General features: G+C 43.3%; 8 protein-coding genes and 3 non-coding genes across 12 annotated transcripts in view; 7 read left to right on the top strand and 4 right to left on the bottom strand.

The window, feature by feature from the left end:
• The window catches only part of LOC115361901 (neuron navigator 3-like), a 42,799-nt gene extending 19,612 nt beyond the window's left edge, over positions 1–23,187 (top strand). The window contains exons 5-7 of the mRNA XM_030055602.1: positions 4,822–5,643; positions 20,600–20,702; positions 22,383–23,187. Coding sequence (XP_029911462.1) covers positions 4,822–5,643; positions 20,600–20,702; positions 22,383–22,719 — 1,262 coding nt within the window. The 3' untranslated portion in view covers positions 22,720–23,187. The remainder of the gene's footprint in view (positions 1–4,821; positions 5,644–20,599; positions 20,703–22,382) is intronic.
• Positions 23,188–36,158: 12,971 nt separating this feature from the next.
• LOC115361900 (neuron navigator 1-like) lies at positions 36,159–79,739 on the top strand. Of its 2 annotated transcripts, XM_030055601.1 has the most exons (27): positions 36,159–36,307; positions 53,471–53,609; positions 57,166–57,472; positions 61,837–62,662; positions 63,446–63,976; positions 65,121–65,162; positions 65,909–66,057; positions 66,189–66,374; positions 66,518–66,570; positions 66,810–66,833; positions 67,043–67,120; positions 69,001–69,084; positions 70,608–70,716; positions 70,797–70,918; positions 71,801–71,985; positions 72,939–73,101; positions 73,233–73,431; positions 73,525–73,613; positions 73,765–73,863; positions 73,994–74,165; positions 74,272–74,537; positions 74,655–74,806; positions 74,895–74,966; positions 75,097–75,302; positions 75,411–75,529; positions 75,707–75,895; positions 76,620–79,739. In XM_030055601.1, the coding sequence occupies exons 1-27, from the start codon at positions 36,225–36,227 to the stop codon at positions 76,713–76,715; spliced, it is 4,740 nt and encodes a 1,579-aa protein (XP_029911461.1). In that variant the 5' UTR covers positions 36,159–36,224; the 3' UTR covers positions 76,716–79,739. The 2 variants fall into 2 exon arrangements, with proteins under 2 accessions (XP_029911461.1, XP_029911460.1); XM_030055600.1 differs by lacking the exon at positions 66,810–66,833 and having other exon boundaries at positions 65,909–66,102.
• A 436-nt stretch (positions 79,740–80,175) lies between these two features.
• On the top strand, positions 80,176–100,094 carry mybpha (myosin binding protein Ha). The gene is made up of 13 exons (XM_030055603.1): positions 80,176–80,395; positions 83,695–83,760; positions 84,183–84,317; positions 84,801–84,968; positions 88,813–88,901; positions 89,077–89,272; positions 90,021–90,160; positions 92,081–92,240; positions 92,476–92,612; positions 95,870–96,056; positions 96,827–96,881; positions 99,553–99,595; positions 99,697–100,094. The coding sequence occupies exons 1-11, from the start codon at positions 80,176–80,178 to the stop codon at positions 96,865–96,867; spliced, it is 1,539 nt and encodes a 512-aa protein (XP_029911463.1). The 3' UTR covers positions 96,868–96,881; positions 99,553–99,595; positions 99,697–100,094.
• Positions 100,095–102,032: 1,938 nt separating this feature from the next.
• Positions 102,033–115,836, top strand: LOC115361395 (carcinoembryonic antigen-related cell adhesion molecule 5). Its single transcript, XM_030054759.1, has 19 exons — positions 102,033–102,146; positions 104,646–104,769; positions 104,891–104,947; positions 105,199–105,246; positions 106,984–107,301; positions 107,663–107,950; positions 108,053–108,319; positions 109,272–109,562; positions 109,916–110,182; positions 111,204–111,491; positions 111,620–111,889; positions 112,054–112,329; positions 112,637–112,751; positions 113,119–113,276; positions 113,448–113,549; positions 113,782–113,850; positions 114,035–114,094; positions 115,033–115,101; positions 115,235–115,836. Exons 3-19 carry the CDS (start codon positions 104,917–104,919, stop codon positions 115,297–115,299), a joined length of 2,982 nt encoding a protein of 993 aa, XP_029910619.1. The 5' UTR covers positions 102,033–102,146; positions 104,646–104,769; positions 104,891–104,916; the 3' UTR covers positions 115,300–115,836.
• A 533-nt stretch (positions 115,837–116,369) lies between these two features.
• Positions 116,370–118,333, bottom strand: apobec2b (apolipoprotein B mRNA editing enzyme, catalytic polypeptide-like 2b). The gene is made up of 3 exons (XM_030056117.1): positions 118,059–118,333; positions 116,868–117,048; positions 116,370–116,717 (listed from the first exon to the last, which is right to left on the bottom strand). Exons 1-3 carry the CDS (start codon positions 118,331–118,333, stop codon positions 116,370–116,372), a joined length of 804 nt encoding a protein of 267 aa, XP_029911977.1.
• Positions 118,334–120,619: 2,286 nt separating this feature from the next.
• Positions 120,620–124,421, bottom strand: LOC115361492 (zinc finger BED domain-containing protein 4). The gene is made up of 5 exons (XM_030054871.1): positions 124,059–124,421; positions 123,450–123,683; positions 123,031–123,290; positions 122,343–122,934; positions 120,620–122,149 (listed from the first exon to the last, which is right to left on the bottom strand). Exons 1-5 carry the CDS (start codon positions 124,206–124,208, stop codon positions 121,307–121,309), a joined length of 2,079 nt encoding a protein of 692 aa, XP_029910731.1. The 5' UTR covers positions 124,209–124,421; the 3' UTR covers positions 120,620–121,306.
• A 523-nt stretch (positions 124,422–124,944) lies between these two features.
• vma22 (vacuolar ATPase assembly factor VMA22) lies at positions 124,945–128,186 on the bottom strand. The gene is made up of 5 exons (XM_030056824.1): positions 127,939–128,186; positions 127,103–127,206; positions 126,803–126,915; positions 126,496–126,705; positions 124,945–125,488 (listed from the first exon to the last, which is right to left on the bottom strand). Exons 1-5 carry the CDS (start codon positions 128,056–128,058, stop codon positions 125,349–125,351), a joined length of 687 nt encoding a protein of 228 aa, XP_029912684.1. The 5' UTR covers positions 128,059–128,186; the 3' UTR covers positions 124,945–125,348.
• A 349-nt stretch (positions 128,187–128,535) lies between these two features.
• On the bottom strand, positions 128,536–128,607 carry trnae-uuc (transfer RNA glutamic acid (anticodon UUC)). Its single transcript has one exon. It is a non-coding gene; the product is annotated as a tRNA-Glu (tRNA).
• Positions 128,608–129,224: 617 nt separating this feature from the next.
• On the top strand, positions 129,225–129,296 carry trnah-gug (transfer RNA histidin (anticodon GUG)). The gene has a single exon. It is a non-coding gene; the product is annotated as a tRNA-His (tRNA).
• An 818-nt stretch (positions 129,297–130,114) lies between these two features.
• ebp (EBP cholestenol delta-isomerase) lies at positions 130,115–132,366 on the top strand. The gene is made up of 5 exons (XM_030055904.1): positions 130,115–130,267; positions 130,532–130,844; positions 130,957–130,993; positions 131,100–131,230; positions 131,812–132,366. The coding sequence occupies exons 1-5, from the start codon at positions 130,253–130,255 to the stop codon at positions 132,030–132,032; spliced, it is 717 nt and encodes a 238-aa protein (XP_029911764.1). The 5' UTR covers positions 130,115–130,252; the 3' UTR covers positions 132,033–132,366.
• A 6,343-nt stretch (positions 132,367–138,709) lies between these two features.
• trnaf-gaa (transfer RNA phenylalanine (anticodon GAA)) lies at positions 138,710–138,782 on the top strand. Its single transcript has one exon. It is a non-coding gene; the product is annotated as a tRNA-Phe (tRNA).
• The last annotated feature ends 3,774 nt before the right edge of the window (positions 138,783–142,556 follow it).

Here is a 142,556-nt window from a genome sequence, read left to right as displayed (position 1 = left end):
CTCCATGTGTCACTCTGAAAAATATTATAATTTCATATTCTATCTCATTTTTTACACACCTCGCTCCCTAGTAGCAGCCAACAGTCTTCTTTCACGGCGCCTGCTCTGCTTTGTCCTATTCTTTTCTCTTCTGTTCCCTCACTACTGTCTTTCTTCTCACCTCTCTCCGTCATTCACACTCTTCTCCTGCGTAAGAACAACTTTGTCTTTTACTCAAAAAGGCACAAAAAAATACGAGGAAGTGAGAGGGAGTGGGTGACTACGGCAAGTGCTGGAAAGTGAGAACACATGCCATCTGTTAATCAGAATAGGAACGGTTCCTTTTTAAAGTTGAAGGCACTGTGATACAATTAGTTACATCCACAGCAACACTGCCTCTCTCTTCTCTCTCGCAGTACTTTTCCTTTCATAGCTCGAGACCTTGTGTAACCCCGTAAACATGCATATAATATGCCACACAGTGTGTGTGTGTCCCACTGGCTGCGGTACACGCCTGCTCTGTAGAGGAATACTGCCTAATCTGTTCCAAGCTGTTTAGAGATGCTAGGGCAAATATACTCATGCAAAGTACAGCAACACCTTTTCCTCCATCTGTCTCACTCTCTCTCTCTCTTTCTGTGTCTCTATTCATCCCTCGTTCTATCTGCCCGTCTCTCTTACCCCTAACCTAAATGTGTCTTTATGTGCATGTGGAGCTGTTTGCCTCTCATCATAGCAAATTTGCCAGGGGTTCCAGCCACTGTGGTCAGGCCGCAAGCGCGTTCTCACACACACACACACACACACACACACACACATATGCACACACACAAAATGCCATTCACCATAGTGTCCACTCCTGCAGCATGCTGGATGTGTGAGCCTGCAGTGTGATGAATGTGTAGGCTAATAGTGAGCACTGGCACCCCTTGCACTCTCAAACTGCACGCTTCTTTGATGTCAGGCCAGATTGCTCAGGTCAGTCAGACACCCTGCGTAGACTTCATGCTGTGTTTGTATGTGCATGTGTGTGTTTGCAAATGTGTGTGTAGATAGAGAGAGTTAGAAAGTGAACGAGAAAGAATATGTGTTTACATCAGCCATATATTAAAGTGATTCGACCATGGAGCCAGAAAGACGAGCACTGGAACAAACAAGTAGCTGTATGCTGCCAACGTCTCCTGCTTTACCTGTGTGTGTGTGTGCGTGTGCATGCGTGTGTGTGTACGTGCTTTCAAGAGCAACGATGCGTGACTTTGCTCCATGTGCATCTGTGTGCCACACAGACCTGCCTTGTACACAGTTGCTCTCCAATGACTGACCTTAATCCCTCATCAGGGAGGTATAAGGGCTGACGTACAGCACCTATTAGCCTTAAATTACATCCTCCACCCTCCGTCGGCCTGCTACCAGACCCCAGAGCCCCCATAACTGTCACCACACAGCCGCGGCCTCAGTGTGGCATATTCACCTCAACATTGGCCCTTTATTAAAGCTAGCTAATGAATGGCTTCGGCCACTACACAATAAAACAACCGCCGTGTGTGTGTGTGTGTGTGTGTTTTTGTCTGCTGCTGAGCTCCTGTGTTACGCTCACATACATTCAGAGCCAGATAGATGGTAAAGTGGAGGCATACGTCCACGTGCACATGCATGTACACACACACACACACACACACACACAGGTCGTTGTCATTTTAAGGTTCAGGTGGCGCCAGTTTGGGTACTGTTGAAAAATGGGCCATTTCTGAAGTATGGCTCTAATATTGAGAGTGGAATGTGAGAAAACAGGACATTGCTTGTTTTAGCTCCGGATTAGTCCCAACTGATTTATGCAAATGTAACGGAAGATTGACGTTCGCCCAACAGTATCCTGGTTTGAGCACCAGACCCAGCCAACGGTGTGAGACGTGATAACATCTTTGCTTCGGGGTTAACTGCTGTCATACAAGGAAGAGCGCCGCCAGCCAGCACACCTGGAGCACACAAGCTCCGCCAGTTAAAGGAGCAGGAAATGCAAACAAAAACATATTTACTCACTTTCCCCTGGTGCGATTATTCCAACTAGATTTGTCTTGCGATTTTGCGCAACCGTCCCTGTCTTCCAGCATCCCGATCCAGTGATGCACAGCCCTGGATGAAGAGTTTCCCTGGGAAATATTTCCTGCCAAAGAACACCAGAAAACTATCAACCGGGCTCCATTTTTCTGGTGGTGTTCAGCAGGAAATAGTTCCCGACTAAACACGCAAAGACTGTGGATTATGTCAGACAACTGTTGCTTTTGAGGGTGCGTTTGAGCTCCACATACAGACAAATTACACGGAGATGCTCGGAGACAGGGAGATCATGACAGAAACTTCGCTGGATGACACTGAAACTCTCTAGACGGATAGACTGCACTACAGGTTAAGTGGATTTTTTTTTTTTTTTTTTTTTTTGGTTATATTTTGGGTGAACTGTTCCTTTAAGCTACAACACGTAGTTGTAGACTCTAGACAGGATGCATTTCCATCCAAATTCTACTTGCAAAGAGGTTTATTGATTGTCAGCGAGTAATGATGGACTTAAAAACTTCCAAAGTTCATTTTGTGCCCTGTCATCCTGTTTCAGCTCTAATGGAAATAGGGAGATGAGAAATGATGACGTCATGCGATTTCTCCATCTCTGCTTCTGTCTCTCTGACGGGGACTCCACCCTGACCCTGTGTGTTCAGACGAATTAGAGGAAGAGCTATTTGAAGCTGAGGATCCGGAGGGGGGGGGGGGTGACAGAGTCAAGCAAAGGGGATGATGAAGAGGAGGAGGAAGAGGAGGAGGGAGGAAAAGATGAGTGCAGCGTGTTAACGGCGCTGGGATGTGCAGGGCCACGAGATGACGTGGTTGAACGTAGCGGCGCTAACCGAGTCCTGGATGGGAGCTTTGGCTTCTCTGTGCTTGTCTCATCAATCTGACACACTCACACAGACAGCCCCACCACCAACACACACCACACACACCAGCATGGAACAGTGCACACACACACACACACACACACAGTGTACCAGTATATACACCAGCACATAAGCCCAGTCCTCTTAAACCTCCGAGGTATGCCTGTTTGGAGTGGATGGATGAGATTCTATTTCCTGTTAACTTAATGGCCTGTGCATTTGTATTAACAACCGAGCGGATGGGCAAGAGAGGAAAGAAGAGGAAAGAGAGGAGAGAGAGAGGGAGGACATTTTAGGCTACGCTAGAACTTTATTCTCCACGACGTGAAAGACTGTCTTTGGCTTCACCACAATCATCTTAAATTATGATTAGTAAAATTGGTGGGGTGTGATCACCGTTGACTGAAGCCGAATTAGTGGCTGACCTGTCATTTGGTGTGTGCAAGGACTGATAAGTGTGTGTGTGTGTGTGTGTGTGTGTGTGTGTGTGTGTGTCCCATTCCCTTCTCTTAAGCTGGTCCAGCAGTCACAGCTATTATTCAGATAAAGCATATCCGACTTATCACGGGAGGACCTCACGTGATTATCACACATCAGAAGAAGTGAATGTGAACGGATTAACAGAGTAACTAATGTGAGTGTGAGCGATTAGATGTGCTTTTGTGTGTGTGTGTGTGTGTGTTTGGAGGGGTGGGGGGGTCTTCTGATGATTTTTGATACTCACAGTGACTCATAAACAGCCGAGCCAATGTTTCTTGTTTTTTTCTTTCTTCCTCTTTTTCTCTGTTTCTTTTTTCTCTCTTGAACCTATACAAATGAATGAAAGAGCAGCGGGAAGAAGAAAAGAATAAGAACAAAAGGATTATCTGGCAGAAAAGGGGAAGAGGGGAAGCGAAGGGAGGAGTGAGGGAAGAAGAGGGGAAACAAGTGACAGAAGAATTGAGGGGACGCTCGCCGAGAGGATGTTTGAGGAGAGCTCATTGTCACATACAAGGGAGTGCGGAGTTTGTACGAGAGATTGGTAATTTATCGCTGAGCCCTTATGTTCACACTCACTGGTGTACGGCATAACACAGCATCTGCGGCGTGTGTTTGAGAGAGAGAGAGAGAAAGAGAGAGAGTGGGGGGGTAGGCGGGTGAATCAGCCAGTGGGAGGGAAGAGAGCGAGAGACAAGAAAAAAGGAGGGACGGATAGGACAGGAAAAGGGAAGGGAGGGTGAATGAGCAGGCGGGGGTCGAGTGAGTGAGCAAGTGAGTGAGTAAAGGAGAGGTAGAAGGAGGGGGAGGAGAGAGAGAGAGAGAGAGGGGCGAGAGAGAGAGAGAGAGAGAGAGAAAGGCAGGGGAGGAGGGAGTGTTGCTGCTGCTGCTGTGTCTGTTTCTCCTGTCATTCTGCTGCTGCTCGCTTGGCAAACAGGAGGGAACACAGAGCCAGAGAGGAAGACAAGGAGAGAGAAGGAGGCTGGCCAGTGCTGTATTGTGGCAGCGCTATTGTCGTGTGTGTGTGTGTGTGTGTGTGGCACAGAGAGAGGCAGACACACAGAGGGGAGTGGATTTAGGCGCTGGACACAGATCATCTGCAGATCCATGGATTACCAGCAGTGAATGAGGGTGACTGCTACTGCCACTCCGTTAACCCACTCATCTTTCTCAACAGAGAGGGGTGAAGCCACAGTCTGTGGCACAGCGGGGAGTCCGGCTCAGTCTGGACCCACTGCAAAGAGAGAGAGAGAGAGAGAGAGAGAGAGAGAGCAAGAGAGAGAGAGAGAGAAAGGGAGGGAGAGTAGACCAGACCAGACTGTTTTGGTGTTTCTCCATCTTCCTCTCTTCCTTCCCTCCTTTCCCCTCATTTCTGTCAACCTGCCTGTGCGCATTTGAGATCATGTCACTGATGCTGTTGTTTGGCTTTCTACAGGAGGGATGCTGGGGGCTAATGTGGCTAGCATTAGCATGAGTGCTAAGCCCAGAGAGCTGGAGGTGAGGTCTCCTATCAACAGCCAGGACACTCCAGCCCAGGCCATGGCTGCTAGGAAAACCCAGGCCAAGCCCTCTGCGCTGCCCCAGGGACCCCCTCGTCCCTCGGGGCCTGAGCTCAAGGTCTACCGGCCCACCTCTGGATCTATCCCCATTCCAAACACCAATCCATCCCGGCTCCGCAAGCAGCGCTCGCTCACCAACTTGTCCATCCTCACAGATGCTGAAAAGAAGCTGCACTTGTACCAATCCCCCCGCTGGACTGACGATATGGGCCGGAGCAGCACCGGGACCAACAAATCAGGCCAGACCAAGGCAGGTCAGGCTAATGGCGGCAGGCCGCCGCTGTCCCGCACCCTTTCCAAATCAGAGCAGTCTCTGTTCCAGGGGAAGCCCAAACCCTTCTCCTCCCCAGCTATACCTCCTAACCTGGGCAAGCCCAGCCGCATCCCTGCTCCTGGTAAACCCCGGGGGCCTTACGCTGAGGTAAAGCCCATCAGCAAGGCCTCTGAGTCATGCCAGAGTGCAGACACGGACCCTTCCGACTCCCCAACAAAGGTGAACTCTGATGGAACTGGGAGTACTGGGACTAATGGAAAGAAAACAGGGGACAAGAGGAGAGCCACGGCTCCGTCGACAGAGGAGAAGAAAGAGGGGAAGGAGATGGAGGGAGAGGAGGATAAGAACTTTCTGAAGGTGGATCCAGAGTTGGTGGTGACAGTTCTGGGGGACTTGGAGCAGTTGCTCTTCAGCCAAATGCTTGGTGAGTCTTTCTTGAATTTAGCTTACTCGTCTAAAAACATGATGATTGCATCACAAAGCAGACTACACAGGAAAGAGTCTAGTTTTTCCAGTGAAACTGACTGACTTGTTGGTTCAGTGGACATAGGATGACAAATGAATACTTGCAAGCCAATGTCTTATTGTACCACCTGAACATTCCTTTCCTTTCCTTTCCTTTCCTTTCCTTTCCTCTGCTCTCCTCTGCTCTCCACACCCATACCGTTCCCTCTAGCTCTGGCTCTAGCTCCAGCATCAACAGTGAATTTTAAATGAGTTCGGTCTCTGTTGCAGCGCAGCATAACATCCATGTGTTTTTCTAAGCACTTTTCTCCATAGGGCAGCAAGTCACGCTCGTGCCATAGGCTGCAGCATTTCTCCTCTGGTTGCAACATTGTGGCGGTCATTTGTGCTGCATGTGCATGTGTATGATGATTTTATGTTGTATATGTGTTCAACTGCGAGGGCATGCACATGCACCTAGAGTATGTCTGTGTGTATATGCAAGGGTGCACGTGTTTGTGCGTGCTAGCAGCATGCGCTTCTATGAAGCCGCTGAAGTAAGCACTTCCAAGAGGGCTGACATTGTTTTCGCCGTGGATTCATTAGTTAGCGCTGGAGTATTTTGCCAAGTCTGATCTGACCTACTGCCACAGTGAGCTTAGTATATGGATACGCATTAATCTATCAAATCCCGCCCTCTGCCTTCTTTCTCTCGCTCTGCTTTTCTCCCACACTCACACCTCTCTATTAACAATAACCATCGACAATGGGAGCATGTTATCAGAGTGAAAGCAGTGCATGATTATATCTATATCTCTCTCTATATATATGCAGTAGTCAGTGTCGACACTGCATGTTCAATGTCAGCGCTGCAGCCTTGGCAGCCCCTGGCTCACACGAGAACCAGCCATTCGTTAATAAAGGCCGTGTGAGTGGGGCTGGTGGGGAGTGCGTTTCAGTTGGTAAATAAACGGGCAGCATATTGAGTCAGGCTCCGGTCACAGTGGGCCACATATTTAGCCTCACCCCCCCATCCCTCTCACACACACCCCGTTCCTCCCTCCTCCTCCCCTCTGCTTCCATTGATCTCCGGGCCACTGACAGATGGTCACTACCCTTCGCCCCCCCCACTCATCCCCCTCCTTGTTACCGGGGGCAATGTGTGGGAGGAGGAGAAAGGGGGGGGGTTGGTGGCATGGGCAGGTAGCTAGCAGGCTACCGCACACACACACACTCTCTCACACAGGCATGCACTGACACACCCACAGTCACAAACAGTGGTGACAAACGTACAGAGACACGTTGTCTGTGCAAAGTTCTTCCTAACGAGTGTATGACCAGAGTGATGACTGTGAGTTTGTGACTAATAGGTCAGTCGGCACCTATCTTTCATTATTGATGTACATTCTCCCTTCCTCTCTTTCTCTTTCTCTGTCTCTCCCTATTTATTATCACCCTCCTGTTTCTCTCTCTCTCTCTCTCTCTTCCTCTCAGCAGTCACCGATAGCATCAGAGAGTGCGGGAGATGGGGAGAGAATAGTGTAGTGGGTCATTATATCGAGGGCTTGATAGAAGGAAATCATTTTCTGTCCATCAGCAACAGCTCAGCCCGTCTCTCTCCTCACACTCGTCTCTCTCCCTCCTCACCAGTCCTCAGCTAGCCTGCTGCACCACAGCTCCAAATCACAGCTTCGCGTGACCTTGCCCCTGCAGCCCTGTGTGTTAGTGTGTCAGTGTGTGTGTGTGTGTGCGCGCGCTTGTGTGTACTGTATTTGTGTGCAGCTGTGAGTGTGTGGGTATGTGCATACATGTATGTGTATTCGTGCCTTGAGTGTGTGTGTGTGTGCATGTGTGACCTTGTTCCTTGTTGCAGTTCTGTTGTGCTATACTTGGCCACACCTTAGCCCGCGTGCCAGGTAGTGCGAAAACCGGAGGAGAGAGGAGAGAAAGGGAGGCTCAGTTGGGATTGAAATTGATGGAGAAAACAGTTAAAGGGCAGGAGTCGATGCGCAGGGGGAGATAGATGGTGACAGACAGAGAAATAGAGAGAGAAAGAGGCAGCACTGGGAAATAATGGTAATAACCAATGACCTAAATTTCTATCTGACATCCCTACTGACCGAATGTAGCTGTGGGTCATGTACAGTCTACCACAACCTACCAGAGGTTTATCACACAGGCCACAGAAGGTGTGTGTGTTGGGTGTGAGTATGCTTGTGTGTGTGTGTGTGTGTGTGTGTGTTCGGGAGAGGTTAATTGTAACTTGCCCTGTAGCTTGCGGCTGTGGGCTCATCCTTTATCATATCTGCTTCTCCATTTCCGATGGGACACGCGGCTAATTGGTTTCTGCTCCATGTGCTCTGTCATAGGAAGATAGATTATGGATGTTCAATGGATCCATCCCAATAATACACTCTTTCCCTCCTATACCTCCTCCTCCTCCTCCTCCTCAACGGCTTCAGCACAAAGGAAAGGAGACAAGGAACTGAAATGTTTACACACTGTTTGGATGCACCCGGGCTGTACTGTACTACGCCGTGATAAATAGACCTTTCCTCAGTCATAGCCCGTTACCCTTGTTATGGATTGTGCACGCTAGCCGTTAGCTCGGTTAGCCACGGGGTAGTAAAGTATGTGAGTGCGTATTGTGCATGTCACAAGGTCTGACAGCTAGCAGCATGCACTGTGACACTGTCCTTTTTAGACTGGCCTGCAGCAGCTGGCAAATATAATGGAGAATGCCACTGAGGTTTAGGGTCTGTCTGATCGAAACGTATAGCCAAGACATTCAGCGTACATTACCTGACATTACCTCAGCTAATACCTCCACCTCAAATTAAGACATAGATACGTACCTACATAGTTATAGATATCTTTAATGAAATAAATATATAATTATTAAAATAGATACATAAATAGGCAGATTGATAAATAATTCATGTAAATATAAATATTATAACAAATTCATAAATATAGATTAACAGACAGATAGATAGAAATAAATGCAGGACATAAGGTGATTTAGGATTATCATCAGTATTAGCTGTGTTTTCTAAATCGGTTAATTTATTGTAATCTTGTTAACAGTACTGGCATCAAGGCTGAGCATGGGAGCGGCGAATGATGAACTCTCTTTTCAAAATCCGCTCATAAAATGAGCTGACCTGAATAGCACCTTGTAAAGCTCATAGTATGGAGTGCCAGCATAATCAAAAGCCCTAAACCTCAGATGTTTGCCACTAATGACACCTCCTGGACCCATCCAGCACCCATAATGAGGTGTGTGTGAGAGGGTAAGCTGCCTAAAGCAGTGGCCTCTCCCAGCATGAGGCACTGTTTAGAAGGGATCCCGTCTAAGACACCAGCAAGCATCAGGATTAGGCCTTGCATAAAGATAATGAGAAGATTCAGCCACCCATTCCACTAATCACAGATCCATCACCCTGAAAAAGGCCAGCCATCACGACTAAAATGAATTACACATTAAGCCTAAAGGACATCTGTTAGGGGAGAGATTTGGGAATTTGGCAGTATTATTGTATGGAGGATAAGGATTGGACAGAGTGTGAAGTTTTAAGTTGGAAGATTGAAGATGTTGCTTTTGGTGTTGGCTGCTTCTAAGGAATGAGGAAAGTGTGTCACATGTACATGATTGGGAGCACACACACTGACCCTGTCAGTGTGCATGAAGGCTCTGCAGAACAGGAGTAAACACAACACAGTGACACATGAATGCACATAATGGTAGCCTGGACTACCAACACACTTGTTATTTCACTCTGACATTGCATGTGTGTGTGTGTGTTTGTGTGTGTGTGTGTGTGTGTAGGATGGTTGCTCCTGAGCTGTCTCTGGAACAATAAACCCTCCAGAGAAATAGACAAAGACTAAGAAAGGAGACACATGCACACACAAAGTACGCACACAAACCCATTCAAGGGAACTTAACAGCGCTACAGGAAATATCAACAAAGGTCTGCAACTATAACTGTCCAAAGCTCATGCATGCACAAATGCACACCCACACACACAAACACACACACACACAGAGTTGATGTGTGCCATATTCAGTCACTCACATCCTCTCTGTCCACGCTCTGCATTCGGCCTTTTGACCGTGACAGTGTATTTCTTGCACATATACTCAGTCACCCCATTGTAATCCCAGTGCTGCCGAGTCCCTGATGTGAGGCGGGCGCGGTCGCAGCGGCTGGTTCCACCCTGAGCGACGCTGACTGAAGGATTCGGGGCAGTCGTCCTCTCATCGAGGAGGTGGTGACAAGCTGCATAAAACACAAAAGCCTTAGGAAAATGAGGAATAAAGCATCTCTCGCTCTCTCTCTCTCTCTCTTGCTCTCTCTCTTTCTCTCTCTTTCCTCTCTTTCAGCTCTGATGTGAGTTGACGGGTAGCAGTGTTCTGTCACCCGTCAGACAACAGAGAGGATATTTCTGGTACAAGTGTTTTGGGAGGAGTACAGAGGACATTTTTATACAGTGACGGGGATTTTGTTTTGTCACTGGCACTCTGATTAAGTAGAGCTTGCATGCTTTTACATATTGATGCATGCTTGTATACGCTCTAGGGTTGTGTGTGTGTGTGTGTGTGTGTGTGTGTGTGTGTGAGCGTTGTGCATTGTGGTCAGTCTCTAAGGGGTTAACGCAGGAGCCATTGCATTAGTGCTGTCTGCTTCCTGCCTTCCTTCCCCTGAATCATATTATTGCTCCCTCTGTTTGTGTCTCATCAGCTGTTACACAACACACACACACACACACAGGCATGTTATCGTGAATCTATGATCTATGGAAGTGTTTGATGCGTCCTGTGACGTGTGCTCTGTTTTCATTCATGTGGCGGTGACAAGGTTTTTATATTTTTCCTTATTTTACTAGAACATACACTGGCTAATACAAAAAGTCATATTGAGGGGTCTGGAAGTTTTTGAAGCCATCACTGATTCGGTTTGTACCTCTGATAAATATGTTTTGACACAGATGTTTTCAGGCAGTAACAAAAACTGCACGGTATATGGTTAATGAAGCTTAAAAATCCTAAATTTTTTGTCTCTGAAAGTAAAAACTGTAGTGGCTTTGAAAAGGTTTGTTCCACAAACATGGCTTTTGAGGACAACGTACATATTCACATTACATAAACACACACAAACCATAGCAAATACAAAATGCTTTTGAATTGGTGTGTGTGTGTGAAAGAGAGGAATAGAGAGGCCAATAGATATGTAGTCAGCCTTGTGACCATCACTGTATATCAATCTGTTTGCACTTTTCTCTTGTGACCTTTCTCAGATGAAAGGGACACACATAAACACACACACATACACACACACACACATCTGACTGAGTCTTATGACAGTAGTGTGGTTGTATTATCTAAGTGCTGATGAAACTAAAACTCTCCAAAAACATGAAATGCTCTACCAAGACGTTAACAGTGACATCAGTCTCCTGTATCAGTGGTGATGCTGATGTCACCACCACAGCTAAACGACAACAAGCAGGAAGTGGAGAAGTGAGTCTCAGGCTCTCACTCCGCCTCTGATTGTGCCCGTTGGTGAACTGAAAAGCGTGATTGCGTGTCGGTGGCATGGCCCATTATTAGTCTGCTCAATGGCTGCATTTGTTGTTTCGTTGTAACTTTTACCACCTTTTCAGTCCAGGAGCCGTTTAGTCACAGGTCTGGATGCAAGAACGTTGAATCACGGTGTTCACGCAAACATCAAGCGTCATTAAACGTCAAAACTGGATCGAGCAGCAGTCAGAATTGCGTCGTGATCTGGACTCTGCGTAATCTGGACATAAATCATCCACCGTGCATATCTACGCAAAAGTTAAGAAATGGAGAAAAAAACATCCAGACACACAACAGAAGATGCATAAGACAGACAAAAACATAGATATTTGCAGTTAATACAACAATATAGTAAAGTTTTATTATCTCTGCCAGGTGGTAGCCTTCGGGGGGATATTTTGTTTGGACGTCTGTGTGTGTGTATGTGTGTGTACATCTGTTTACAGCCACATTTTTTCTGTCCACGTGTGTGTATCTGTCTGCAGCTGGTCTTGCATACTGCTGGGCCTGTCAGTCTAATATTTCTGGGGACGGTTATGACTGTATGATCAAAAACCTCCTATGGTCGTGGTGACTCAAAACCTCTGAAAAAAATGAGATCTGCATTCTACTGAGTGCACTCTTCTAGTTTATAGAGCACCTTTCCAGAGCCAGGGATACTAAGTGCTTGACAATTTAACAGAAAATTTAGACAGACAATAAAATAAAATAAATTCACATGTATAAATCAAATCAAATCAAATCAATTTTATTTCTATAGCCCTTTACAATAACCATAAGGTACCCAAAGTGCTTTACAACCAAGTCATAAAAACAGTTCATAAAAGCAATACATAAAAAACAATACATAATACACAAAAAACAATACATAAGAAAAACAGTGCATAAAACAATCAACGGGAAAGTGCTATGGTGCTGCAGGTTAACTTAAGCCTACCAGAAGAGCAGAAAATGGAGCAGAAAAAAAAGCAAGTGAATCTAAAACAAAGCTACACTACTTGTAATTAAAAGGCCAATCTAAAAAAGTGGGTCTTCAACTTTGATTTAAAAAGGCCGATACTATTGTTGGTCAGATAGTAAAAATCATGTTGAAATGACAAACGTATCTGTAGTGAGCGACTTCTGCTGAGCCTACGATACGTTTTTATTCTGCCAGGGGCTGCAGTTTGGACGTATTTGAGTGGAGGTGTGATGCTCAGTCCAAATCACTGTCCTCAGTTCTACAGTGTTACCCATCGTCTTATTCACAGTGCAGGACGAGTTCGGCTGTCAGAGGAGTCTGTAGTGTGTAGGGTACAGTCTGTCTGTCTGTCTGTCTGGCACATGAGAGCACAGCTACAGCTGGGTTTGAGTACATCGTAAAATACAGCTCCACAGGAAAAAAAAAAAAAAAAAAAGAAAAAAAAAAACTCTTGCACAAAAATACACCCAAACATTGCCGCACATTATGGTCTCACTTGGCACAGCGTTGGATTCAGTTTGTTTGTCCATGTGCATGTGGGCTTGTGTGCTTGCCTTTAAGCGTGTGTGTGTGTGTTTGTACGTGTGTTTGTATTTAGATTGGCACTGATTTAGATTCAAGCTGAATGTTTCCGAGTGTACACGAGAAGCACAGCATATAGCACGCTGTTTAAAGTGCTAGACGGTTGACATTTTCCCACTTGCCACACACACACACACACACACACACAGACACTTACATACCTTCACCTGATTTGTTGATAGCACTCTCATCCAGGTGATAATTAAATTTTTGACAGCCTCACCTGTGTGCCATGTGTGAATAATGCATGTGTGCGTTTTGTGATGCTGCCCTCTTTTATCCCTTTAGTCTCAAAGCACCTCACGCATTTGTGGCCAATCTCATCCAGTGCAGCTCAGTGCTGAGGAAAAAACACACACACAAACACATGTACACAAACATGAATTCCTCTCTCTCTCTCTCTCTCTCTCTATCTGCTTTGAATCTTCATCAGGAAGGCTAAGGGGCAGATGTTCTTTTGGTCTTGTGCCGGTGAGGCCTTGACCTTAGACTCTGAGAAAGTAAACTTCTCCTCTCCAGTCACTTAAAGCTTCCTCGCCTTCCGCCCAAAGCGGATAGCGCTGAAACTTTTAAGGAGATATGGCCCTGGCCCAACCAGATAACCTTAAGAGGCAATCACGTGCCTATGTGTATGCGTGTGTGTATGTGTATGTGTATGCGTGTGTGTATGTGTATGTGTATGTGTATGTGTATGTGTATGTGTATGTGTATGTGTATGTGTATGTGTATGTGTGGGCCAATGGTCAGATCCAGGTTTTATGGTATGTAGTTCTGGGGAAATGGGAGAGAAGTTGTCAGGTTTTAACTCTGATCTAAACCGTGTTTGGGAATACTACTTTTTAAAGTTGCTTGTTAATTCACAATGTAACTTGTTGATTAAAAGTAACTGAATACTTTATAGCATTTCTGTTGAGAAAAGTAGCATATTAGAGCTCTCGAATTGCTAAAGATAATAACAAAACCTTTTTGCAATGCCTTGCACGTCCATGTTACCGTTCTTATTACAGGTGTTTTAAAACTGCGGTCAACATATTGCATAGTCGTCTATGGCCTGTAATTAACTCTGAAAGGAATGACAGACAGACCTGTCCTTTTCACCCAAAAATTCAAAATAATGGTCCCATAGCTAAACACAGGTGGAATCTGCAGTTTATGTGCACCAAAAACCATCAGGGATTTTATTTTTATTTGTTCGCCAACAAAAGAATGAAAAATAATGGAAAGCAATGGCTTGCTTATTTGAATAAGTTATCAAGTACTTGATTGCTTACAATGAAAATTAATATGTTTGGTTAATAGTTACCACAAAAAAGTAATCTGAGTACTCCATCGAGTTGTTTTGTAACGTGTTACCCACAACAATACTTTGTTAGGGGATCTTCATGATGTCCTTTTCTTTCTTACCTTCTCCTTTTCTCCATATGCTTCTATGCATCTGTGTGCGTCCATGTGTCGTGTGTGTGTGTGTGTGTGTGTGTGTGTGTGTGTGTTGCTGTTTCTGTGTCAGGCCACTCTCCCCTTTCTCTCTCTTTGTCTCTCTTCTTGGATCCGGTCCTGTCTAAGGCTTTCCAGTCCCCAATGGTTTTCAGCAGAGTCAGCTGTTTCATACCTCTGACTGACTTTCTCAATATTTTCTTTTTCACTGGAACACACACTCACACAGACACACACACACACACAAACCCATGGACACACTAATCCTTCTGTCATGGGAAGATGACTATCGCTTGCATCATGTGAAACAACAGCTGCTGTTAAAAAAATTTGGACACACACTATTAAAACACAGATTTGTGCTCTGATTGCTCGTTAATCATTTATGTCACACATCAGATATGATACTTCAAGGGGGATAATAGCCTGTTGCAACATCTTGATGAGGCTGATATACTCTAGTGTGTGTTCTTGTGTATTTTGTCAGCGCGTGCTTTTGTATGTGTGCGAGTGCGAGGATGCAAATGTGTGTGCATTTGCGTGCATGTGTGTCCTCTCTGTCCAGATGTGCAGGAATAGCTGTGTGTTGTAATGCTTCCTGTTTTGCAAACAGGCTAAGGTCAACAGAGAGCAGAGTGATGCTATAGGCTGCATGGAGATGGGAACACACAGCAGAGGGAGAAACAGAGAGAGAAAGAGGGGAAAAGCACACGAGGGAACATTAGGATGATGCTAGTCGGTCATGTCAAATTAGAGATTGTCGTAGAGGACACAACAAGTAAGAAATAATGAGGCATTCCGGTATTTCAGCAGGTTGACTTGCACTTGCTTGTCAAATCTAATTCACATTTGTGATGGCATACTTTTGCCTCATCTTCACTCTTCCTCACTGTGGAGCAGCGATCAGATTTACAATTTCGATATATCGTTTTTCCTATTTTATATCCAGCAACTGGTTTCCATTCATTCCACTACGATATGAAAATTAGCCTTCAGAGAGTTCAAACTTTCTTCATAGCCGTATTACATGACAATAATAAAGTTGTTCACATTAGTTTTCCTCAAACCAAGAGTATTTTTTTGTTTCAATGTCCTCAAATGTGGTGAAATGATAGTCTCCTCACCAGAAAATAGTTCCGGGTAAACATTTGCTTTGTTAGCCTAAGAAGCAGAACATTATAAGGTGAGTGTTTCAACCAAAAAAATTCATTTTGAAAATTTTTGACTGTAAGTTGTGAAGTCTTAAATACACCTGCATGATTTGGAGGTGTACTGTGCCCCTAATAGCACAAGGTGTATCCTATTTATGTTGAACATATTTGTGCAGTTTATAAATGTGCAGGTATGAAAACAACACATTTTACTTATGTGGTCATATATGTGCACAGAATGTTGCACATGTATTTCCGTATATGAAAATGTGCCAAATTACAATATGTTTGATTTATGATTATTTCATTCAGACATATTCCATGTTCGGAAATCCCATATATACATGCACATTTCAGTAGGTTCATTTGCACTCACACATTAAACCAAATTTATAACAAGAGCTTAGTTGTTATACTCTTGTCTCATCTTTGCCATTCTTCACTGCGGCCTCTTAAATAAATCCAAAATAGCCTGGAAGTGGGTTAAAAAGGAATATTAGATAGAAATTGATGCTTCGACAATAACCATAAAGATTTTACTAGCTTCCTGTTTGCGCGATTTTCTTGCACGTCAGATGCCAGGAATGCTGTAATGATGGTCTTCGCAGCAGACGAATCGCCTGACCATTTTAAAAATGAACCTTCAGATGGTTTGAGGTGCGTTACTTTTACGGTGTAGTACTCGTGATGCTCACCCATGTCCATCGATCATGTGATGTCACGGGTGCTTCAGCCCAGGGAGCGATTCCATGACACTAACATATGTCCACACACATGGACAGGACAGGGACAAATGAACTCCGGAGGGAAGGAAGGAAAGAATAGAAACAGGAGCAATTACTCAAACCTCCCGTTCATATAGCTGTGAATTAATGCTGTGACCCACACACACTCAGCCACACGTGGACAGAGGCGCACACACATGAACGCTCATAATTTCAATTTTATAATTCCAGTCATTTCATACATTTGCAGTCACTACACAGATTCACAATTTCAGTGAAAGCACTGAAGTTGCTACACACACGCACACACACACACATACACACACACGGAGAGAAAAAAACAAGTGGACAGCAGTTTCTCCCTCTCTCTCTCTCTCTCTCTCTCTCTCTCTCTCTCTCTTTGCCATCCATTTGACATACATAACATGCAATACAGCCTTTTATCATCCCCTGCTGTAAAAAGATCCTGTTCTTAAGAAAATAGTGTATTTTATCGTTGTTAGGCAGCCAGATTTCACAGCTTTCACGGCAGATAGTGTTGGGCTCTGTTCGATTTATAACTTGTGTGCTACATATGAGCATCATCATCCTCCACATGTGAGGATCTGCCTACGCTTTTCTGTCTGGCGGTTTCAGAAGGCCAGCAATTTCACTTTATGAGCTTGTGACCTGACCACACACGGCACACACGTAAAAGAGAGAAAAAGGCAGCGGTTTCCCTTTGTGAGCTCTTGCAGATTTTTGCCATCTTGCCGCTGGTGTTCTTGTTGTGGTGGAGCAGGCAGACGGAGACTGCCAAGCGAAAATGCACTCTTGCTTTTCTCATTTTGTTGCTTTGAAGTCTGCCTTTTTGTCTTTCTTGGCCCAAGTCTGGCTTGCATTGGGATGCAGAGGTTGTAGCAGACACACACACACACATACACACTTGCATTAACACACACTCTTTGTAACTTGCTGACTCTCATTTCAAGAGTCTGAGTGGACCATTAATGAAGGGCTCCTTAGCTGATTTTACTGGCTCTCAGATTTTGAGTGTGTGTGCACGAGGAGAGGCAGGTGTAGCAGGAACCTCCCTACATGCACACACACACACACACATGCATGCACAACAGCACTTGTACATATACACACTCGATTTAAGCCAGCCCAGTGTAATTCATCTGCACCCCTGGGGAGCTGCCAGGGCTGACAGGGATATTTGCATCCCTAATTCCCCCAAACCCTGAACCCCCTCCAGCCGCCCTCCCTCCCTGTGCCAGCTGGGACCACCAGGACCATGGTAGTGGGGAGACAGGAAGTCTTTTACACACACGCACACACACATACAAACACACACACACACACACACAATCACACAGACTGTATCTAATCAATTCGTCGCTGATGTTAAACAAAGCTCCCGTTTAGGGTAATTAAAATCGGCCAATTAAAGCCTGCATGCGCGTGCGTGTGTGTGTGTGTGCATATGTCTGTGTGTGTGCCAGAGTTAGTAGGTGTCTGCATATTTGAGGGGTTCTTTGTTTCTACTACCTTTCACAAAAATGAAACAAAACACTATTTAGTTACAGTTTGAATTTCCACGCTGCGCACGAGTTCCTCATGTGCCCTGCAAGTATGAGCGCCGCCAGCACAAAGTAGCTCTATTTTGGTTACGTATAATTTTTGGTTATGAAACACTTGCAGAATTCTGTGTGTGTGTGTGTGTGTGTGTGTGGGTCTGTCTGTCTGCTGTATTCATGTGAACAGCAGACGGCTTGATCACAGTGACTTCATCATCTCTCTACTCAGCTGTCTGTCCCCAGGGCTGGCTAATCAATTGCTTATGTGACCATTCTTTTTAGGAGAAATCAATCCTGCTTTATAAATATGGTCTGGTCTAAGTGTTTCAGTGAATGCTGATGTATGCGTGTGTGTGTGTGTGTGTGTTGGGTGAGTGTGTGTGTACGCGCATGCCCAGACCCAGTGTGTATATATGTGCGCTCACATAAACACAGCTTTTATGCTCCATTCATATGGACTGGGCAGTTGAATCAGATGGCAAAACAGCCAAAAAAAAAAAAAGAAAAGAAAAGAAAAGAAAGAAAAAAAAAATGTGTTGCCATGGTGTTGTTATATTGTTTGCAGAAAAAATAATACATTCAAATTGTACAAAATCATTTTGTGTTTGTTTTATTCAATAATACAGACAATACATGTAGCTATAAATTGAATATATTAACACAAACTGTTGCTGCAGATTAAAGTGTTTATATTTCCATTGGACTTCAGGTGCTGGTTGTATAATTCAGAATGTTTCTGCACCTGGATTATCAACTTTTCATTGTCCAAATGCACCATATTTCCTGATTTGTGTTGTGCTAAGTAACATCCGATTGTAGCTGAATTCCATCGCAGACGATGTCGAAACAGTTAAAATATTTTGACTTTGGACAGGAGTGCCGTCTGCCGTTGCCTTTGTCAGCATAATTGCTGGTGTCGTCTGATTTTTACCGTCGTGCTCTCGTCCACAAAAAAAAAAAAAAAAAAAAAAAATGACATCCAGTTTGCCGTCTGCCGGATTCCATCCGAACGCAGCATAAGTCTGCAGCTGTTGTTGAGATTGACGCCTTCGGAGGGTCATGAGTTTCCCTCCCCGCTCATTAGAATGGCTGCTCCCCCTTGCCTCCTCACTCGCCAGCTGGACTGATCCATGGGTGGGTGGGTGGAGGTGGGGGGTGGGAGGGGTGAGGGGGGGTCAAGACTGGGCCTGCTAACCCTCTGCCAGCGCTGTCAGGCCTCATTCACCACCCCTCTCACTGCTGCACTGTGGACCCACATACAGATTGTTCCTGTTCGAGTCGGATGGCAACACAATAAAGCCGCTTTCTCACCTCGCAGCGCGCCCGGCTCATTTCATTCCTCCTGCCTTTGTCCTTGTGGTTTATCTATATATTCATTTATTTTATTGTCACTTGGCCGCAGTAAATCTTGTGCGGGGTTCATTTGGGAATCAGATGGCCAGTTGTAATGGTCTATTGAACTGAACCTTAGGGGTTAACAGCCTGCCCCATACCTTACTATAATAACTCCTTTATCACACACCATCCCCCCATCACACATAAATACATATGACACAGACAGAGAGAGAGAGTATATTTCATAGCAGTGTAGGTGTCTGGATTTTGCTTACTACCATGCTATTTGTGTGACTGATGTGTGTGTGTATGTGTGTGTATGTATGTATTTGTAGATACGGGGTCTCTGTGTAATATCAAGGCCTTATGAATAGTCTAACCTCTGACCAACTGTGAGAACCAGATAACATTTTTTTTTTTTTTTTTGCTGTGACAGCGCCAAGAAAATTGGGAGCAGGACCCGATATTGGCCTCACAGATTTTATTGGCAGATTTTGAATTAAACCTGTGAACTGAATCACGTTTTCTGTATTTGGACCTTCTTACGCATGAGCACAAAGGCCATATTAATATATGCCATTATGACCTTGTGTCCTAAGCTCAAGTTTTTCAGAGGGATCCAGACAATCTTACTGTCTTTCGTCCAATCTTCCAACCCCCCGGGTGAGGTCTGTCTAAGGATAGACACATAAATATGCACATACATAACAGCCGTCTGTCTGTTTGGCCCAGTGTGGATCTGTGAGGTCCAATCTGAGCAGATTTGAGAGTATTAGGAGACGGTGAGAATGTGTAACCTGATGAGTTTAAGTGAGAAAGGCTTTAGCTTAGTCTGCCCTGGAGCTGGCACGGGACGATGTGTGGCTATCTATCTATCTATCTATCTATCTATCTATCTATCTATCACTGTCTCTGTCGGTCTGCCTGTCTGTTTATCTCAATAAAATTTGTAGTGCAAGACCTGTCTGATCCTAAAGGTCTTTCCTGTTGTGTCTGTCCGTCTGACTGACCGTCTGCGTCATCTTTAATTCATCCCGCCCCGCTGCCATCTGGAAAAACAAATGTGCTCACACTGTCACTGTTATCCCTGTCATGTCTTTTCTTTGGGATTTTGTCCGTGTCCGTCATTGTAGCCTGTTCTCGTTGTAGGCATTTTTCAGTTGTGTCGATTTTGTTTTGACGGTGAGGTGTAATCCTGGATTTTGGCCACTGTGGGCACGAAGGTGAACATTATATGATTGCCTAGTCTCTCTGTCTGCATGGCCGGTCTTTAGCATAGGCACCACAGGCATCATTCATTCATTCAGTCAGAATGAACTCTATTGCTGATTTTTTTTGTTGTTGTTGTTGTTTGTCCGTTCCTTTATTGAATTTCCAATATTACTTCATCATGTATACTAACATATTTATTATGTAAATGTTTGAACGTGGCAGCCAGTAGAGGTCTAAAAGGTGACAGCATGTCTGCAATTTGCATGCAGTTAAGAATAGAAGGTGATGTTTTACCATTACCAAATTTCATAGCTAAAGAAAGTCTGTCTTTCTCCCTCTGTTTGTGTGTGTGTGTGTGTGTGTGTGTGTGTGTGTGCGTGCCCACCTCTACAGACCCAGAGTCCCAGAGGAAGAGGACAGTGCAAAATGTCCTGGACCTTCGGCAAAATTTGGAGGAAACCATGACCAGTCTGAAGGGGGTCCAACTCAGCCACAGGTCAGCCACACACACACACACACACACACACACACACAAACACACACACACACTCTCACACACAAGGATGTTAGATGCACACAAAGAAGCAGAGCAAAGAGAAGAACAGAAAAGAAAAAAGTAAAGAAAAGGGAAAAGCAAGGCGACTAGGACTGGCAGATGCTTATTGAAAGTGCTAACAGTATGTGTGTGTGGTGGCAGTGGGAAACTGCCTGTGGCTTTGCAGATCAATACCAGTATTCCTGATAGACTCATCATCTTTGGTCTGTCGTTTGCCGCCTGCTCTGCTCTCCCTCTGTGTTGCTGAACACTGGAGTGAAGCGGGATTATCTCAAAGCTGACTTCAAAGCCGACCCTTGCGATGCATGCTCACGTCACGACTCATATTCACACACAACAAGACATGCAATAATGCTGTGATTATGGGTGTATGTGGCCTTTTCTCCACCCTCTGTGACTCTCTCCGCTCACTCTCACCTCCCTCCCTCCGCTTCCTCCCTCTCGTCGAGTCGTGGTTTTCGCTCAATGTGTCCTTGAGAGTTTCCTCCCTGTCTGCCTGTCGGTGCATCTCTCTCCATGTGTCCTCTCCCTGTCCCTCAGTGGGAGCTCCTTGATGGAGAGTAAATCAGCAGATGGTTCCCTGCTGGAGTACATTTCTTTTGCCATTCATACTTTATCGTACTGTATTAACCTTGAAACATCCCCCACTGTCCCTGAAGATATTTTTTGCTTTGAGGCCTGTAAGACCCGCCTATTGATGCTTCCTGCTCAGCAAACAAGATGCCACATTTCTTGTGAAAAGCGAATATTTACAGTGGGAGATTTGCATGAATTAAACAAAGGGATTGGTGAGCATGCAAATTGTTGTCTACACATATTTTCCCTGAAATGTACAGTTAATAAGCGGCATGTGAAAATCTGCTCTAACAAGGAGGTAACATCCTCTCTCATCCTCTCTGCAATCCCTTCCCTGGGCTGTTTTATATTTGAGGTTATGCTTTTCATCTGGAAATGTCTCTGTTGATGTTTTTTGTAGAGATGATGCTGTATCTCGAAGACGAGATAAATGTTAATGTAAGAGGCAAATGCACATACTAACACAGAGTGTGAGACCCAGTAACTTTTAATATGCTAATACTCATCTGTCACAGCCCAGGCGCTAAGCAGTGATGTGCTGTGCCGCGCTTTAGCACAATATATGCATGATATTGTGATGTTAGTGATGTTAAAATGTGTAGAGTCATGACGGCATACAGTGACGGTGCTATGCAATTTCAGGCTTAAAGCAGGGCACAGGGAGTAGAAGAAGATAAAGTAGCATTTGCTGACAAGAAAATAACATGACAACACACATGCACACATGCATACACACACACACACTCTCACACATACCGGCAAACCAAGTAATCCCTGAGCCCTTTCAGACTGAGAGCTAAAATCAGTTTAAGTTTGTATACACTGTGGTCCCGGTGAGGAAAGAGGATGCAGGGGGGTTGAGAGGAGGAGGATGGAGGAAGCACATCCTAAGTTCTTCTGAGAAAAAACGAGGAAGTGAAAGACAGACATTCACTTCCTCTCTGTGAAAATGGTGCATGTCCTTTTAAGCCCCCCCCCCTAGGGAGGCACATGGCTGTGAGGCTTTCTTAGCTGGTGAAACTTGTCCCCTTTCTATTTCCAAAGCTGCCTGGAGGGGAACATGTGCTATGACAGTGACGAAGCGGCTGCCTTCTCCATCTCCAGTCTATCAAATCGCTCCTCGCCGTTGTCATGGCGACAGGGTCAAGCCAGCCCCCGTCTGCAGGCTGGCGACGCCCCGTCCACAGGTCACACCCAGTCACATGGTCCCCTCCGAATAAGCCACACCTCGCGCATTCACCTCATCGAAGGACTGGATGACCCAGATCCCTCCCTGCTGAAGGGAGGTTACCTCAGTGACAGTGACCTGGGGGGGAAGAGTCCAATTGAGGACGATGAAGATGACGATGATGATGATATCGATGATCTAGGGAATGGGTGAGTTTTTCTCTCTTTTTAATTTCAAATATTGTTCGTTTTCTTATTCTTAATGCTACCTAAACAGTAGCATTAGGAATATTTTAGGTCACATTAACACCACATGGGGATACAGTCTGCAGGAATCAGGACACTTGTGCCTCACTAATGGTCTAAGCATTGCCTGTGGGGTGAACGCTGCCACCTGTCAAAAGTTACAGCCTTGCAACCGCAGTCATGCCTACAGTTAGTGGCTTACCAGCATAATAAAGCCTTGATCAGCCCGTCTCTAATGAATCACAGAGCCTCCGCGTAGAGTCTGTCTTGACACTGGCAGCTGTAGGCCCCCTGGTGCAGTTGGCTCTGCCGTAGTCAGAAAAGAGCCCTCTGGCAGAGCCGGGGAATGATGTCACCGTCACTGGGCCCCCACGCCGAGATCATCCTGTCATATTCAGCTGTGAGCCTCCTGGCAAAGCTGGCACACGTCCAGGTGAAGGACCCCATGCAGTATTGGCTCACTGGAGCCCCCTGGCAGAGCTAGATGGAGGATGTCTTTGGAAAACTGGCATCTGATTCTGTTGAGTTAAAGGGGGACGATCAGTCAGTGCTATCATGATCACATTCAACTTTGCTTGGGACTAGCCCAGGATCCAGCTCGTTTGAGCTTCACAACGAAACATTGTTTTCAATTTACTGTTGAAACGATGCCAGAAAACTGATTTATTCAGACTCACGCTGCGAAAAAAAAAAAAAAAAAATTCCATCGTAACAAGTTGTTAAGGCTTTTTTCCTCAAGAAGAAAATCTCTCTAGTGGGATGAGATAATTCCACTTGTTTCCAATGCCAATTAACTTGTTCCAAAAATCATTTTCAATTAAGTGTCACTTTCTTGAAACCAGTGCCTTATTCTGTCTTATTCTGTGTTGCAACATATTGATACCTCCCCACACCCAAAATAAAAATAAAAAATAAAAAAATAAAGTGAAATCATCACATCCCACTGGCAAATGTTTTCAATTTGTTTAAAGTAAAAATGAAAACCAAGAAATTTTCAGCAGTGCAGAATTTCATAGACATTTTTCGGCACATTTAGCTTTCTTAAACATTTTTCTCTCCTTTTATGTCTGATCACTCACCGGTGTGACTGCTTGTATGTGTTTCATCCTCTAGATATCGTCTCTCACTCATACACACACAAACACAAACACACACACACACGGACATACACACACCTCCTCCTATTCACACATAGCAGCTGGCTGTCTCCAGGTGTGCGCAGCAAACTAAGACCTCATGATTTACAAGAGTGGCTTGTTGTTGTCTCTAACCTTCATTTGATCTCTGCTATTTCTGCTGGCCTAGAATTTCTGCTGCCCTACAGTAACCCCCATCATGTTAATGTTAATGTGAACGTGTGTGTCAGTGTGAGTCTGTGTGCGTATGTCTGTGTGTGTCTGTTTTGCATGCCTGCAGTGATAATAAGATGATGACCTAAAAAAAAGGGTGTGTATTGTGCATATTGTGAGAATGTGCTGCTCGCCTTTGACAATTAAATGTGAAGGGCAGGTCATCAGAGTGACCACATGGGTAGCTACTGTTTCTCTTAACGTTTTAGTTGTGTCTCTGTTGGTCTGCCCCAATAAGACAACGTGTTATTTTGTGACAAAAATGACCCATGAGCAAGACGGGCACCAGTTTCCCGTCATTTCATGGATACAAAAAAAAAAAAATGAGGGTGTGGGGAGAGAGGCTGCAGTGGAAAATGATCTAAGTTGTGTTGTGTTGTCGGTCTTGGTTTGCTTTGGTGAGCTCTTGTCCCAATATGAGGGCGTGTGACACAAACCAGTCGAGCTTAGACTCACACTCGCATCATGTTGCGCTGACCAGCCCTCACCACGCTGAATAATAACACATTAGCTCATGGTAAACTGTGATTTTGGCAGAAACATTTGTGTATTTGTGTGTATGTGTGAGTGTCCCCTGCAGCTGAGCTTGTGTAACCCAACTTAAAAATCCCCTCACTGGCCATATTGACATATCCATGGTTACCATTAAAATGCACCCTCAGTCACTAGGAAATCAATTGCAACCCTGTCCCAACCGAGTCCCTGTAGTGTTGCTGCATTGTCTCGTCATGACTTCCACTTTGTGGTTTGGTAGGTTTATAACATCCTCATTGCAAGGAGGCAAAACAACAGGCAAAGCTCACTGGCTGGCCATAAGGGTAAAAAAAATAAATAAACAGAGAAAATGAAACAAGAGACAGTCAGACAGAAATGAAAAATACAGTACCAATTATCTACTTACGATCAAAATCTTGATTGAATTAATTAAGTTAGTAAAATACATTTCTTTAAGTCTTGTGTCACGGCATTGTCAGATTGTAAAATCAGCACTAGATTTTTTTATGTAAAAAATACAGACTTCTTTTCAGCCTAAAGGAGAAATCACCCTGTTTATAATCTGGTATCCAGGGATGGACACATCTCCATCTGCAGAAACTGACACACCAAACTGAAGAGTGAAATGTAAACACATTCGGAGAAAACTATGCGTCCCAACATCTGTTCTCTCTGGTCTGTGTTTTATATAAAACATCACAAACCAGCCATGGTGGTAAACATGAGCATGTTGTTTGATCACATCACACGATTTCTGGATACTGACCTTTAGACAGGGTTTACAGTTACCCCTCACCGCAATTTGGGGCCACCAGCATGTGATTTTGTTGTGCCGTACCACTAGAGGTCGCTGTAGTTCTGCTATTTCCCCCCATCTTCCCTGTTCTCCCCACCCAGCCAGCTCAGAGGAGCCCCGCGTTGGATGAATCTCCCTTATCTCATCATTTATTACACACCATCATCCATTATACATACAAGCACTCGCCCTGTCATACAGAGGTCACACTGCACTCAGATATCCCCTCATCCTTTCATCCTCATACCCACTATATATAATGTATGGGATTGCCCCACATACATTATGCATTACAATCACACACCAGGTCTTTGTTTGTTTGGGTTCTGAGTCGCCCACCTTTTTGTTCTGTTAAATGGTGAGGAAGTAGCCTCCTGAAACACTCAATTTATCATTTAAAAAAAAAAAAAAAAAAAAAAAAAAAAAAAAACATCGGTTTGACTCATTATTTGTCTCGCTGTGATTCACATGAGTTATATAGGCATGAATCACACCCACATATGAAGTGAAGTTTACCGTGACTGTACCGTGACCTGCCTGACATGCACACCCTACACACTCATGCACACACTGACTCAGGACCCCCCTTATGTCAGAGATCCGTTTCCTGTCCTCTTCTGGCCTGGGCCTCTCCGTCTCCGATGAGTCCTGCCTACATCTGGAAGAAAATCCTCCGCGCGTCCCGCACACTCTCACTCACACACACGTCATTCTCACCAGGAAGCACTAGGGAGGGGGGGCCGTCAGGAGGTCATTCCCCTGTGTATGTGTGACTGTGTGTGTGTATTTATACCAAGTAGAGAGGTGTGGTCCAACCTCGTTTCTGGATATAAGAAATGAAAACATTGGGGGGAAGTAAATATATTGTGGTTGGTCTCAGTTTTAGAGGTCAGGCTGAGGTTAAGTCAGGGGTTTTCAAACTGTTTCATGCTCCACAGCCCCAAGTTGACACTCATTAAGCCGCGGACCCTGCTTTTAAATGTTTTTACCTTATAGGGACATTGGTATGAAATGATATTTTGGTTTGTGTTACGTATTAATTTCAAGATCATGTTCAGATTTATTTAGACCAATGCAATGTGATCAATGATCAGTACAAAATGTTAAAATTATCACTTGCGCGCTATACTTTGTATCATATCAAGTTTTAGCCAATTAAATTATAGTGAAATAAAACTATTAAACTATTAAAGCATTAAGTAATCTATGAACATTATTGACCTCAAACGGCAGCCGTTAGGAATTGAACCAACATCAATAGCACTTCTTCTTGTCTCATCCCTTCATCCCTTCCTTCCCCTTAAAACTGGGACACCTGTTATTCACAAAAAACAACGTCACATTTTCACAACAGAGACAAGCAGGCGCGCTAATCAAGGGAGAGATCCAGCGCAATCATCCAGTGACGAGATCATGATGCAAAACGCTGTAATAAGAACAACACTGCGGCTTAATCATTAGCTTGTTGAGCTTGGGAACAAAGCTGAGATGTTTTTTGTGCAGCACCGTTGCTCCGTCGTTGAGCGGCTGAAAATGCGTGGGAAGTAGGTGGGGGGGAGGAGATTGGGAGTGCCGTGAAATTCCAATGAGAGGGGAGTTTTTTGTTCCAAAACAGAGCATGCGGTGGAAAAGTGAGTTTTGAAAGCTAGAAATTACAGCGCCTGGTCAAATAATCACTGAGTCACTGGTACTGATCAACAACCAAATCAAACAATGACAGATGTAGTGTGGTCATTTGTTATGGGGCAGTAAAAGTCCTAGTTATCCCTTTAAGACTGGAATATGCGTGCAAGTATTAAGTCAGTGTTAACACCAGGGTTAAAGGTTGGATAACAAATATTGTTGTTTAAATTTGTTTATGTGTTGTGGGTTTATGTGATTACATGACCAACCTGCGCGAATCATAAAAGCCGAGCAAGGTTTCTGAGCCTCGCCGCGGCTTGATACTCAGCATCAATTGCCATCGCCGCTGTTCTAGTGGTGATAATGGCCTGAACACACACATGCACACGTGTCGATGATTGGATGAGCGTGTGGCTTGTTTTCTGCCCTGCTGGGTGCAGACGCTTTTGTTTACGGATGGACGAGCTCCAGTCCTCGGCAACCTCCCATTAGTAAACGCACCGTTTCCATGGTGACGCTCCCAGACAACCTAGTTCACTGCACTAACCGCCTGAATTATAAAAACGTCGGTTCAGAGCGGGATGCAGACACTCACATGGACGCACACACACACACACATACACACACACACACGACAGAGCTCCCATACGCGTTCCAGAGCCTGCTGGTTCAAGTGTTTTGATTTAGAAAGCCTTTTTGTGTCGTCTGCTTTCGAGAAAAAGCAGAAGCGAGCTTGTTGTCCCTTTCTGTAAACCCAACCCAGCAAAGGGGAACCGCAACAGAAAGAAGGCTTTAAAAAGAGAAGTATGCCGTGACTTATTGAGCACAAACAAAGCCTGGAATAACCTTTGATTTCATCAGTAGTCGCCGCTGCCTCGTTCCTGCCACTAAATGTTTGGTTTTTGTTCAGACACTGAGGTCATTATCTGCCGTTATCTGATGTGTATCTGGCCGTATCGATGGTTAAGCGGCTCTAATTAGGTGTAACTCAATAGACCTTGTCGAAGCCTCTCTGAGTGATTGACCTTTCCAGCCCCGTCCCGCTGGAGATAAGGCTAACCAAGACCACACTCATGGCCGATTGAACCTTGCATGTGTGTGTGTGTGGTTGGGTGTAGATTATAAGGTTGCCTGTCGGGGTCAAGCTCAGTCCTCTTGTACTCTGACCCCATCTACTGGCCAAAAACTACAACCTCACACACACACACACACACACTGAACTGAAGGCTGTCTGACACATCTGATTAATGAATTCCCCTTCCTACATCTGGATCTGATTTACATTGTAGGTGACAGCTCCGCTTTCTCTCACTCTCTGCCCCTCACTCACACGCACACTCACACACACACCTCCTAATGTGGACACACCCAGGGCTTCCCTCTTGCTAGGAGGCCAGATCTTTATATTATGACTCACACAGGTGTCCAGTTACTGGCCCCCCTCCCAAAACACAGCACAGCACTCCACCTCCTGACCAGGCGCACAGTCACGACATGGGCCCAAAAATGAAAGACTTCAATATGAAAGCAATTGCACCACTCCTGTATCCAGTTGACACAGACACACACACTTGTTTGTGTTAATATTTGTGATAATCACAGCCAGCTGCTAGTCTCTACAGGCCATAGACGTGGTTGTTGATGTATCCAGTAACTTAATCTGTGCAAATCTCAAAAGGGGCTTTTAAGTCTCAATACAGGATTTTCAATACATGCGATTCACTGTAAGGGGATGTAGATATTATAGATTATATTTTGTCGCACCGCAGCAATCTAAAGTCTTCCTCCAGATGCATGCTGGCATATGCTCCAGGCCCAAATGATCCTGAATATAGGGACTGAAAATGGATGGATAAGTCAGTCTAATGTCTATAAGAAATAGATTTATTTCTCACATTTGCATATTAATGAGAAAAAATGGCAGACATCAGGCTGTTCAAATGCCTTCTCTTCTGTTTTTGGATTATGGATTAGCAATGTGCTGTAACAGATAAGATTTCGATTTGCTTAAATATGTATTTCTATGTGTATTTGAGCATCTTAATAGAACGCATACGCTATTGTACATACAATAAAGCATGTACCTCCCTCTCTCTCGCTGTCTTTTTCTGTCTTCGTGAGGCGTGTGTCAGAGACAGTGCGATCACAGTCCCATGAAAAGTTGATGAGAGGCTGATTGAGGTGTGGTTCATGGGAGTGACGGGCCGTGTGTTGCTCTTGTCATCCCGTACCTGCTCCTCTGTGCCTCTCTGCGTCTGTGCGCCGCTCCTCTGCGTCTGTCTGCTCATCGTGGCGTGTAATCAATTGCTTTTCCTGTCATTAGAGGGGAACTTGATGGAGTGGAGGGACTTTGTTCTTCCTTTGTTCCACCACGTGTTTGGAGAACACGAGAAAGGACTCCCATGGAGCACTAACACACACAAATGGACACAAACACAGCACTTTTTGATTAATCGATGTCATTCACCGTGGGAAGATGAGTATGTGACAATAGAGGTGTACAATGATACACCAGTTATTATTACTACTATATTATTTTCATTATTTTACTGTTTTAGTGTCACACCTGTGGTCTACTTGCTGTTTTAGAAGACCCTTTATTTCATTGTCTAAAAATAAATAAAAAAAAAAAAATGTAGCATCAGCTCAGTACAATCCAGTGGTTAATGTTGTGTTGTATTCTAGTCCGACTGGCTATTTTTCTCCGGGATGACGTAACGGGCTCCAGCTGTAACAGCAGGAGTCCACTGAGAAACAATAATGACATTAATCTGTTTGTCTGCTAAAGTGGCACAAACACACGCCCACCCATGCACACACACACACACACACTCACACACAAATACATGAACACATTAAAAGATTTAGCCATGAGTAACATATGGGGGACTGGGGGGATTTGCAGCACTAGTAAACCCGTGACACCCCTGGTTCATTGAGCGCTGATGTCCTCATGTAGTCTTTTATTTATTCTCCTGTGTTTGTTGAGGTAATCCAAAGATGAAGCCACATGGTATTCTTATTAACCCTGATGGATTTTATCGTCATTAGAGTACATGGATTATTTGAGGAGTAGCACATGAGGCAGAACCAGTGATCAACTTTCCCATCCACTTTCACTATTCTTAAAGAAAACATTTGCTCTACTTTTTTTCCCCCCTTTCTCTCACTCTCTTTCTTTTCATTTCACTCCCTCTCTCCCTTACACACAACCCTCACACATGAAAATCCTCACACACACTGATGTAAATCTCCAAGTCGCTTGCAGCCAGTTGTTGCGGCAATGCATGACTCCTACTCCTGTTGATCTCCGTGGATTTATTTAATTTGAGTGTGGGCCATTTCCTTATTGTGAAATAAGCTGATATTGAGCAACAAACACATGTTCTGGATTGGAGCTTGGGAACTACACTTACATCCCAGGAGTAGTGCATGTTTTCCCAGACTCCCAGACTTGGTAGGGGAGAAAAGTTTGGAAGAGTGTATCTGTCATCATGACTTTAAGAACAAAAATATTGTGTTTGTAGTTCACACAAATGCCCCAAATTCTGCAAGGACAAAGAATTTGCTGTGGCAAGTTGTCATGGCAGCAGTTAGAAGAAATGCCGCCAGTTAATTTCTTTTACGTTTTTTGTTTTTACTATTTATTTTCCTTGAATTCTTTCCAACATGTCGATGTATTAATGCAGCCTTTCTCCTGAGGGTCATGCCATTCAGTTTCCACCCTCCCGCCACCCGACCAAACGCCAAAATCATTGTCACGACTACTGTTGCCTGGACGCCCCCCCTGCTGAGTTTTAGTTAATCTCTATGGAGACGCTACAGCATAATCCCCGCTAATCCCTGGCTTCCTCTTATGGTGGGGTTTGGAAAAGAATAAGAGAACTGAGGGACGTGGTCAGCATTCTGCAAGGACAAGGGGGTGTCGGCAGGAAGGTTATGGTGGTCAGGGTGTGTGTGCATGTGTGTGTACGCACGTGTATGCAGGCTTTAACGTGGACGCGCAGGACTCCCACGTAGTTCAGAGGGATGTGTTACCATGTCAACACTATGAGCGTGTAGGGAAAATAAACAGATTGTGCGTATGTGTGTGTGTGAGAGAGAACGAGTGCATGTGCGCGGACTCACACACGCGGAGCCTCTTAACTTTCAGAGGTCAAAACGTCACGGCTTTTGCCCGATGGCCAATTTCACCTCATTTCCTTTAAGGAAAGAGACGGATTCCATTCTTCCTGAAGCTGTTTGCTGGATTTTCTTTATTTTCTTTTCTTATGATGTAATCATAGCCGGGCCGGAGAAGAGATGAAAAGGGGAAATGACCTGAAAACAATAACTGATGGTGAACATGATACTGCACCAACAAGCACAAATATATACCATATAGACGAGTCACTCAGCATGAATTAGCTTTTGAGACTTCAAACTTCATATATTCACTCATTTCCTCTTTTGCACCTGCCTGATCAAAACTTTTTATATAACTTATAACTCATAACTATATAATTTTTTAAAACTTTTGTAGTTTTATGACTATAAATGTGAAATAATGTATAATAAAACACATTAAACAAGAAGGGATTTAATAGAGCAAAGACCTCCACCAAGGTCATCGCTGATCATTACTCATGAGCTAAGCCACACCCCCTTTCAGCAATGTTGCCATAAGACACGCCCCCTTTAGCCAGTCAGCTGGGAAGGTTGGCCAAAGCCGCTTGACCAGTGTTCCCGCCTGGCTTTGTTTTCGTGATGCTCCTTGTGAGCATCTGGAAACAACCGCCTTATTTTTTACTAAGCCCCACCCCCATTGTTATAGGACACGCCCCCTTTCAGCCAATCAGTGCAGAAAGTTGGTCAGTGCCACCTTGACCCGTGACTAACCTCCCAAGTTGCGTCTGTAAATGTGAAATAATTCATAATAAAAGGGTTAATTGAATTTATAATAAAATATAGACAAAGCACAGTGGGAATCAAAATGTGTGTGCAAACACTGATCTGTGTCTGTGTTGATGTTACGGAGGTACTTTCCCTGTCATTAAGAGGGGAGTTTGAGGAAATGATCAGGTACATTCCTCAGGAGATTGTTTCCCACAGTAGAAGACCCTACAAGACCCCCCTCCACACACACACACACACACACACCACTAACCTTGCTCTCACTCGGTCATACCCTCCCTCTACATCTATACAGCCTTTAAAGTGCATACTTAGCTCCTCTATAGGGGGTAAATGAAATTGCATGGTTGAGCTTTGGAGGCTTCTCGGGTGCTTTGGAAGGAAGCCGCCTCAAGTCTTCGCCCCACACACACACACACACACACATACACACTCATACACACATGCTGGAATTGAGCCTTGTAAGTTTAACAGTGGGGTGTGATGGAGGTTTGTAATGCGCATAAGAATTAACCATGCTTCCCTCCCACCGACCCCCACAGTGTTATTCTCTGGAGTTGTTTCGACATTAGTCACACACTTCTCTTTCGGCCCTACCACCATCATCCCCCTTTCCTCTTCTCCTCATTACAACATCTCTTAATCTCATCCTTTCCTGCATACAGCGTCTCCTCCCAACAGAGAAAATATCCTCACTAGTGCTCCAGCAAAGCAGGCACAGACTGAAATAGTTTGTTCAGACTTTGTGAGCTATATTTTAACTCACCAATTTGGTGGGGGGAGCTGTTTTTAGTTGTTCTTTCTTTGGTGTCCCTTGAAAGAACTAGTAGCTTTGAAGTTGATTTGTGTTCCCTTTCTGTCCAGCTTCACTTTATATTGTCTTCAGTAGACGGGACCTCCAGAGTAAAGTCCTGTCAAAGCAAGAGCCCAATTAGGTGCTTTTTGGTGGTCTGCCCTTCGAGTGTCCCTGTACTTAACCACAAGACTACCTTCCCAGTCTGGGACACACACTTTGATGTCCAGCCCTGCGCATGTGGCCAGCGAGGTTGTGGTTTCAGTGTTCATCTGCAAAGCCTCCCTCTGCTGTTACTGTGCTACCAGGCTGAGTGTGCTGTCTTCACACCGGGTACACAAACTATGCTTTGACTTGTCTCTTCCTAGGGGAGGTGGCTACTTGCCAGAATATCTGACAGAAGAATGTGTGTGTGTGTGTGTTTATGCGTGTGTGTCTGTCTTCTAGTATTGTGTGTGCATGCATGTACATGTTTGCATCTCTTTTCACCATCTTGATGAACACTCTGTGCCTGATTAGCTGGTCTGTTAGCTTCATTGTTGGACTTACTCCACTTTTGGCTGTTCCTAATTACAGTCACGTTTTGTGTGTATGATAAGCAGAGACGCCAAATACCCAAAGTCTAGTTTAATATGTGCTATTGTTAATGTGTGTCTTGTAATCCCATATGGCTTGACACTTACTGTTAATTATTGTTATTTGGTTCATTGTGTCTTCTGAATGCAAAGTGTTTCGTGACTTTGCTGATTCGAATGTACTTTAAATAAACAAACATTAACTTCACTTCACTTTCACTTCACTTGGTGTTGATCTCAGGATGTAAGTAATGCCAAACAGTTGCATTTTCCCTTGCGGTCTGTGGGCGCACAACATCCGATCTGATGCCAGGAAGGGTGGATCATATTTATATTGAGTTTCATTGAATCAGAGAACTGCCTGTTCAGCGAGTATTGTCTTTCTGAAACATTCATGTCATATATCATATTTATTCATGAAATATACTGGATTCTTACATGTTCAAGGGCATATTAAGGATGCTGAGTTAAATTGTGTTCAATATTTTGGAGAGGTTCACTCCAGGAAAAGGTTTGACATTGCATTTGATGGGAAATGTTCATGTCATGTCATTCTTTGTAAGATTTGGTGTGTGTGTGTGCATGTGTGTGTGGACAGGAGGAGTGGGGGTGGGGGGTAGTGGGGGTAGTAGTGTTGTAGTGTGAAGGTTTTGAGTGGGAAAGCAAAAGGGAAGAGATTCCTTGGTGAAACATGGAGGCTGATAAAGTAAGACAACTGTGTGTGATAATGAACAGGAGTACTTCAGTCTGGTGGGTGGATGTATGTATATGTGTGTGTGTATGTGTGTGTGTGTGTGTGTTTATGTTTATAAATGTGGTGTTGCATGGGTTGACTGCACATCTCTGTGTCTGCGTGTGTTCCTGCTCTGATAAGGGGGATGAGTTTTCCCAGCTCGTCTGTCTCTTTCATCAGTGGAGGAGTGACAGGTTCCCAGGGTCAGATGGTTGACCTTGCCTGTATACTGTCATTACACCGTTACATCACCACCTTATTACTCCAACCTACCGCACACACACACACACACACACACACACACACACGCACATACACACATGCCTAGAGAGGTGCTGGAAACAAACGCTGCAGACTTAGATACTGAAACACAGGGAAAGCTACAGGGAGGAGAGGTGGTGAGACGCTTAAAGCTTTGATGAGGAGAAGTGAATAAAGAGAGTGGGACAGAGAGAGAGAGAGAGAGGGAGGGAGAGAGAGAAAGGGAGAGAGAGAGGGGAGGGGAGGGCATGTCTGGACATGAGTCAGTGGTCAAAGTGAAACTGGCCAGACAGAGGCAGAGCACTGTCCAACAACCCGTTCCAGCATCTCGAATGAGAGTTGACATAAATAAAAGCAATGGCTCACGCTGACTTAAGGAGGATTTCAAGTGTGTGTGTGTGTATGTGAGTGTGTGTGTGTGTGTGTCTGTGTATGCATAGAGAAACTGTTTGCCTTTCTCTTTATTAGCAACGCTAGGCAACAACGATGGCAACGACTCCACACACCTGCAGTTCAGCATGCCAGTATGCCAATCAGACCCTCTGCCCCCCTGAACACACACACACACACACACACACACACACACACATATATAGTGTGCCCACCTGGCCTTCCTTGGTACAAGTTAGCAGTAGCCTGAAGAATCCTCTCTTTGTTCCCTTTGCACTTAAAAGGAGTGTGTTAATGATCTCTCTTTCTCTCTCTCTCTCTCTCTCTCTCTCTCTAGCTCTTGGTCTCCTACTCTTCTCTCTTTCTTTCTTTCTTTCTTTCTTTCTTTCCCCTCGAGCTCACACGTTTTCTTTCTGCTCTCTTTGCTGAAAAGAAAATATTAATGATCTTCCCTTCTCTATCTTTCTTTTTCCTTTTTCTTTCTGTCTCATTCTCACCCTTCATTCATTTATTGAACAGGCACAGCAGACAGACAGGGCTATTCACTGGGGTGCACTCAGTGTAAAGTGTTCAACACCACTGGATGCTGCATGGAAGGGGTGGGGGGGATACATGATACCCACTCTATTCCCATTATCAGTCTCCAACAGCCAATACACACTTGATTACAATAGAAACACTAGAGCCATTTAGCTGAAGGACCCTGATTCATTTCATGTTGATCAGGGGGCTTATTTATGCCACAGTTGGTTTAGTTATTAGCCCGCATCTCCTCTAATTAATGGATGATTGTTAAACGGACATTGCAATAAATCTCAAGGTTTAACTAAGAGAACAACTATAATATTTTAGTGGCTTTATCATTATAAAATTATTTAAATCATTGTAATATTTCTATAATAGTCATGGATGGACTTTGTCTATATAGAGATATAGCAGTAATACGATCTCATTTTCTGGTTGAATTTCCTATAATATTCCCGATATTTGTTTAGTATCAATCATAGACATTTTTTTGTTTGTCTTTTTTTTTTTTTTTTGAGTGAAGCAAAATTACTTATAAATGCCAGTGTCCCCTCTTGGCTTGAAAGGTAGGCTATCCAGAGGTGTGGGTGAGTGGACTCTGCGGGCTGTTGCTTGTGCTGATCAGAGATTTAAGGAGCGTGAAAATGTCTTTGACATGTCGCTTTCAGAATGTGATGACTGCGTGGTTATTCTGCGGCTCTGCGTAAAAAAGCCCCGGCGCTTTGGACAGAGACACAGCTGGTTGCGATCAGAGAAACGGGGGCAGAGGAGGAGGGAGGAATTTGGGGGTGTTGCCTTTCTATCCATGCTTCTCTGCCCTCCCCTCCCCTCCTCGCTCATCCCCTCCCTCCCTGCGTGGAGTGTGAGTGTGTGTAGAGGCACTGCGGGAGTGGGTCAGTCAGTAACGCTGCTGACTCGTACAGGCGGTTCCCCCGTTATCAGCGGCGGAAAGCACCGGGCGGGTTTTCTCCACTACAGCACTGTAGTAGCGGGCTATGCCAAACGGGAACAAAGCGGCGTGAATCTGGACTTGTAGTAGAATGAGCGGGCGCGTGCTGAACGGGAAAATGCTGCAGCTACCGGCTCCGCAGCGCGCGGGGAGGACAATGCACTTTCTGTCAAGGTAATGGATGAGACAAGAACCCTTCACTGGGCATGCAGGATGCAAGGCTATAGGCCTACTTGACACACTGGTGACATTTCTTTTGATTACTGAAGCCACATGCAATGAAAACTGCTGCTGTCAAGAGACACCAGATAACCTAATACTAGTGAATGGGTTGTAGAAGCTCCAGCGTAATCTGTGCGTAAAAAGCAGCGGCACGTCTCATTGATAAAACTGCAGCAGCTGTGTATAGTGGAACATTTTTCATCTCTGAATGACATGTGCTCAGATTTGTCTATCAGGATGCTTTACCTCTGTGTACACGCCGATCTAAGAGTAATTGTTTCAGAGGGGCTTGTGTGAGCCTATGGATGGAGCTATAGGCTGGTCTGCCGTCCTCAATGCGCCAAGCCTTACATTGAATCAGCATATATATGCGCCTTCCCCATTATATCAATACACACTGTATATGAGAAGTGGCAATTGAAGGGCAGGTTCCCGTTTTTATTGTCGTTACAGTAGAGGCTCAATTCAGAGGAAACTCACAGGTGGAATGGATAGAAATAGTTAAAGCGTTGTCAATGCATGTGATTGATGCGCGTTAGTGTGCGCGCACGTGCATGTGTGTTATAAGTGCCTCTGCCTCTTAATGCACCAGGCTGCATTTTGTGATTGAGTGACATGACCATTATTGTAAAGTGAATGCGATGACAACCGTTTGCTGGTGTTAGAGGCTCAGGGTAGGCAGGTATGTGGGTGGGTGTGTTCGCATTGATCCGCTGCGGGACCGACGGCCTTCCCGTCACTGTGACCTACATTCTGAACGGCCCTCTACCGACGCCTTCTCCGGTAATCTACCGTGATTGGGTAAAAAGCAGCAAGCCTCCGCCATATCATTTTCTTCCATGTGAGAGTTATCTAACTGCATGCCTGTCTGCATGTCTGAGATATAGCCAATTCATATGATCAATATCAATTTATCAGTTGATAGTATATCCATACATATATCTATATATGTATATGTGTGTGTGTGTGTGTGTGTGTGTGTGTGTGTGTAATATATATATATATATATATGTGTGTGTGTCTGTGTGTATGTATGTATGTATGTATGTATATAGATATATAGATAGATATATATATATATATATGTATATACATATGTGTATATATATATACATATATGTATGTGTGAGTGCATATATGTGTGTGTATATATATATATATATATACACACACACTGACACACTTAAGTCAATGCGCATCCTGTATGTCTGTGTGGGTTGGGGGCAGGGGGCTCTTTTTGGGTGAATGACCCCTAGCACCTATCGACCCTTTATATAAACCCATTAGGGTAAAGTGGCTGGATCAGGCCCTTACACACACACACACACACACACACACACACACACACACAAGCACACACATACACACACACACACACACACACACACACACGCACACACTGTTTTGGTGCCTCATATTTGCCATCTTTCTGCCAAATAAAAGACTGAGGTCAGTGCTGGCCCTTTGTCACACATCAAGAGACAGACGGACAAACACACACACACACACACACACACACACACACACACACAATTTTCAATTTTCATTCCCTTAGGACCACATGGGGTCACTTATCCATGTGTTTAAGTTGGAAATGTACACTTACACAAGCTGGCTGTCAAAAGACTGATAAACGGTCAAATACACAGCATCTCTCTCACACACACACACACACACACACACACACACACACACACACACACACACAAAGGCAATCCCTGAGCCAAGTGTATGATTGAAGCCAGAGGTGTTATCAGCAAGTGTGTGTGCATTTCCACATGTCTATCTGCTGTATGTGTGTGTGTGTGTGTGTGTGTGTGTCGCTGTGTGTGTAGTCAAACATTACCAGCGCCAGCCAACACAAAGGTTTGATCAACTCTATTAGCTCATAGCAGAGTCATTGAGAGAGCAATCCAACATCAACTCAGTGTCTCCACTGACTTGTTGGTCAGGTCACTCTCCCTCTGTGTGTTTGTGTGTGTGTGTGTGTGTGTGTGTGTGTGTGTGGTGTCATGTGAACACCACACAAACAGCCTACTCAGCGTGACATTCCCCTATTTGGAACCACCCCTGCTTAACATCAACATTTCATCAAAATGGTAGATCTGTAAGCCGGTGACCTTACTCATAAATGTACATCACACCCAAATCATCTCATCTTCTTTTAATTTAGTACAAATGAAGTGTCTCTTCATCCAGTTTGGCTTTATTTTTAGCTGGTGTCATTTACACGGACATGTGAAGCACTGTAATATAACAGCAGGTCTGATTGGCTGAAGGCTTTTACAGCTTCCTGTCAGGGGCTGCCTCATTAAAGACTCTGTGCTGTAATTAAGATCCACAGTCATTTAATTATACACAGGCGCATACATCCATTCATACACAGACACTTGTGTCCATTGCAGTGGGGTTAAGGGCGCGGGGTCAAAGGTAGATGAAGTTGTTGTGAAAAGACTTTGTGCTGACTCAGTCATGAAAAACGAAACAGTTAACTGCCTGTGTATATGATGTTATCTCAGCCGCAGGCACTTCATCCAGCTTTTCAGCACCAGTCTAAGTCAGTTCATCCCACAACGAAGCTGTGTGGCAATTGACTCCGACTCTGAGTTTGTTTTGTGATGAAGTGAACAAGTTGACCCGCGCTCCTTACAAGGTTGTCAGGGAGGCCCCGAGAGCGAAACAACAGATGCTTGTAACCAATGCTTGTAAGACACAGGCACCCACACTTTTTTCATTGTACACACAGGAGCCCGTGTTCACAAACAGAGCTCAGGTTTTCATGAGGTGGGCCCTCCTGTGGTTTCGTGAGAGTCTCTGTTACATCAAAGCCAGGGAAGGATTTTAACAGCCAGACAACAGCGCACCTTAACAGGCTTACTGGGAACGAGAGGAAGAGCTGTAAGAAAGCTGAGTCCTAACCTTAACAAATATAGAGCGGGGACTGTCAAATGGTGACCCATGGGCCACATCCAGCACGCCAAAGCTTCCTGTCCGGCCTGCAGGATATTAATGGATTCAGAAAATGTGAGAAGGAAAAAAATGCCCTCAGGTATTTAGGATATGTTCTAAATATGTTATAAATCCACCTGTCAGCTTCTTATCAATTAGCCATGAGCTGTCACTGAATACCAGCAGCCTTGGACATGTGAAGCTTTAACCAATTCCTGTCTTTTATGAATGAAATCCGGCTTGTTTCATATCTCCATGCAAACATGGGAACAATGTTTTCCACCAATCAAGACACTGCACAATATTGTCAAAACGGGTTAAACTGATTAATATTTCCCGCCACTCAGGACTCCATTGTGTAGTTATGCTTCTGGAATCACAGATTTGAATCATCACTCCTCTGTGAACTGCTTCGTGGTGGAGATCTGTGCTCCACTGAGAGAATTTTCTAGTTACGTATCTAGTTATTATTATGGATTTCCCATGTTTTCAGGCTAATTAGGTCTAAATAAATTTTGCTATTTGAATGTCCAGCCCCTGCAGTGTCTGCCCTGAAAAAATCTAGCCGTTTGACAAATGCAGTTGATGCCCCCTGACACAGAGAATGTTAACTTTAGGAGTAGAGGAACATCCCTAATGAGGAAACTGTATTGTTCAAAAGGTTACATGAACTTCTACAGCCAAACGAAGAAGTGTCATGACTAACATCGAGTTCCACACAGAGTCGCCTGTTCCTATCATAGTCAAGCCTTTTGTAATGTCCTGTAATGTTAACTGCCTTAGACATAGAACATTGTTCCAGAAAACCTGACTGCACTGAAATGAATTGATAGGTTCGTATCTGGGAAAGCTTTTCTTGAAGAAACGTCTTATATTCACTACGAATATGAACAAATTTTGGAGAAATTTAATTCTTCCTCTCCTTCTTAGTCGATGTTGCTCAGCAATTGGGATTTCCTAGTCTGCCTAAGGAACCGTCACGCTTCTCCCCTGACAATCAGCCAAAAAAGAGAGAGTCCTACAACCTAAAAATGTCTAATTCCCCCCAGAAATGCCACCCTTGCGTTTGAGGCAAAGCCAGTGTCTTTTCTTGAAACTTTCAAGGGTTTTCTCTGAGTTGACAGTTTCTCGTTGAGTGTGTCCGTCCAGAGTGGAAAGCGAGACTTCTCCCATAGTTTGTGTTGGAGCAGCAAATCGAAGGCTCTGGATTCAAGTTTTATTGGTTTTATTGGAGATTCTTGATCGTCTTTGCATTTGTGTGTGCCTGTGCGTCTGTGCCTTCGTTCATAGATACCGCATGTGTGCACTCATGCGTGGGTGTGCGTATGTGTGTCTTCTGCATGTGTTGGGAATATCAGGGAGTGGGACCGCAGAATGCTCTCTGTGGAATGTGAGGCGTGTGTGTTTTGTGCAGCCTAAGGCCTATAGGAATTTCTACTAAATTCACTCTAGCAGCTCTAAATGCCATGACTAGAGTGTGTACTATGAGTGACAGCGAGTGGTGGGTGCATGCTGCTTTTGGGCTTGCCTAAAGGCATGTCGGTCACCATGTATGTGTCACATAAGCTCATAAACATATGTACGCATACGCACACACACATACACATACACGGCCACCTGTGCGTCCAGCCACAGCATGGGAGCAGTGAGTGTGAGTGAGTGTGTGTGTGTGTTTTAATAGGTGTCTGCTTTATCTCAGCCAGAAGAAGTGAAAGACTATCTCTGCTCCAGTCAATGGGTCTTTCATTCTTTTTTGTTCAGACGGTGTTTAGACAACCTTTGGCAGGTGCTTGGCGATGTTCTACTCAAATGTGTAGTTTCTTTGTGTTGCGCGATTTAGTTTGAACAAAAACTATCCAGTCACATTTGATTCCCATTTCAGTCAGAAGGTTTAGACCCGGTGCTGACGTTGTCTTTTCTCACCTTTTGTGCCTCTCTCTCTCTCTCCTGCTCTCTCAAACGGGCCCTACTCTCTCAAATGGGTTTTCATAGATGCTTTTCACTTCTAACCTTCTTCAACCCATCTGCCAGCTGATCCTCCTACTGTGTATCAGCCCTCCCACAGCATCATGGATATTTACCGAGCCTTGTGTCATCCTAATCTGGGGAATTAACACCTCATTAACTGTGATGGAATTAGATGATTAGCTGTCATCATCAGAAAACAAGGAGCTGACACTGGAAGTAAAGGTGGGAGAGGGGGAAAACTTAGTGAGACATTTTCGCATGTTGGTTTGTTTGCTCAGAGGACGGCCTTCTAAAAATGTGTTTGTGAGTCTGTGGTAGTGCAACAGTTGCTCCGACTGAGGCATCTGGTAGCCATGTTGAGCCACTGCCCTTTTTCCCATGGACAACAGCGCACATCATGCTGACATCACGGTTTCTCCATCTGCTTTATGCATGTGTGTGCTTGCATGTGTGATGGGATGTTATTGCGTTCGCTCTTTATTGCATTGTGATGTATTTGTTGTGGATAATGCTGCAAACTTTGACCTTGCATTTGTATTGTCGTTACTCTTTCAGCACATACTATTATTTAGGGCTGTCTCCAACTAAGGATTTTTTTTTTGGTTGACCAAAATGTGTCATGCATCATGGTGATGTCGCAAAACTGCGGACGCTCAAGCTATTTAAGACAAAAATCAGCGTTTAGTTACACCGATGCACCATTGAACACATTATTATCTTGCAAAGTTAAATGCATTCAGCCTTCTTTCATGCATCTTTTCTTCTGTGCTGACATTTGCCACCCAGCAACAGAGTGAGGTTACTAATGGACCAGCCATAATCTTGGTAGACTTATATGTCAGGATGGTCAGTAATTATTCCTGTGACTGCACTTATATCAGTATGCTTTCTTCCCTTCCTGAGACCAAATAGGTTGGATGTGTCTCATTTCTCTCTGATGTCATTTTGCTCTCAGATTTTTTTTTTCTTTGTTGTGTTTGGATTGAGTTTGGCTGTTTTTCCATGTTTGCTTGTTTTTAGCAGGATTTTATTGTTCTCAGCTCTTTGTCTGTTACTTGGTTGATACTGCTTCAGGCTTTGTTACTTTATTGTACTGTACTCTGCTGATCAAAAGGCAGCTGTCAGGGGAGTTGTGTGCGTGTGTGTAAGTGTTTGCATCCGTGCACATGCGTGTGGCACCGTTTCCCATGCAGCTGCTTCAAGTTAACAGCAACCTGGGAGAAGCATGCTTCATTTAAAAGCGGTACCTCCCTCTCTTTCTCTTCCTCCATCCCCTCCTTTTCCCTCATTTGTCCCCCTTTTTCAAACCAAAACATCCCCTGTGCGCTGTTAATTCACACGGCCGTTAAGTCAGCTGACATGTCTGGAGGGGGGCCAGAGGAAACTCTACCCCAGGATCCAGCCCCTGTCTTGGGCCTCTGCGCTCCGGGGTTCCCCTTGTGAGCTCCTCCCTGGTTCTTAGTCCTGGAGTTGGGGCCGGGTTGCACACTACACCCCAGACTGAAATACTTAAGAGGATTATTCAAAAGTCCATTCCACCTTGTCCCTGGAGTGCCTCTTCTGCTTCCTGTTCTGTTATAAGGAAAAGAGGGACTTTGGAAGAAGCTCATGATACTTAAGAGGTCAAAGGTTACCGTGTCACATCAGAGCTCTGCTGCTCACCGCCAGCGCTCAGAAGTTTTGCTCTTTTCAGAAATGTAGAATCAAACTATTTGACCCACTTTATAATGCTTGCCTCAATAGAGCATAAAGAGGATTTGTGGAGATTTTGTTAACCTATATTTCTCCAATTTGCATTAAGCAAAAGTTCAGAAGTCTTAAAACATTACAGTGAGACTGCATCCAAAGCCTTGGATAAGCCATGTTTGGACCGGGGCTATGTGTCTTGGCTTGGCTAGTGACCTTTGACCCTGTCTGGACTGAAGAAGAAGCAAAAAAAAAAGAGGAGGATGAGAATAAGGAGGAGTTGTCATCTTGTGTCTGGTTCCTCTCCAGAAATCTCCTGTGTCTACCTCCAACATCCACTACTACCTTGCCTTTTAGGGGCTGCAGTAAAAGACTGTTGTCTTCCTCCTGTGGGCGTCAGGGTGCTTAAACAGTACCACAATTTTATTTTCCAGCAGTACGTCTTGACTCAAAGTTCCTTATATGAACCTTGGAGCCTTCCATTGTTTCAGTAGTCCTGTTTAATCTCATGGAGCTGATGGAGCTGAGAGCCAAGGCAGCTCTCTCGCAGTTAGTCTGTGTTGAACTCTGTACAAATTTCATCTGTCCACCCTGGGGAAGCCAAGAGGAAAAAAATTCTCTGTCTGAGGAGAGTTTGGCTAGTCAACCTCTTCCCTGCTTCACAGTATCATTTTCCTTGTCTTTATGCCTCTTTGCCTGCCTGTTTATTTGTCTGTCTGTCTGTGGTTCTATCTATCTATCTATCTATCTATCTGTCTATCTATCTATCTATCTATCTATCTATCTATCTATCTGTCTATCTGATGTATCTGATTGTCCTTTTAAAAGCTTTGTGCCCTGCTTGGGAGGAAAAACCTGGGAAGAATGATGTGCCTTACGACACACACACACACACACACACACACACACACACAGTCATGCACACCTCAGGGTCGGGCAGTAAATATATGCTGCAGCCCGGCTGGCTTATAGTGTAACCCTCAGAGGAGCAGTGACTTGAGTGAAGTCGCCGTTCCCATCCGCTACTAACATCACACACTTCTGACAGCTCATTCAAGCTTCACTCCTGGGGACAATGGCAATTCAGTGAGCGGGCATCCACTGTGTTTATGTGTGTGTCTGCGTGTGCATGTGTGTGTCCCACCCTCCACCCCATCCCCCCCCAGGCCAATCTCTCTCAGGGCTATGCCTGTCAAAGGCACAATTGGGTTTGTGCACGGTGATGGCCATTTAGGGATGTGACCTCCTATTTCCCTCTATATATACACACAGACACAGACACACACACACACACACACACACACACACACACACACACACACACACACACACACACATATACAAACACCCAGCACCTCTAGCTGAGACCCCTGGCCTGCTCTGATCCCGGTGGCAGATGGAATTAGCAGTAATTACGAGCTCATTAACTCCAGCCTGTTCTGTAATCCCCTGTAATGCCCAAATACTGCTGTGTGTGGTGTGCGTGGCTTGTGTATTTGTGTGAGTCTGTGTGTGTGTGTGTGTGTGTGTGTGTGTGTGTGTGTGTGTGTGTGTGCAGCTTTGACACAATGTTCTATTTCACATCATGGAAAAAGGGACAGTGTGAATGATAAATAACGTGAAAGAGGAAATTAATTTCTCTGTTTAGCTTGTACCCAACGGAAGGCTGTTCTGGTAATAATAGGCATTAATTGGGTCCTGTCAATGATTTACTGTGAGTGTTTAGCACTGAAAGGAGAGAACCTGCTTCTTGCGGCTGACTCAAAGCCAAGTTTAATGACAGAGTAGTTGCCAATTGCTCTGCAGGCACTCCAGTCACTCCAAAAAATTGCTCTATTAAAAAGTGGCAGAATAAGAAACGCTGCTTTCTTTATATAAAAATACTGTAACCTCTTAGAGCACATGATGGCTGATACTTTACCTAAAATATGCAGTTGAAATTACATTTGTAATCTCCTTGCTGATATGCCAGCTGTTGCAACAAAGCTTACAACCATAGATAACATATAAGGTGTACCTCACTTATGTCTGCAGTGGCTAGACAACTACATCACGTCATATCCGCCAGCCCTCTGTGTGACATTTTGATGCTTTCAAGATATACCATGTGCCTGGAAAAGCAAACTCCTGCATGACCCTATATGGTGTTACAGTGTTAGACAATTATATGCTGAAAAATCTCAATTAAAAAAAACACCAGTGACAGTATCTCAAGTGCTAAATTCTTATCCAGCCAGGTCTTTGTCTGCATTACATGAAGTGTATATATGACCTTTGAATAGTGTCACGGCCCTTTCAATTTCTGCCATCCTTTTGGTTGAGATAGAAGCGATTCTGCTGGGACTGTGCTCATTATAAACCACCAAGGTAGCCCACAGACCTGTGTGTGTGCTCGAGTGTGTGTGTGTGCTTGTGTAGCCTGGTGATAAGCCGGTAAAGTGGTCCAGGGACCCATATTGTTGACCATCTGTGCACACCCACCACATTCTCCCTCTCTTTTAGTCTTATCAGGTGAACGTCCACAAGGCCCGTAGGCTGTTCATTTGTTGAGTAGGCCTGCGAGCACATTGGTATGTGTGCGCATTGTTTATTTGCTTTAGTTTTTTTCTTATTAAGTCTATCAAGGCCAAAATCTACAGTCCACAGTGTTGTGGCTGTTGTTTTTTTTTCTCTCCCAGATGGTCAGCACAGCTAATAACAGACAGGTCTGCCAGGTCCATACCAGGGCTGAGCTGGAGCGAGGATACACCAGTGATGGGTGTGGCTGGTCCTACCGCTCTCCACTGCAAATGAGTCATTGTATTTGTGAGTGAGTGCATGTGTGTCTGCATCAGAGCATCAGCGGGCATTTCAGTAATAAGATGGTAAAACAGTCATCCCTATAAAAAGCAGCCCGTTTCCCCAAGTTAATCACTATTTTATTTGCTGAAATATGACTCAACCATGAGTGTGTAATTATACGAGTGCAGTGTGTACTGAGAGGTTTTAAGAGTGCGTGCGCGCGCCCCGGCCAGAGTGATGCCTGGGCAGGATGTTAAGGCTTATAGCCAGTAATAAATCAGCTTTTCTTTTAATGATTAGCCAGTTCATCTTTACCGTAGATGTGATCTATCACACTTTATGAAGGTTATATAAATATCATGTTTTATGGATCTGTACACCTGCTTTTTTGTGGAATCTGAGGCTGTGTGCTGCCTGTAGATTGTGACATTTTGGTGGTGGTGTGATTGACGCTATGGTCTTTTTTAGCTGCTGGGTTTACTGTGTAGAAGCAGGTGTGTCCTCTCGCTGTCCGTGACCCATGACCTTACAGGGCAAGTTCCCCTCCCGTTCACTTCCTCTTGCTGCTGATGTGAGAGACAAGCACACATAAACAAACACATGATATCTCACTTGATTGTCAGCTCTTGTACCCACTTCAGTCTCACTTTTCCAACAGTCTTCAGGGGAATCTAGTCAATCTAACGGCTTTTTCATGCATGTCCCCTCTGGTTTCCGTGCGCTCTGCCCAGTGCCAGGCTGGCAATGCCCTACTTTTCCACTTGCCTGAAAAGGCATCACTACGACCAGGCATCACTGGAACCCGTCTGATTTAGCCATTTTGGGTTCTGCCATGTGACGCTGTGGATTTTAATAGGAATGGAAAGTTCCTGTCCACTGTGGGACTGCAGAAACACTTTCCATCCATTTACACAATTGGGAGAGGCTGTGTCCAAGTATCACCCTGGATAGCACACGTTTAACCCCGTGAAGGTATGAGGAATTCTACTTCTCCTTTCAGAGTCACATTACTTTGGTATACGAACTTTCTGAAAGGACAATTTCCTGCTCTTTCCACATTGTCCCTTTATCATGAGGTTGCTATCTGTACTCTGTCTCATCCCTCCACAAGGCACCACACTGCCTCTCTGTCAATACACAGTGTCTTGTCCTATGTTTGCCATCCGTCCTGCGCCCACTCATCTTATCTACTCCAGCATGGTCCAGCAGGCCTGACACTAATTTCCTCCTGACTGCTGATTGGTCAGATTGCATTAACCCTCTCAGTGGCTGAAGGTGACATTACCACACTGTTTCCTTTTACTGGTCCAGAGGAGTATTCTTCTTTTGTTGCAATGAAAAGACATAATTAGATGAAAAAAAAAATTGATTATCACATTTAGCTGTTTCCTCCTCGTTGATCGATCTGCTGTTTAGTGGAAGGTTACATTACCTCTTTGGATAAGTGGATTAACATTCTCTGCAAGGGCTGTCAATCAAGTGATTAGTTTATTGGTTTTGTGACAGCTGTATGAGCTAGGAACATTAAATGTGCCGTCACCACTACTTGTGACCGTGCGGCCGTTATGCCTCATTTGAGACAGCACATCTCGGTTTTATGCTGCTCACCCTGATTCAGTGACAACACCGCATAGTTTCAGCGTTGGCCTGCTCCAAAATTGTAACATGGCTGTGGCTGCGGCTGTTTATTGTCCTGGCGTCCATACAGTTCCAGCTAATGTTAGTTTAGATGGGGCAGCTTATCAACCAATCAGTCCACTCTCCGGGGGCTGGCAGAACTCCAACTCCCAGCGAGCATTGCTCCCCACAACCCACAGGCAAAGCTGCTTTGTCTCTACAGTGACTTTCTGTGTCTGGGTCTATCTTATCTCTATCACTTTATCTCTCTCCATCCTTCAATTTCGGAGAGGTTGGATGGAGGAGAGCAGAGGAGAGAAGAGGAGAGGAGGAAGGGAAAGGAGAGGAGACAAAGAGTGAAGAGCGGAGGAGGAGACAGAGGGAGGAGAGGGCACAGAGCTCTCATAATAAGCAGCAGAAAAGCCCATTCATGGCGAGATCAGAGCAATTAGCTCCATAGTCTGAATAGCAGAGGAACACAGAGGCCTATTAACAGGAGCCGACTATTTAGCTCAGTAGCATCTATTGAACTATTCTCCTGATAGCTTGTGAGGCTCAGTGTGTGTGTGGGTGTGCCTTTCCTCTCCGCAGTCTATGAGGGACAAAGAAATTGTGTTAACTGTGAAAAGACAGTGTTGTTTATAGTGACCATCATGGCCTTTATCAGTCTCATGAATGAAAAAGAAATATTTAAGCCATCTTTATTTGTTATTCTCTCCTCTCTGCACCATCCTCTCGCTTTCTGGAGGATGATGAAAATGGAGGCGTCGCTCTGGGCTGAAGACAAAATTTCAGCGTGGCTCCGAGTAAGAGTAGGAAACCATTTGTCTGCTGCTGGCCTCAAACTACAGGATGCAATCTGAGTATGTGGCACATAGCATACTCCCTGCCCAGTGGGGTGCTGCTTTTCCTGCATGGTGATTACGGCGAAGCTCGGGTCAAGTGCAGATGAAGGATGAGTTTAATCAAGCACACCTCACTGCTTAATTGACATTTATTACGGCCTAAATCAAATCACTATTGATATTCATTTCGCTCATTGAATTACAGTCCTAGGATACCATTTTTCAATGTCACAATCCCTTCTCTCCAGTTATGTGCTTCCAGCTTCCAGATCGAATATGATTGGTCAAAAGACGCAAAAGACCAATGAGTTTACACGTCCAAAAGCAGGACAAACAGATGTGGTTTATGGCCATGGTCCGCTTTAATGACATCATACCTTCACATAATTTCATAAGTCTATAATTTCATTTATTAGATCTTGCATATTGTTGGCAGATGATGCACAATATTCCAGATGTATTTCACCGCTGTGGCTGTGAGGTGCTCATCTCATCGTGAGGGGGTGGATATAGGCCGGCCCAATTAAAATGAATTAAAATATGACAGGGCTTGAGTGAGATTAATTAAGACACCGGGAGATGCAAGCTAATCTGAGATGGGGTGATGTAGATGAATATGAGGCTAATATTATCCCACAGCGTCTGCAGCTGCTGCTGAGGAGAGAACGGGAATGAGGAGGAGCAAGAGGAGATTATTAAAGGAGATGTTAGAGGCTGCTGTCAAAGGAAGGAGAGGATGGAGAGACTGAGAGGAGAGAAGACGGAATAGAGGCAGAGATGAGAGATGATCCTCTTGAGGGAGTGAATTATGTCCAGAGGAGTTGAGGAGGTCCTTTGCATGTCATCCCCTCACCTCCCAGCCCTGCCAGCTCCGTCGTTTTCATCTTTTCATTTCTTTCTTCTCTCTCCACACACTTCACGCTCTACTTTTGAATATATTTCACATGTCCTTGCCATCTTCCTAAGCACAAATTTTCCTATTACAATTGTTGTAATAGAAGAGCAGGGATGAGAGTGGATCTGGTCCAGGAGCACATTGATTGACAGGGGTTGCAGATATCAGTTTTCTTATCAGTATCTTTTTTTTTTCAAGTCTTTTTTTTATACCAACAATCAGCTGGCCTAACACCAAACTTGGAATCATGGGTTATTAAAGTCTGATAATGCATACACAGCAAAAAGTTGTTGTTGAGCCTCATATTCAGCATTAAAATCTTATTTTTCTTAAAGCAAGTGAGAAAAATCTGTCATGTTTGATGAGATAATCCCACTTGTTTGCAATGCTAATCAATTTTTGTCCGGACTCTTCTTGAATCAAATGCCAGTGGCCTGATCTCTGTTGTTCATTCTGCTTTGTCTCAACATGTATATACCCAGTGTGAAGCTGCACTGGAATTCAGCAGGATTATCTCATCCCACTGGCAGGTTTGTTCACTTGAAGAAAAACAAGATTTTTATCACTGAATATGAGGCTAGAGCGCTTGAGAAGATGGAAGTTTTTTTTGCAGCGTAATTTCTGGATTGCCTTTAATGCTGAAGGCAGTTCAGCTCAACCATCTAAGAGTGGAGGCTTAATGCCTGCACACACACACACACACACACACAGGATATTATGGACCTGCATGTGTACCATCTCAGTGAATTGAGACGACTGTGACTACACTCCACACTGTCTTATGATGCCTTGTGTTGCTCCTGGCACCCACATATCTTCTCAACTCTTATTCACCCTCTGAGTCTCTGAGGCATCTTCTGGTGTCTAAGCAGGCTGTAATGAAACATCTCTCTTTTGCTTTAGTGGATCTGAAATTACAGTATGTTTTTATTTTACAACATCTTTTAACAATGTGCCAAAACACATACATTGGCTGGAATTTTTATTTTTTGCTTTGCTTTTCTCAGAGTTGATTTTCTCTTCTTTTGTTTCTGTGTGAATATCATCCAAATGTTAGATCAGATTCAGTTTTTTACTCTCTCTCTTATTCACTCATCTGTATAAACCCATTTTTATCCATGTTAGCTGAACCCTGACCCTGTGTCTCTGTTCTGTGTTCCTGTTTTCACATCAGTCAGTTGAGTGACACCAAACCCAGCGGAGGCTTTGTTTGTTTGTCTCATCACACGTGAATTATTCATCAGAGAGGGAGTTTTCGTTCACAAAAGCACTGGTGGATGTGCAGATTGCTCTGAAGTGAATAACAGGATATGGAGAAAAAGGTATTGCTTTAAAGGGCTGCTGATGGTAAACCACAGCTGTGGCTCCCAAAGAGAGGCTTATCTCCCAGCGATGAGTTGTTACCAGAGGAATGAATGACACATATACATACTGAATACGTACAGAGACACTCTGAGTTTGACGTTTTATTAGTTCATTTGTATTATGTACTTGTATACTAGAGGATAAATGGGAATCTAGTATAAAAGAGGCCTTTGTGTGTATTTGTGTGCTGGCTTTTACAGAAGTGCCGCAAGAACATCCACTTTGGCAAGTTGTTAAATCCCTAATTGAGTCTTAAAACTTTGAATTTCTTTAGAAAATCTGCTCATTTAATGAGACAATCCCACACATTGCCAATGCAAATTGTTGCTGTTGTTACAAATTGGATAAAAACCTCATGCCTCCAAATTGTCAACTTTTCAGTAGCTAAGAAAAACAGCATTGTTTTAAAGTTTGCTGACGGTGCATTTCTAGCAGCTCTCGAGCCAATAGGTTTTAATGGGTTTCAGAAGCCCAGGAGGTCAGAGAATTTTCTCATCCCACAGAGGAGCATATAATTCTTTATTTGAAGTAAAAACATGAAAATCACCTTAAACAGGATTATGAGGTTATCACATCATAACAGCAAAATGCACGCTTTAAGAAATTTAATGAGTCAGGTGTCATTTTCTTGCTAAAAGTCAAGTGATCTGCCTTGTTTCAAGAATAAAAACAATCAAAAACAAGTGAAACTGCATTGCATCATTTGCAGCAGTTTTCACTTGTTTAAAGAAATACAGGGTTTAAAGATTTTTCTAAGGGTCTAAATGACTTCATAACATGGAGACTGTGTCCAGTGTGTATTCTGTATTGTCTCAGTTGTGTATTGAGACACACAGGACGAGTCGCTGTGTGTGTCTGCCCTCCCATCTTCAGTTTACCCTTAATCTTATTTTGACATATAGACGGGGCAGCATGACAGCCACTTCAGTCGTGAAATCTCATCTGATCTTTTTTGTGTCTAAGATATCCACAGGCTAGACGACAGGGGTGGGGGGTGGGGGGTCGGGGCTTTCCCTGCACCCTTTACCCCTTTATCCCCACTGTCAAGTCCCTCAGGGTACAGTGTGACCCAAACAGGCACCCAACCGGAAGGCCCAGCACCATTTCCACTCCCGCCCGACACTCCACTCCACCGCCATGCTCCCCTCTACCTCATTATACATGACCTCATTAACCACTGCCCCCCAACCTCCTGTACATTATACTATGCTATCAGCCCACATACTATCTATATGAGCCTAATAAGACAACATACCCCACCCCCTGACTTCCTAAACATTACCTACTGACTGCATACAAGCAGATGTGCATCCACACACACACACACACACACACACACACACACAGACTGACTGACTGACATAAATGCATACTCAAACAAACCTCTCCCCTTCCCTATCCCCTTCTCATTCCTACAGGTTACCATGTGTGCCATAATAGCAGCTGACAGATTTGTTCCAATTATTTTTTTAACGAGTTCATTTTGTCCTGACCGTTCATCGTGGATATACTCTTAAGATATCTGTATGACCCGGACAGTAACTTGTTAAATGTCAAGCCCTGTTTCGTAAAAGAGGAAATCCACCTTAAAACATTTTGAAACTGTTGGCAAAACTAGAATACATCGGCGATGCGGTTTGCATTTTGTGCGGTTAGCGTCGTGTTTTTTCTGACACGTGTGAACAACAGGACAAATGTTGAAGGCGTTAGTGCGATATCTGCAGTGCAGCTATTATAGTTTAATAGTGGAACCTTTTCCAGCTAAAACATCAACATCACAAATGAGCCCCTGGGACGCCTCAAACATCGCTGAGAGGATAATTGAGGGTGAGGCTTCCCTTTAAGTGTGATGACAGTTTATTTTAGGCTTGTAGATGTATGGAGGTAACCACTGCGGCAACAACAACAAACCTGAAAATGTCAGGCATTAGTTCCAGAGGAGTCTCTGAGCAATAACACCTGGTGATGGGGAAACAGTGAATCAAACCTGTAACAAGCCTATAAAAAGATTTTCTTAAAACACATCCCATAGTGTCCATAGTCTTGACAGCAGCTATCCCCCCATAATAAGTGGATTTTGTATGCAGTAGTGGGCGCAGGCATGAGTCTATGTGTTTCAGTGCTATTTTTGCATGTAAGCGTGTGGGTTGAAATGCTGGATGTGCTTCAAACTTGGATCTGCCAAGAGTTGCGTGTGGTGAGAAAGTTATAGGTATAGAACAGGCAATGTCCTAAATCCGATCTGCGTCTATGAATATTTGATTAAAAGACAAACAGGATGGAGCAGCTGTTGTAGAGCCGGTGGAGTTCGGTGTGAACCTCAGCAGATAATATCCAGTTAACCAGCAAATTGCCTTGTCTGAAATATATTTTTTTGGGTGTGAGAGTTAAATGTGGTGATACATGATACTTGATCATGTTCTGGGTCAATGCCTTTCGCCAGTGGGACGTCAGTGTCTTGCTCAAGGACACTTTCAGCGAGGGTGGATGCTTGCTGGCATGGGGGGCTTGAACTCTTCCAGGTGAAAGACAGCCTGTCTAACCACTGGGTTGTCCTGCTGCCCAAAATCTGTGCCAAAAATAGGAGCACCCGTCTGCCATCCGTCTGGGTTCAGCCTAATTACTGTAGTACGTTAACTTCCTAACATTTAACAAGGGCAAGCCAACACATGAAGACTTATGCAATAATACATTTGACCACAAGTTGACTCAGTGCTGCGTGAAGGTAGCACATCATGGTATAAATTACACATTAGTCCGTAAACTTTTCCAAGGCACTATAGACTGGTAAAATGCATTAGAGCCAAACAGAAGATGAGTAAAAGAGAATTTCACAACGCAAATAAACAAATGTACACTCAAAGGCTTTAACAAACGAATCAAAAGCCAATAAAGCAGAACAGAAACAAGGCGTCACATCCAAGAGCTGTGTTCTTTTCATGTATGTGTATTGTGTTTTCTTTTCTGACGTGTTTGCTTTTTTTTTTTTTTTTTTTTTGCCTCCTGTAGCTGGGACGAGAGCAGCTCCATCAGCAGCGGTTTGAGTGACGGCTCAGACAACCTCAGCTCTGAAGAGTTTAACACAAGCCCCACCCTCAACTCCCTGCCCACCACTCCAATTGGCTCCCGCAGAAACTCAGCGATCGTGGTGAGTGAGATGCATTGGACCATTTGTACTGTATACACATGTGCACACACACACACACACACAGATGCACACTTTAACACACACACTTGTCTCACACAGATGGATTGGCAATGTGTGCACTGGTTCAGGACTATTGATTAAACGGTTAATCCGGTGCAATATTGATGAGGTGCTGAGTGATGTGTCATACACTCTATCAGTACAGAGAAGTCACACACACACACATGCAACACACACACAAAGAACAAAGAATGGCATCACGAACAAAGCCTCATTAGGTATTCTAAACACACGCATCTATCGTCTCTACAGCGATCGATGCTCGCCACAACACACACTGCACGCTATACAGCTGCAGAGTGCCATTAGGCTGCTTGCTGCTCCAATGGAGCTTTTCAAAGCCGAGGAGAGAGCTCAGTTCCTCGCTCTTAGTTCTTTAAAATGGAGCTGTAAGTGTGTGGGTGCTAAACAGTGTGTCTGTGTGTGTGTGTGTGTGTGTGTGTGTGTGTGTGTGTGTGAGAGAGAGAGTGAGAGACGGATAGACGGAGAGAGACAGTGTGTGAGTGTCTGATGTAGGTCACACCTCCGCAGTGTGGCTTGTTTGACTGTAGTGGTGGGAGTTAAAGGGGAGAGAGAGAGAGAGAGAGAGAGAGAGAGAGAGAAAGAGAGGGAATCAGCGTAACCATGGCAACCAAAGCACTGGGATGCTGAGAGTGCGGAATGGGTCTTTGTCTTCTTCGGTATACTGAAGGACAGGTCTAGAACACAGCCATCTGCACACACACACACACACACACACACACACACACACACACACACACACACACACACACACACACACACACACACTCACATGCGCGCACACACACACACACACACAGGGCCATCTGCAGTCCTGCATCCGGGCCAGCCAGCCGGAAGAACCGGGGCGCCTCCCTCCACGCCTTTTTGTAGTAGCCATAGCAACCAACCATTACCCCCCATGGCATCATTACCATGGCAACCAACCATCACATCATCATGCACCCCACATTCTCCCTCCGCCCGTGGTACCCAATACACACGGCTCCTCTCTCTCTTATCCCTCTTCATCTCTGACTCACTCTTCGCTGTCTGTGTTTTTACATTCTTTACCTGTTTCCCTTTTATCTCTCTGTCTTCTCTCTCTCTCTCTCTTCTTTTTCTCCTCTATCCCTCTCCCTGTTGATTTTTTCTTTTTTTTCCTCAAAAGCAAGTCTTTCATCCTTTCGTTATCCCTCCAACGGACAGATTGTGTAACATACCCAGCAGGGATAGGATGGAGGACAAGAGGAGGATAATGTAGGAGGAAAATGGATATATTATATATAGAGAGGGAGAGAAAGAGAGAGAGAGAGAGAGAGAGAGAGAGAGAGAGAGAGGGAGGGAGAGGGAGAGAGTCAAAGTCACAAAGAAAATAAAAATGGTTTATAGGTGGTATGTATAGGTAGTCTAGGTCAACCTTTTCACCCTTGGAGCTGTGTGTAGATGTGTGTGTGTGTGTGTGTGTGTGTGTGTGTGTGTGTGTGTGTGTGTGACTGTTTTATTGTCTGCAGTAAAGCCCAACCAGTCCATCTATCTATTCCTCTAGAATTGGTTGACAATATATAATAATGTTGAATATTCTTTAATAAAGTTAATTGCCACTGAATACCTTTGCACAGTCATATCAGTGCCCAGTTGGTGCCCAATCTACATAGAAAAGGTATATTTTCATTTCAGCTCAAACGACCTGCCAGTTTTGTAATCTGTGAATTTTCCCATTTAATTTCGGTATCAGTCTCAAAAATCCCATATCGGTCAGGCACTGGCCTGTACATCTGTGTTATTATGCATTTTTGTGTCACTTTTAGCAGGCCAGATGTGTATCTCATCCCCTCTATCTCAATAAGCAGAGAATGTGTGTGAGGAAATGACCATGTTTTATCAGCAAGGTTTGGTCAGACAGTTCACGCAAACACACACACACACACACACACACACACACACACACACACACACACACACACACGCATGCAGAGACAGTTTCTCCTCATGCGATGTGAACCTGCGCATGGGGTCTATTAGTTTTAATAAAAAAGGAATTCACTGTAGGAGTCAAAGGCGAACCACTGGGTGCAATGTACTGAAGTGGCACACACACACACACACACACACACGCACACACATACACAGACCCACACACACACACACACACACACCCATTCACACGCCTTCAGATGCACTGTGTAATTGCCAGTCTCCTCCAGGGGGGACAGTGATCTGCCTCCATGAAGACTGCTCATTTCCGTCCTCATGTAGACCCCCATTCATGCACACACACATACACACACTCACACACACACTTATATTGTATGTATTCGCTGTATACACATAAGAGCATAGCTCAAACATGACCTGCTTTTCACATTTCCTTTAGGTTACTGTTTTCCAGTTTTCCTTATTGGATTACATTTAATCTACAATGTTTATTTTCCTTGTTCCTTCTCTCTGTCAAGTGTGTTCATGAACATTTGTGTCAATCCGCTTTATAGTAGTGTGCAAGTGTGCATGCGCATGTGTGTGATGTATCTGTTGGTCAGCCTCTCCCCCGCTGTCTCAGCCCCAGACTTATTTTCTTTTGAAGTGTTTAAACAGAGCATAAGACAGGATTATGACAACAGAGATGAGACAGCAGCGACTGTGTTTTTAGGCTGACTGGGTCAGATCAAAGATTTCTGACTAATCACCCCATGACCCAACACAAGTAATGATATGGTCATTTTTTTTTTTTTAATTTCTGTTGTAAAGGACATTTTCAGGGAGATTGCCCCGTTTGTCCTGAGAACAGAACCACCAAAATCATCTCAACACTAGTACTCCTGGCAGATTATTGGTATTGGTAATCCTGGCAGACTCTTTAGCAATAGCACTAAACTGAGTGACACCAATCAACAGTTTCCAAAGTAAGAACACATTAGCAATAAAACACATTTATTTTTAGTGCTGATTCATTCATTTTCAAAGGAAATATTATCAATTATATATATATAGGCTACTGTTTCAAGTGGAGGTCCACTTATGTTTCCAAGATCCCATGTTCCCTCACTTACAAACTGAAAACTGTCCATGCTCCATTAATCTTATGTTCCCTGAGCCTAAAAAGAAGAAGAATTTCCATACCTCTGTTATATAAACACAAACTCATGATCTGGTAGCGCGTGCTCAATAAATAATGTCTAAAGTGCTTATGCTCAAGCTCTTTTATGTGGACACACTTTTTATTAACATTATAAAACATAAATAAAGGTGGCATTAGCATTGGTATGAAACATATTAATAATCAACATTAGCAACATATACAATCCTATTTTCCCTATGGACACATGCAAAGTAGTCCCTCATTTTCTGACTGTTGAGATAATGCTAGTTCCCTAAGTTTCATTAGGAGGGCAATACTTTTTAATGTGGAATGGGGATTCAGCCGTTATCTGGCAACAAATAGTAGTAAGATGTGACCCTAACTTTGCATCTCTCTCTCCTTTTCTTCAATCTCTAGCTGCGCACAGATGCAGAGAAGAGGTCTATGGTGGAGAGCGGTCTGTCCTGGGACAGCGATGATACCAAACCCAGCCGCAAGAGCCAAGGTGGCGGGGTGTACGATACGGGAAGCCTCAAGACTGAGTCTGCCAATAAATGGAAGAAGGCGCGGCCGCAGGGGGACGGGCAGGAAGGAGGGAGGGGTGAACTGAAGAAGCCCCAGACCCTGGGCCAATCAAATGTGTTGAAGAAAGGGGGGCGTAACCCACCTGTGGGAGTTACTTCTCCGATCACACACACCTCTCAGAGTGGGCTGAAAGTGGCAGGTGAGGGTGAGAACATACACACACACATATGTAAACACATACAGCAAGTTGCAGTTGCAAACAACATACATATATGAGTAGAAAAAAATAAATATGTAGATAGATAGATAGATAGATATTGTTATACTTTTATTGTTTCATAGCCTGAGGACACTGACACCGCTCTCTTACTTGTGTTTTAATATTCCCTTCCCTATCCCACTGTGTCTCACACCCACATGCACACACACACACACACACACACACAGTGACAGACACACTCTGTGTCTTTGTCTGTCCCACACATTCATCCACAGCTGCAGCCCACCCTCTGGGGCTTTAGAAAGCGGTGCCATGTATCAAACGCCCATCACCACCCACTCCCTTCCTGCCAGCCTGTGAGACACACACACACACACACACACACACACACACACACTGAAACACAGACACATACACACTGACAAACACTGTTTTTTTTCTACCCGTTGGGCCTGCCGCCTTTATTTTTGTGCCGGACAGAGAGAATTTATAGCACTAAAAAAAAGCCTTGTACCCAAAACAAGTGGACTAGAGACACTGTCTGTTTGTTGTAGCATGTGTGAGTGGACCCAGGTCTCTGAGAGTGCCAGCCAAACACAGTGTCACCCATCACACTTAACATTGCACACACTTTGTGCGCGTACACACACAGACACACTAACAAAGAGCACAATAGTTGGGATTATGCAGCTGCCTTTTAAGCACGCCATCTGTGTGCTGTTTGTGTAAGTACACACACACACACTCACTCACACACATACACACACAGAAACAACAAAAACAACAGGATATTAGGAATGGCGTTGTATGCCCGTCCAGATAGGCGTCGCTAGTGGCTGGGTAAACACTCGTCCTTCTGCGGGTGTTGTCCTGTGTTTGTAATGCCAGCTGTTGAAATGACAGATATGCCAAACATGTCCGCTGAACCAGACTGTGATGTACGTGCCAGGCTGTTATTGTTATCGACGCGAACAGTATAAATCTGCCATCAAGCCTCCTCAGCCTGCCGCCGAGTTTAAGAATCTAATTAATCAGATGATGTCAAGTCAAGTGAGAGCGAATTGGAAAAGGCTTTTGTGGCTGATCAGTGTTGAGGGCCTCATGAAGTCAAATAAATGAGAGGCAGACACTCTCAGATCTTTGAGAGGTTTTTGTGGCAGAAGTGTATTCATTTCTGAGAGTTGGTGGGATTGTGACTCATTTTGTGCTCGAGTGTGTGTGTGTGTGTGTGTGTGTGTGTCTGAGGCCCTGGCAGCGTGCCTTTGTGGGAGAGACAGTGTGACATCTTGGGAGGAGCGATACTTTCGGGGCTAGACAAGGTGTTCATCATTCTGTCAGCGCTGTGCAACTGGATATTGAACAGTCACCTCACTCAGTCTCCTTCTGTCTCGCGTTCCCTCACCAGCACTCAGATATAAATTACACACACCTACACACACCTTCCCAAAACCACACATGTACACCGTCACATCTGTCACATACACACATGTAAATGTATACTGATATATAAACCAGGGCGCACGTAAGCACAGACACATGTTCGCGGTGCGACGGTCGACAAGAGGCGATGTCAGCAGAATCACGGCGTTTCGGAGTGATTGCGGTACGTCGCCGCGGGAAACCGGGAATAGGCAGGAATATGAGGCGGCAGGGGAGGAAGGGTGGGGATCTGCTGTCTGTGCGTGAGTGCATGCACATGTCATAAGCTTGTGCATCGTATACTGTAGAGGGATGAGAAATGCATTAACCCTCTGCAAAATGCATCTTCATCCTGTACTGTCCCCTTGCCATTGTCGTCGCCCTTTAGCGAGAGGACTTTGTGGAGTGGAAAATATGAGGGAGCCACTTCCCCTCAGGAGCCAAGGCAATGATGGGAGGTTTATGCCTGAGTGGAATGTGAATGGTACCCATGGCCAAAAATGTAGAGAATCTCCTGGATTTGAGGTTGCTGGGAGGGGGAATTTGCTTTGTTTGACAGTCACAGTAGAGACGTGAAAGACAGGACCTGCTACAAGGACTTCGCTTTTGGTGGTTCATGCTCTACCTGTTTGCACCCCTAGGGTATCCCAGGAATGTAGTAATATTATAGAAATTGTAATAATATTATGGAAATATACACTAGGCAAAAAAAGTTCTGCACTGCTTTTTCAATCTATAATTTCTCCCCTTTATTTATACCCAATAGTGCAATATTTTTTCAGTTGATTATTTCTCCCATTTAACAATACCGATTGGCGTTGTCTTTTATACCGTGTTTTCAGTTGATCAGCATTAGGAGGAGGTGTGAAGCTGTCATTGCTGCAAATGGAAGTTCCACATGCTACTAAGGTCCAGTAGAAAATGAATAAAATATTGTGCTTCCCACCTGTTTAGCTGTGTTGCCTCATCCTTACAGTTAGACCCTATTGTAAAGGGGACTGGCATTCCACCAGTATAACTCACAAATCCAGTTGGTCTTATCACAGGGGAGAAATCATCAACTGAAAACACATTGAATGGGATTTTGCTCCCCTCAAAAAGGGGGGAGGGGACATGTTTAGCCATGTTGGTCATAACAATCGATTGACAATCCTTACAACTTATTTCTCATTGAAAAGGGGACTAATCAGGCTTTCTAACGGTATAAAAGACAACACCAATTGGTATTGTTAAATGGGAGAAATGATCAACTGAAAAAACATTGCAGGATCCAGGATCCTTACAAGTATCTCATTGGAAAGAGGATGAATCAGGCTTTACAACGGTATAAGATACAACACTATTGGGTATAAATAAAGGGGAGAAATTATAGATTGAAAAAGCGGTGCAGAACTTTTTTTGCCTAGTATATATAAAAAATAACTGTTTGGTAAATAAGCATATTATGAGAGTTGTATCTTACTCCAAATGGTACGAAAGACAAGCTTTTCCCCTGATTTTTTTTTTTGGAAAGGATTTCTCTCTGTGCGCCCGTCAGTCTCATTGTCAGTCTGTCTCCTCCTCTTCAGACATGCAGTCTTCTTGTGTAGAGATACGTGGTGATTCATGGTGCTCTCTACTCGCTATACTCTATCAGGTCAGACTGATGAAATCACTAAGTGAGAGCTCCTCTCTCTCCATGGCTGCCCTCAGTAAATCGGGCTTCATTACATCAAAATTAATAAGTGTAACTCTGTAGCCTTGATTCTGCGTGTGTGTGTGTGTGTGTGTGTGTGTGTTTGCTTTGTCTTGATAGCAGTGCCTATTTCTGCTCTTGGAGCGCGCAGCATTGCGGTTATACGATGGATTTGGTTTATGACTTGACATGTAAACCCAATTTTCGCATTTAGAAAAGAACTCCGAGTGTGTGTTGTCAGTGTCACATTCCTATATGATCCAATCACTGTAAACTGCACGTGTGTGTGGTGTTAGCATGTGATGTGTGTTGTGTGCGCACCAGTATGTGTGTGTGTGTGTGTGTGTGTGTCTTTTGCGGGTTTATAAATACCCCTAAGTGACTCCAGATGTCCCAAGGCAGCATGCCGGTGGGTCTCTTACAACAGCAGCTCTTTGACTGTGTTAATGCCCTGTATATAAACCTCCCATAACACCTCCTATTAGATACACATTAACAATGTGGGCAGGGTGGGCGTGCACTCATGTGGATGATGCGGACAGCACACATGTGTCGAATAGACCCCTTTAGACTTTATTTTTCTCCTAATAACTTCCAATTATGTCTAATTAATTTGGCAAGTGAGAAATGCACAGATGGGGACGAAATCACATAATTTTCCATCAACCTCCACTCCACCAAGCCCTAAAATGGATCTGTCACTCCACCCTCTTTCCCCAAAAGAGTCTTCAAGATGGGAGAAATTTGGTTACAGTGGGGATTTCATGCAGTTCTGTGCCCGCAGACGCGCTGCGTGAGTGCGAACACCAGTTTTTCCACAGCCATGCAGCTCATGTTAATCGCAGCCGTCCACAGCTGTGACACACAGACCCACACTTACTGGAAATCCAGGAAAACTATTTTAGCTCGTTGGGGGATGGAAAAGAGGAGTAAGTAAATGATAACAGTGTGACAGTGTGGGGCTGTCTGTGTGTCTGGTCTGAACACCGACCCTCTACTCTGGTTCTGGACTATTTCTGCTTTTTTTTATCAGCAGACAGAGCTTGTGAGTGTTCAGAGAAGATAAGTTATCATCACCTCCTAATATTGTTTGGTTAGACCCAATCACCACAAGTTGTAGTGATTGGGTGTCACACTGTAGTCTGCAAGACCCTGTTTGAGTGGTAAACTGTTGAATAAATGTCTTTTTCTTTCTTTCTTTCTTTCTTTCTTTCTTTCTTTCTTGCTGTCTTGCTCTTTGCCCCTCTAGGCACAGTAAAGTCAGATGGGAAGCCAGTGGATAAGTCGCGGTTGGCAGTGAAGGCCTCAGGTCTCCAGCGCTCCTGTTCTGATGCTGGTAAAGACCATCGGAATGGCACTGCCCCTGGCGAGCAGCGTAAACCCCCGTCCGGCCTTGTGCGGCCCTCAACCGGCGGGAACTTTGGCTTCAAGAAGCCCACTCCAGCTACAAGTAACGGCACAAACAATACCAGTGTGCCCACTGTGATGAGCACAGGTGGCAGCGCCATACCCAGCGGCTCAGCAACAGTGGGCAAGATTCCCAAAACATCCGGGATTCCTGTAAAACCAGGGGGAGGAGGAGGAGGAGGGCGGAAGACGAGCCTTGATGTTTCAAGCAGCGACCAGAGCGGTTTTCTGTCTCCAAATGCCAGGACATCTCTCCAGTACCGATCTCTGCCGCGCCCAGCTAAGACCAGCACCCTGACGTTAACCCGGCCTAGCTCAGCTCGCCCAATGAGCACAACCATGGACACAGGCTCTGGGCTGATGAAACCCTCCACAGCGCCGCAGGGTTCCCGGCTCAAAGAGCCCACGTCAGGGCTCGGATCTGGAACAGGGTTGATTAAGCCAGGGGGTCGTGGGATCCCGAGCCCAAGTCCTGTCAATCAAACGGACAGAGAGAAGGAGAAAGAGAGGGCTAAAGCCAAAGCGGTGGTGTCTGATTCAGACAGTGGAGGCGGGTCCCTGAAGGCCTGCCCTGCACAGACTCCTTCAGAGAGTGGAGGGAAGCTACAGGGGCTGAGACCTCCCAGCACTGGCAAGACCTCTGACCTGCCGTCACCAAACACACACAGGTATCACTGCGACACTCACGTAAAGCCTAAATATACATACAACTATTTTCCGCATATATCACATGTACAAATTCAATGAGTGAATGCATGGACTCACATTCAGGGGGATGTCACAAAAATCAGTACTTAGGTACCAAATTAATACCAAAATACTTTCATTTGTGTTATCAGTAGTGTCCACACAGCGTGATACCTCGCTCTGTTACTCAGTATTCTGATGGAGCTTGAGTTGGTATGTTTCAATAATGAAAATGTAAAGTTGCTTACAGGACAGTAAATCAAAATGTAAGCACATAGTCCTGCCTTTGTATTTCATACAGTTCCTCTGATTAGCATTTTGTTGAGGTCCTTTGTTTTCTGCTTGAAGGCTACAGGCTACTTTTGCACTCACTGTTGTTATTCTAATGTGGCCTATATGTTTAAATACATGAAACACATGAAGTTTCTCTAAACCAGTTAATCTTCTCACACTTTTTAGAGCTGCAGTGTGCAAAGGTGAGGGTTGATTGAAGTTAGGACTGTTTAGATCCAACTGACAAAAAAATGTCAAACACTTTTTTTGTCTGTTTAGTCTAAATGTTCCTCATTTCTCTGCAATTTTGCAAATTGCTCCTGAATAATGGAATGTGTGTTGAATGGGATTTCTGTTTTTTTTTTTTGCCATGATATCAGGAATCATAGTATTTCACTAATATTATGACTTCCTTATCAAATGTGTGTCTCTTTATTGAAGTGAAAATTAAAATAAAGTAATTTGCCCTGCACACATGTTTTTGTCTTTAGGTTATCAGGTGTTCGCAGCCTGGTGAAGCCTCCATCCATGGCCCAGCTTGATAAGCTCAACTCCAACAGCCTGGAGGTGGGGATGGGAGTTCAGAATGCCCTGCCTCCCAAGATTCCTCCCTACTCCAAGCTCCAAGACCTGGTCACCTCAGCAGGGAGCTCCCCCAGTCCCTGCCTGACCCCCAGCCCCGCCCCTTTGCTCAACGTCAACTCTTCATCCTGCTTCTCGAGCTCAGGAATAGGGTTGGGACCCAGGCAGGTCTCTTCCCTTGGGGTTGGAGTGAACACGGGGAGTGGAGGGAGCTCCTCACCCCTGCTCTACCCTCGTCTCTCCGGCCTGCATCGCAGCATGGAGTCGCTGCCGCGCCAGATGAGCCTGGCCCCAGAATCCCAGGAGAGCGCGAAGGACAGGGACGGTGTGTTGAGAGGCTACACAGCCACAGAGTGTCTGGACAGGGAGAGACAGGAGGACAGATGCCCCCCAGCCAGCTGGAGCTCTGGAAGCAGGACCCCTCTGAGCTTCACAGACAGGTCAGTCTCATTTCTTCTGAAAGACAGTTATGAACTTTAAACATATTTCTACAAACAATGTCACATCACCTAAGCACATCTAATCACACACACACATGCTCACAACCATGCACACACCCAACAGGTTTCACCGTCTATGTTCTGCTCAGCCTTAACACTGCCATTTAGCTCCACCTGCTGGTCAGTTGAGGAAGTGAGCCCTTCCATTGTTCAGAAAAGGTGGGAGTGGTTAGGAGAGGCTTTAATGTCTTACTCATTTTGTTGTACAGCATATAGTGAAATCTCACACATCCCTCCCCTGGCCACTGTTATTGCATGGCAGGTGGAAGAGTGATTCACTTGGCATTTGATGACAAAATGCAGTGTGTACTGAAAAGGTTATGTTTCCATTTTCAACAGCAGTTGTGTTTATGAGGAGCAGGGAACAATTCACACCCGAGAGGAAGAGAGAACTGTACATTCAAGTCTAGTCAAGTATATATGGAAAAACAAAAGCCTTCAAGTTGGAAGATAGACAGATAATAAGTGAGCTTTCTTGTGAGCGTAAAAATAGCTCAACAAACACAGTGTTTAAGTGGAGGAACAGTATGTCATAACGATATGTTGTCATATAACCCAGCCTTAATATGTAGATCATTTGGGGGGAAAAAAGAGCATTCCAATGGATTTCTTAAGGATTTCATCACATTTAGTAACTTACCACCATCAGAATCCCATAGCAGTGACAAACTGACACAGGTAATATTTCCAGTAGTATTGCATGAGAGTCTAGACTTACTGTACTGAGAGGTACATTTTGTTGTTTCCACATTATTTGGCATAATAGGCGGTGCTAAAGCAAGTTTACACGAAGAAAAAAAAAGGAGCCAAATGAAGACAACCACACACACACACAAACACACGCACACACACACACACACTCATATACATACACAGAGTGAGGACTTGCCTGCGCATTATGGCTAGAGGGCTATTATCAGTGCTGTACCAGGCCCAGTGACTGAAGTCATAATTACGGGCTGACACCAGCTGTCTACTTGTCTTACTGTGCTTCTTTGTGCCTGCTACTCTTTTCCCGAGAGCTTAATAACTCCCAGCACTACTGGATAAGTAATAACAATGTTTTATCTCTGTTCTTCCACAGCTCTCAGAAAGACAGAAACACACTGCCAAAGAAAGGCTTGAGGTAAACAGACACACAAATTCAGACACACACACACACACACAAACACGCACACAGTCTCAAATAATAGTCCAGGCCCTGACAGCTTTGACGCAGTGCAGACATGACCCTTTAACAGCACGCATATATATCCTTTTGATAGGTTCCTTTGTGATAGATAGATTGTGTTAATCCTATCCAAAGGCTATGATATCTGTTAATTATATTCCAAGAATTCCACCTTAATCCTTTAAAACTTGTCTTTGAATATCCTACCTTCCAACATCGTCTTTCAACTCAGTGTAGGGTTTTGGCATATCCTCTAATGTCGTCTGAACTCGGCTAATAAAACAGAAACAATTCTGTGTCCGTGGTTTTCAAAGAGAAGTCTGGGGACACCAGTGGTCCTTCACGGATGTCCGCGGGGTCCTCAGCAAAATGAAGAATAGTTTTATTTTACTGTAATTTCATTCGTCTGAAATTAATATGCAATAAAACAAATGCATGAGTGATTATCTTAATTTATCAGTGGGAAATCTAAAATATTGAATACTTAATATATATTGGGGACCTGAGGGCAAAATCATTTCAAATGGGGTCTGCGGCTTAATGAAAGACACATGGCATGGAAAAGTCTGACAAGCCCTGGTCCGTCTTATGCAAGAGCACTTGTTATCATAAAAGTATACGTTAATGCTAATATAAAACAAATCCACAGCAGTGTTTGTGTAATTATAGTGACATTCTGAATTTGTCCTCCCTCTTTGCAGTTTCAGTGGTGCAGCCCAGGGTGAGGAGGAAGGCAAGGAGAGAGGAGAGAGGAGACACTCTCACACTATTCTCAGTATGACAGACTCTCTCACCCCTCCAATGCTGCCCTCACCCACATCCCTGCCCCGCGCCTGCAAGACCAACATGGGTGGGTATCGACACAACTTGGGACAATATCCAAAGGGAAAAAATGGTGTGCATCTGATTATATATTAATTTAAATTCACGTGTAACATCAGTAAGCATCATTTAACCTTCCTTTGATCCCCACTCTGTCAGTAGCCGCCAGCCCAGTCGGTGGACCACCCAGGATGACTCGATCCAACAGCATCCCTACCCACGATGCCTCTCTGGAACTGTACGGAGCCTCCCCACTGGGCAGCACCCTGTCGCTGGCCGAACGCCCCCGCAGCATGGGAATGGTTCGCTCCGGATCCTTCAGAGACAGGGAATCCAATGATGAAGGTGAGACCACTGCACTAAAATGTGTCATGCGGATATCTGCTATTAAATGCCGCATCCCCCTGTGCTGCTATGATTCCACTTTCTCACAGTTTCTAATTCATTTCTTTTTGTGCATTTGCTTTCTCTTCCTCGTGCCTGTCCAGTTCATGGCTCTGTGCTCTCCTTGGCATCCAACGCCTCATCCAGCTACTCCTCGGTGAGTTTCAAAAGCGTGTAGCCTCAGGTAGCAGCAGTGCTCTGTGTTTTTTTTCTGTGTGTGGGCGAGTGTTAAGTGATACTTTCATCTCCGTGTTTCGCAGTCTTCTGCAGCACACAGTAGAGACAGCACTTCTTCACTTGTGCCTTATTAGCAATTTCCCCTCTCTCCTCCTTTGTTAATCTTGCTCTCTCTCTATCTCTCTATCACGTAACTTTTATTCCCCCATGCTTCCAAAGGCTGAGGAAAAGCTTCAGGGAGAGGTAAGTGTGGCCTCTTCTCTCTTCTTCTTCTCCTCTGTCTCATCTCTATCTTTTCATCCCTCACTCCCATCGTTGTTGTCTGTGGAAGAACAAGTTTGCCATCCATTTCATTAACTCTCACCCACTCTCGTCCCATGTCACCGTCAGCCTGTCTCAGCTGTAGTGGCCTCGGTTATTTTGGTGTGTAACACCTCTGCTTTCCCTCACAGCAAATCCGTAAGCTGAGGAGGGAGCTGGAATCATCTCAAGAGAAGGTGGCTAATCTCACCACGCAGCTGTCTGCAAACGTATGTATTGTCCGTGTGCTGACTTTTTAATTGTTGCTCCAGGATGGAAATTTATTTGAATGCCGTTCTCACACCATAAAGCTGCGAAATTACAGTTTTCACCTTGAGGCAGCTGAAGTCTGAGTATCGCTGCCCTCCTCCACTTCAGCTGGTCAAGTTCCCATGCCAGCACTTTTCACTCCCTCTTAATGAGCTGTCCACCTTGCAACAGCACCTAGCCGCAGGCTGAAGTAATCGACATCCATAAAACCAGTACAGGTGTTGGAAAAGCAGATGGCAAGCACATGATCTTAAATAAAATAAAATAAAAAAACGATGCGAGTGGTGAGCCATTTTTAAGTGAGCCTCCTTTGCCCCATTTTGGCATTCATGTTGTTTGATTTCACTTTTTTAAAAATGTTATGTTATGTCATGAGTTCCCTGTGCTGTGGCCACTAAGCTCACCTTAAGCTGACCTCATTGCTGAACAAACATGTAGCACACACAATCACAGTAATTGGTGTATGCAAAAATGCAAAACCCTCAAACACCACTGAAAATTTCAATTGGCATGTTGACATGACACGTTATTTTTAATTTATTCATATTATGACTTGAAATCTTCATTCCTTTTTTTATCTTTTCATGGACGTTTTTTTGTGTTAAGTTCTCAGGCCATCAGCTAGTTAGTTGGTAAAACGTCTATTCCTGTTGCCAGCTCCTGTTGCAGCCGTGTATTTTCTTATATATTCAGCATTCTCTGTCGGAGTGTTGACCTTTTCACTGCACTGCTATTCTGTCCATCCCTCCATTCCTCCCTCATCCTTCCCTCAAATCCGTTAGCCACACAAGGCACGGATCCATTCACTGTCCACACGAAAGGATCGAGAGAGAGGGAGGGAGGGAGAGAGAGAGCGAGAGAGAGAGAGAGAGAATGAGAAAGAGAAAGAAATTTATAATCCTCACTGCAGCATGTCAGGCATAGATCATGTCTGTGCAGTCTCAGCGTTTCTCTTATCCAGACGGGGCCTGAATAATGCTAACCTCCTCCTGAACCTCTCCCCAAGCCACTTAGCTTTAACACACATGCACACACACTCACACTCACACACACACACACACACCACCCTCAGGTCCAGTGTTCTGCTTGCCCTTTCTCTCTGCAAGGTTGTTGCAGTACCACCACCTTCTCAGCTTTTTCATTTGCTCAAGTGCAGAAATACACGGCTTCATACAAAGTGTATCAATCAAGTGTGTTTGCATGTGTGTGTGTATGTGTGTTGCATCCTCCCCTGAGATTGTTTCATAGTGTTTGACCTCATTATACAAGGGCAGCGAAGAGGCAAAACAGATGCACTGAACACAACATGATTATGCTCTGGATTAATGCCTGGGCTGTATCAATTATTCCACTGTATTAATACATTCTTTGAAGGAAGAGGGAAAGTAATTTTCCTCTGCAGCTCTGGGCTAAAGGGGGTGTGTGTAAGAGAGAAAGAGAGATTAGGGAGGAGGTGAATTTCTTTGGGAGACATCCTGTTCAGCCTTTGTGTGTTTTTTAGCTTTTCAGTGCCTTATATATGAAGGAGAAAGGGACAAAGAAAATCTGGCTGAAAATCTGGGATGTTTTTTTAGCATTGTTAATCTCCTCATAGTTCATCTGTGTTTAAATGATGTACTGTCATTACGCAGATAGCATAAAAAATGTCAGTTGATTCACACCCTTGTTGATTTTCTGTTATTAGTATCACGAAGATCAGTATTAGTTTCATGAAGATGTCAAATAGAATTTTTTTTTTCTCAGAAAAGCACCAAGTCTGAAACCCCAAATGTTGTTGCTTTCTTTTTTCTGTGGTTGAAGTGATTTTTCAAGTGAGCTGTTTTTGTATCTTTCCAAACAGGCAAATCTGGTGGCGGCCTTTGAGCAAAGCCTGGCCCTGATGACAACTCGACTTCAGAGTCTGTCAGTCAGCCATGAGCAGAAGGTACCCAACACGATCCGTTGTGCACTTCAAACACACACTCACACTCCTCCCAGCTGTATTCCACCGTTATGCCCCTCTATTGAAAACTGAACTAATAGTAGACAGGGATTGTGCTAACATGGAGTGAGGTGACTTTGATCACAGCCTGAGATGAGAGCTGAATATGGGTCAGGGGCCTAAGCAGTCCACAGGGTGGGCTGGTGTTAAAGGAGGACAAGGGAAAAAGCATGACCCAGAGTACAAAAAATTAGTAAACACACAGACACCACATCACATTCCTACATTGTTCTGTGCTTATGTGTTTTTGTGTGGATGAGTAGATCAACCTCGAAGGCAGTGTGTGTGTGTGTGTATATACATATGAAGAGTCTCTCTCAGTGCTTCATGCCTTGCTGCTCCCAGTGAAAGGCCTGTCTAGACCACTCCAGAAGCAGCCTTTGTTGTTTGTGCCAGCGCACTGACCTGTACAGCTCTGCCTTTAGCACAGTCTCTTTAACCTTGAGGAGATTGGCCAGGCAGCTCCATTTAGAGTGGCTGGTATCGACTTCTGCACAATAGGGAATACAAAGAGCCTCTGTTTTTCAATACTCTTTGTCCTTTTGAACTGTTCATATGGTGACTGGGTTCAAGCCCGCCAGCAAGTGCATCACAAACAGTGAGTTTCTCCACTGCAGAGTCTGACTGAAAAGTGACATACACCGTTGTTGAAGAGGGATAGCGTTGTATAGCTGAGAAGAGTAGAGTAGAGTACTATATAAAGCTGTGTAGCATAGCATAGTATAGCTTCATAGGGTAGAGTAGAGGAGGATACTGTGTAGTGCTATATAGTATAGTGTATAATAGATTAGTATAGTTCAGTATAGCACTATATAGTACAGCACAACAGTATAGCATAACATGGTATCCCTAGTTGTATAGTATAGTTTAATATAGTATAGTACGGTGTAGTGTAGTATAGCACTATAGTGTTGCATAGCATCCCTGGTGGTAAATTATAGTATAATGCAGTATATACAGTATAGCATAATAGTCTTAGTGGTATGGTATAGTATAGTGTAATGTGGTATAATACTAGGCTATGAAGTATAGCTTAGTACCCCTAGTGGCAAAGTGTAGTATAGTATAGAGTGATGTAGTATTAGTACTAGGCTATATAGTATAGCATAATATCCCTAGTATGATAATATAGTAGACCATAGCATAACAAAGTGTAGTGTAATGCTCTGTTGTATAGCTCATTACTATGTACTGTACCATATAGAACACATTACTTGCGACATTGTACTATACTAAACTAAACAAGAACATATTTGCTGTCATGCAGAAATTTATAATATAAACAATTACCAACAGTAGTGATTTGTAATATGCACAACCCAGGGTAAAACAGTTTCACTCAGTTCTTTTATTTTGCAGACAGAAACAGACTGTCAGACAACTGTCTGATTGGCTGAAATCGTTTTTTATGTGGTTTCCAAATTGCTTGCGTGGGACTGTGACCATTTGTTGGAATGCTTTTGCAGGACAGTGAGCTCCTGGACTTGAGGGAGACCATTGAGGCTCTGAAAACCAAAAATGAAGAAGCCCAGGCTGTCATTCAGGGAGCCCTGAACAACCCAGACAATCTCAAAGGTTGGATGATTGGTCTATTCGTCTATTATGGTTTAATCTACCTGTCTGCAGTTTCTAATCAAGTGATTGATGTTTTACAGACACGCGTATTCGTCGTCAAAACTCGTGTGAGAGCATCTCCAGTCTGAACAGCCTGACCAGTCTCTCCAGTGTCGGTAGCTCTAAGGACCAGGATGCAAAGAAGAAGAAGAAAAAGAGCTGGGTAAGAATGGAGGCACACTTGCACATACATCAGTAGTTTTGAGCCACACAACCTGGGGTTTGTGTACGCTCAGTTCATTGCCCTCTGAGATAATGACATAACAGTCTGAGCTCCAGTGAGGAAGTGTGACCAGTCTTTCCCTCCTCTGTGTTGTGTTATTGTGTTGCTTTAGGTCTATGAGGTAAGCCGAGTCATTGTATCCCTATATAGCCTCTGTAATTTTCTTTCATGTAGCATGATGAATCATCTAAAACCCAATCTTCAAGGACTTTCCATTTCTGCTGATTGGCATTCTAGACTACTGATTGTCTGTCTGATTTGTCAGTATTTGATTGGATCAGATGCCTCTAATTCAGTTGCAGTGGCAATCAGCAGACATGCTGTTCCATAATGACCAGAGTTCATGACTTAAGAATCCAAACCTTAATTTAATGTGTTTTCAATCAGTTTTACCTCAGTTACACCATTGTCACTCTACTGTACTTTCCATGGATGGATGAAAATGAATGAGTGAATGAATGGATGGATGCACTGATGCTTTATTATATGTTTTGTCCTTCAGTAACCATATGCAGTCAGTTTTATGACCAACATTCAACCTTACCAAATAATTCCCACCAACCCCAGCATTGGATACTAACTCTTCACAAAAACACTCACCGTACCAAAACAACAGTTCAACTTTGACTGTCTGCAGACGATGACTGGATATTCTGCGTTTGTTCGATTCTATTTTTATGCATGTGTCGAATTAACAATCCTAACAGCTCCTTTTTTTTTTTTTACCCTTTCAGTTGAACATGCAGTCATCCTTTGAATATCGGCTCCATCTTTATGTCTGTCTCTCCCTCCTTCTCTTTGCTCCTTTCTTTTTATTTGTAGCTGAGGAGCTCCTTCAACAAGGCATTCAGCATCAAGAAAGGGTCCAAAACCTACTCAGACATTGAAGAGATTGCCACCCCTGACTCCTCAGCTCCCAATTCCCCAAAGATGCCCCACGATGGGATAGAGGGAGGAGAGAGCCAGCCCTCATCCCTCAAAACTTCTACCTCTGCCACCTCCTCTGTGTGAGTATCCCGATGCCTCCGAACTGCTCACTGGGTTACCCAGATGGAGCTCAGTCACCTGTTAGCTCATTAATGAGATCGCCTGTTTAGCCTTCCAGTATCCATGCTAATGTGGTTAAACCTATTAGACTTCACCAGTTATCCTCCTCCTGCATATTACCTTGTTAACCTGTTAGCTTTTTGCTTAGCCTTCTAAATTGGGTAAAGCTGTTTTACAGTTATAGTTTTGTGTGGATTTATGGCTCTTATGAGGAGGTCTTGCCACTTACAGGTGGTGGAAAAGGTCCTCAAGTCCTTTACTTATGTGAAAGTAGCAATACTAATACGGAAAATTAATACAGTAAAAGTTCCAGTCCTTCATTCAAAATGTTATTTAAATAATGGAATAATATTGAAGTGATGACTTCAATTAACCTTCAGCTGAAACTCAAACAAATTGAAACTCAACTGTGACCTGGATCAACAGTGTGAACTATATAGATTCAACCATCAAATTATGTGCAGGTTTCACATATGGTGTCATTTGTGTCTAAATGGTAATCACTGAAATTGCCCCTGAGCATTTTTTCATAGTGCAGTTTTAAATATGGAAAGTAAAAGTAGGCTATATTGTGAGAAATGGTTCCTTTCAGAGGGTTAAATAATTGATGCATTAATCTCTAATAATTAATTTCATGATGTAGGTCTAACTGGTGCTCACACTGATACTGTTGGCTAGTTTCAACTCTAGCAATGAATCACGTTTTATGTTTTTCATGTAACAGCTGAGTCTGCAAAGTACCTAATAACTGTAGCTGTCAGATACTGCATTAGTGCAGTAAAAAAAAAAAAGAGTATTTCAGTCTGTATAGCAAAATTATAGTCTCCCAAAATGGAAATACTTGAAATGAGTGCCATTACCTCAAAATTATACTTAAGTACAGTGCTTGAGTAAATATGCCTTGTTCTTCTAGGATCATGGAGAGCACAGAAGAAACAGAGAGTGACGAGCGGGTGGTATCGGAGCTCCGATCAGAATTATGGGAAAAGGAGAGGAAGTTGACTGACATTCGTCTGGAGGCCTTAAACTCCGCCCATCAGCTGGAGCAGCTCCGAGAAGCCATGAACAGCATGCAGGTTTGTGTTTGCATGTGTGTGTGTCCACATTCAGTAAACATACCCATACCCTGTATGTGTGATTGTGAGTATGCGTTTGCATTTTTTGGATTTTGAATTTAATTGTGAGTTTTTGCCTACTTGTGACCTAGTCAACTGTGGAGAACCTCAAGGCAGAGAATGACCAGCTGAAAACAGGAAGTCCCTTGCAACTCCCTGTCTCCGGTCCAACCTCCTCCACCTCCCAGCCCTCAGGACTGGCCTCTCTCCTGGCGCCCTCGCCAAGGCAGTCAATGAGCATGTCCTTCACCAAGTCCTTCAGCCTCAGTCTGAATGATTGTAAAGATCCAAGTAAGAAACATAAACATGACGTTCTCACCAGTATTTCATTCACATGTATTCGTAGTATGCATGGAAAATTCACACTCACTTTTTTCGCATAAGGCGTGTCTCCAGTGGACATGCTAAGTGTGTCCTCTCAGAGGGATGAGCTGTCTGTGCAAGTACTGGTACGCATTGAAGACCAAGCCGAGGTAAGCAAGGAATATCTTTAATAGCTAATCTCAACTAGAATTATATGCGTGTACAATATGTATAATATTTATATATTATTTCTCTCTCTTCCTCTTTCTCTCTCTCTCTCTCTCTCTCTCTCTCTCTCTCTCTCTCTCTCTCTCTCTGTAGGAGAATAAACAGCAACAGGACTACTACCTCGGCTCAGTGCTGGTCAATAGGACGACTGACTGGGCCTTTCTGGACTCACTCATAGCTAAGACCTTCAGAGTAAGTCATTGCTTGTCCTCATTTCATTTTGAACACAGTAGCTCTAACAGATGGTATGGCTATGACGTCAAAGGATCAAACCTTGTAGATTTTGTTGAATTTATTCTGTGATTGTGGTATTTTTGCGCAGGACTACCTAACACAAGTGGACCCAACAGCCAGCCTGGGTTTATCCGGTGACTCACTGCACAGCTACCAGCTGGCCCAGGGAGGCCATAGAGTGATAGGAGGAGACAAGCCCCAAGCCTTACCTTGCCATTGTCTCGGCAGTGGGCCTGCTCGCATCTTTGTCACCTTGAAAGGTCAGTGTCCTCTACTGATAGTGGAAAGGAGCTTTTTGAGCACCAGTATTGAGTCCTGACGCTGAATGCCCTTTTCTCTCCCTCCCCTGTCTCTGCCACTCTCTAGGTCTTAGAGAGAAATGCGTTGACTCTCTGGTGTTTGAGACTCTGATTCCTAAGCCTATGATGCTGCACTACATCAGCCTGCTGCTCAAGCACAGACGTCTGGTTCTGTCAGGGCCCAGTGGGACGGGGAAGTCCTATCTGGCACAGCGTCTGGCCCAGTACCTCCTGCAGCGCAGCTTGCCCGACTCGCCAGAGGCTGACCATGAGTCCACACTCCCAGGTCACAATACTGTGGTCACCTTCAACATGCACCGTCAGTCACAAAAGGTAACACGTAATTCACAATATTTGACCTTGTTTGGGCCACCTGTTTTTCATACACAAATGTTATTATCCTTCTATGCAGACAGAGAATGATGTAATCCTAAGACATTTATTTCACAGGAGTTGCAGCTGTATCTGTCCAACCTGGCAAATCAAATTGACAGAGAAAGTGGTGCAGAGCTGCCACTGGTTATTATCCTGGACGACATTAGTGATGCAGCAGCCATCAGTGAGCTAGTCAACGGAGCGCTCACCTGCAAGTATCACAAATGGTGAGTCACTGATAGTCATTAGTGCACCAGAGTCAAACTGAGATTCAGTTTATGTTAATTAAAAATGTCATCTGTGTTGAATTTTCAGTCCCTACATCATTGGAACGACCAATCAGCCTGTGAAAATGTCGTCTAACCATGGACTGCACCTTAGCTTCAGGTAAAGCAAGAGTCAGACAAATCTCGCAATACCTTCTGTCCTAATGTAAGACATTGTCATACAAAACAAACCCCTCACACACAGTAAAAAAAACTCACTCATGATGACCATTCTATGGGTGTGACTGCAGGATGGTGATGTTCTCTAACAATGTGGAGCCAGCTAATGGCTTCCTGCTGAGGTACCTGCACCGTAAAGCTGTGGAGGCCCAGCAGAAGGAGGAGCAGGACCCAACAACGCGCCAAGCTCTACTCTCTGTTCTAGATTGGGTCCCACAGCTCTGGTACCATCTCCACACTTTCCTGGAGAAACACAGCACTTCAGATTTCCTCATAGGTAAGACACAGGGCAATGATTGAGGGAGAGATGAGGGAGTTTGATTCAGTGGATTCCTAATTCATTGGAATTAGAAGACCATCTTACAAGAAGTTGTGCCTCCCATAGGTCCCTGCTTCTTCCTGTCATGCCCGGTGACGGTGGCAGAGTTCAGGCCATGGTTCATCGACCTGTGGAACCACTCCATCATACCTTACCTGCAGGAGGGAGCCAAGGATGGTATCAAGGTGAGCACACACTCAGAGGCACACACACACACACACACACACACACACACACACACACACACAATCAAACTTTCCTACTGTACCATGAGCTCTAACAAGAACTTCATTCATTTCTGTTTCATTTTTCAAGGAGTTTTGATGGGTTTCTTAAAGTACTTCTCTGTGTTTTTCCCTCAGGTGCATGGCCAGAAGGCAGTGTGGGAGGACCCAGTGGAGTGGGTAAGAGGGACCCTCCCTTGGCCTAATGCCCAGCAAGACCAGTCAAGGCTCTTTCACCTACCTCCACCAAGCACTGGCCCACCCAGCGAGGACAGGAAACCCCCCAAAGATACACCTCAACCCAGCACACTGGAATCAGACCCGCTGGTAAGAGGTTCTGTTAAGAGGTGGCTGCAAATGCATGTGTCTGCAAGGCATGTTTCAGTGGCCCTAATAACAGTCGCCCTGAGAAAAGTGTCACACCTACAGTTGAGGGACACCACAGTGCCTCATTAGTTAGCTCTGTCACCTCCCGGGTACAGGGAACATCCTTTCTGGGTGGAATATGCATGTTCTCCCTGTGTTTGCGTGGGTTTCCTCTGGGTGCTTCGGTTTCCTCCCACAGTCAAAAGACATGCAGGCCAGGTGAATTGAAGACTCTAAATTGCCATGTGTATGAGTGTGCATGAGTGTGTTGGTCAGTGCATTTCCCCTCTGATAGACTGGCGAGCTGTGAAAGATCCAGTTCCTCATGACCCTGAATAGGAATAAATGGGTATAGACAACAGTGATGGGTAATTTACACGGAAAAAGTAATTAAATAAAGACACTTATTTGCAAACTGTAATCACATTACTTTACTAATTACTCTCTCTTTTGCATTACTTTTTAAAACCCATACCAGCCCTTATCAGAAGGAGAGAAATACACCATATTAATGAGTACTGATCATTTTTGCATATTGCATCATTAAATAAAAGTTTATATCTGATCCTAAGCCAGCACTCTTGGTACACCCTCACTCACAGAAACATTGTCCTGTGGTTGGACTTAATATGGTTGGACTGAAATTTTAACACACTCTTCATCTCTGTCACCCCCTGCTGTCCAGATGGCCATGCTACTGAAGCTCCAAGAGTCGGCCAACTACATAGAGTCTCCAGAGCGGGAAGGCAGTCTGGATCCCACTCTCCAGACTACACTCTGAGGATAACATGTGCCAGACTGTCAAAGCCTAGTCATATGGCCAAGCATCTTCAGCCAAGCCATGGATCTACAGACTCTGAATTATGGCTAATGGAAGCTGACAGTGTGAAACATAGGGTGTAATCCCAATGAGACTGTAAAGACTCAATAATGAACTTATTGTGTGCTCAGTGAGCAGTTACGAAACTAAATGATGAACATAAAGGACCTACAGAGAGATTGATTATGTGTTAAGGATATGGTCTGCCCTGCTATTAGAACATTGGAAAAAATGGTAAAACAGCTTTCTTAGAAAGCTCTGATAATCATATCAGGAAAAGATATCAATTTGTCTCTTCTCTGCCCTCAGTTTGTTCTTGGTGGGTTGTTATTGAATCTGCAAGTGCATGGTAACCAGAATAATATGATGCAAAAGTTAACCTTATAATCCCATCGTTCAAGACCCATTCTCTTCATTTTTGGATTACCATTGCATCCACTAAAGACAGGTGCTGACCGGATTTCTTTCAAGGCACGTGCTTCCTTTGACAAAGTAATTAACCTCAGATGTAATTGAAACATCTGATTTCCCCCAAAGTACGACCGTTGCTCGACAACAGCCAAAAATGCACTTTATTTTCTACTTGTCACAATTGGATTTTAGGGGGCTGCATCAGTGAAAGGGGACTATCATATTGGCCTTATCATTGCAGTTGACAAGTAAGTCCTCTAGGTGGCAGTGTTTGCTGATCTTTGCCTCAGTGCTCTACTAGTGTGCTACCCCACTTATCAAAGGTGCTTGGTAGAATACAGCATACACTCACATTAGTCTATAAATGGCCTTGAAATTATTATTATTATTATTATTTTAAAAAATTCAGCCATTATGCCATTCAGTTATATTTATGAAATGCATCAAACGTCATAACTGTGAATTTGCAAGTAGCTACAAAAGTGACATGCATGGGTGAATATTGAATCAGTTTTAAGGTCAGTCTATAAAGAAAATGTCATTATCAGTGGATTCAGTGGTCAGTGGTTTAGTCCAGTAATATCGTCATAGCCACAGATGTGCCGACTCCAGCAAACTGCCTGTATCACACTGGCTCCAAACACTCACTTCACTATCCGGATACCTGTGGAGAGTGTGAGCCGACTGGCCGTGGTGGACTAAGCAGACACATGGCGCTTCACAACATATTGGACAAATGGAACACACAGGAAAAAAGCAACTACTTGTTTATCTACTCTGCCAACACAGCCTACCATTTCTGGCTATGCTTGCTTATATCCTGTACTCAGATATCAGTTTTAAAACATACAATATCCTCTTGTGATATATAAATATATAAATATATATGAAACCTTCAGCTTTTAAATCTTGATTTTGTAGGATTTTATACTGGGTCATCCTCACTGACTACAAGCATACAATAACTATCACCTTTACCTAACATGCCACTGAGTCTGATAGAAAGCCAGTGTCAGTTTATTGACAGCAGCAGTAAGGAAGGGTTGTACTTCAGCCATCGCTGTTTTCCATGATCATTCTTCGTACCACACGGTGTAGTGCAGAACACCAGTGATGAAATGCCACTATAGAAGTGGTACCTGTACAACAACAACCATTTTTTTCCTACTCCGCTGTATTAGCTATTTATATCTTTGAGGAATAACTTTACTTTTTTCAACCTGTAGAAATCAACCTTCTGTGTATCATTTTTTAGGAGTTAGACACAGTACCAGCTGCTGTACACAAAGCTGAGGGGTAAGAGGAAGAAGAGCATCTCGTTTATAAGTTGCTTCCTCCCATTTCTTTCCTTCCTTGGTTTGCACATAATATATGCTACTAGATTACAAAGACTATTTATTGCTTACATCTTGACTGTTCATGTGGAGGTGTTGATGAGGAGCAAGGCATGGAAAGGAGACATGCAACAGGAGGAAACTACTGTAGGTAACAGAGATGTGCTCTCACCTCTCAGCTCTGTGCCCCTTAACCCCGGATTACCTCAGACTGCCATATTCTGTTCAGATGTCCCTCTACCTTCCAAACAGGGTGCTGGTGTAAAGTACAGACATGCTGCCTCAGACTATCAGTGCCTGAAACACTATATGGCCTGAAGCGGCTCTTAAGCTGCTTTAAACTACCACACAGAGGCCTGGATTTAGAGGGAGATATCATACCTGGGGAGCATCACTTCCTCTGACCTACTCTGATGTCACTTTAATGTTGTCACTTTAATGACCAGAGTTAAGAGAGAATGCTGGGTAGAGAGTGAGCAGCCATTTTGACCTTCGGCTGGTTGTCATGGTGATAGACTGATGGTGTGAGGAGGATTTGGTGTGTGCATCCTTTATGGTGTGCGCTCCTCAGTAGAACAGATAATGTGTCATGATTGAGCTGCTTATCAGATATGTGATTTGATGTGGTTTCGCATCTAGCAACCTACAATAAGTGTGAAAGACTTGATATCTTTGAGAAGATGCCTGAGAGTAGAAGCAGTGTAACAACAGCTGCAGCAGTGGATTTTACCTGGAGATGTAATGTCGATGCACGCATCCCTTGTGTGTTCCCAAAGTTTTGTTCATTGGACCTACCATGCTTACCTTATCAAGGGGGATTTTTAATAACTGGATATCTGCCTCTTTCCATGTTGTTTTTTAAAGGCAAATATTTGTTTTTTTTCTTATGCAATTATTTGTAAAGTCTCTCTCTCTCTCTCTCTCTCTCTCTCTCTCTCTTTCTCTCTCTCTCTCTTTCTCTTTTGTACAGGACATCACTATTGTAAACACTGTACATAGTCAGCGCATCTGCGACAACAATCACTAAAGTATAGAGATATAAGAGAAGGCATAGCACCTGTATGCAGACAATGGGCATCCTTGGTCTTAATGTCTTCCTCTAGTGGGAAGGAGCACTTGGCTTGACAAGGGGGGCTGATAATGGATTTATGGCATGGCATGTCTCTATAACCACAGCAAATCCCATATGTCTAACATTGCTCTATGGACACTCAATAAAGTCATGCCATTCTTCATATCAGTGTGTTTTGGCTGTCATCAATGTTTGGTTGTTGTATGAGTCGCATCCACTGGAGGGCGCCAAACCAATGTGATAATTTATTGGTGCTATTGTCTATGTCGGAGTGCATCTCTCTTCTGTTCAACAGTATGTTTTTGGGTACATTTACACACAGCATTGCCGCTTTAAAACTACTGTTAATGCCGTTAAATGAAGGCAGGCCCTCTTTTAACTGCATAGTTTGCAAGTGTTAATGTTGCCTGGGCTATTTGGGTGTCACAGAAATTACTCATATGGGACGGAGGAGGTGGTGATGTGGGTGACTGAGGGAGGGGAGGCCGAGGTCATGGAGGGGGTGGAGTCCAGTATCCCCCAGTCTGTACGCTATATATATTACTTAAGTCCGCCCTGGCTCTTACATCCAGAGGACTAATCGTTCCCTGGGTTATTCTGCACCATGCCAGCCAAACCTGCGCCTATCAAGAAGTCCCCAGCAAAGAAGGCGGCCTCGAAGGCACCTGAGCCTGCCCCGGAGCCTGAACCCGCCCCGGTAGAGGCTGCGCCTGCCGAGGCACCTGTGGAGGTCGCACCTGCTGACGTACCGGCCGAGGCGGCTCCCACAGCCGGGGGAGAGGAAGCCCCCGCCGCCCCGGCAGAAGAAGCCCCTGCTGCTGAAGGTATACTCCTGGTACCTTGGATTCTGATGCAAACTTTACCAGCATCGCAGCTATCTCTGTCTAATGTTAATTGGAGTAGAATAACCATAACTGGACAGGTAACAATCATCTTCCCCAGCTGACCGACGACGGTAAATTCACTGACCACATATTTAGTCTTTATTTAAGCCCATTTGCACCAGGGACAAACTCTGGCTTTTCAGGTTTTGCCGTGTATATCGCTGCGCCCTGCATGAGCTGGCTCATTTGCTCCATGTATTAGGCACTTTGTATAGGAAGGTCATCTGCTGATAGCTGCTATAATAGGCCGTAAGGCTGCATATCAGTAATGTCATTTGATCCCACTCTCTGGCTCTTTAGCGGAGTGGGTTTTAGAATACTGTCATCTTCAGAGCCAAGAGGGACTCTGATTTTGCCATTTAACTGCTGACATGACATCTAACCGGCTACATCACACCACCCACCCCATCAACAGGTTCGTCTTTGAACCCGAGTCAGTCAGCGCTAAGGGCACAGTGTGATGCTTGTCAGCAAGTGATCAATATTGGTCATAATGGAATGTATGTTCATGTTTGCCTCATCACTGAAAATTGATTTGGGCTTCGCCTCACTGTAACATTTAGCCAACTTATTATACAAATTGACACCTCTATTTTCAGAGTCTCCGGTTATCTGTGGTTGCCAGGCCTATTGATTACATAGCAGAATCTTAAGTTCCTTTTTCAGTGATGAGACTCTAATGTAAGGCTATTTTGGGGTTTGCAGCTAAGGTCAGAATTTGAGAGTGCAATTGAGCTATATAGATTAAAGATCAAAATTCTTAAATTACTGACAATTACTCACAAACATGCCAGCTGACGCCACTCCAGCATCCAAAGGGAGTCTTGAGACCGTAGCAGAAGATAAAACAAATTACAGTGGTGTAATCTAGTGCAAATATCAGTCATAGGCTACTGCAGAGATTCCTTGAAAGCATTAGCTTTCACTTTCACAGTGGTTTACATCAACGTATAGGCTCATGTTTTTTTGTTTGTGACGAAGTCTTAATGATGCTGTGATTTTCAGTATTCAAATTTGTTAGTGAGGCTGGGATTTTGAAGCATTCACTGTTTCTTAGCTTCAGCTTCAGCTGCCACCACAACTTGTGGTAACCACCCCTAACACGCTGTACTAGTCTCCATGGTGAAGCTACACGTTTGCAAGAACAACACATCACTAGAACCCTTTTCAAACATCTTTGATCACAGGATTCAGTATAAAAACAGTACAACACTGCTCTCTCTCTCTCTCTCTCTCTCTCTCTCTCTCTCTCTCTCTCTCTCTCTCTCTCTCTGGTGGTCATCAGTGGCTGAGCTGTTTTTACTTGTAAGACATTAATGGTAATGAGAGATTATAAACAGCAACTGCTCCCATAGTTCTTACTATACTGAGACTAATACCTGAAACACCAACCGCACCGCAGCACCTTTTCATAGGGTTTTTCTGGAGGTTTAGAGCTAACCTCTCCTCACCACCAGCATGTCTAACATGTCTAACGTGTAACACTAGCCATCGCTCCTGCCACTGAGGACAGTGCCTCCCGTGATGCCACCACCAGGGTAAAGCGCCTGATGTGGCCCCTGCTGCTTATTGTAAATTGCACAGCTATTAATAACCATTTACTGGCCATTATTAATGGCAGTGTACTTGCACTAAATTAGCCATGGGAGTCTCTGACCCTGTTTCCCACTGACATGTTGCAGTATTGTCCTACCACTGTCTCCTAGAGGTGAGGGAACAATCTGTATGTTGAAAAGTGGGAATGACAAGATTTTTAGCATCCACTGACTTCAACATCACCTTCAACCTACTGATGAACCCACACACCAGCTAGCAGTTACATATAACTGCACTATAATTTGTGGCACCAACAATCAATCAGCTACTCAGCTTCTATCAATCAACATTATTTTCTGCTTTTGCATCATTTTTCCCACACTTTGTGGAATTTCTGGAAAACTATGGCATTTTGAATTATATTCCATACTGAGGAGGTTAGGGAATTAACACATTTTTGGGTCAAGCCACTGAATATCATGGAGTTTTGTCAGCTTCAGTTCAGTTCCAACACTGTACAATATTCATTTTCCATTGTGCTCTACATTATGTTCATTTTCAGAGTAAAACACCAATAAAAATTACAAATGTGAAGTTATGTTAAATTTGGTCAGTTTAGTCATGGAAAAGGTCATTTTACATTTGAGTTAGGCCACTATGCTACATTCTCTTACTCTGCACTTCCCCCTGCGGTAGAAGGACTTTCTCTTCTGTCTCTTACACAAATCTTCAGTGAAAGTTGGTTGGTGCAGTTGAATGGCTCGCATTGTTTCTGCTTGCTTACCTCAACCTGTAACCCCTAATCTCAGCTGCAGCCGCACCCTCTGAGGAAGGAGCTCCTACAGACGGTAAACACACAACCAGTTATATGTGTGCGTGGTGTGCGTGTGTGTGTGTGTGTGTGTGTGTGTGTGTGTGTGTGTGTGTAATGCATATGTGGTGTATTTACTTTGCCCATGATATGCTGTGTTTTGTGATGTCTCTGTCACAAACATTGCATGATGTATAAGTATTTTGAAGGTTTATGTTACATTACTAACCTATGTTGATCATCTTTTCTGTACAAAAAGATGGTTTTATGCATTCTGTTATGCATGTGATCTTCCGAGTCTATCTGGAAGTGTCTTTGATTGTCCTCAGGCAACGTGTTAATGTTGTGGTTACAAATCCATTACCATCCTTGTTGCTCTGCATACAGAAAACTGTGTTTCCTGTGCTCATTCTTGCTGTTTGCTTCAGCAGAAAAGATTGCATCTCGATAAAAATTAGCTTCCAACTGATTAATGCCTTGCATAAGTAATGTCATAAGATAAGTTAGTAATTGGCTTCTCTAATGGCATTTTAATGCTAGCTGCTGCTCCTGCTGCTGAAGACAGTGCTGCAGCCCCCGCTGCAGATACCCCCGCTGACGGTAAATATAAACCACAACATATTCATAAGAGCATTACCACTCCACCTCAAAATAGCCAGACACTGACACTATACTGCAAACGTTTATGCTTCGAATGCACGGCTTTCCCCAGCTGTGAGGAATGGTTGCTTTTTAATTGTGTACGATCACACAAATTATGGACCTCTTTCTATCTGTTCTGCTGGAAAGCCACACAGAATAGCAGGAAATGACAATGTTGTTAGATGCTCAATAAGTCTTCATGGGATGCTTTTGTTCCTAAAATGACAAACAGCTTTTTGTTTAATGCTAGCTGCTCCAGCTGAAGCCACCCCAGTTGAGGAGCCACCCAAGGCCCCCACCCCACCTCCTCCTGCAGGTAAGGCCTGTCTCTACACTCAGGCTTGACTGAGGCCTTTCCCTGCTCTTTTAATCCAGTCATCCAGTGTTCATCCACAACACAGTGTTGGCCCTGCCCTGGACACAAGACACTGACTTAAATTACACCTACTACCACAAATAACTGATAGCATAAAAGAACATTCATGGCACTTTTTGCAGGATAACTTTTGCGTTTTGGTTGACAAAATAAAAACAGTTTTGAAAATGGATGTATATCCTATGTCTTTTTATAAAAAAAAAAAAATATGATATAGCTTAGGAAGTGCAGGGTTAATTGCTCCAGCATCTTCTTTAAAACTAATCATCTTTATATCCACATTCTTTATTGCATACAGTGTCTAGGTTGCTTTTGTCCACTTGAATCCTTATTTCAGCTCTAATGTTTGAAATTTTACTCAGTCCCCACCAGTGCCCCTCTGAGCTTATCCATTGATGATGTGAATGAGAGCAGCCTCACTATCAAATGGAGGACCCCAGAGACCATCGGAGACTCCGGCCTAGACGGATACACCATTGAGTACCGCAAGGAAGGAAGTAAGTTTGGAAATCATGGTGATCCTGCTTTGTGTGTATGTGTATGTGTGTGTGTGTGTGTGTGTGTCTGTGAGGCCTCCACACTGCACCTGTCCACAGAGTGTCAGAGGGCAGATTGACTCATTGCTGAGTCCAGGCCGTATACGGCTGACAACATTTCAGCGGCTGTCACTGTATCTCCCGACACCACTTTTAGAACCGTTCGTTTGCTTAGATGACAACCCGCCTTCTTAAGTTTCATCGAGGTGGCCAAAATGTACCCTTTATGGCCAGGTTGTTTGTAAACTTGTGTCGACACACAATAAACCACTTAACAAGACCTCGTTAGTTTGACCAATGGAAAACTCTTGAAGATAAGCCAAAATGCGAATCTGATCTAACTAATATGAGATGTGAAACTTGTCTTTCTATCAAACCTTCACCAAAAGTGTCCAAATTTCACTAAAAGCTGCATACTAATGGTAACTTTGGGTTTCCCTATAGCAACTGACTGGGTTGTGGCAAATGAGGAGTTGACCCCAGCGAATCGCTACTGCATAAAGAACCTGACAACGGGTGACCTGCTACATGCACGTGTGGTCGCTGTAAACGCTGGTGGACGCAGCGAACCCGCCATCCTCGCAGAGCCTGTGCCCATCCGTGAGATTGTTGGTGAGTACTGCAGTGAAGCCCAGCACCAGACAGGTCATTGCCAGTTCACTGCTCATAAAACAAACTCTCAGGTGTCCACTTACGGGGAAATGTCGCTTAGTTTAAGAGTGCCCATGTGTAAATTAATGCGTAGACGAGGCAATAGGCATAAAACAATTCAACTTGTAATTAACGATCATGAGCAAATCCTTGGACCAACACGTACAATATATCCTGCAAATCTCATTCTGAATTGTTCAAATTTTATCTAAACCTTTACAAAGGAGAAGTTAAATCACGTCAGAACCAATACAAAGAGGATGTATGTCTTTTACATTTTCTCCAGTTTCCTGTCTGTGGAGCTGTGCATGAAGGAGAAGCGTGCAAAATGTAGTGGCATTTTCTTTTAAGCGGGCACGGTTAACTTCTACTGTAGGAAGTTAACCAGCTGCTATTTGAGGCTGTTAACCAGCTGCTATTTTAGGCTGTAGCAGGTTAAAAAGGAGAAAACTCCCCCTACACTTCACCGCCGTCAGTAGCTCTTTGATCGCTATAACTTATGACCTATCCTTGAAATACTTATATTACAACAAGGAAGGCAGAGACAGTGTTCAGTGCCAGGGTCACAGATGGACTCCACGGCTGTATGCACATAAATCCCATAGGTGCTGACAAGACCTTTCATGTGCTTTGAATTATACCTCCACTTGAGTGTACACACACCTGCAGTGGCTAGACTTGGGCCAAGTGCAGTGCTTTCCGTGTAACTTGAACATGTATGAGTTACATTGTGATGGTTATTGGTTACAGTTAACTGATTAGGGCTATTTTTGGATGTGGATGTGCATCAAATCTGACACAAGAGAAACATAGGATCGAGGCCAGCAGTCCACATCTCTCATCGTGCACAGTATCTGTTGCACTGGTGCACCGTGTACCGGCTCACACACTGCAGTGCATAGCTGCCTCGGTCCAAAATGGCCTCCGCCGTGTCAGTCAGGCTGCAGTGTGATTTAAGTGGCAGTGTCAAGCAGGTGAGGGAAAGGTTTTGCTAATAAGATATCTGTCAACCAGTCACACCTCTCAAGTGTGCTGTTGTCTTGTAAAACGTTCGCTGAGTGAAGTTACTGCTTACAAATTGCCACTGTCACTTCGCTAAACTGTGATTTACAGCTAAGTTTTTAATATTGACGGAGGTCCTTTTGAAAATTTCGTTATCTCTATTAGCATGGTGTTCTGTTGCGATGATCAGCAGGATGGGGGATAGTTTAATGATTTCACTAGAAACTGATACAGAATTTTAAAAAAAATGTGTGATTATTTTAACATGTTTTCATTTCTTTGAATTTCACCACTTTGAATATATGTGGCAATGTTAAAATGACATCCAAGCAACACTAAACACAAGTCAAAATATCTTTTCATGTCAGAATCCCAAAGGCAAAATCACTTCACGTTCGTGTCCGTGGCTTATTGAGAGTTAACTAGGGGGTCGAGAGCATGAAAAAGTTTGAACCCCCTGGTCTGTAACATTTGTACTGAGATGTAATGCTGACCTAACCTGACCTAACCTGACATGTCCTAATCATCCACTTTCAGAAGGGCACCTTACTCTCTGTCAGAAAGGCACCTTACTGTCTGTCACCAAGCGTATTTTGTGGTCAGGGGATTTAAACCTCTGGGACCAAAGAGGAACCTGGTGGGGAGAAATGCGGTCATGCAACCAGAACCACTGGTCAAGTCAGGGGAGCGAAACATGAGCCTAATTGATGGATTCTGGGTGGCCTGTGGGGGATCAATTCAGCTGTGTGTCAGTCACAAGCTGTCCTACAGACGCCCAAGCACACACTTTTGATAAACAGCCATGCTCGCTGTCCCACATAAACCACACCGCAAGCCCCCATAAGGGCACCTTTGTCTGAAGACAAAGCCAGATTATAGATCATTTGTTTGCCGTAGGACGTGCTGGCTGCCGAGTGCTATGATGCCAGGAACAGTTCTGAACATAGCTGGCAAGTGTGCTCATTAAAAGGGATTAGGGCTCGAGCCAAAGCAGGACGTTGTCCACAGCCCAGCTCCACATTGGGAATGATGCCTCCAGGAGACTGATCCTGACCTGTACACCGGTATCTCAACAGCCGAGTGATGGTGACAAGTGTGTGGAAATGGCGAGAGGCAACAAAGAGTGGGACAAGGCCACTATTGTCTGAGTGATTGTCTGAATTAAAAAAGAGAGGGAAGAAGCCATGTTAGAGCACATTTTGAGCTGAAGAGGAGAAACAGTGGTGGTGGCAAGGTCACAGAAGTGAAGGAACCTATCACCCTTAGGGTTTCATATATCCTGTAAGCACTGAAAGCTTTTGAGAGATTTGCTGTTTATGTAGACACATGCTAAGTTCTCCTGACACTCATTAAACCCTCACTATGTACCAGCCAAACAAACTCATATCCAAACAACATATGGTTTTATCATCAACGATAACCCATGAACTTTGAGTTGATTCAGGTGTCCAAGGTTTCCGATTGCAAAGCTGCACCGCTTCGAAAAAGTCAGCTCCTTTTTTTAATCATTATATAAATGAAACCAGTATTTGTAGACATGATGTTGCAAGACCCCAAAAGAATGACTGCCAGTTCAACGTGGTGACACCTTCCTGCTGCTTCTTTATTCCGGACATGAGTACACATGTCAGGGGTCATCCAAGACCATCTCATCTTCACAGCTATTTTAGGAGCTGCAAGGATGCGGGTGCTGTCTCTTTGGCCTCTCTGCACCAAGATACTGTAAATTTATTTTCCCCCCTCCCCTAACAACACACAACTGGATTCCCTTTGTTCGGTTACTTTTAAAAGAAGACACAATCACCAATTCAACTTTTCATCAATTATAGTATCACTGATCTTTGTAGAACACCTGTATGAATGGACTTCATTTATTTAATGCTTTTCTGGTTTACTGATCACTCAAAGCACACAAAGCAATGATTTCACGTTCACCCATTCACTCACGCGCCGATGGCAGAAACCTCCTTGCAAGGTGCCAAGCTGCCCATCAGAAGTAGTTAGGGGTTCTGTGTCTTGCTCAGTGGCACTTCGACACTCTTTGGAGGAGCTTTGGAGGAACTGCATGAGGAACCCTCTGATTATTGTCAGCCGCTCTACCTCCTGAGCCATGCGGCCCCTCTGTACCATCTGATATTGGTGTCACAGTTCAATCAGTGCATGAATGTATCAGTTATAAAGCCTGCCAATTCAGCTGCATTGATCTGCTCTGAGAACAAATAGAATGAATTGCTCCGAATTTGGCCCGAAGTCATATGAAATGCTTTTAATTGATTTATTCATGACTGTTAAAAGAAGACCTAACATTGTGGTGCTCTAACAGAATGCTATAAATCGTAACTTTTCTTGTCACACCCTTAGCATCTGACATCCTTGAAACTATTGAACTCAATTTTCCTTGATGACACTATACCCTTTTTTTTACTTTGGATGATTGAACCATTTGAGGTTGCTTGGCGACTAATTTTAGCCTTTTCACACGTGTTGTCGTCTGAGCCATGCTCACCATGCGTGACTTGTCTATTTGGGGTCTTGTTGACCTGCCATTCCCAGCATACATGACCCACGACATTAATTGGAAATGTACATCACACATCTTGGCCTCTGTACACTGTTAGATGACAATGTCAAAGCTGTAAAGTAGTTACGTTATTTATTTGTCTGCACTGATGTCACCACTCAGTATGTGCGGGCAAATGCGGTAATAAATTAAATCCATTGCATGTAATATCAAAATGATCACTGATGATGTATGCAAAAGACTTTCGCCATACGCCTAAAATATTGTCTTGCTTTTCCTCAGACCGTCCTAAGATCCGCATGCCCCGCATTCTCAGAACTCGCTACGTCAAGCAGGTTGGAGAGCAGATCAACCTGGTCCTACCCTTCATTGTAAGCCCACACACATACAGTATATATACACAGATCTATATATTTACATTAACGCCCATATTCCAAGAGTAACATATAATATTGGCACCAAATGTTTTACAGTAATTCTAATTGATCTTGCATGTTCAGATATATACGTACAGTAGGTCTCCTTTTCCCTCCTCCAATCTCTCAGGGGAAGCCCAACCCTGTGGTGTGCTGGCTTAAGGATGGCCAGCCTTTAGACACAAAGAGAGCCAACGTTAGGAACAGCGACAGGGACAGCATCCTGTTCATCCGCAGCAGTCAGAGGGAGGACTCCGGGGTCTACGAGATGACTGTCAAGGTGGACAGCTTTGAGGACAAGGCAACCATTACCCTTCAGATCGTGGGTAAGTCACATGTGTGTGTGCATTCCACACGTCACAGAAGAGGTAAAAAGCATGATTTAGCTGCGCAGTTGTGTATGTGTGACACGTTTGAATGTAAGTCTCATTCTAGGTCACCCCATTCAATCTGCTTTATTAGTGCAGCTGTCTAACTTGTTGGCAGGAGCAGGACTTGTGGGTCTGAGGCTGGAGACTCACTATAAAAGAAAGACACAGCACTAGCTGACATCAGTGACACCTGTAACAATCACACTGTGTGACCCAGCTGATGCTGCCGAGCCTGCTCTCCCAGCTACTTGCTGTTGTGATGTGTGCACTCAGTTTAGAGGCAGCAGGGCAACAATTACAGAAGTAACTTTTAAATCACAATGTTTTTCGATATAAAGATACAAATAAATAAATTGTAAATTCTTGGCGTTTATTGTGAAATAGATGAATATTCTGGAACGGAAAATTAGCTAACGAGGTGACAAAGACAGTCTTCTTTTCAATGTGACTTTATGATGATGATTTTTTTTTAACGTTTGTCCACATAAATAAATAAATAAATATTCTCTTTGATTTAACTTAACTGGAAACAGCGTTATCCCCATGCTGTCAGAAACAAGGTTCATTATTTCACATCTGGAGGGAGACTCGGTGAATCAGTGATGGTTCTTGGTAGCATGAATGATGTTTCTAACACAGATTTGCACAACCATGTGCTGACAGCCCTGTGTGCATGCATGCAACTAAACTCGCCTGTCCGCAGAGCTGCCTGGTCCTCCTGCCACTGTGAAGCTGGTGGACACCTGGGGCTTCAACGCCGCCCTGGAGTGGACACCCCCCACTGATAATGGCAACACGGAGATTACAGGATACACCATCCAGAAGGCCGACAAAAAGACTGGGGTGAGACACACATGCGGAACAAGTCCACACATAAACACCTATACTTGTACCCAGACAGTGTCAGACTCAACTCTGTGTTGAGTTGCAGTCACACTCTTTGAAATATAAAAATGAGAATGGAAATGAGATTTGAAATTCAACAATCAAGGAGACACTTTGGCTGTTTTATGTACGTCAGTGTTGCAAACAGTTGCTGGCTCATTGTTGACTCACCTGGCTGTAACAGCAGCCTGGTAACATTTATAGAGATGATGTGTGCTCAGATTTGGATTTGAATGTCCCTTGCACTTAATCACACAGGATTTCAATAGCCAAGCTCCCTCTGTTCTCTATCTTATGGATCCAGCTCCTCTAAACAATGGAACCGCTTTGGATCACTGCATGTCTTTTATCTGGGGGATCAATCTCAGCCTAGCAAAATGCTAATTGGTCTTTTTAGCACCATGATTGACGTTGCTGCAGCCCGCTTGAGGGCAGGTCCGGCGTGCTTTCACCCTGCTCTGGAGACGGTGCATCTTGGGCGTGGCACTTGAACTGGAAATGGAAATGCAGATCAGGGCAGCACAGATTGACTCAGCTCAGACAGAGGTGCCAATGGAAAAACAGCAGTGGTCTCTTTTGTGTTTGTGGAGTCTGGCAGTAAGGTGAGAGCATACTGCTGCCAGGGAACACGGGGGATATTTAGCCAAGTGCTCCCAGAGCCAACAAAATCAAAATAGAGGCCAGGGCTTATCCAAGCACAGACTTTAAAATACAAACACATTGATGTGCATGTAAACATACTTTCCCTATCCTATAGAACTAAGTCTCGAGGTTTTTGGTTCTTACTTAAGGATGCGTACTTACTTAAGGATGCGTACTCTCAGAGCAGACGAGGAAGCTTGAGTGGCGTCAGTGTATGTTGATTGCTCAAACACATGAACCGTCATTTTTAAAAACCTGTGTAAAAATGATAGCCATGTACACAACAGCTCTTCATGTTAGCCTTTAAAAATAGAACAAAACACTGACAAATGGACCAAAAGTGAATTCCAGTCTTTATTGAGGCTATACGCAACGGAGGAAATACAATGCCATTTTACTGTAACATGCACAGAAATGACCACATGCCACATATGTACAATGCACTGGACAGAGGAATGCCAAATCATGGTTTTCAGTTTTGGTTAAAAATCATTATTGAGTCATTATTGAATGAGGTGTTAGTGAGAGAGAATCAAAATAGGTTATCAGTCAAGAGGAGATGAAGACATGTCACAGCTCAGGGGCTGTCAAAGTGATAATGTGACCGCCAGCTTGAAGGTGAATGTCAAAACGGACAGTGGAACTATAGGGCAGGCGGCTGCAATGTATGATATAACTCGTTACACACACATTCTGCTGCTCACCCCCAACCCAACAGCCAACTGAGTAGTTTGCTGCACCTTGAGGATAAATATCTCCATCTTCTATCTTGTATTTGCTATTTACAAATACTAACAAAAAGTAGAGGTCAGGAGACGGCAGAGGCCATATGCTTACATGGTGTGCCTCAAGTGGAATTAAATCAAAAAGCTGTTGATGCAATTAGGACAAATCATCATGGCTATATGAAAAAAACGCTTCCACTTCCACTTCCAGTCAGTCAATTCGGTCACTAAATGCATGTTTGGCCAATAATTGAAGGGTGATTGACAGGAATTTATCAATTGTATATATGCTTGTGTTGCAATATATGGCATATGGCAATATATGTTTTAAACAATACATTTTCATAGCTGTTGTTGGATTATTTTGTCACCAATATGGCAGTGGTTCACTGGCACGTGTTATGCTGTCAAAGTAGTTAAACATGAGGTTTGATGTGATTTTATGTTGTTGTTGTTTTTTCCATCTGCTCTATATTAATCTGAACTTTTGTTGTGTTTCAATATGATGAAGGAGTGGTTTACAGTGTTGGAGCACTACCACAGGCTAAATGCCACCATCTCAGACCTCATCATGGGCAACTCCTACAACTTCAGAGCGTTTGCAGAGAACAAGGTGGGAGTCAGTGAGTCGGCCACTGTCACCAAGGAGGTGGCCCACATCCCGAAGACAGGTAACTTCCATTTAATTTTATTGTGTTAGGCTATGACAGCCTTTTTTGGTTACAAATGGAAACTGCTGCTTTATTCTTTTTAAATAGTCACCAGAACATGACCAGAACATGGTCCATGTTATTGTTTCAGGTCCATTTTGTTACTGCTTGGTGCGTACAGAGTGTGCATACTGATGAGGTCTAACAGCATCTCTCTGTGCCCAGTTTGATCCAGACCTTGTTTCACGTGTCACAGGTATCGTCTACACACCCCCTGAATACAAGGAGCATGACTTCAGTGAGGCGCCCAAGTTCACCACCACCCTCAGTGACCGCGCCGCTACCGTGGGATACACCACCAAACTGTTGTGCTCCGTTCGTGGATTCCCCAAGGTCAGGTTCTTTGCTGACACATACACTCATACGCTTACACACTCACACACTACAGTGTGCGTAGAATCCCCTGGGTCAACTTATTATCTCCAATGCGAGAGGATGGGTATATTATCAGTTCATCCGTGACTGCTGCTGACACCACAGATCCAGGCTATGAATGCAGTAACTCCAATAGATTTTATTCAACAGTTTTAAAATTTGCTGTTTACATTCATTGTCTATAGAGGAAGAACACGACTGCTGTTGGTGACCTCATGGTTTTTCCTCTAGTGCCACCATCAGGCCAAACATTCAATTTATGGACACAAGAATGTCAGTGTTCACCAGCAGCAAAAGTAGATAAGTTAGATGCTTTGGATTGTGGGGTAAATTAGGAAGACTGAATGAAGTCATATCTAGTGGGATCTATATTTAATATAGTCCCCCATTCGTTGGCCAAACTGTTGAACCTAATTACAGTCAAAGTCCCAGGTGTCAGTGAGGATTTAGGGCATTTCAGGGATATACACTGCTGCTGTTCACCAGCATGCCCAGTTATTTCGTGTGACAGTCTGTGTATTCCACTTTTCCGCACCACCATCTGTGTAACTGCTGCATGTTCTTACCAGCATCACAATAGGCTTCCCAGCATGCCTCGCTGATAACTGGTGACAGTTGCTGAACGCTTGGTATTTTAACATCTGATTTGATGGTAATCAAATGGTGACCTTCGGTACTCTGGAGCACAGGCAGACTTAGCATAGCTAGGAAAGCGCAAGGAAAGCTGTGAAGAAAGGAAGTCTGTATTCTGGCACAGGGCGACATTCCCACCGCACTGCCACACCGCAAAGAAGTCTGTGGAGAGTTTGGATCTTTTTTTTATGAAGCTGAAATGACCATTTTTATATTATTTTTGAAAGTTTGGACCCACTTATGGCTTTTTTCCCCTACATTTTAACATGATTCTTATCACTGAGTCCCTCGCTAAACCATTTGAGTGTCTTGTAGTCTTGAACATCACTCCAAATGAGGTATTAATGTTGCTGCTATAAAGATCCGCTGTTGAACAGTGCTGGCCCAGCCCTGGTATGTCTATGTGAGGTTTCAGTATGTCTCACTCTGTTCCTGGTGACCACCACTCTGGTTAAACATATCTTTACAGTTGTCTGACTGACGCAGATGGTTTAGATGGCAGGCCGTGGTGGAAACACAGTTGATTATGTGACCCAGCCGTCCTTGGCTCCTCACCCAGTGAAAACAGAAGGGAGTGGGCAGTATGTGCATGCCAGTGTAGTTAAGATACATGAGATAGGACCTTATGGAGGCTAGACCTCCCCTGCCTGATTGTCTCCTAAGGACCCTGTGTTGATGCATGCCGACCATACAGAACCATACAGAAAAGAGAAGAGGGGGGCCGGAGAGATAACAAACAAACACTGGATGAGGGGAGGAGGGGGGATAGAAAGCAAGGGTGTAAGGCTGGTAGATAATCATGTTTCAGAGACAGCTGAGGTGGTTTTAATGCCAGTGTGTATGTGCCTATATGTGTGGTGTGTGTGCGTGTGTGTGCGCGCGTGTGTGTGTGTGCGGGTATATTTAATGGCATAGCTGCTGCATGTACTTTGATACTGTTGCTCATCACAGGTGTCCAAACGGATGCCTTTATTTCCATGAGGACCCATTTGCCAGTTCACGCTCCAGGTTTAAACCAGGAACCATTCAGCAGGATTCGTCATGTCTAAATGAGTTCTTCTTGTTCATCTTAGCGGACTGGGAGGCTTGCAGTACCACAGCTGCTACCAGCAGTAGTGTGTGTGTGTGTGTGTGTGTGTGTGTGTGTGTGTGTGTGTGTGTGCGTGTTTGTGGTGGGTGGGAGGGGCTACATGAGCATTTGCAACATACTTTTATTGTGCCACCCTCTCATCTTTGGCCACAGCATATAGAGAACTGCTGAGGAGGTTTAACAGAAAGGCATGTAGACACTTGTATGATATGCTGTCCAGCAGGTTCAGATGAAGTGCATTCACTGGCAACGGAGAGATAGAATAGTATTGGGATAGAGCTGAGAGGGAGAAGGGAACGCGGATAGATAAGCTGTGATTAACAAGAGGAGACTTAGATAAGAATGGCCTATTGTCATCTCTTGCCTAAGTGGAGATGCTGTTGTATCACAGAAGGCACTATTTTTGCCACCCATCCAGACAGCAGCTCCGCTATCAGTGACATTATCCCTGTAAGACCCACACTGGGTGCTAAAAAACAGCAAGAGGATGGGATGAGAAAGAGATGGAGGAGGTTAAAATAAGAGCGCTGATAAGATGAGGAGACTTAAAGTAAAGAGTGCAGGTATGAGGCACAAACATCTATAAGTATCACATGGAAAAATACACAGATGTAAGTGAAATACATGTATGTAGAGAGACTAACTTAAGTAGCATAGTAACAATCAAGCAAGTTCTGTCAGTGAGGATTGTTCCTTTTAATGAATGTGAGTGCATTGCATCATTGTCTATTGAGGCTACCATCAGTGGAGAAATTGGTATTTGTTCCTCCTCTATGGTGCATTTCTCCCTGTATAACTGTTTGAAAGTTGGTGCAAATACATTGTGGAGTAGGGGCTCAAGTTTGCGTGCTACAACGCTGAAATGCATCTGTTGAAGTGTAATTCAGTAACCAGGGTCACTCCATTCTGGACCATGAGGTTCCAGATAGGAATGTCCATGCAGTTGCAGTGTCGCTTAAACCCAGAGCAGTACATTCCTGGGCTTAGGAAAAAGCTTGGGTTACTCCCTTTCGGTCCAATTCTGACACCCATCATAGACTGACAGGACAAGCTGACAGAGTGATAAGAATGACAGTGTGACATTCAGATGTTGACATCAAAGTTTCAAAATTAACTTTGTGGCCCATTTTCCAAAATGTAAAATGGGCCACTAAAATGCCTGCCAAGAAAAATCAGCAAATAAATGTTTCATATAGATATATTCCTGCATGTATATCCTGCATGTTTCCAGCACTAGATTGTGTAGTGTGGTAAATGAAAATTTGCCTCTCCAACAGATTTAATATATATTGTATGAGCAAAAGCATTTACGTGTTACTGTCTTAATAAGGCTTGTGTGGCAGTTCCCTCTCTGGTTTGAAATATTACCAGCACTCTCAGATCCTGCTGACTTCAAAATAACAGCCGTGCATTCAGTGCTTACATGCATTCATGCATTTCCGTCCTCTTTTTTTCACTGGCTTTCTCCTCTCCCCTCCTTCTCTCCTCTCAGCCTAAGATTGAGTGGTTGAAGAACCAGATGGTCATTGGTGATGACCCAAAGTTTCGTCAGATCTCCAACCAGGGTGTTTGCTCCCTGGAGATCCGTAAACCCTGCAGCTTTGATGGTGGTGTATACACCTGTAGAGCCAAGAACGCCCAGGGAGAGGCCACTGTCTCCTGCAAACTGGAGGTGAAACGTATGTATCTACCAACAGAATAAAGATGCACATGGAAGTCATAGAATGGGTAATTATTCCAATATCTTGCATACAATGATAAACCAAGGGTAAAATTATTTGTTAATATTGTGCAAAACTATAGTAAAAGTGGTTACCAGAGCACTTGATACCCATATTTTCATAAAACACAGTGCCCTGGTAGCTCATTTGGTAGAGCGCGTACCACATATGAAGACTAAAGGCTGATTCATGCTCGCTATGGTACATGGCACGAGTGGCACAATGAGGCAATTACAGCCCGAACGGCACTGAACGGTGGTCAAAATAGAACTTCATAGCCATGCCATGCACCTTGCGATGTGTGTAACAACTCTGCACACCGTGACAGGGGCCATAATGGATAAACAGATGATGATGGATTGAAGTGACTACCAGGGAGGGACAGGAATTTTCCAATTTCTCAGTTCCTTGATAAATAAATGTAGGGTGCACGATGCACTCCGTTAGTTCAAGCCGTTCCACCCACAAGAAGCATGAATGGCCTGCCGTCTGCAGACACTGTGCCGTGCCGTTGGTGCCATCAGTGCCATGAACGCAAAATGGAGCATAAATCAGCTCATAGTCCTTACCGCTTTAGCTCTTCGCTGCATGTCATCCCCTCTTTCACCCCTGTCTTTCCTGCCTCGCTATACTGTTGATGGCAAATTTAGCAGAAATGCCAAAGAAAAAAAGTTAAAATGAATGGATGAATGAATATGAAACAGCTTTCCTCCTCTTTGTCCCAACAGAGGTTGTTGTTCCAGAAGTTGACAGGGAGAAGGGCAAATAAAGCTACATCCAGAGGTAAGGACCAAAGAGTAAATACTACCCATTAAAATACAAGAGAGTGTGAGTAACTGAGAGAGGGCTGGAGCACACTTTATCTATCTCTATCTCCACACAAACAGAACCTTTATTCACCATCTATGGCATCTATGGCCCTGTTATCCCGTGTGACTGTCACTATCATTCTCTGACAGGGCAACACTTCTTAATTTTCATCTTTCATAATACTTAAGTGGGTGTTGACCAGTATTGAATTGCAGTGTTCTCAAGCTTATAACATCACATTAGCGTCAATAACAGCTCATCACCCTCTCCCTTTTGCCCTGTTCCCCCTCCTCCTTTGGATCCTGCCTCTGGATCACCTCTTGTGCTCCCTCCTCCCCACCTTTCCCCTCCTTCTATCCTCTTACATGTGGAAGCCCCACTTTGGGATGCTGTAATGTGCCAAAGATTAATGTCAGTCAAATCCCAATACAAACCACCCAACTGATGTTTTTCCAGCTTTGAATTTTCTATTTCTGTCCTCACTGTTAGGCAGCCATGTTCAGACTTTGGTATTGACACTCTCGTTTAAGCTTTTTAAATGCCTGAGTGGTTTACCCTTTCAAGAAGTGCCAGTGTAGACGTACTGCTTGGCGTCTGACTGTTCCCAGCCACTGGTCTTGGTGCCACTTAAACTGCTGAGGAGATAAGCCTCATAAAATAAATAAAAAAGGAATTAGTGTTAGAGAGAAGGGGGTGGTGGCAAGATGAAGACAAACGGATGTGAGTACAGTGAGAAGGAAAAAAGAAAGAGAAGCTCAGGCAGGAAGAAGAGAAAGTTTTGATCAGAGAAAAATGGGGAGATCATTATATAGAGCAGTGATTCCCAAACTGGGGGACCACCAGGGGCTCCCAAACACAAGGAGGAACATAATAATGAAAAAGAAGAGCAAGGGAACACATGAGAAATTACTGTTTTGATAATAATATCTGCTGGTCCTAGTTTGACAGGATCTGCTTTTGCTTTCTTTCTACCTGACAAAAAAAAAAAAAAACAACATCTCAGAGGGGATTCCTCAGTCAAAATCTTCCAAAATGGAGCTCAATGGACAATTTTACTTTTATTTTGGCAGTCCTTAATAGTTCAGTCAGAGCACACATCCAAAATAAGGTGCAAACCTTATTTTGGATGTGTGCTCATATCAAATATAAGAAGGCAGCACACGTCTCTGCATTCACAGCAGATTATTCATTTCAATCACCCACCAACATGTTTCGGCATTCCTGCCTGCATCAGGGTGTCACAACGGATCAAAAGATAGATTCATCAAAAAGTTAAACAGACACAGGTGAGGTCATGCTGTTTTCATCTAAGGTGAATGATGTGTTATAAAGTCAACATATGACCAATCATCTCCTTAATAGCGGGAGTTTTTTTTATGTTTTTTTTATGTTTTTTTTTTTTTATCCATATGCTACATCTTTTTAAAGATGTTATAAAAAGCATGAGATTTTTCAATGTATACATCTTAATGAAAGATGTATGAAATGAATGAAAAATTATATAAACCAAAAATATGCTAAACCCCCCCCCCCCCACCCCCCCCCACCCACACCCCCACACCCACACAGGGTGCTGTGTGACATCACCAGCATTTGTCAAAGCTTAAAAACCTCAAAGTAGACAAATATAAAGATTATTTTAGCTCGTTTTGATCCATGAGATAAGCTACATCTTTTTTGTGACACTAGAACATGCGTAAACTAGGGTCCTCGTAATGCAGTTTACACAACAGAGACGAGACCAAGAGCAAAACCATTTTGGCAGTCCTTAACAGTGAAACGTTTGGGAACCTCTGGTGTAGAGCAAGAGAGACAAATGATGATAAAGAGATGCAAAGGATAGCTCAGGGTTGCGAGGGAGTTAGTCATGAGTGTAATGGTTTTCTCTTACTGTAAAGGACATACCAGTGGATCTTTTTACAGCTCTGTGAAACACTTATCACTTTACACTCCTGCTTTACATTCAGATCCTATTAGCAAGGAACCAATCACATCATTTGATATTCCTCCCCACTGATACTCCCACTATCTAGTCAGAACGAAACAGAAAGTCATAACAAATAATGTTTTCATAGCATGTTATGATTGAGCAGCACACCTTTCTGATCCTCTCATCTGCTTTTCTGCTCACACCCTCTCCTTTTCTTGTCTTCCTCTCACAGTCTGTGGAGCTTAGTGACATTGTCAGACTTGTAAGTTGAGTCTCCTTCTCATTAGTCACCTGTCAATCTCCGCTGGCATATCAGTGGCAGTGGGACGGGGTATGAGATGTGGTCCCATAAGGCGCAGCCATACATGGGAGGGCTCCTCAAAGGGGGGGAAAGAAGGGAAAGGAGGGAGCGCCTTTGGATGGGGGTAGGAATGATGTCAGCGTGGCACTCCACAGCTTCTAAAAATGACTCCAAATGATATGCCACACAGCTAAACTCTTCACATTACCATGAGTCAACAGGCAGAGAGGACTTCTGTGGAAAGAAGGGAGAATCAGCTGAGCTTAGAGAAACACCCCCATGCACTCCCGCACAAACAAATTAATGCTCAGAACACACTTTCTCTCAAAAATGCAAGGTTTTCTTTGCCCATGTACTCATTAACAACTCATGACCCAATTAACCCCCTTTTGCTTTAACTCTCTTTCCATTAGTGCCTTCAAAGGTCCAGCAGGAGTCCAGGTCTTATGTTTTAAGGTGAGTTTGCATATGTACGTCTCTGTGTACACAATGCCCATGTGTGCATTCATCATTATGACCTTTTTTGTGTGTTTGTCTCTCTCTCTTTTCTGCTTCAGAGTGTTTTGGAAGGTGAGAGAAAGAGACAAGAGGCTGGCTGTGCAGCAGCATGTACATAATGAAGAAAAGAGAAGAAAAGAGAGCATAACACAGCACTGCACATCTATTTCCTCCACAAACCACCAACACATCCTCCCTCCACCCATTTCGCTCTCGTGAAGGGAGGCCACACACACACATACACACACACACACACACACACACACACATACGCCTCCGGATCCACTTCACCAAATGAACTTGACATCAGAAAAGTGAAATACACAAAAATGCTGCATTTTGCATGTGTTTTTTCGGCTGGCCACAGTATGTATCTAGGAATGTATTTACATTTTTTCCTGACTATGTCCATTTTCTGTTTGTTATACTGTATATGTATACTACTCAATAAAACAATGACCCTGCCACTGTATAGCAGCGACTGTATAAATTTGTATTAAAAGTGTATTTTTGCACTGCAAGCTAACGTTCCAGAAAATTTACTGTCTATTCCTGTTATGTGTTCCCATCACACAGCATCAGTGCCATGATCAAAATCTCATTGTGTACTGTTCTCAGTATAACACAGCACATAGTTTTAGGCTACATAGATTCCAGGTGCAAAGGCCACGGTGCACAGGAAACCTTTTTAGAAAACTGAGATGAGCCAGCAACCAATTTAGCCAACCTTCATTATTTCATGACATGATTCACAAAATAGTGCATCTGCCTTCCTGCCTCTCTCCTTAAGGCATATTGCTCATCTTCACTGCCTCATAAAACTAGTCAGCGGATGAGAGGTGTGCATGTGGTCACCAAGAATCCATGTAAAGCATGGAAACCACGGCACTCCACAAAAACGTAAAAAGACTTCACTTTTGTTTTATCATTTTTAAAAACAGTGTTTGGTGTATTGTACAATTATCAGGAATTCTCTGAAAAACATGATCAGCAAGAACAAGCAGACACATCCAATCATTCAGTGTCATCCCACCGATGCCAATAAAAGCATTATTCACTAAGAATACACATTAAAGTGTCAGTGACTTCAGAATGAAGTTACACCTAGTGCCTAGAGAGCTCTGCTGGCTTTCCAGTGGCAAAGTGATCAGACAGATCGCCTGTCAGCCAGAGGACCCACATCTACCATACACTGCAAAGTTGGCAAGCACTCCCCCTGCTTAACATAGATGCACTATACTTTTACTCTGCATACACAAAGTAAAGGCAGCATGCACTCCAACCAGCTGCTTTGGTGTATTTGGCATTGCAGTATCCTACTGAAATCGAAACAGGACAAAGGATTATGATCTATGATGCTGCTGAATTGGTAGCTACTCAAGAATAATAATCATAATAACAACAACAACAACAATAATAATAATAAATGTGTGATCAGGATAGGTACTTGTCATGTCCATAGACAAGAGCACTGAAAATGCATAAGCCAAAGCATGTGTGTCAAAATACACCAATTAATTATTAGTGCACTAATGTGATGCTATATTCCACACAAATTTAAATTATCCTCCTCACTAGGGAAGAATTTTATTTGCATGTATTATTGCCTGTAAAATAAAATATCATTAAATGCTCATGGGTTTGCATTTGCTCTAGACTTTTACAAGGAATAATACATACATGGGGAGTAAAAAAAAATATGTGAATTTGTTACAATTGGCCTTATAGTTCGATGTCTCTTGTATTATCCAATGTATCTCAGAGTTCAATGTTTCTTGTATTATCCAATGTATAATATAGTTCAGGACAGCTTGACTGCTAGCAGAAGACAGATAAACCAGGAGCCAGATGTACTTTCTCTATCTTGTTAGTTAGGTCTGTTGCATTAGATACACACCCAGTCAACATTCACACACATAGCATCACACATTCCAGAAACAAGGCGTGGACAGTGGTTGGCCTGTCCATGTCCGGGTAACTGGACAATTATTCTCGGTTGCGTATACGTCCAACCTCTGTACGGGGCAGGCCCAGCCCAAGAACATAAATGTGCATCATTTCCTGATATCGGGGCTCTTTCTGACGGAGATCCTGCGAGAGCTCTGTCACACTGAGACCAGCGCTGCCTTGCTTTATATGTGACCATAATAAATATTGCATCAGAAAATTGAAGATTGACTCCGGTCAGTTCTTGGGCTTTCAACAAAAGAATCGGGTGCTAACAAATTAATGCATTAGAAGTAGAACAGTGCAACATGCATCACAAGAAAGATGGCGGTACAAGTGTCACTGGCTGATGCAAACATCAAGCCCACCAGTACTGCATTCAGTCAGAAAGAGCACGCCGGAAACGAAACTGAAACTTAAAGTGCAAATTTGCTCCAATCTCTGCGGGAGTCACCAGACTTTGTGAAGAGTATCTTGACACTTTGATCAGAGATGTTCAGAAGTGTCCAGCACCCAGACAGTTGGGTCTGTTCACCTGTTTGATTACACTGGACTGGAGTAGGTAAGGCCTACATAATATATTTTAGGCTTTACATTCAGCGCTCATGCGGTCATGCTGTTGTTTTTTGTCAGCGAGCCGTTCAGGCCTTTAGCCTACATGGCTTTGGGTAGCAAGAATGGAAGCTACAGGAAGTTGAGGCAGGCTGCTGCACCTGAACAGATGATACTCAAGGTAAAGCATGTGACAGCGCTGTCAGTACACCATAGAGAAGCGAGTTGGTGGTGCCTGGGCGTGAAAAATGCGCAAATGTGGTATGAAGGAGCTGTAAAGTGACGTAATCTGAGAGGGGCGACAGAGTCCGTCCCTGCGTTCCAAATCACATACTTATACTGTTTACTTTTAGTATGCACTGCAGCTGCCCATACAAAGTATGTAGTTTAGTATACAATGCATGCGAATGCATACTATTGGGACACACTACATACATCATCCCTGAAGTCCGACCCTCTTGCTCACTTCCGCCGCCGTCCGTAGCGCCACATTTGAATGTTGTTGTCAAAATGCCGGTGCTGTTTCATACTGCGCTGTGGTCTGTCATATTTCTTATATTCTGACCTCCTGCCGCTGCTGTTGTCACTGAGCGAGTTTTGTGCGATATGTGTGTTTTGTTGTCGTCCGTATGTGGGCGTGGCTTGTACAAGCAACTCAGTCAGTGCGACCTAGCGTCCGCTGCACAAAGGATTGTGGGTCAGAATGGCCAGAGAAGTAGAACATCCTGGTACTCCTGGCATACTGCATCTGACATACTATGTATTGGGACATACTATTTTTTTCCCTACTAAATAGTATGGTAGTATGAGTGTTGGAATGCAGGGCGTGAAATGAGGCAGGTGGAGGTGGCGGACGCGCCCTGCATACAAAACGCAACTTGCTTTTGCTAGACACTCCAGGTGTTTACAGGTTGCTGGTCCAAAAATCTTTTCAAACTGCAACATTTTTGGTTCTGCATCTGGGACTTTTCTACAGCAATGGGTCACATGGGATCCAATTCATTCATCCACTCATTCATTCATTAAGCACAGGCTGCCCTGGCCTTTGCACCCCTGGGCCGGGGTCCAGTAGGCACATGCAGAGATCCATCCCAGCTGATGAGGTGTCCTTGGGCAAACCATTGAACACCCACCAGCACTGCGGGAACTATAGCTGACCGTCCATTCTAACCTCCCTGTGCTAGGCAAAAACTTTCCCTTATGAAATCCATAAAGTATAATGTCATAATAATGTCATAATTAAACCATTGACTGTCTGTGTCACTGTTGGCGCTGGCTGGAGTAGAGGTACCTCCTTACATTCCTGCGTGCAGCCCATAGACTCATCCAATGGTTGAACTGAAGTGATGCCCGAGGGATCATGTCCTCCCTTTCTCATGGTGAACCTGAAAAAGCACTCGTGTGTGGTTTATCTGTTGAATTTCATTGCATCTTATTCGATATGTTCAGTAGGCTTGGACAAAACACTTCTACTATGACAGGGTGCGACTCTCATAAACATTCAGTTACTGCTAGTGTGTTAAAGGCCATTTTAGGAAATTCTTGCATAACTGTACAAATTAGGGTTTGTACTACTAAGTAATGGTTCAGTCAGTTAGACCATGTATCAGACATACCATAGTGTGTGAGTTGAATACTTGGCATCATCTTTATCTGTTTCAAAAGCACAAATTTGCCTGTAACAGCAAATGCTAGAAATGTAGACCTCTATCTAATGTAAGAGATGCGGCCCAGACAGTGCTATCTTCCCGGGGCTATACTGACACCTTGTGGTGAGACAGAGCCACTGGCAGAGGAACACCAGCCTGCCGTACTATCTGTCTGACACCTCATTTTGAGAGTCATATCTAATCTCACCCCTGTGGCCCAGTATATGGTTAACTTTCCACAGCACTCAAGTTTTTTTCCTGTCAAATGAATTAACAGACACTTGTCTCTTGACAGAAAGATTGACTCTATTTGACCACTGAGCTTGGGCTTTAAAAGGACTGTGAACACTGTCATTTATATAAATATTTGCATCGTAAAACATTACAGCAGCGTGTGTTTTGCACGACTAGGAATTGAAAGTTGAGATTAAACTACTTTCCATTTACAAGTCAAGAGAGCGGAACATGCCTCCCGGCTGACAAAGCGTAAATTTTCCTGTGGCGTCTGTGGTTGATGGACAGGGTTAACAGATATATATATATATATATATATTTTCTAACTGCAGCTCACAGTTCCTTTAATTTGTAAAAACATTTTCCCACACATGCACAGCTGGACAGTTGATGTAACATTCATACTGATAAAAGAAGATGACGCACTCTGCAATACACCAGACCTTTGACCTTATTTGACTTTATTTCAGAGGTTTGACTTTTAGGCCTTTTTGATGTCATTTCGATCAGCTCTACATGCAAGCAACAACAACCGTTTTCAGTTCTCAAAACATGTCCTTAGTGGTGTCAGCACATCAACATAGGCGTCTGTGTGTCCTAACTCCCTTGGCCCTGTCGTGCTTTAGTGCGAATCAGCAGGAACAAATTCAACTTAAGAAGAAAAACATCTGAATGCGGTTGACCAACACGCTTCCTGTTGCTTCGAGGAAGTGGCACACGTCAGAGAGACAGGAAAACTGCTGTCCTGAGGTGAGTTTTGAAATGAACTTCAAACACACACCCATGCGCCTTTTTTCTGTACCGACAGAATACGCTGTGCAGATTGTGTATGATACAACTCACTGATAGCTCTGCTCTGTGCATGCACCAGTCTCTACACGTGCAACTCAATGGAAAATGTGGCTCATCAAGGCCTTCGGCATCCTATGTAAGTTTTTAGGCAGTTGTATGTTCAGTAGAGAAAAAAGTCAATTTTCGTGATTGATGAATGTGTTTAATGACAGACAAGTGGCATTTTTCATGAATTAAAATGCTCTGATTCCAACTGAATATTTTTCATAGAGATCTAATCTGATTTCCAAACTAATTTCAGAGTATTTTGTTTAAACTCCTGTCAAATATAGCTGACACTGGAATATAAAGAGCTGTAAATAAACCAAATCTGTCCTTCCTCAACAGCTTTCACTGCTCTCTGTGCTTCTCAGACTTCTCCGACCTCTGACTATGGTAAGAAAAAATACTTACATAGTGTATCATGTCACAGATGATAATGATTATCAGCAGCAATTCAAATCTATTTTAGCTTTTGAAAGAAATGGGAGAACTTTCTGCCTGTGTCTTATAGCCTCGAAGCTGGTGGACTCTGATTTTTTAATGCTTATCACATTTCGTTGGGACAGAAAACTGTCTAAGACACAGACTCAACAAAGCAGGTGCAGAATAGAGGCACGGTGAAAATTGCTTTCAAAATGATTTTTTTTCCGTTTGTTTCTATAGATCTCTCTTTTCTAGCAATTGCCTCCCTCACATGTGTGTGCCCAAGCGTCTATATTCTTATTCACTATGAGCTAATGTTGCTATATTTTATCAGTTTTAATCATTACAAAAACAAATTATTTACCAAAGTCTAAAGCGGTCTCCTCAAACTCAGTTAACTAAACCCTGTTAGTGTGGTAAATAATCTGCAGAGAACAAAGACTATGCAAGCTGTTGCATTCAGGAAGCGTGAATTAGGCAAAGACAATTGCTAGGAACTGGGACACTAAGTATTTTATTGTGTCTGCTCCGTACCAACTGCAAGCATCGACTCGCTGACAGTAATCTATGTTTCTGATTCTTTATATTGCGATAGTGTTATTGCGCTCCTTAGTAGAGATGATTTGTGGTCTGCTTGGAGGGTGAGTCTTTCACAGAGACGTGCTGCTCATGAAGGAGGAAGAGGGACAAAGCTTTGATTCCATCCAAAAAACAGCAAACTTGAGGCATTCAAGCATAGAATAGGAGCACAGAGTTTGTTGGTAATTTGTTTGAAAGCCTTCATTTTACCAAGTGATATCATGTTTTCAGTCCTGTTTGCTGTTTCTGTAACTTTATCATCCATGCGTCTTCATACTGAAGTATGTTGTTCTGTTTCATTATCAATTTATTATTGGAGCAGCCATGCCTAAAGGTTAGATAAGTGGGCTTGTGACCAGAGGGTTGTTCTTGTGATCCTTGGGACCAGCAGGAAAATAACTGGGTGGGGGAGATGAAGCCGCTGCTGCTGCTCAGTGGCCATCAGGGAAGTCTGTGGTTGTACTCTGTCACCCCATGGGTGTGAATATGTATGACCGTGTGAGCGTGCAGCAGGGCGTTGGTAAAAAAAAGAGCGTACGTTCTCAGCAAACCTACTCAGAGTGATTAAATGTTTTAAAATGAGAATGCATTTTTGCATGGTATACTTGTTGATGCAGTGGCCATCTTCTGTTTCTTTTTGAAAACGACTTAATTTATAAAATTTTCAGTGTACTTCGCTCCATTCTCGTCTAGTGGTTTCTTCTTGCATTTGCTTAATTGTTGTGCCTTTGTATATGCATATGTACGTATGTTTGAGTGTGTGAAGGTCTGTGTGCGTTTATGTGTGTGTGTTTGTGTGCGTGTGTGCTGGTGGATGTGGAAGGATTGGGGGAGGGGGGCAGTTTTACTTTACTTATTTATCTATTATTCTGCTTTTCTTTTATTTGTCTCTGTCTCCACTTTATTGATGTAAAGCACTTTGAGTTGCACCTGCTGTATGAACTGTGCTATATAAATAAAGTTATTATTATTATTATTATTATTATTATTATTATTATTATTATTATTATTTATGCAGGCTTCATCTGTAAACTCAGATGTAGACAGTTACAGCTTTTACTGTTTAAATCCACACTTGTGATATTGTTGGCTGTTGTGATTCTAATCTCCATATCCTCATATCCCCAGAACAAACCATGACTCCTCCAACCACTCAGCTCCCAATTCAGAGTGTGACTCCGACTCTGACTCTGGATCCACCTGCTGGTCAGATTTACCAAGGGGAAAGCGCTGGTCTGAGCTGTGGTGCCAGTAGCAGCTCTCCTGACTGGACGTATCTGTGGTACCATAAAAACCAAGAAACACTTCTGTCATCTTCTGATCCCAGTTTGACCAGTTACACCATTACACCTGCTACGCTGGCTAATAGCGGTACTTACTGGTGCAAAATCAAGCGAGGAGAGGATCTGTCAGAATTCAGCAACCCCGTTACCTTAGCTGTCACTGGTGAGATTTCAGCTTCATTGGTTGTGCAGTGGACACAGCTTTGCCATCATCAAGCTCTTTGGAATGGTTTCATGACTGCAATTTTGGGGAAGAAAATACACCAGTTATTATTTAAAGTTAAAAGCGTAGATTAACAGCATAGATTCTGTTTTCAGAGCCATCATTGTTTTGTAAGCAGTGGTCTTGGGAAGATTTCTGTAAGCAAGCGTCTTTAATATGAGTCTGAATAATGTGATTAATCTTTGGGCCAATAATCAGCTTGTTAGATCTTATTTTGGAAGAACTCTTATCTCGTTCTTAATGGCACTTACTTCAAGGAGTATGTGGCTTATTTCATCAATATCCTTTAATCAATTTCCAGAGCCACCCAAGCCAGTTTTGAAGCAAGAGACACGCTGGTTGGATGTGTTCCCTTCTGAGACAGTGGAGTTGAGCTGCAAGCCTGAAAACTCTGACTGGACCTTAACCTGGCACAAAGATGGACAACCACTCAGCGATGACCCAGCAGTGTCCTTGGCTGCAGACGGATCAAAGCTCACGATCATCCCAACGTCAAAATCAAATTCTGGAAATTACGTCTGTAGAGGGCAGCACAAGGGAAAGCCAGTCACCACTGGAGACAGTAATTCACTTACCCTCCGCGTCTATGGTAAGTTCCATTAAGTTCCATTCATGTTCATGTCCAGTGTCAGGGCAATGGTTGATATAAAACAACTGAAACTGTACATTGTTTTCTTTCTGTTTTGAGCAGAAAACAAACCCAAACCTGTGGTTACCCAAAGTCCAAGCTTTGACAAGATGTACAGCGGAGAGCCTGTTTCCTTCACCTGTAGGGTTGACAGTTCCTCTGGATGGGAGTATGTTTGGTACCAGAACGCAGCAGAACTCACAACAGGTCCTAATTACACCGTGAATCATCCAACGACATCCAACAATGGACAGTACTGGTGCCAAGCCAAAAGAGGCGAGACCCCTTTCGAAACAGAGAAGAGTGAAACAAAAACCCTGCAGTTCTCCGGTAAGCTCTTCTTTACAATGTATTCATCATTAATCACCTTGACGCCATGCTGGTCACACTGTGTGAAAAATGACCTCTTTATTTTTAGGCAAATTAACGAGCGTATGTCACATTCACATCTGTAAACATGGTGATGTGACTCGCTCACAATGTGCATTTTCAATTAGCTATTAAAGCCATTGCATTGCATTGTACCTGCAGAACTATTATAATTATATAGTGCGATACTCGGTTGTATATATGGTGTATATAGGTATACTTTTTACATATTCACAATTTCTTATTTTTGTGTATATTTGTGTAATATTATTCTAGGATTAGTGCATATTTTTAAATAAGGCACAGAATGTGAATACTTTTTTACAAATTTCTAGTGCACATATTTTTACAATTCTTATTTTCCTTTTCGATCTCTTGGAATTTCACTTATGCTATATATATTTTTCCCTGAGAGAATTTGAGCAACTGCAGCTCACCCAATTTCTCCCTCTGGGATCAATGAAGTATTTCTGATTCTGATTTTTGATTGTGATTAACTGCCTGGTATATCTTGCACTGGACTTGTAAATCTCTGAACTCTACACCAGCTGTAAATCTTAGAATAATAAACACAATTTAGTATAGGCATGATAAAGATCTTATTTCCTTCTCGGAGAGCAACCAAACCCCAAATTCTGATCTCCTGATGTCTTATGGTGAAAAGTAGAGTAGCTGGTGATGTCACCCTCTATTGCGCACAGCAGGTGGTGACATCACCTGCCACTGAGGACCAGCCACCTTACTTTTCACTGTTAGATGTCAGGCTTCACAGAGATTTGGGTTTAGGGTTTGGTTACTCTTTAATCCACAATAGATTTTATTGTCTGCTCTTGTGTTAACTCAAAATCTTGTCAAAATCTTTCACTTGTTGCATATTTAATGTCAAAACTTTACACTTTTTGCATATTTCCAGACCCACCAGTACCATCTCTGGAGCGAAAGACACAATGGCCTGATGTGTTCCAGTCTGAGAAGGTGGAGTTGAGCTGTGTTGTTGCTGGCAGCTCTGACTGGACTTTTACCTGGCGCAAAGATGGAGCAGAGCTCCAGAAAAGTTCATCTCTGTCCCTGGATGCAGAGGGATCGCTGCTCACCATCCTTTCAGCTACTCAAACAGATCAAGGAATCTACACCTGTCAAGGTCATCACAAAAACAGGAAAATCAGCACTGGATTTAGCAACACTGTTAATATCAAAGTTGATGGTGAGTTTTAATGCTTCTGTTAATTTATCTCAAAAAATACACTATTAACCGTTTATTTTAATTTGCCATGCTCTTTAATATAATCTGACAAAACACTTGAGCATCTTTACCACAAACACTGCTAAGAAGGACTGAGGAGATATAGTAGAATACAAAACAATATTTTGTTGCTGTATTGTCACGGATTGGATGTTCAAATGACACAATATGTTATGTCACTGACATATTATGCAGCCTTTGGATTTTATCATTTAGCCTCGATGTACTGTATTTTTACATAGGGAAGCTTGTCAGTTAAAGATCTACTGTATTGTAGTGATGATATGGGGTGAACTATCTTTTCAATTTAAAAGACAAACCCAAACCAATCCTGAGCAAGGATCCCGGCATTACGGAGATGTATGTTGGAGAAACGTGGTCCATCAGCTGTAAGGTTCATGTGTCTTCTGGCTGGGAGTATCTGTGGTACAAAGACGGACAGCAGCTGCCCACTTCTGACAGCAATAAAACCATCAGTCCTCTTGCTCATTCTGATGGTGGGGTATACAAATGCAAGGCCACCAGAGGAAAAACAGCATTCTTCACAGATGACAGCGAAGAGGCGACCTTACATATCCTTGGTAGGTACAAACGATGACTTTAAATGCTTTTAAATTATGTTTTAAGAAAACAAACTAAGCTGTTTTGTGAAAATGCATCAGTTGTTGATGTTCATGCATATGCAGTTGCCATGGTCCTTTACAGTCATACTGTTAACCTGACTGAAGCCTTCAAAAATCTCCAAGCCCCTTTTAGAAAACTCTACTAGATACAGATACCCTTTTTCATATGAAACCTACTCTCAGTGCTAAGTGGAGGACAAAATCTATTTGTTTAGTACATCAAAAACAGGGAACAACAGAGTTTTGTGTTGGGATGTCACGCTTTTCTTTTGTAACTATAATTTCCAAAACAGGAAAATCACCACTGGACTTAAGAACACAACTAATATCACAGATGATGGTGAGCTCTGTTAAATGTTGTGGCATGCTGGTCTGCAGCCTTCCTGTTTCTGTGTATCAGGTCAAGTCTGGTTACTTTATTTGTACCCACAGGTAAATTTAGTTTGTATACTGCTTTCTTGCTTGTGCCTCATTTCAATAAGAAAATCTTAACCTCAGCCCAGTAGAAAATCCAAATAGGTTCCCAGGTACATACAATGCTGAGGATTTATCCAACTCATGTCCACTTACTGATTAATTAGCATATGAAATTTAATTTGATATGGGTTTGTGAGCTCCCGGTGCACTAAAGACATGTTAACTAGGTGGTTTCGAGTTTATACCTGGGCAATGGGGGTTGTTCTCTGCAGCAGGGAGTTGATTTTGATTGGCTACAGAGCAAAAGGAATGAGCCAGTGAGTGTTTCTACAGTAGGAGCCCCACAACTAGAAGGAGATTTTGAGGGAACTTCAAATAGAGACAATGGAAGGAGGAAGAGGTGGAGTGAGGCAGAACCATTTTGAGCTCTAAAGTAACTTATGCCTCCATACAAACATTACCAATACTTTGGTAACAAAATAAGATATGGCACAACAACACACATAGAAATGTTTGAGTAAACACAACATTTACTAAGTAATGTTGTTCTTTTTCTATATAGTTATTCCCGTTCCATCTCTGGAGCGACAGACACCCTGGCCTGATGTGTTTCCTTCTGAGCGTGTGGAGTTCACCTGTAAGATTGAAGGCAGCTCTGACTGGACTTATTCTTGGTACCAGAATGACCAGAAAATTAAAGATGATCAGTCCATGTCCCTCAGTGCAGATGGATCATCTCTCAACATGAGCATTACTGCACAACATGAAGGACATTACACCTGTAATGGACAACACAAGAGCAGGCCTGTAGAAACTGAACCCAGCAATGCAGAGAGTCTAACAGTCTATCGTGAGTGTGCTGCATGACTTAATTTTTTTTTATAACTTTTCATCCTTGAGTTACTATTGTTTATATTAGTGGTTAATACAATAATTGATATCAACAAAAATAATTCATTTCTTTCTTTGGGTTTTTAGCAAACAATTCTAAGCCTGTGATGACTCAAAATCCAAATACTGAGAGGGTGTATTCCGGAGAGTCAGTGTCCTTCAGCTGTGCAGTTGAGCTCTCGTCCGACTGGGAGTATCTGTGGTACAAAAATGGATCACTGCTTTCCACTAGTGGGGATAGATTTAACATTGATGCTGTTACTTCAGCAGACAATGGGACTTACGAGTGCATGGCCAGGAGAGGCAAAGCACAGTTCAATATATCGTACAGTGAAGGACGGACTATACAGATATTTGGTGAGCCAAAGAAGGAATTACTTGTTATGTTTTGATGTGTGTTATGTAGGTGCAGTAATAAGTGCTTATGGATCTCACACTGTATAATTCTAATATATCTGAGGATAGCTCTAAGTATATGATTTTTTTTTCTTTTTTTTCCAATTTGATCTTTTTCTCTTCAGAAATTCCTACACCAACCTTGACTCGATTGACCCAGTGGTCGGATGTGTTCCACAAAGAGTATGTAGAGTTGAGCTGTGACATTCATACCCCCTCGGACTGGACCTATGTTTGGTTCAAAAATGGAACGGAGCTCTCTGGCTCGAATGAAGCTACACTTTCCATTCAGGCTGCTTCAGACGAAGATGCTGGAAAATACCGATGTAGGGGACGACATAAGACCAGGTCCAGGTCTGTCAGCACCAAGACAAGCCTTGAGTTTGAACTCAAAGTCTATGGTGAGGTTTGTGTGTCTCTCTGTGTGTTTTTTTTAGCTGATTGACATAGTGAATTTCATTTAATCTCCCTCGCTAAGTTTAATTACTATTAGTAATTTTAGGTACTGAAAGTAATTCTAGATAACTGAAAGACACATATTAAACATTTTTGATGGTGGTTAAAAACAGTGTGTGTGTGTGTGTGTGTATCCTCAAACTGTTTCTTTTTAAACCACCTCTGGTTTAAGAGGTGGTTTAAAAAGGGCAGTTGGTAAAACTGCCCTGACCGCTGAGCAAGTCCATTTCATTTCCAACTGTGTTTCTGCAGAGCGCCCGAAAGCAGTCATGACTCTATTAACTGGCTGGTCACAAGTCTTCTCCACTGATAGCCTGCTGCTTAAGTGTGAAGTGCAAGAAAATCAACGCCAATGGAACTACACATGGTAAGATCCAGCACTCCAGTTTATGCATGGGAATGCAGAGCAGTTGGGCTCAGGACCCATCATGGGGTTGCAAAATAACTCTTAAGACAATGAGACATAGGGGACAGGGGAAAAAAAACATGCACAATTATCATGATTATTTTTTTAAAATATATTTTGCTCTATTTTTTTGTTTCTTGTGAAATACTGATTAGTTTAAAAACTGCATATGCAGCCTGTGACAGGGGGTCACAAGTCGGCACTGGCTTGTTTTAAGGGGTCGCAACTCAAAAAGGTTGAGAACTGCTGATGTAGAGTTCAAAACGTGTCTTGTGTGGTGTGTGTAATCTCTGACCTCTTTAAACATTCAACACTCAAAATCACACAGGTTTAAAGAGACAGAACAGATCCCTCTGTCTCACTCTGAGAAGTATACAGTTACACCCAAGAATGACCCGGACCAGAGTCAGTACACCTGCAAGGGTGTCCGCACTGAGAGGCCATTTTATTCTATGGAGAGCGAGCCCTTGAAGACGAAGAATCTCCGTGAGTATTACTGAGGTCTGCAAGAGGGGTGTGGAGTCTTTGTGAGGATCTGCCTTAAATGAACTGTATTGCTAATGCTGATTAAACATATTTCTCTGAAGGCATTGTATACTTATGTCTTCCAAATATGCTCTCTCCATTTGATCCCTCTCTCTTGCCTCTTTTCTGTAGTTCTGAAGAGGAGGGTGCTCCTCTCTATCTCTGGCTGCCTGTTCTTTGGCATCATTGCTGTCTTTATTGGATGCATTGTCCTCAGATTAACCCGCAAACAAGGTTTGATTTAGCTTTTTTTTTTTTTTTTTTTTTTAAACTATATATTCTACAAACACAAGCAATATTAAATGTGTCAAGAGTGATGTGGTTTCCTGATAGCTTCATTTCCCAATCAGACTTTGTATGTGTACTATGTGGCCTTTTATAAGAACATCTTTTGCCTCAAAGGTGCACCAACATTTGGCCTCTGTAGCCACAATAAGTTGACAAACTCTCATTTATATTCTTATAGATGTGAGTGATACAAAACCAGAAGAGTCCAACCTGTTTCTCACCATGGCTGAACTGAAGGCACGCGATGGTATGCTGACCCCAATTCTAACAAGGCCTCGTGATTTCAGTTATTGCTTCTGCATATTTTACAGATATAGCACCATCATGAACTAATTTTTGAGCTATTTCTGAGACTTCTGTAAGTGAAACTAACATTACAGTAACACTTCCCTGTGCTTAAGCCTTTCACTGTTTCTTCATCCCTGCTACAGATGCACCCAATCCACTGGTTGAGTACATCACTGAGGCAGACCTAAATGCACCAGCGAAAGGTAAATAACCTAAACAACAGTAATACAGTCCATGAAAAAATATTAATCTAGTTGAAAGTAAAAAAAAAACATATTTTAGATCAAATTCAAAATTGCAGAACATCGGCATGAGCACTTATATTGTAACAGTCATTTGTCATGGCCAGATGTATCTTTTGACATTCAGTGACCAGAGATAAATAATAGCAAGCGATCCGTTTAACTTTCAGCTGTTTTGTTGGCAACTGTAATCTTCCTCAACATGCTCTGCCTTTATTGCTCTCAAATTTTGATGGTGCCTTCTAGCAGCATAACATTGCTATAGTGCCACCTATTGGTGAAACGCCACTATGTTTTGCACATTACCTCAGAATCACTGTTTACCCATGTCTCCTAAGTTTGGTTATGGTAGCAAAATGTGTTAATGAATTAAAGCATAGGTCTTAATTTTATTTTTACATAAAATTGGGCAAATGATATGCAATGCCAAAAATCCATTCAACAACTTTTTTTTTTTTCTTGTGGATAGTCCAGACAGAATGTGAAACATTGGGCCGTGACTGGACCAACTTTGTCCAAAAAAAAATTAGTGGAAAATGTGCTTTAGCCTAAATTTGAAATAATGTGAGAAAGTGGTTGAAATATAAAGTTAGCTGTTAAAACACCAGTATCTGACAGATTATATTTGATCTGTTCTTTTTTTTTTTTTTTTTTTTTTTTTTTAATGGTGAGATGGTGGTGAGACTTAGAGCCCAAGTTTGGTTGCTATAGCTATTAATCGTTTCTGAGCTCCAGATACCTTCAAAAAAGATGAAGGTGAATGAGTACAACAACAACAGAGCTTCAGCAAGTCATGCTTGCACCTCTTAAAATGATAAAAAATGATTCAAGTGCTGCTTGGTTCAGCTTGCACTCAACGATGTGTCCTTGGTTTGCTGTGAATGTGTGTCTCTCTCAAGATGGGGATAACAATGGCACAATTTGCAGTGAGTCAACACCCCTACCCATAACCTCCCCGGAGGACCAAGGTAATACAGCCATATTACAAATGCATTTACTTACTATGAATCATTCTCTGTATGATGATGGGCGTGTTGCCAGATTCTTCACACTAGAGGCTTAATGTAATATTGATCCATCTCTCTCCCTCTTTCTCTGTAGCTGTGACACCTGAGAGCGTTGATACAGCAGGCAGCAATGGTGGGCTGATGTCCTTCAAACAGTGATTCACTGGAGATGCACTTGCATCATTTTAGACGATAATTTACATGTTTACATCTTTCTTCTGCGTTGAAAATGACTCACGATTGCACATTACATATCAGTGAGCTCTGTACGTTTCTTTTTTATTCAAATCATTGTATGTATTTTTGAATTGAGCGGCATATTATAAAGACCTTCTCCTTTAAGCGACTGTTAAAAATGTACCAGGTCATTATTTATGAAATAAGCATAGACTTAAAGTGTTATCAGCAGTGTATCAAACATGTAGACTGTCACTTCTTCCTTATCGTTCATTATAGCTAATGCTTCAGTTCTTTGAACAAACACCAGATGTCAGTAGACATAATTTAGCCCTCAGCAAAGCCTCTGCCTTTTTTTCTATATCATAAATGCTTCAGCAGGTTATGCTATTGCCTTGTTTCCCTGAGGGGATATGTCAGACATTGTGTGATATATTTATCCATGTCATGTTAGAAAGCCTCCTCAAGCATATTGTGTCTTCATACCTAAAAGATTAAATATAAAAGAATAACTATTTCATTAAGTGTTCACTCTGATTTGTTACACTGATCTGCAGCATCTCATGTCACTGCAGAAAAAAAAAAAAAAACATTCAAAAGGTAGGAATTCCATATGATCAGGTGAAATCTTGGCCCCTGTAACAGAAACAAGACAGAGGAGAAATGTTAGGATCACACACAAAACACAGTACTGATCAAGACAAACCGTTACACACCTTTTTTTTTTAAAATTGATGTTCAGAATAAGGATATGTGACCAATACATAAACAAAATACCGACCACTCTGATAAGATATACACCGAGATAGTTTCTTGAGGCCAATACCAATATCTAAAGTTTGCCCAACCACATTAGCCAAGACAGATACCAATATGTATTTTTGTATGTATCTTAGTACAAATGCAGATGTAGACTGTGTTCAGGCTGTTACACATGCCTCTTAAAAGAGTTCAACAATTGGGCAAATACAGGCGAGGTAGTGAAAATACATCTGAGGCTGACATCAGATTATACAGATATCAGTGCATCCTGAGAGCTGATAGACTCACAGCTACTTGAGGATATCAGACAGTTTCTCCACGTAGTAGTCATAGTTCTCCTGACAGTCCTCCCAGGGGGTGAAGCTCTGCTCTTCCTTCTCCACATACGTCTCCCAAACATGAAGGAAGTCAGACGGCTTCATCATCCGCAGCTTGCAGCCCGCGCCGACCAGGGCCTTCAACCCCTCCACGATCTCCGGCTCTTCCCACCCGAAGAGGCGGGAGCAGAATATGCAAAGGCGGAGCTTCTTACGCTGCTGAAGGATGTTGGCCAGTTTGGCTGCACAAGCCACACAGGGACTGGACGAAACATACCATGTGACATCATACTCCAGGGAGGAGTTGTAGTTAGGTAGTACCTGTAGGGGTGACGATGAGGGGGATGAGACAACAGGCAAAGAAAGAAGAACAACTGATTGTAAAGTTTTAGAAATGTGGCTTTCCACAGAGTTCAAATATGTTAGTGTAACATGACACAAAGGACAGCTGAGCATGTGAGTGTGCCTTACCTGTTGAAAGAAAGCCTCCTCAGCATGAGCTGTGGCATGCTCATCTTCCATATAACCTTTCAGAGGCTCCATGCTGCCTCCTTTTGTATCCACTCGGAAGCACAGTAGGGTCTTGTTCCGCCCTGATGAGTACTCCACGTTCCTGAACTGAAACTTAAAGTAGAATGGGCTCATTTGTTCCCTGGGTGAGAGAGAGGTGGAAAGTGAAAGAGAGACATTTCATGAATCTAATATGAAGTCTTTTTTGTTTTTTTGTTTCAAGAAACATCCGTGCAAGTGTTTCACAAAACATTATTTATTTAGCCCCAGCCCCTGTGGCTGGGGCTTTTTAGTATGAGGCTCAGATGAGCGTGACTGAGTGAAAAACAATCAACATGCTCTTTCTATCCGCAATGCTCTCAAAGTAAGCTGCCAATCTCAATCACCGTTCACTTATAGTGCACACATCACAGTGGAGCCAGAAATGCCAAACCAGGTGAAAAGGCGTTTGCGTCCATGCATAAATAGATCGAGGACATGAGTCACTCACTCGATGATGAATTTAACCATCCATCCAAGACTGTCAACCACACAAAATTCACAGAGAAAGCCTAATAAAAGAGTGATGATGGTGAGTCCTCAGCACAAATGACACAGTAAATAGAGTATGAATGCTGCTACCAGGGTGAGTAAACTGATGCTTCTCTAAATATTGCTGGCTTCCAAAATGTCCCATGATGTGTGGATGTGCCAAGCCATGGATAACTCATGATTCAATAGATTTACAAAACATGTGCACCTTCTGCCTTTCTTGATTAAACCATTGTTATATTGTATATGCGTAGCCAAGGGGATTACACAAATAAATCTCTTCTATCCTTAATATTAAATAGCTAATGCTCAAAGGCAGAGATTGAGGGATGCTTTGGGCAGAGTGATATAGCAGGAGCTGGCTTCTGCGTTGTCTCGGTGACTCATCTCTATTCTTACTGCTGGGTTAGTAAAGATGGCAGGTGCAAGTCATTAGTATCCCTCCTCATTCAAATCAAGTACATTACACTGAGAATATACTGACTTACAAAAGGGGGCTACAAAGCGAAAATAAATCACTATTCTCTAAACTTTTATGCAGCAAAAGAAGGTACAAGACAATCAGTATGTCAAAGTGATATATGTAGCCTCTTTGTAATGTCTTCATTTGATCTTACCCACCCTGTGACGATCTCAAAAGGTGGCAACTCTATGGGCTCAAACTCTCCATTCTCTTCCGTCTTTGTGGCCTCCGCTCCTTCCGTTGTCCCTCCATCTTTCGTCCTCTCCTCCTCCGCCTTGGGCTGCTCGGGGGTCTTCTCCGGCTTTTTCACAAGTTTGTCGGGCTTCTTCACCGTTTTCTCCTTCACCTTCTCCTTTTCTTTGTCTTCGTGTGTTTTGTTCTCCACCTTCTTCTCTTTGCTCTTCACACTGGGCCGTTTGCTCCTGTCAGCCATGATCTTGTGTGTATGTGTGTGTGTGTGTGTGTGTGTACAAGTATGTTAGAGAGGAAGGGATAAAGAGGGAGGAGAGACAGAAAGAGGGCGAGAGGGTGTCAGCCCCTGCAAGAGGAGTGATACCCTGAGTGCTTTTACAGAAATAGATGCTATTGTGTGCTATGGTCAGAGAGAGAATGTGTGAGCGTCTGGCCAAGGCAGCGATATGTGGCTCAGTTAACTCACCCCTCCTACCCCTCTCTATGTCCTGGCTATTAAAAGGTCAAAGGGCAGCAGTGTTTGTTCAAGTGAGGAAATGTGAGACTAATGACTGGACTGATATATCTTACATGCTTGACAGAGCACCCAAATTAAGAACAGATTGTTACCTATTTTGTGCGTAAAAGATACAATCACAAATGTACACAAAAAGCCTTAGATCCCCAGTCCATCAGGCTTTGTGACTGTCAACAGGCCAACAACAGGCGGGTTATTAATAACAATACTTTGGCTGTGTGTGTGTCTGTGTGTACGGGTAACTAGGGTCCTCTTTTGATACTGAACACCACTTTCATTCTTGCCAACTCCAAAGTCCCGCAGCCTGCTGGGCCTTAGCAATACACCAAGGCCAGCTAAAGGGCATCCCAAACAGGGGAAGTGGGTTGGTGGGGGCCAGAGTAGTGCAAACAAACATTTATATACACACATGCACACACACACACACACACACACACACACACACACACTGTGAATGTGTAGAAGCAGCAATTGTCTCTGTGCTATGAATAAGAGTGTACAAGCGTGGTGTCGCCCAGTGCGCATGTGCCCATGAACAATCAATCTCTGAAATCACCCTGCATCAATATGGTCCTCTGCTGAGGCCACTGGGTGGGGGAGGGGAAAAATTGGTTTTGCGAGAGTGTGTATGCGGACGCAAAATGGCTTTCTGCACTGCAGATGTAATAACTTGAGGCATAAGGGAGAGGGCGGGAGGGAGGGGGCAGTTCAATTACAATTTCCTCCCCTCCCTCAGTCTCACTCTCTGCCAAGTAATTCATTTCAGAGGCAATTACCAATAGGACTGCAGCCCAGCCTGCTCGTCTAACTCAAATGGATGAGCTGTCACAGCCAGGGGGAGGGAGAGGGAGGCTTCAAGCTGCTCCACAACCTCACAAACAACAACACACCCATGGGAAGAGTGAAAACACTTTTCAAAGGACATAGTACATAAGCACACTGACACGACCGCACAGATATCTAGCATAACATCTAAATCTAGAGACATCCTGGGGGTGATGATCATTAAGATCACAGCAATCTGTGATAATTATGATCTGGGAGGTTAATCTCATTGTGTCTAACTCAGATTAAGGCACTGTCTCTTAAGTGCTTTTCACCCCTGCATTACAAGAAAGCTACTTTGAAAACACACACACACACACACACACACACACACACACACACACACACACACACACTGGAATGGGCTGTTGTGTTGCCATTGGTGACCAAGAGATAGAATCCTTGTGACAGTCCTAATCAGATCTATTCAATTTCCTTCACAACCAGTCACAAACAAATTGATTGATGGTTTTGTCTTCCTTTGTTTCTTATTAATCACAAACATCAAGCAATACTATTAGTCAGCTTGTACATTCTGTTTTAGGGTGAAGGTAACGACAAAACATACAGCTATGCATCTCTTTCTCCTATTTATTTCCATGTATTTTTAGGTAGGCAGGTTTTGTGAGGCTTGTGGGCTGTGGGAGAAAGGACAGAGTAGGATGTGACTGCTGCCTGCCTGCTGACTCAAATTCAGCTGTAATGGAATTACTTCCAATTACCCAGCCTCCCCACCAGCCCAGCCCAGAGCAACAGAGTCCCTGCATAAAGACAAACACACACTGCTAGAGTCAAGGTTTATCCCTTAAACTTATGCCAAGCACAGGGTCTTCACAATAATTCAGTGGAGTCACACCAAAAAAAGCCTCTGCTGCCACATGCATAGATCTTCTCTGAGGTTTCTAGGGCAGAAGCAGGTCAAACCTATTTCAATTCCACACAATTCTGGAGTGGAATTGGACATGAAATTCGGAAAGGAAAAAGGAGCCATTAATGAATTTGAAATGGAATTGACCTCCACTCTGTCAGGGGGCATGTGAGGTTAGAAGGATTTGAGGGGGGAAGCTATAAATGCATTAGGGTCAAAAAATGAGCCAGACACAGTAACTTTCAGCTTTCCTTCCACTAGCTTGAAAACAGCACATAAACATGAATACGCACACATACCTGCACACTACACACCTCTGCATTAAGGAGTGAAACTCATTTATTATGATGTCCCAGTGGTGAGGCATACATACAGAGAGAAATGAAAAAGAAAAAGGGGATGATGCAATGCCTTGTTGTTAACTGGCTGATGCCTTCCATTCCTCAATCATTTTTACATCAAATTTGATGATTTACAACCTCTAGGGTTATTGTTCATATATGTAAATAAACTGAATACTATGCATTAAAATGACCACTTGGTAATCCTTGGTATTTCACTAGAGTAATTATCGGCTGGTAGTGTACAGGCACAAGCTGTCTTTGGGGGTGGCAGGATGTAGGGTGAGAGGTTAGTGGTCTTGTACTTATCTGGAGTCCCTGCTCAGGCTAAAATGTCAACGTAAATGCTTTAGTATTGATCTGCTTTTGGCCACTTGGTCCACAGCATGTATTAGGATAGTCCTGCAGACTACATGGTATATCCACACTTATAGTAGCCTGGAAAGCCCTACTCAACAATGGAAACTAGGCCTCCGTTCTGATGTCTGCATGTCTTATATCAACAAATGATGTACAAGGACTGGATTGTTTCTAGCTCAAGTGCTTTGAAGACAAATGTAGGTTGGTATCCAAGAAGTAGCTTTATGGTAAGTAAAAAAAAAAAAAAAAGTTGTGACAACCCTTAGTAGATCTTTAGATGCGAGAAACACTTAACTCTAAACTCTAAGTCCATAATAATCTGTAGTTAGCTTTGAGGTAGATGAGTGTCTCCAGGTTCTTTGGTAAGACACGGCCTCTCTCCAGCCGCAGACAACGCCCGGCAGCAGCGAAAATGCTCTCCACCACAGTGCCACTAGCAGGTATGGTGAAAGCCCTCTTAGCCACCTGGGCAAGCAGAGGAAAGTCAATTGCCTTGCGCCGCCAGTAATGCAAGGCCTCCTCGTCTGTGGGTTCCTCACGCAGGTAGACGGCCAGCTCCTGCTCCAGGCTCTTGGCCTGTGTTGTGGGTCTCTGCTTGATGAAGGAGAACAGCTTGCAAGGCCGGGACAGTGAGGAGACTGGTGATGGAGCTGAGGCAGGAGGAGACTGGGCTTGGGAATGGAGGTCTGTGATGGGGTCTAAGGGGCTGGAAGCCGGGGAATGTTTGGTCAACTCCTCTAGGAGAACTTGCCTGTGCCAGTCGGGGTTGCTGCTCCATGTGAGCTTGAACTGGGGGTCCAGGGTGGTGGCAGTTATGTAGAGGGGATCCTCAAGGATTGGGGCCAGCTGACGCTCCACAGCCTGGCTGAGGCCCACAAGTAGAGAGGGGCAGTGGGGGGCTGAGGTCTCCGAGAGGTGCTTACGAAGGCCCAGGACACATGGCAAGGCTAGGCTGATTGATACGTGTCTGTCTGTGAGTCTGTTTTCTTGTCTGTCCCCGCGCACCATGTCCCAGGCCTCAGTGAAGGGCTCCAGAGTGTCAGTCAGCTCCCTCAACAGGGCCCTCTCTGGGCCACCCAGTGCCAGCTCCCCTCGACCACTCACCTCCTCAAGGAACTCTACTGAGTCCAGCAGCCGTCGAAGCACCTGCATGCAGTGATACAGTCAAATCCAACACCAATAAACAGTATCCAAACAATCAAGGAGCCAGTGAAACTTTTGAAATAATTCATGACACAAACATTAACATCGCTCCATAATGTCATAATAGGACTCTTGCTGAGAAAGGAATGTAATTAATGTCCATTATGTGTACTAATGCATTTGTAATATCACATACCTTAAGCTGAGCAGCCCAGTCTCTTATAACAGGAGCGGTGCTTCCTGGTCCTCCCATCACCACGCCAGGACCATCGAAAACCTGGCTAAGTTTCTCTGGTGGGACAGCAGAGGTAATGTAGTTGTAGAAGCAAGCAGCTTTGGCCAGCGTGGAGGAGAGCTGTGGACAGGAGTGCAGCCCCTCTCTGATACACTGATCAAGGGAGCGAGAGAAACAGTCCACTCGACATACACCCAGACCCTGCTCCCACGATTCCTCCCAGTCTGCTTCTTCTCTGCCCTCACTGTGACCATTGCTACTCCCTTCCTCCAAATCATTGCCATTGTCCCCCTCTTCCTCATCCTCCTCCTCCTGCCCAATTCCATGAATACTGAAGCCAGGAAGACAACATGGCTGTAGGGTTGTTGTGGCCAGTAAAGGGTCAGCAACGACACGAAACGCTCTCCCAGAAACACCATGAGAGTGACACACCTCATCAAAATCTGCAAGCACGCGATTCACAGAGCTTCCACCAGTCAGGGGAAGGCATGCCAGAAGGGCTGAACGCATCTGCCAGTCAGATGTAAGAAAATGACAGGTGACACCGAGGTACCTAGAGAGAAGAAAAAAATATGACTCCTCAGTGAGTGACTGAATTAAATCAAGTGGCCACTGGTTGTGGTGCTGTTGGTTAGTTTTAGCAACTTACCCTGAAGTGGCTCCAGAGAGGCCCCTCCAGAGGTCTAAGCTAAGGCTGAGAGCATGTGCTGAGGCCAGGGCCTGACGGGATGCCAGCTGAGCCTGGTAGGCATAGGCTGGAAGCAGCTGGCTCTGGAGGTAGTGTTGGGGCTCTGGGGTGTAGCGTGGCTCCAGGAGCTGCAGCAGCTCCCTGAAGCCTTGGTTCTCCACCATGGACGTCGGCTGAAGGTCACGCACAATCATCTTCGCTATGGCCTCAGAGATTAGAACCTAATGGTGACAAGAACCAGGATGAATTTTATTACTGGAGAGGATTTTTTAACCCTACTGTGTAATTGCTTTGTTATTACACTTAATAGAAGGATGTTATTTATACAGTGGGAACTTGCAAATTCACACTGATAAGTGACTTTGGACGGTGACCCACACCTGCCGTGGGTCATGTCTGTCAAACTTGGTCACTCCGCCTCCAGCGCCTCCCCCTACTCCTCCCTCCAGTGTTCCTATTCCTCCCACTCCTCCTCCTCCTCCACTGCTGATGGGGTGGGTGTAGCGAGTGTTCCCTCCATTGGCAGTGAAGCTGTGCAGTGAACCAGACGAGTAAGCCTCTCTCTTCATATCCTTCCTTTTCACAAACTCATCATACATAGCCTGGTGCTTACGCTGTAAGAGAGTGATGGGAGGTTGGGAGTGGGATGGGAGCACAACAACAATAACACTGTTATTTACTGACAACCACAAGAGTTCAGTTTTGGTGTCTGCATCTTGATGCTATACTGTCTTTTAATATCTGTGAGGAGGTATGCATGGACAACCCCCTGGTAAAGAAGAGCAACAGACTGCCATTACAGTCAATCTGATGGCAAGACAGCTGTTTAAGTGAAATTACCTAGAAGATGTCACGGAACAATCTTATGTGTTTACCAGTGATACATTATAAACAGTACTAGGTCAAGGCCAGGAATAAATGCACAAGAGAACGCTGGGTTTCATGCTGGCAGGGATTAAAAAAAACACGATTTATTTTGAAAGCATTACCTTGAGATGCGTTACGAAGTTGGACGTGACACTTCGCTTCGCCTGAATCCTGGTGCCACAAGCCTTGCAGTTAGACTCGATCTTGCCATTTTCACCCTCAAACACAATATTAAAGTAATCTAGAATAGAGACTTTAGAAATTGACGCCATTGAAGCTTGCAGTTCCTCTGCTTAGAAGTAAAATCAACTTGCGATGAAGGACAATCCGAGTCTGAGGGACGTATCTCACCTCGCCCCTGATCATGAGCGCAGGCCAACGTGTTTACTTCTCAATCCCCATGATCACACATCAAAAAATGTTGCTGCTAGTTGCGCAGACAATAGGGGAAAAAATGATTTGCAAGCAGGAGTTGCGTCGCTTGCACGTCCGAAATCGGCCACAATCGGGCTACACTGGCTGTTGCGGATGTTTGGAAACAGCAGTGAGATTATTGTGCGGCTGCATCCGTTGTTTCTGCGCTCCCATCCGTCGTACCTTCGGACGCAACCGGAGTGGAGGCAGAGAGGCTTGCTTCACGGAGGCATACAGACGGGCTACCTCTATAATTGGACCAGGAAGTACACACAATAAACGGGAGTTTCGTTTCCTACTATTTCGACTGTTCCCGGCTGTGTTCGGCTGGCCCCAGTCAAGCTGCTATGCTTTAGTGAGGATCCGTCGGTGGTGGCGCTCGGTCCAATGTTTTCATTTCATGGTTGGATCCGTGAAGGAGGGAGGGACTGGAGCAATTTTCCTCTGACAGACCTCTTTTTGAGAGGACCCGAAAATGCTCAGGATTGGTTCCCGAGGTTGGGATAGAATTATGACTCCTTCCGTGCAAGAGTATCAGAATAAACATCATTCTTATTTGGCTCACTGCACTGCTTTCGAAATTAAACACCCAGATTGTAATCAAAACATTTTAATGGAATATGTTCAAACAGGGTCTCTGTTTAAATAAACATGGTGCAGCCTATAGAGCTGATTTTACTAGGCCTGAGTGAAAAATTCAAATGAGCAAGCACCAATCAAACACACACACACAAACACACAAATCACCTTCATTACACATTTGCTAGACAGTCAAAACAGCACAGATTTAAACAATAAATTATCTAGTAACTGTCAATTGTGTGGATCTCTAAACATCTGTTTTGTGGTACAGACTTGAAATCCAGCAGGGAGAGCTGTCGGAGCAGGATGGCTCCCCTTAGGCATCCTAATCCACTGTGACTCCATCCTGAACCTGTCACTCCGTATGACCGGAGGCTACTCTCGGCTCTTCCCCAGGTTTTACTCAACACAATCAATTAGTCTGTGACCTTGTCCAACTGAGCTGCAGAGGTTTTCTCCACAAGTGCACATTTCTGTTTCATGCTCAGCTTCAGGTCCTCTCTGGCGGTGCAAACTGCACTCTGAAGGCTTGCGATCTCAGCAGAGAGCTCAATCACTGGAACATAACAGGAAAAGGAGAGAGGGGAAAGGGTGGGGAACAGGATTTAGTCCACCAGTAATCAATTCACTGGGTTCATAGTCCATGCATCAATACCATCGGCCACACGTGAATCTAAAGAGTTCAATAGTGCTTGTGAACAATTTAAGCTTCACTTGAAAGTGAGATGTTGGATGTAGGATGGGTTGGATGTGATCAGTTATTCCTTAAGCTAAATAATGTCTTTCACACACAAAAAAAGTGATCCAACGTTACCTTCATTTTCTCATGTCAAATGCCAATTTAGACTGTTTTGAAATTGCTGACCTCCCATCAGGACCACACATTGACATTAAAAGGGCAGCGGCTTGTGAAAAAAGTAAGATCACTCGCACAGCTTAATTATTTTTGATGGAGCAGGTTTTTTTTTTTTTTTTAAATTAGCTTCCTATTTTCTTTGTTAACATCCTTTGTTTGTATGCAGTGAATCTTTTTTTTTTTTTGGTCATAATAGCTGTCTCTCGTCTCTATGTTGTGCACGCTCTCTTTGTATCTGCATATTATCACTGCTTTTATCGTTGATTGCATTTTCAGCTCTTTCCTTTCTATCAACTGTGCTTTTAACTGTTGCCTGCCTGGGGACTACAGATGAAAATTAGCCTTTCTGGCTAACTCTGGCATTTTTCAGAAATGTTATTAACATGCACTGTCCCTTTCCAATAAAGTAATAAACTAAAAATAAATTACAGTCATGACTGCATTCTAGAAAAGCAATTTACAGGGGCTCAAGCCACCTTTGAAACCTGTTCACTTATGTACCTGCAATTCATCAACATCATTATCAAGACTACAAAGTAGCCTTCTTTAATATACTGGCTCATTCTACCAACAAAGTTTTATTCTGCAGATTAAAAAAATTAAGACCATATTACTTGGTTATATTCTAAATAAAATTGTGGTAGTTTTTTTTTTTTTTTTTTAAATTGCATTGAACTGTTAATATGTTCTAAAGTACAGTACCACACCTTGCTTGAACGATGACTGTGCCTGTTTGAGAGTTTGTGGCACCAGGATCCCAAACCATTTCAGTGGATCTTGCTGAGGATTTTGGTCACGTTTGATTACTGGAACGACCTCAGAAGGCTCCGTTTTTGTCAAGAGCCTCTCACTGCCTGCTTTTTCAGTCTCCTCTTTTTCTGTGGAGTTGTTTTTTGATTTGATTCTTCTCCTCACACCTGTGAATTCAAAGAATGTAATGAGCAACAATTCTGTTGCTTTATGGTGGAAGAAAATGAGACATTTTCAACACCTTGTTGACTGTGATGGACTCACCTTCTTCTTGAGGTCCAATATCCTCCACAGTCTTCACATCTTTTCCAGACTCATTGTTACACTTCTGAGTGACTCTTTCGATGCAGAACTCCACCTCATTGTTATCCAGTGTTCTGTAACATTAATCAAGGTAATAAATAAATAATGCATCCTAAAGGAAAAATTTAAGCAGCACTGCCTCCATGAAACAGCACCAGTACTGAACTACAGCAAACACCTTACATTACAGCACACAATGACAAACACAAAAACATCTCAAGACACAGACTGTGAGATAAGATATGTCTAACAACTCCTCACCTGGTGTGTACGTGGACCAGTGGCTCTATCTCACTTGCATACTGAAGAGCAGAGACCTGTTTGTTTCCCATGGAATACCGCGCCTTGGACATGGAAAACCATCCCTGTGTGGAGTGTTAAATGTTAAGATATAATCTTTGTCAGTCACAAATAGACACAATGGGTGAGAGAGGAGGGCGCAGGAATACATATATATATTTTTTAATAAAAATAGTGTACTACTGAATAACCTTTCATCAGACCTGCAGGCCTAGTGGACGTTAAGGAGCTGCATATCCGACTAAGGATATGAGCAGACTATCCTGTGGCTGTATTGTTTGTTAAAGGTCAGTTTAATCAGTGGATGCACTCAAAGCACAAAGAAAGAGTGATCTAATAGTTCAACTGCACTATTTGCCTCTGGTGCTGTTTTGGACAATCTGTCAAACTTGGCTGTGTATTATGGATCTTGATTATTTGTTTACATGTAATGATTTACTAGTACAGAATAAATATATTCTTGTGCACACCAGAGTGACAGGTGCGGACGTGAGTGGAGCAGCTTTGGAGTGATTTCCGCACTCAATCAGGCATTTAAAATTTATTTTTTTGAAAAAAGTCAGGAATCCCGGCATTACAGTTTGCAGTACCTCCATTAAAAAAATGCTTTGCAACCGGTTTATAAGCAATAACAGCAATAATTACAGGATATTATTTTGCAGCATTATCCGACTGAGCAGTGTCCAAATAACCACACAGTATATTATCCTGTTCGCAGGGGAGCCCTACTGGTGTAAAAGGCAATCACAGGTTTAATTTGTATTAGTTTTCTTGATAATCTGCGTTTGTAGTCCCACCTGCTCTATGAGAGAGTTGAGAGCAGCTCGCTTCTCCTCCAGTAACTCCAGCTGCTCCATGCAACGAAGCAGCTTCTCGTCCAGCATGAGAGACGATTCTTCCAGCTCTGACTGACCCATTCCGGCTTGTTTGCTTAAGTATTTCTCGCCGCAATGTAGACGATTATCGCTGAAACATGTTTGTGTAGATGAGGTTTAAAGGGTTTAGCGCTGGACGTTATGACCGACTACTTCCGTTTAAAATCATGTGATGCACATACGTCACGTTTTACTCAACATCATGGGTTAAGCCAATCGCGGTGAAGCCCCAGAACTCTAACAAATATTTTCTGACAAAAATGCCAAAATTGGGCTTTTTTGCACACATTTTGGAGTATTGTCCTGTCGGCCACAATTCAGAAAACTAATAAAAACACTTACAGCAGCTGCGCCTTTAGTAAGTCAACTGTATCTTTAGTAAGGATGCTACACACCCGCTGTTTAAAAAATTAACACGTTTAGCTGCAAAGTATGCACACATGCCTTGACCTTAATTTAGCTTCCTCAGCAACATCCCAGTAGTTCGGAATGACACACTGTTTTAGGAAAAAGGATCAGTTCCCATACCGGGAGTCGAACCCGGGCCGCCTGGGTGAAAACCAGGAATCCTAACCGCTAGACCATATGGGACTGTTGTTTTCACTAAGGTAGGCACACTTTATAAAAGGTATACACACCACCTGTTCATGGCTATTTTTTTTTCAGCTAAAATTTCTGAGTGTAGCCTACATGCTTCCCGTCTCGACAAAAGCTTTGTTATGAGTTTTTTCCAAAGCACTACCTTATTGACATAGTGCTGGAGCCTGGAGCACGTCGACATCAGGATCAACACTGAAGTGGCCGATAAAATAAATAAGACCCACGTTCCAAAATTATGATAGTCTCTAAGAAAATGGCAGTCGATTTGCACAGAAAAAGTAGCTAATTTCGTTAACCACGTCAGATAAGGTCAAGTTTGTTACTGGCGTTGAAGTCAACACACCTTTGACTCACGTATTAATATTAGTTACCTAAATATGATGGCTAAGGGCTAACAGAGCGATTAAAATAGCGATAAATGACATTACTTGCGACGACGTTAATGTGAAAGTTAACAGGTGACGTGTAGAGCCTCAGTTTGAACATTTGTCATACTTATTTCAAGGTCTCATGCTGCTCAAAACCTAAAGAAGACGAAACACACTTATAGCTTGGTAATGGTTTAAAAGCCCTACTGTTCCCTCAGTGCACATGACTCCCAGTAGCTCGCCGTGATCGTATAGTGGTTAGTACTCTGCGTTGTGGCCGCAGCAACCCCGGTTCGAATCCGGGTCACGGCAGGGATTAACACCCCTGGCACGGCTTGGGAGGACAACTTTTTCCCCTTTTTCTTCCTCACGAGTTTAATATTGATACAATCTTCATTTTTCTAACATAAATAATGGCGACCAGGCGCAGCTTTGTACGCTCAGTTAGTTAGTTTGCTTTAAAATTGGGAGTCCAGGTCGTTTTTCACTGTCACTGAATTGTGGAACACATCCGTGTGTAATTGTCTTGTTTCTTTTCTCTTTTTTTAACCTGTACTATCGCTAATTAATGTGGCTTTTGCTCGATTTTTTTCTTTAAAGTTCGCTCCTTGAGTTTTTGTTTTAGCTTAGGTATTTCTAAAGGTCCATGCATGCATAGGTGGTGGTCAGGCCCAACTTGGAGCTCCAACATGCAACAGCAGAGATCTCCTTTTTAATTTCTCTGCCATAATAAATGAATCACGAAAGACTTTTTCTAAAGTGTAGCCTTAAGCACGCCATGTAAACCCGTATCATGGTGTGAACACGAAAAAAAGAGTTTTTTTTTTCTCTATGCGTAAACACTGATTCTTCTCCGTTCTGATTTCTATCTTTTCGGCACAAAAAGTAAATTAATAATCTACCTCCACAGTCACAATTCACCGTCAAATCATCGATCCAATGAATGGTGAAAGAGGGCGGTTCAATGGTGTGGGAGATGCATTTTCATTGGCTACTTTCGCTGACAACATCCATGTTCCGAGCTGACAAACCAATCAGCGAGCAGACAGATCGCATGTGTCGTTATCTGCAGATATGATGGCGTCTGATTGGTCACTGTAATCACAAGTAACCGCCCCTTACTTGGCTTCCGTTTTTTAGTTTACCTGTATTCATATGGTTCTGAGACAGCCCTGTTAAGACAGCCGTAGACTCTTACGTCTTCCATAATTGTCATACCTGGTATTATTCTGTTTACTTTATGTACTCTGTTTAGCCGGACTCCCTTCATGGCAGCATCAATGGTAAGGAAAAAAGATACACTCATTTTATGCAAAATGCATCTATGTCTTACAGCTGACCTACAAATGAAATCCATCTAGTATTTACTTCATTTGCAAATTTGTTGCCAATGACTGTTACAGACCAAGTGCAATGCAATTAAGTGCTGCCACCTCTATGACTTTATGCATATTGTCTCAAAGATCAGTTATGTTGTTAGTCACATTTTAGGTCCAGACTCCAGAATGCAAGTCTTTCAACATTTTGCCCATCCTTTTCTCTAACAGGTGATGGAGGCCACCTCAGCGACAGGGGTTCTCCACCCTTACTGGCCACGTAATCTTTCCATCCCTAGTTATGTGGCCAATGACCGATCTATGTCAGAGATCCTGGTGTTTCTCTTTTCTGTGTCCGGGGTGTTTCTGCTGGTGACCTGGCTGGTCACTGGCCTGAAAGGCGCCACAGGCAGGATGACGACGTGGAGGCGTCTGGCGGTGTGCTGGTTGGCCGTCTGTGGCTTCATCCATGGCGTCATTGAGGGCTGGTTCTCACTGTATTACCACATCATTCCAGCAGACCAGAGTTTCCTGTCACAGCTGTGTGAGTAACAAGAGAAACAATTTAAAAAGTGTCTAAATATCATTAAGGGGTGATGTTGCATGTTGACAGTGCGCAATGATATGTTGTATATAAACTCTTTTCTTATCCACAGGGAAAGAGTACTCCAAAGGAGACAGCCGATATGTGATGTAAGTCATCCTTTGCACAGAAATGCAATCATAGAATAAAATGTTATTTAAAATAGAGGCATAAAACTGATTCTAACCCATGCTTTTGTTTTTCTTTTCTATCTAGAGCGGATAACTTTACTGTCTGTATGGAGACAGTGACTGCATGGATTTGGGGACCATTTAGCTTTTGGGCTGTGTTTGCCTTTTTAACCAACAAGCCCTACAGATTTGTGCTGCAACTCATAATTTCATTAGGTAAGAAGAGCAGTTACTCACAAAACAAAAATAAAATCTTCTAAAATGTAAACAGTATCGATGACACTTGGGAATTTTAACTCAGAGTGGCTGGTTCCATGGTTGTCAGTTTTCACAATTATCACTTCAGGTATATTTGCCAAGAGTGCTGGGCAATGTGGACAAAATCCATTATCACAATATCTTCAACCAAATACCTCTATATTGATAGTGCATAGATGATTATTTGTGCTTTCATAAGATATTTACACACAAGATCTTTCACATATAATCATTGGTAATGTGGATATGATTAGTGAGCAGGTAGAGGCAAATAATAGAGCAGCTAGAACCATCTAGTGAGTTAAAAGACAAAAAAATAACACTTACACCATATCATGATATTGTGAAATCCTCAAAACCCAAATCCCAGAAAACTCGTATCACCATATAGACATCAGTATCGCCCGTCCATATAGGCTCTACTGGCCATGAAATAAGACACAAGCAGGTCTCCCTCTCAAAAGTTATCTGCAGCCATTGCATTGCTGCATCTCACTGACATTTCAGTGTCAGTAATCTCATCTGTGATCTGTTTTCAGGTCAGCTGTATGGAGCAGTGCTGTACTTCTACACAGAGCATAGAGATGGCTATGCTCACAGCGAGCTAGGACACCCCATCTACTTCTGGTTCTACTTTGTGTTCTTAAACATGCTGTGGATCGTCATCCCCCTGCTGCTCATTGTGGATGCATGGAGACAGTTGTCAGCAGCTCAGACACACTCTGACGCCAGCAAGGCACACAAGTCCAAGAGGAACTGAGCAGCAGGAGGAGAGAAATGACTGTGAGATATTAGGCAACTGTCAGCAGGAGGAGGCACCAGGGTTTTGGGGTATATATTTTTTTAAACAATAGGGTGTGCTCAGAGATAACATGTTGATGCCAAGCAATATTGTTTCTATGTCATCCCAGGTTTTGGAGATACACTTTCCTTATTAAAAGAAGCTTTTTCACAATGTAGCCCGTTGCATCATGTGCTTTTGTAAAGTCAAAAGCCTAAGAACTATCTGATTTTATGGATCTTATTTTGGAGGAGTCACTATAGGCTGCGTGGAGGTGGATGGAATGTGAAATAAAATTACCTGTGTTTTCATACGATGACCCTGATTTTCTTCATATTTTTCACATAATCCTTGTGATTTCTTGGACCGAACACTCCTTAAGCTGAGGTAGCACAAGGCGTCACTGACCTGTGTTCGTACTGTACACTAACAATACATCTGACATCAAGCCTTTCATCGTGGAGGCTCTATTTAAACAATTTAAGTGCTTAACTCTGATATGAGTTGGTTGACACACAATTAGGTTGATATTACATCTGGCCAATAGAGGGCAACCTTGCTCCACTGTAGAGAGCCAAAATATCCAATAGCATCTAGCTGCAGACCCACAGATCTCACTGAGAGTTTGTGACTATCAGCATTCAAAAATACCATTTACTTTGATACTAGGGTCTGCTGTTTGCTATTCTATTTTCTATGTGTGCTATTTGAGGTACCACACTGCACATGTTCACCCCTGGAGCCTGATGAGCCCGACAGTTTACAGGGTACCCTAGAGGAAGTAAATCATTCATAAGGGTGATCAGTTACTTAATAAATTAGGGGTTCTCAGGCTTTCATTATAACGTGTTAGAGCCTATATGAGGAAAAAATACTTCTCACAAACTCTTTTGGCAAATTTATTATTTTGTTTATTTAACAAGTGCTACATTACACTATAGCATATTTCTATTAAATCATTTTGTGATGGTGCAATCATAAAAAATCCTGGAATAAAATATTTAATAATTACTGCTTGAACAGCACCATGATATCTACCTTACACCTCAAAGCAATATGAAGTTCAAAATATGTATACATATGTATACAGCTACAGCCTAGAGGCTTTTAAATACAAAGTTGTCATACAGAAATTTCACAGACACAAGTATGCAAAAAAATAAAATTACATCTGTGCGCGCACACACACACACACACACACACAGGGACATAACAAGGTCAGAAAAGTGCCAGCGGGATAAAATAATCCACAGGAAATCAGTTCATCTGATTCAGCTTCTATGAGATAATCCCACTTGTTTCCAATGCAGTTTCACTTCTTTAATGTTTGTTTGTTTGTTGTTGTTGTTGTTGTTTGTTTGTTTGTTTGTTTTTAATGTGGCAGTGATGTCATTACAATTTTCTTCAGTTTTCAAGAGAACACTACAGGCCTGAATGCTTGACACTCAAAAAATTCCAAAAAATTATGAAAGTATAAAATTGAGAGGATTTATTCTGTAAACTAAGCAGAGCCTGTAGCAGAAAAGCCTTTCAGCCTAAAACTTCATAAACCACAATGTTTTATCTTTTCCTAACTGTGCCATATAATTCATACCCATGTCATGTTTTTGTCATATGTTTTTTTTTTTTTTTTTTTAAATGTTTTTTTTTAATCAGCAGTGTGTGCCTCAAGTCTCTGAAACCAAAAACTTAAAACAAAACAACATTTTAAAGCAGAACATGGTGGCTGGGGCAGCAGGATCTCCTAGCAACACATGAGAAAACATGAGAAAACATGTTTTTAGATTATTATTATTATTATTTTTTTTTTTTTTAAGCCCTCAGAGTTAGGGTTAACAAAAAAAACTATACTTATAACTAGCTACTAGCATTTATAGATACAGATAAAACTTTAGTAACTTCAGTAAAACCTGTATTTATCCTCTCAGATAGGTGTAAGTGAACATGACTAGACTTTTGACTGTGATAAATTCCAGCTGTATTTCAGTCTCTTGACTTTAAATGTTTTTGAAAGTGAATGTTTTGTGTGTTTATGTTAGCTGTGCTAGCTGTTAGCAGTGTCGCTATTGTCAGCTAGAGTGCTCTAATGTTAGCTAGCCAGGGCAATCCGATGCCTCTCTGTAACCATGGCAACACGCGCGAGTCGGGCCACGGGGGGTAAAAATCGGTCTTCTAAAGGTGTGAGCTGTGATATCATGTGGTTCAGAGTGAAACTGGGAGAAATTAATTTATTCACTCATGACATCAATTTCTGCTGATTTACTCCGTGAACCAGCTGCTCACAACTTCATAAGACAGATTTTTTTTTTATGTATTAATGTCCGATTCTCCTGAGAGGTCAGTGAAGGCAGCAGCCTGTCAGTAAAAACAGATCAAACTACAGCTGTTCCTCTGCTGGTATTTTACTGCAGTAGAAGTAGAGGTACTGCTCTTCTGCTGGTATTTGACTGCAGTAGAAATAGCAGTAGTGCAGTAAAAATCTACTGCATTAAAAGTAAAAAGTGTCTCATTTTAAATGTACTGGCAGTAAAAGTGACTGAGCTCCTTTTTCCAAACACTAACTGTGTTAGCTGTGATCTTTTCCACGCATTTAGAAAAGGAGGAGAGAACACGCTGCACACTACATGCTTTTAAAGGGGCATTACGCTCAACTGAAGTGAGGACCCTGTAGACTCAACTGACACGTGAAATAAGCACATAATATGAATTGGGTTGAGTCTATATGGTTCTCACCATAGATATCTATAATAAAGGCTAGATGTCTTACAGCGGAGTCTGTAACGTCATCACCGGGCGGCCATCTTACCACAGGCAAGCTCTCTGGCAGAATCTATGGTAACAGACGGAAGGTGAGTGATCTGCACAAACGTAAATACTCTTATCTCGCTGAAATCTTGACGGATTTACAAACGGTTTGGTTTCTTACAAACGTTATTAATGTGGCTACAATTCTGAATGTTTGACCAGAAGTGTAACATAATTATTAATTAAGTGCAGTATTATAACTACACCTCTGACGTTTATAAAAAAACACACCGTTTGAAAATCTGTAGAAAATTGAGCAAGTTATGGTTATTTAAAAGTACATGCACCACTACCACACAACGTTATGGGTGAGCGAGTTGACTGTGGCAAGATGGCCGCCATGTGCGGACGTGCGACTCCATTGGCCAGCAGCGGCCACGAGACATCTAGCCTTTATTATAGATATCTATGGTTCTCACTGCCTACACATACTCCACATTTTTTGGCCAGTTGAGTCTAAATGGTCCTCGCTGCAGTTTTTTATGGTGCAGCTTTTATTGTGAAATTTGGAAAATGACAAAAAGTACCTTTTGCAACTTGTGCAAATTTACTCAAATTCCTTCAAAACACTTGGTATTTAAAATTCAAGCACAAGAAACCCATTAATTAGCCCAAAACGTCAAATTTCAATGGAAAAAAAAAATATCTGTACTGTTTTTGTTGTGTCTGTCTCTCCAGCCATATGACAAGATGGAGACTGGAGCTGAGCGAGCGAATTTTACTGGGAGTCACCAGAGGGAAGCAAGAACAGGGTAACGTTGGACGGACAGCGAGTTCTAGTTAATAATCTGAACCAACTGTAAACAATTTAAAACGGCTTGACTGAGGGATGTGTCGAGGGAATTACAATAATTTAGACAGGAGAAAAAGAAAGTGTGAATTAAAAGTTGGAGGTTCCTGGAGGACAAGATATGTGTGATGATGTGATGTTGAAGAAAAAAGGAGTAGATGAACTCATAACAGCCTGCTTTGTTTTTATTTTATTTTTTTTCTTTGCCATTCTCTTAATTTCCCAGAGCCACATCAGAAGTCTCCGCTGTGTCCTAGATGCGATTTTTGAGGCACTGGGGTATGCCACCGTCGTCGGCATCATGCTTGCGCTGACTACATGTTTTCCATCCCGTTCCGAGTGTTTTTTTGGTCAAAGCGACCCGGAGCACTTTGGCTCCATATTTTGGACATGGGTCAGCCTCTTCGCGGTGCTGACTCTGGATGACTGGGGGGAGATCTTCTACATCAACAAGGCCAGCGGTGAGTCTGTGTGAGCGACTGAGCAGTTGCCACCCAAACGTCTGAACCTGGAGTTCACAGTGACAGTCGTAGGCCTACTGCATGTTCTATTTCACTAAATGTTTGACCAAACTTAAACTTAAATTTGTCAATCTTAAGCTGAGCTTAAATTTGACAAAATACCTGATACCAGGAGAATGATGTGTGATTTTTTTCCTGAATTTTATCAACATTGTGACTGTTAGAAACTGTTATAAGCGTTTCAATTTTAAATGGATGTCCAGGGTTCAAATCCCCAGGTCAGCAACTCCAACAATGTGGCAGTTCATGTAGCCAATGTGGCTACATGTGACTGCTTGAGGTCATTTATAGCTCATTTCCACTATAAAGAGCCGTGCCGTGAAGGGCCGTGCCGGGCTGAGCCCAGCACGGCCCTGTTTGGCCTTGGAGTGTTTCCATTGCTTATGGTACCAGCGGGGGCGTCATAGAATTAGAGAGGCGCGCTCGTTGCCATGGAGTTGTTATAGTAACAAGAGGAGCTGTCAGTTGTTAGCCTTACTACATTAGCTTTTTGCTACTTTTTTTAATCGACAAAATCTTGTTTGAATAAAAAAGCCACCGGCAGGCAGCAGGTGGGCTGGCCGCGGCACCGGTCAGCGTCAAGCGGGCCGGCTGCGGCACCGGTCGGCGTCAAGTGGGCTGGCCGCGGCACCGGTCGGCGTCAGGCGGGTTAGGGCCGGCCCCCTTGACGCCGACCGGTGCCGCGACAAAATGCAAGAGGACCAACAAGGAGGCCCGAGCCTGGGGCCACATTGTCAACCAAGTGTTCGACACGTTTTTAGAGGTAGGCCTACGTACGAGCCGACTGCCTGATTCCTCTGCAGGAACTGCAGACGCTGCAAGGTCACCGTGTTAAATCCTGTTGTGGTGTTTCAGGCCTTTCAGGAGGACGAGGTGCAGCCCGAGGAGCCGTGCTCCTGCTCAGACAGGAGGAGCAGGAGGTCACCAACGCAGAACACCTGAGCATCTGGACTGCTCTGCTTTCACTGAAGCAGCCCAGCAGAGGAGGAGTTTCAGTTTTGATTCACTTTAGTAAAATAAATAAAATCTGTTCCTTGAGTTAGCCTACGTGCATGTGTGCAGTTAGGGTCCAGTTCCATGACAGATCAATAGCAAATAGTTAATTAAGGTGGTCATTAAGGTCTAACACAGCAGGGTTCCAGGTTTGTGAGACACTAGTCACCTAAAGTTAAAGTCATTGCTAAAATTTCCGTGTTGTTGAGGCTCTACAGTTATAATAATAATAATAATAATAATAATAATAATAATAATACTACATTTTATTTGCCAGCGCTTTCAATAAAACTCGGACACTTTACAAGAACAAAACAATTACATAATATGAACATATAAATTGCAATACATAAGTTTATCATAAAGTTAAATAATAGAATAATTTAAAAAAAATAAAAGCAATACTATTACTACTACTGCTACTAATAATATGTGAAAGGTGTCTGAGATGTCAGTTGTGTGGGGGTCAGGTGTTGTAGGCCAGTTTGAAAAGGTGGGTTTTGAGTTTGTTTTTGAAGGAGATGAGTGAGTCTGAGTTTCTGATGGATGAGGAGAAGGAGTTCCAGAGTGTCGGAGTGTAATATGTTCCTTAGAGTAACTTACACTTTGACTTCTAAAGAAGTCTCTTATGTCCAGTTTTCTTTTTTCTTTTTTTTTTTTTTGACATCCTGCCACCTGGCTGCGCCTAATTGCCAAACACAGATACACACGCACGCAGACAGACATATATCCAAATGTTAATGTAAATGTAAATGAAAACCACAGCGGCAGATGAAGACGGACTCCTGACCAACTAGCTACACAGCGTTGATGAGCAACGTTTTTTTCTTCTTCTTCTTCTTCTTCTTTCTTTTTTTTTCCCACCGGTGACCAACCCTGCGTTCATACTACCATAATATTTAGTAGGGAAAAAAAAGAATTAGCATGCATATTTCATACTAAACTACATACTTTGTAAGGGCAGCTGCAGTACATACTAAAAGTAAAAAGTATAAGTATGCGATTTGGAACGCAGGGCTTGTCTAGGCGCTGTCAGATGGAGTGACAGCGGGGACGGCCAATCACACATTAACAGGAAACGTCAGAGCCAATCGAAGAGCTTGTGAGCGGTCTAAGGGGAAACAGGACCTTCCCGTTGTGCCAAAGTTAAGTTTAAGATAACCTTCTCGCAACAGAGTGTGGAGTGATAGCGTTTGATAGCGGCTACGCTCCGGGTGCGTGGTTTGCAGAACTGGGTTGTGCCACGTCAGGTTCAGAATTAATTTAGAGAAAATTGCGCGTAACTGGTCGGGTGCGGGTTTGTAATCCTGGACCCATGTGGGACACTGGGTTCTAGCCATGGCATTGTGCGGACCACTAGAAAGGCGCTCGGGTTGCGGCCAGCAGGGGAGCATTGTCAGCTAGTTATAAGTTAATAGGCACTGTGTACTGTAATGCATTAAGGTGTTTTGTTAGCTGATACTGTGTCTACGTGAAGTAAGTTTCAACTTTTGGCTACTTTTCGAGACGTATTTTCTTAAACTACTGGAACCCCCAAATGTGTCCACGCCGAAATAGCTCAGTTGGGAGAGCGTTAGACTGAAGATCTAAAGGTCCCTGGTTCGATCCCGGGTTTCGGCATTTTGTAACACGATGACAAATACACTGAGTGCTTTTGGTACATGAAAGGGTTTGTCTGTATACCAAAAGATGTCTCATTACTATAAAACAGTGGTAAAAATAAATGCATAATATTAGTTGGTTTTTTTTTTTGTTTGTTTTTTTGGGGGTGGGGTGGGGAGGGGTGTATTACTTTGAATTGAACTGTTAACAGCCTTTAGATGTGGTGTCACTAATATGGATGAAGCTTTCTGTGGTATAAATGTATGTTGTTGTTTTTTTTTCAGCCTTTCTGCTGTTCAGTATGTTATTTCAGATGTCTACCAAAATGTCACACAAGGCCATGGACGAAGCAGAGTGACTCAAGTGTCTGCAGAGGTTTGCAGACATGCATGATTGGCCTTCCAGTGAGGGCGACAGAGGTGGCACCACTGTTATCGAAAGGTAAAATTATAAAGGCAAATACATGCTCTAACTAAAACACCCTGACAGGACACATTTTACTGTTTTCAAATATGTAACTGGTATGTTTTAGCATTGTTGTTAGTTTCCAAATATATATTTTAAATGTGTCCATTGCAACTATCCTCAGTACCTACCTATGGGTGTATATTCCTCAATATATCAGTTGAGGCATTCTGCACAATACTTATCCATTCTTACAGTCACACAAGCAACTGGAAAAAGAGCATTTATGTTTTTTTGCTGGGCAAGCATTTGTTCACAGCCTCTCTGTGGCCATCTAGTGGCTGTGTTCACCAGTGTACAAACATTGTTCTGGTGTTTGAGTGTCTGTTGAAAAGATAGCCTGTCAAGATGGTCTCTCATTCTTCAAAATTATCAAAGAATTTGGCAGCTACTGCTCTGCAACGGAGTGGTGATGGAGCAAACCACCCTTCAACCAGCTGAGGTGAACCAGACCACCTCATACAGTGGCACAACAAATGCCTAAAGGCTCAAGAGGTTGCTCTTCCCAAAGGTGTGAAGCTCCCTAAGGCAGTGGATCCTCTACAGCCTGCCAACGCACAGCCTGTTTTGCCTGTACATCATTACCACCATCATCAGCTGCATTCATACCCAATACAGCAGGGCAGGCCAGAACCAGGTTCAGGCAGCCTTCAGTCACCTAAGAGCCGTGACCTCTGTCAACATTTTTAAGAAGGGGCTCAAAACACATCTATTTAGACAGGCTTTCCCATAGGATTACGCCACTGTTGTATTTGTATTTCCTTGTATTGCCTTTGTACATTGTTTCTATTGTTTTTTATTGCATTTTTATTTTCTTAGCATCACCTTTTATACTGATTATATATATATATATATATATATATATATATATATATATATATATATATATATATATATATTGTTTTATTGCCGTCTATTGTATTTTTATTTCTTTGAATCACATTTGTATATTGTTTTATTAGCTTTGAGCATTTGTATTTTTAACTTGTAAAGCACTTTGTGAGTTCTCTCTGTGAAAAGCACTATATAAATAAATTTTACTTACTTACTTACTTACCTCCATCCAGCCTCCAGCCCCCCTACATCCAGCAAGGGTCAAGAGCAGGGCCCAGGCTTCTTAGTCCAAGGCTGACCTGTGCTTGTCGTGTCAGGGATGCGGCTGTTGCTTCCCTGCCCTGTCCCTGGTTCTACCATCACCCCGTTCCACCGGTGCTGGGCTGCACCCACTAAACGCAGATTTAATCAGTTGGCCACACTGAATATGTGCAAAAACTGTAGCCAGTTTTTCACTTCAGAAACTGGCCACCGGCAATACGATGTTACAATATTTTGCCCAAAGACTGAGACCTTGATTAAAGAACAGTGGTTAAAGGCCGTGCAAAGGGAGACCTACAAACAAAGCCTCAACATTAAGTTTTAGCTGTTTGTGTGAAGTTTGATATATTTTAACAGCTGTTGTTTTTAATGTGTCCTCATTTTGTGGAATATGGAATAAGTGTGTTAAAAAGGTCAAATAATAACAATGAATTGCCCTGACGATCAAAACCTTTACTACTTGATTAGCAATTTTACTCTGTCATCCACTGCTTATTAGTTCATTGTTCTCTTAATTATTCAAGATTTGTTTTCCTGAGTATTATTATGTTATCACTGTATCCTTTTATTCTTTTGTGTGATTGGTTCTCTGTTTCCTTGAATTATTTAACTTTGATTACACTTCATTATTTTTTTTATTATTTTGTTTTTTTATTATTATTGTCGTTCACTGTGTTCTTTAATTTGATGTTCGTATGTAGTCTCCTTTCCTATTTAGTGTGATTTCCCAATCAGCTCTTTGTTCTTTGATTTTCTTTTTTTGATTGGTGTTAATTATTATTATTTATTGTTCAGTTTGATTTTGATTGTATTTTTTCTAATCGTTTTTGAGTATCATTTGTGTGCACTTGATAAAGATTTTAAAAAATCTTGAAACTGATTCTCTGTTTGTGTCTTCATTAATACCATGACATTATTTAAATCTACTATATAATTCATTCATATATCTAGTACATTATATACTTGACTGAATGACCAATAGTTATCAAATTAGTTATCACTCATTCACCTCAATCATTACTTTCTTTCAGTTTGTCTTTAGTGCATTGTCACTTTTGAGATGCAGCCTAGATCAATGTTCAACATTTGAGTGTAGATTAAAGATTTTGAAACCTTATTTATCATTAATTTGCATGCTCAGTTTAAACGTGTGCTGTTGTATGGTCTAGCTATAATTAAGACCACTGACACCATGACGCCACTGTTCCTGTGTGTTTGGTCTCCAAGTAAGACTCAGGAGGGCTGTATACATACATCATAGCACAGACAGGACTCTTGTTATAACTGCAGGGTTACTGTGTCTACCTGGAACTATTCTTACCTGGAACTTTCCATACCTGAAAGTGGTTTTGCTGAGAAAACAGCAGCTCCTATTGTTCCTGGGGGGAGTGGGAAATGGGGGAAAGGAATAAGGATAAGTTAGTTATGGGTAACATTAGGGAAAGCCTGTAGAGAATGAATGTAAGTCAATTTAATCTTTTGGTGCCATGCTGGGAGGAAAAAAGAAAAAAAAAAAAAAAAAAAAAAACAAGCAAATAGCAAAACACTTGCACCAACTTGACATCGGCACAGGCAGAGATGTACCATGATATCTTGTTATGTAGCCACTCATAATCATTGATATGGGGAGTATTAATCAATATTCAACATCACCTCTGCTTATCAATCATAACTCCAAAGCTCACTTTATGAAGCCGGTCTGATTGTTTGGGAACAGTGGATCCCAGGTATGTTATGTGATCAGTAACTTTAACTGGAAGATTGCTGCAAAACAAAGGGAACTAAACCCTCACTTAGGGGTATAAATTCATATTTCTGCCAGTTTGTGATATACCCTGATAGTTTTTAATAAGGTCCAGTGGTAGTGGAAAAGATTCCTCAAACTTTGAAAGAAATAAAATGGTGTCAACCACATATAAATCTACGTGATGATCCATTTTTCCAAGATGTATCGGGATTATTTTCAGGTGATTTCTGATGCTGATAGCAGCAGAAAGCAACTAAAAGGGGGAGATCTCTCAGAGCTGGTCAGGACTGTTGCAGCTGGATAGGCATAGAGCATCTCTACCCATGAGCTACAATTCTTGCCCAGCCCAAATTCTTGTAAGAATTCCTCAGGTTATTCTAAGAAGGATTATGGGTCGATATGATGATGGCCTCTTCGTTATCTTTTTTTTTTTTTTTTTTTTTTTTCAGAATTAAGGAAATATTTGCAGTGTGTAATGACTGGTA

This window comes from Myripristis murdjan, chromosome 7 (genome assembly GCF_902150065.1).
Source record: "Myripristis murdjan chromosome 7, fMyrMur1.1, whole genome shotgun sequence".
Lineage (NCBI taxonomy): Eukaryota > Metazoa > Chordata > Actinopteri > Holocentriformes > Holocentridae > Myripristis > Myripristis murdjan.
The sequence above is the reverse complement of the archived record's forward strand: the minus strand, read 5'-3'. Positions and strand labels throughout refer to the sequence as shown.

What these genes read in the sequence shown, in the direction of transcription:
- vma22 (XM_030056824.1), bottom strand. Translation starts at nt 128,058, where the DNA reads ATGGGTCAGTCAGAGCTGGAAGAATCGTCTCTCATGCTGGACGAGAAG. An exon ending in TCAACTCTCTCATAGAGCAG is followed by an intron (nt 127,207 to 127,938) that starts GTGGGACTACAA and finishes CACTCCACACAG; the next exon opens with GGATGGTTTTCCATGTCCAA. An exon ending in TATTGGACCTCAAGAAGAAG is followed by an intron (nt 126,706 to 126,802) that starts GTGAGTCCATCA and finishes TTGAATTCACAG; the next exon opens with GTGTGAGGAGAAGAATCAAA.
- ebp (XM_030055904.1), top strand. An exon ending in GAGTTTCCTGTCACAGCTGT is followed by an intron (nt 130,845 to 130,956) that starts GTGAGTAACAAG and finishes TCTTATCCACAG; the next exon opens with GGAAAGAGTACTCCAAAGGA. An exon ending in GCAACTCATAATTTCATTAG is followed by an intron (nt 131,231 to 131,811) that starts GTAAGAAGAGCA and finishes ATCTGTTTTCAG; the next exon opens with GTCAGCTGTATGGAGCAGTG.
- apobec2b (XM_030056117.1), bottom strand. Translation starts at nt 118,333, where the DNA reads ATGGCTGACAGGAGCAAACGGCCCAGTGTGAAGAGCAAAGAGAAGAAG. An exon ending in CCTTTTGAGATCGTCACAGG is followed by an intron (nt 117,049 to 118,058) that starts GTGGGTAAGATC and finishes TCTCTCACCCAG; the next exon opens with GGAACAAATGAGCCCATTCT. An exon ending in AGGAGGCTTTCTTTCAACAG is followed by an intron (nt 116,718 to 116,867) that starts GTAAGGCACACT and finishes TCACCCCTACAG; the next exon opens with GTACTACCTAACTACAACTC.
- LOC115361492 (XM_030054871.1), bottom strand. Translation starts at nt 124,208, where the DNA reads ATGGCGTCAATTTCTAAAGTCTCTATTCTAGATTACTTTAATATTGTG. An exon ending in CTCTCTGGAGCCACTTCAGG is followed by an intron (nt 122,935 to 123,030) that starts GTAAGTTGCTAA and finishes TCTTCTCTCTAG; the next exon opens with GTACCTCGGTGTCACCTGTC. An exon ending in ACTGGGCTGCTCAGCTTAAG is followed by an intron (nt 122,150 to 122,342) that starts GTATGTGATATT and finishes CACTGCATGCAG; the next exon opens with GTGCTTCGACGGCTGCTGGA.
- LOC115361900 (XM_030055600.1), top strand. Translation starts at nt 36,225, where the DNA reads ATGAGCGGGCGCGTGCTGAACGGGAAAATGCTGCAGCTACCGGCTCCG. An exon ending in CAGTCAGCCATGAGCAGAAG is followed by an intron (nt 69,085 to 70,607) that starts GTACCCAACACG and finishes ATGCTTTTGCAG; the next exon opens with GACAGTGAGCTCCTGGACTT. An exon ending in AGAAGAAGAAAAAGAGCTGG is followed by an intron (nt 70,919 to 71,800) that starts GTAAGAATGGAG and finishes TTTTATTTGTAG; the next exon opens with CTGAGGAGCTCCTTCAACAA.
- mybpha (XM_030055603.1), top strand. Translation starts at nt 80,176, where the DNA reads ATGCCAGCCAAACCTGCGCCTATCAAGAAGTCCCCAGCAAAGAAGGCG. An exon ending in CACCCCACCTCCTCCTGCAG is followed by an intron (nt 83,761 to 84,182) that starts GTAAGGCCTGTC and finishes AATTTTACTCAG; the next exon opens with TCCCCACCAGTGCCCCTCTG. An exon ending in GGCCCACATCCCGAAGACAG is followed by an intron (nt 92,241 to 92,475) that starts GTAACTTCCATT and finishes CACGTGTCACAG; the next exon opens with GTATCGTCTACACACCCCCT.
- LOC115361395 (XM_030054759.1), top strand. Translation starts at nt 104,917, where the DNA reads ATGTGGCTCATCAAGGCCTTCGGCATCCTAT. An exon ending in CGCCAATGGAACTACACATG is followed by an intron (nt 112,752 to 113,118) that starts GTAAGATCCAGC and finishes AAAATCACACAG; the next exon opens with GTTTAAAGAGACAGAACAGA. An exon ending in CAGATTAACCCGCAAACAAG is followed by an intron (nt 113,550 to 113,781) that starts GTTTGATTTAGC and finishes ATATTCTTATAG; the next exon opens with ATGTGAGTGATACAAAACCA.